General features: G+C 39.2%; 1 protein-coding gene across 2 annotated transcripts; it reads right to left on the bottom strand.

Moving 5' to 3' along the window:
- Positions 1-41,712: 41,712 nt before the first annotated feature.
- Positions 41,713-101,027, bottom strand: KCNK10 (potassium two pore domain channel subfamily K member 10). Of its 2 annotated transcripts, none has more exons than XM_039712974.1 (7): positions 100,924-101,027; positions 78,762-79,087; positions 69,638-69,755; positions 66,794-66,954; positions 54,258-54,444; positions 51,035-51,177; positions 41,713-48,702 (listed from the first exon to the last, which is right to left on the bottom strand). In XM_039712974.1, exons 1-7 carry the CDS (start codon positions 100,973-100,975, stop codon positions 48,097-48,099), a joined length of 1,593 nt encoding a protein of 530 aa, XP_039568908.1. In that variant the 5' UTR covers positions 100,976-101,027; the 3' UTR covers positions 41,713-48,096. The 2 variants fall into 2 exon arrangements, with proteins under 2 accessions (XP_039568908.1, XP_039568907.1); XM_039712973.1 differs by having other exon boundaries at positions 78,762-79,090; positions 100,924-101,011.
- Positions 101,028-102,118: the final 1,091 nt, after the last annotated feature.

The raw sequence follows: 102,118 nt of genomic DNA, 5'->3' as shown, positions 1-102,118 counted from the left end.
ATGGTGGAAATAATAGAAAAGTGTCTTGATCACTCAGATCAAGCAAAAGGAACCTGCAAAATGGATTTAGCTAGAAGCCTTTCAAAAACTTGCCAACATGGTACACAGAGTTTATCTTTTCTTTTTTCGCACATTCAGTTCAATTCATTACACACATACTAAAAGTGAAACCACTTCTGGATACTTCTTTGGGTTTCAACCAGTTATGCAGTTTGTTTATTTTTAGCAATTCATTCAGAGGAACAAGGAGCAAGAACTCAGGGACCTTTTGCAGCACTACCTGTGCAGGAGGCATAAGACACCCAACACAGACATTAAATCTGGCTCTTCACTTAAGATTCCTGTAAATACATTCTGAAGACAATAAAGTAAGCACCTTAATGATTGCAGTGAAAGGTGATATGAGCACCTGTGCATGGATACATATCATTTTATGGAAAATGCCTGTGTTCTTGTCACTTCAGCAAATACGTTTGTCCTTAAATTCTTGGGTTTTTTCTTTCAAAATAATGTTTATCATTATCACTCAAACTTAAATTCAGTGCAATATTAGGATTACCTGAGTTGAATTTACAAAAGCCTTGTGTAAAATGAGTGAGATGAGAGACTGTCCTCACTAGGTGGCGATTTTGGTCTGTTTAGGCAGGCTTTATGGAAAAGCACGAAAACCTCCCTGGTTTAAAGCTGTGTTTCTTAAACAGAAGAAAAGTTTGAGAACGGAGCTGGCCACTGCTCCCCGAGTTCCCATGGGGCTGCAGGGAGCCACCACGGTCCTTTCAGCCTGTGCCTTGAGCTCCAGCAAGCTGTCAGGCTGCCAGTCATCAGACCCAGGAGTAAATCACACAGGGAGCCTTGAGAGCTGTCTACAGCAGTACACCATGAGCTCTCATTTTCCTGCTTCAGTCATGTGTTTCTCAACATCACATTTAACAGCGAAAAATGTTCAGTGTTATGCTGTGTTAGTCCATCCAATATGAAGTCTTAGGTTTCTCTTCTCCCTTGTTCTACCTCCATTTCACTAGTCCTTATGTTCATTTGCTTCTTTTTTCTTTTTCCAAAGTTCATTCTTCTATATTGCTCCACTCTGGTCCATTATGTGTCCGGAAGAATATTTATTAAAAATCTCTGCTCAACTCCTCACATCTTTATTACCAATCAATATAAGCAACCCTGAGCCATGGCACAGCACATGGAACTGTCATGTTGGGGAAAGAAAAAAAACCTCTAGATATCAGTATTTTGGCTAGGTCAGGAAGGACATATTTACCACAATGGCAGCCACAAGCAGGATTCAGGAGAATTTTCTCAGAGCTTAAATGAATTCCAGGGCCAATCACTATGAAGTGTCATATGAATGTGATGGCAAAATAAATAGATGTCATGCAACCCAGGTTCCTTGTTCCTGAAATCTTCTGTGCTTTTTCCCCCTTTTTTTCCCTTATATTTGAGCTACTTTTGTCCCTGTTAGTTACTTCTCTGATGAGTTCTTTAATATGCAACTGAAGTAACTTAGAAATTGTAGTTTTAAAATTTAAAGTTGTTTACTAGAATAAACATGTCTTTACCTTACCTTAGAATACCATGAGCATGATCTAAATTCATATTGAATTTTAAAAATTACTACAGACAGATAAATCAGCTTGATCAGAAAAGAGAAGAAGAATCTTGCTGAGCTCTTACATCATATTAATAATTATATGTGAATAAACACAGAAAACTGTAGAGTGAGTGCTATGTTGGGCAGGAATAACAACTACTTATTTAAATAAGATGATTTTTCCTCCTGCAATGAAAAGCAGGGAAAAAAGACATTTTCTCCATATTCTCAGATATGAATGGCAATGAGAAAAGTATTCAATGTCTTTATTTGCTTTGAAATGTTTTGTAGATATATAAGTACTGCAATGAGGTGCCCAAAAAACTGTATGAGCTATACACGTTTAAATGGTCTCCCAGCTATTGACCATGGAGCTTCATACAAGACACACAAAAAACCTTTCCATTCTTCCCTTTTGCAACCTTGATCCCAAAGTTATGGCATGGAGAGCTGAATGCATGGAGGATTCCCGCTCTCACCTCAATCAGTATTGACTCTGTTGTGGTCTGTAGTTGTCAGCAATGAAACAATGCCCATCAACAACAAAAGCAGAACTAATCAATAACATGTCAGGAGGACCAGTGGTATGTTCAGATGCTGGGAATATAAATCTTTGTCAAGAAAACATGATTTCAGTTTCAGGCTCTGTTACTTCAAGTGCTGAAGTGCTGGAAACAGTCTTTGTTTTTATCTCAGAATCTGTTTTGGTAATATTCTCAGTAGCTCCCACCAACATTATTACTATTAATATTATTTTTAAATAATTATAGTAGTAATAATATTTATTATTATTATTTCCCACTTACACTATCTTTTTTTCAAGAATAAATGGTTGTGTAACTTACCATCAGAATAACACATCCCAATAATTCTCCCTCTATGCCATTCAAGACAGAACATGAAAATATGTGCCCAAAAGCATTATCAATAAGGAAGGTATCTGAAACATTTGGTTCTGTGGGAACATGATAGTATGAAACAGATACTAAAGGAACAGAGAGCCCTGATACTGTGCTGAGTGTCTGCTAGGCTGGAGTCACTTTGCCCACGCTCTTCCCTCTCCTGCCACGCTGCCATCCTGGGATGTTGTTTTGTTCTTTGCTTGTGTTGGGCATCACTTCTTGAGGGCATGCAGTCAGCAGGGGAGCTGCATGTGTGCAGGTATACACGTGCACTCACAGACATCTAAGACTGCTAGAAAATGTCTTTGAAGAGAATCACTGTAGCCAAGAAAATACCCTTCCCTGAGTTATGGGAAGCTGTGATCCTGCATTGCATGGCCACTCCTACCTAACATGTATTATGGCATCTTAAACATACATCACTAGCACAGTCCCTATTTCCTAATGAATTTAAAAGCACAGATATAATAGCTGTTATTTTCCAAATACACTTTTTTTTTTCTGTATTAAATACTAGCAAACTGCTACTACCAATAGTATTTGCCTTACCAGTGACTCTGCCAGACAGTGAAAAAGGCTATGGCTGAGCTGGTCAGCCACCACACCTGGATATAAATCTCCCACAGCAAAGATATAAATAAGATCAGAGTCTGAATACAGTGCAGCTCAGAGTCTGAATACAAGTGCAGCAAGTAGTCCAATTATATGTGTTATATATGTCATGCACTTTTCAAGTGTTATAAAAAAATGATGCCAAGCAGACAATACAGAGCTCTAAAAATAACTTCTTTGTCCTGAGATAATTGTATTTCTTCCTCAATGTCAGCTATTTGTGGAAAAGTATTAAATTTCATATGAGGTGCTAAACCACAGAATTCCTATAAAGAGGATATAAAAGAAATCATCATCTCAGCCCAGAAAGGAAGAACCCCCTTGTCTCCAACGTGGCTCTCATTTTTGTATCTATTGCACTTGAGAATTTACATAAAATACGCAGATATAAAAAGTTACATGTACATGCTGACTTTTAACAATAGTGTGCACTAATTCAATAAATTAGTGCAGCTAACTGTAAAAACAAAATTGTTTCCCTGGGTATGGCAACAGTGAAAGGAAGCACTTGTGACAAGGTATATAACTTATTTCTCATTTTCATAATCTTGTCTAACCTTGTTAATGTTTTTTTCATGCAGCAACTTTCTTTCCAAAATCAATATAAGTGTACAAAAGGCATAAACTAGCTCTTGTCAGATTATGAAGAATGATTCCTGGGGAGTTTGGTGAGCTCTGGGCTACGCTCTATTTCATCAAATGAGTAGCACGTGTGATATTAGTAATGGCAAGTTCATATTTTAAATAGAAAGTAGTATTTTATCAGTGTGATTAATTTTTCCATAACACTGTCATTGCTAAACATTTCATTTGGTTAGGCTGCTTTTATGGAGCACCACAGGTATCAATATATTGTTTGAAAACACTATATTGCAAGTGAAACTATGATCTCTAACATTACCAAGAACTGCCTTCTTCAATCAAATTGTGGCACTCCTGTACTTGTCACCATTTCAGGAGATGATGTGGTACAGTACATTTGCTGTCAATGTGCTTGTCACCTCACTGTCACTGACTAGAAACTGTGGGCATCTGGGGAGTCCTGTCAGTCAATCCAGAGCACACTCAGACACTACCAGCAGTCATGCCTGAACACATTATGTGGTTTCTCACCCTGGCCTTCTACTCTGAAAGCGAAATACTGCCCTTGGCTATTGCTGTGCAGCTCTGGGCCAGGGCTCGCGCTGGGGTGAGCAGCACTGTGAGCACGCCTGCCCCCTCAGCAGAGTTATTTTGGTATCTGCTGGTGATTGCTACATGTGCACTTTGCAGGCTGTTCCTGCTGGCAAGAAATTAGCCCCAGTGCTCTCTCCCAGTGTAAACCAGTGCGTGAGACGTGAGCCACACCCAGATCCATCTGCTCGGATCCATCTCTTCCCATCTGCCAGCATGCTCTATGCTTTCCATAGGACACTGCCTCAGAAATGTGAATCGTCCTCTCTAGGCTCTCCATATCCTACTGTAACAGATGGCCATGACATATATTCCATAATATCCACTCTGGATATAACTGCCCTTTGTTGTATTAATGAGAAAGGAGCCAACTAGCTGGCATTACTAAATTACTGACCTTTCAGGTAAAAAAGGCTGAAGTCCAAGTCTGTGTTAGTAACCCCAGAGAAGGCACACCTGTGAAATAATGCATTTCTTCTTGGTTTGACTGGAAATCAATACATGAGGTATAGTCCAGATCCTTGTTAGTACCACTAACTATGGCAGAGTAATTCCTAGAAATAATTAGTGCTGTCTTATGAGTGGCACTAAGGCTAAATAAATGTTCAACACTTATGACATTTTGTCAATACATCAGTAAAGAGAAATAAATATTTATTAGGAGTGAAGCACAGATGAGTTCACAAGAGAAGAGAAGCATCTCTCTGCTGGTTGTTTGGTATGATAAAATGCTATGTGCATGCCAATTTTTAGAAGATGTGAACTGCTTTCTGCTTCACAGTCTAAATTTCACAAATTAAGATCCAGGCACGAGAAAAATGTATTGCATGTCTCAAGGATTCAAGATATTTGATCACCCAAGAAGAAAGCTAAGAAGTAATTTGATCACTTTCTTACATGTTTAGACACTGAAAAGGTGTGTGTGACAGGAGGAGCTTGTCTGCCTGGCTACCCAGAAAGGATCACAGGTCCAAGTGGCTTGGAAGGTGCAGTTTGACATATGGAAAAGGCCCTTTCCCTGCATCAGTGATATTTAAACATTGTTAAGCTCCAAGGCAGCAGCACTATCACTTGGAGTCTCTAAAATGAGACAAGATGGTTTCAAAAAACCTATAATCCATTTTTTCCCCATAAATATTCTGCATTTAAAGATGCAGGCTAGATGAGCAGGATAGACTGCGATGACCCAGGAGTGACTGACTCCTTGCCACTTATCCAGAATGCAAGCAGAGGTTTTCTACAGTGGCTGAAGGAGCTGCAGCTGCCCCACCTCCTGCGCAGCTAGCACAGGAGTGTGCTGTAACCACTCTGCAACACAAAGAGGGGAACAGACTGGGCCTTGAAGTTTCCTTCCTGCTGCTCCCTCAATATCACAGCTACAGCCAGTAATGCTGAAATCAGTAACTCAATACTGAGGACAGGGACAAAAATACACAAGAGCTTGAGGCTCAGTGTGTGCAGTGTGTGATTTAAAACAGTATTTTTTATAGGAGATGGTTGCAGAAACATTAAGAGCTGTGGGGTCTTTTTTGTGGGGGTAACGCATTATAGGCAAGCATACAGAATTGCTGAGGCATTTCAGAATCAAGTAGCACAGAGGGATCTTAAGGTCTCTCACTATAAAAGTCTCTGGGTTTCCATTTCTCCAGCAACAGTGGCAGGGATTCGTTCCCATTGGGCTATCAGGTTTTTTCTTAGACTCATCTTTTTCCTAGATGTGAGGGATGAGGGGGTGTGGCTTGAAGTTTCCTTCCTGCTGCTCCCTCAGTATCACAGCTACAGCCACTAGTGCTGAAATCAGTAACTCAATACTGAGGACAGGGACAAAAATACACAAGAGCTTGAGGCTCAGTGTGTGCAGTGTGTGATTTAAAACAGTATTTTTTATAGGAGATGGTTGCAGAAACATTAAGAGCTGTGGGGTCTTTTTTGTGGGGGTAACGCATTATAGGCAAGCATACAGAATTGCTGAGGCATTTCAGAATCAAGTAGCACAGAGGGATCTTAAGGCCTCTCACTATAAAAATCTCTGGGTTTCTGTTTCTCCAGCAACAGTGGCAGGGATTGGTTCCCATTGGGTCATCAGGTTTTTTCTTACTTATCTTTTTCCTGGGTGTGGGGGATGAGGGGGTATGTGATGTGGAGGTATTCAGATAGGTCACCAGAATACAGCAAATGGTCTCCAGTTCTGTGGAGGATAGACATTTCTTCAGCTACTTTGTAGAGCTCTTCATTGCTGATGCGATTTTTTTCATCAATACCTCAAAACTTCCAAAGGAAACAGTTCCAAATGGTCTCCAGTTCTGTTGAGGATAGACATTTCTTCAGCTACTTTGTAGATCTCTTCTTTGCTGATGGGGAAAAAACTTCCAAAGGAAACAAAGTTCCTATATATATATATAACTGGTGGTGAATATGACATTTTAGTGGTGAAAGTGAGAAAGCCAGGCTGCATTTTACATATGCAAATGATTTTTGAAGCCTATATATATATAACTGGTGGTGAATATGACATTTTAGTGGTGAAAGTGAAAAAGCCAGGCTGCATGATTTTTGTATACAGTTGTCCATCTAACTTCAGAGGATGGAGGACATCATTGCTAAATGAGTAGCTTCCTTGACTTATATACACTGATGGCATCTCCATAAGAGCCTACTCTCCCTTGCTTCCAGGCAACAAAGCCAACTTGCTCTTAATATTGAAAACCAGCAATAAAATGTTCTTTTGTGCTAAGGCTGTGGTAAAACTTAAGTACAATTAATTTATTTTTCTTAATAAGTGACAGAATTCATTCTCATAATTTAACAGGTTTTATCTAAACATTTTAATATGTTTTCAGTAATCTTTTATTTGTGCTCAATTCCACAGTGGCTAATTAAGATTTATAAGCAAATCCAAAAATTAGACAAATTCAGCAGAATTAACTGATATAACAAACATAATGAATATTATTAGAACGCAGCTTTCTACTTATGAATATCCCTTAGAATGTGTAATTCCAGGCTATAAAAAAGTGCTTTCCCTGCATTTATTTAAGATTTCTACTAATGGCTCTAAGCATGGCATCATCATTAATAACAATAATAATTAGATTCACAAATCATTAAAGGAGTTATTTCTGCAGCATTTCATGCTGTTCTTTCACCTTTAAAAATCTATTTTTTTCTCCTACATTGCTGAAGGAAGGGCTCTGTATACCCCTCTAATTTGCTGTGGATGGCCATTAGCAGATAAAGCAAACCCAGCACAAAACTTCTGGCTGAGGCATCAGAGGAAGTCTGCCCTGTGGTAGGAAGCAGCTAGCAGAGGGACCTCCTTTGTGTGTATATACATATATATATACACACACACACACACATATATATACCTCCTTTGCTTATCTCCTTTGCTGTGAGATTGCTCTTGTGGCACACTGGCACAGACAGTATACATTTTTTAAAGATATTTTAACACCACATAGAAAAAGGGCATATCCTGGCAAGAAAACAACTCTCCTTACGTTAATAGCACTTTCTCCTCATACTCAATCTATTAGGACAAAGAAAGAAGCAGCTGATTACTATGACTGATATCTAAAGGGAAAAAAACTGTCTTTGCCACTATTCCCATTGCATGCCATTGCCATTCTGCAAGTGATTGCATTTTGCAGGAGATAATTGATCTTCAACTTGTTTCTAGGGAATAACTTTCAAAGTTTCTCTAGAAACAGCACTATCATGATGGATTCATTTATTGAATAACCATGAGACACCTAATATTTCAATTAAAATAATTCCTCCCTCAACCTGCATTTCTCCTTTCTTCTTGAAAAATGCCATGAAATAGCTTTTGACAGAAATTATGTACTTTCATACACATATTCAACATCCATCCAACATTGGTTCAAGATCACCATCAGTTAAACTATGTCAGACATCAAAGTAATATAAGAGCCAGTTTCATATTTGCTGTAATGAGATGCAAATCCAGATCCTGTTTATTCATCATATGAATTTTTCTTGAACAGGGCAAGGTTTAGTACTGGCTTTTTGCAGGATTAATTTGCAGATATCCCACTAAAGGAAAAGTGGGTAAAGAAAGGAAGGAGTCAGTTTAAAGTTATTATTTGGAGTCTAGAAAAGTATTAGCACAAAAGTGCTAAGTGTATTCTGAGAGCTGATAGTAAAGGCATCCTGATAGCACGTGTGAATTCAGCTGTGGTTTGAAGACAAATCTCATAGCAATACACATTACAAGACAGTGTTATGAGTTTAAAAAGGAACTTCAGTCTAACAAAAAATTACTACTACTTCTGTGCATCCACACTGACAAACATGAGCCAAGTTCAGCCTTTTTTTGTCCTATGGACTTCAACATGAACAGATCAAAATCCTCTATGAAAAGCAATCAAACTATCACTTACCACACCAATGTTATGTGCTATTGGCAGACATGTGGGACTCTTGGGGATGGTGCTGTGCAGGGCCAGGAGCTGGACTCAACGATCCTTGTGGGCCCCTTCCAGCTCAGCTTATCCCATGATTCTGTGATTCTGTGACATTCTAAGAGTGCAGAACTGGAAAGACTGAGTACCAGAGTCATTTGGGGTCCCTCTTTCATGATCCATACTCAGAAATTTGATCCACTGCTCAGACAGACAGACTTGTCCTGATGCTCTCCAGCAGTGGCAGAGAATGGAGACCACCCCCTCCCTCCCCGGGCTCAGTTCTGCTGTAACCTGCACAGCTGTGTCCCTAGATCTTCATAAAGGCAATCAATTGGTGACATGGTTATGGGTCTGTTGCAAAGTTTGTGTAAAATCTGTAAACAAAATCAAAGCTGGCTATTCTGAAAAGGAAATAATTGCCAGATTGAATTGGGAAACAGATTGTTATAATTAATTCACTTGGAGGACACTTCAATCTCTATAAAGACTCTTCATTCAGGAACACAGATGTGATTGTGTCTTTCAATTCTTTATCTATTCCATGATAATTGAGCATGAATAATGTGCACTAAAAGCCAATGTCACCCAAATTAATGCCATTAAGAAGGAACAAACATCTATCTGTTAGTTGAACTGTAGCTGAACCTGCAAGCTTATGTGATTCTTGTCACTAAACATACCATCAGCATTGTATAATGACATGTAAATGAACAAGAATTGTTCTGAATGAAAATGAAATGGTTTGAGAAACAAGAGGCAAAAAAATTTGCACTGCATATCAAAATATACACCTGGGAAGTTCTTCTGTTTCTGGTGGGGGTTGTCAGTCAGATCTTTTTGCAAATCACTTCAGGTGAATCTGTTAATGGCCTTCCATGTGTCTCTCTCCTTATTCCCTTCTTTTTCTGCTTAGGCAGGTATTTCCCACTTGTAATTTAACAAAATAGATATACTTAACTTATGTCTTGATAATTATTAGATAATAATGCCTTGTTAGATGAACAAAACTAGCTTAAATATGATAGACTTGGCCAAAACAAACAGTTACATTTTTATGCAAATGGAAGAAAATAATAGAAGCTAGAAATACTCCCTGTTCTGCCTGTCCTCCTTACCTGACATATGTATTTAAAGGCTCCAAAATGCTCCACAGAATGAATTCATCATTTCCACTTTGAAGAAGGAAAAACTGAGGACACACTGTTCACTTCATGTAAAGTTCATATGGTCAATCATACCTCTCAATCATTTTTTTCAAGCATGATAAGGTTTAAGGTCCAATTCTGAGCCCTATACACAGCCTCACGCTGCCTTTTAATCCACAGTGAATCTTGTGCCCTTTTGTGTTCACACATAGATATACTTAACTTATGTCTTGATAATTATTAGATAATAATGCCTTGTTAGATGAACAAAACTAGCTTAAATATGATAGACTTGGCCAAAACAAACAGTTACATTTTTATGCAAATGGAAGAAAATAATAGAAGCTAGAAATACTCCCTGTTCTGCCTGTCCTCCTTACCTGACATATGTATTTAAAGGCTCCAAAATGCTCCACAGAATGAATTCATCATTTCCACTTTGAAGAAGGAAAAACTGAGGACACACTGTTCACTTCATGTAAAGTTCATATGGTCAATCATACCTCTCAATCATTTTTTTCAAGCATGATAAGGTTTAATGTCCAATTCTGAGCCCTATACACAGCCTCATGCTGCCTTTTAATCCACAGTGAATCTACATGTGCCCTTTTGTGTTCACACATGAATGTGTATTTATAATTCATTTTCTTTCTCTGCCTTGTGTGCATACAGATAACACTTAGGATTGGCCAGAAAACTACAATTTCAACATGAGAAACATTTTGGATTTTTGATTAAATACTGAAATGTAAAGTTCCAGTAAGGTGACTATATAACCTAGATAACAAAAACAGCTATGAAAAATACTTCCAAACCCCCTTAAGCTTTTACTACTTATCCTCTTCATCAATATGTGTTAATTATTAATTTTAAGGCAGACAGAGTGCAGAGCCAGGACAGCTTCTTTACACTAATGGCTCAGAAGACACTGTTAGTATGTTTATAGCTCTTTTCTGAAAATCAAATTATTTCCATTTCAAACAGAATTCAAGTGAATTACTGGAGGTGTCCTTTGCCACTTAGTGCATAGCCAATTACCAAATGCCATTAGTTTCAAATACAATGAAATGTTTTGGTACCACAAGGTTAAAGAGAAAACCTATTTGGAATGAATGAAAGGGCATAAAATGTCACACACAGAAACAGAAAGACAGATTGAGGAGTTACAGCAGGAGTCAGAGGTCCAAAGCACAGATGAGCTGGATTCCCCAGCATGATTGCTGGCTGTGAATGAAATGGGATATTCACCTGAGATTCAGGAGGCTCTGCACAGTAAAAGGTATTGAAGTAGATGCTAAATGCTTTGTGCAGCCGCCTGTGAGGAAGAAAAAAGATTTTTGCTTTTATGTGACATTGTGTTTAAAACATGTAATAGAAAAAACTTTTAGTTGAAAGAGCTGTGCTGTGTCAGATTAATCTTTCTGTGTTTCAATAGTACCCTTTAAGTGTGTGAATATTGTTGGATTTTTTGCTTTTTTTGTTTTTGTTTTTTGGTTGTTTTTTTTTTTTTCTTTTTTTTTGGTGAAACATCTATGACAGGTTTGCAAATTTACAGACTTACATTCTGTAATGCCAGTACAGCAATCTGTAGGTAAGAATTACCTTTAAGGAGAAGTTTGCCTTCTGTTGTTTCACATTCCCCTTTCATGAAAGGCATTTTGCAATCTAAACTGAAATCATTATAACTTTGGAGCCTACAGCAATTAAATCTACTACAGAAAAGCCACCTTCCTGAAAACAATGAAAGTATTACATATAAGAGAAATATTGGTGGTTAGGTAGGTATACACATTCATACACATACATACACATCAAATCAAAGAAACTGCTGCCATCAGAAAAGGCTTTCCAAATATATATTCTCCATGATCTGTCCACAATTGTAAGTAATCACTATCAAAATAAAGTAGCAAGCATGTAGGCAGAAATTAACCATCTAAATTAATAAAATATGTCATCCAGGATATTAGTTTCTCTCTATCCACAAAACAGGCTCTGTAGAACAGCTGTAGATTTCATCTTTTGTTATTGCTGTCATTTTAGCTGTACTAATGCCCCAGCACTGTCCCCATTTGTCATTTCATTTTCCTCCAGCTACCGATTTATGCTTCCCCTTTTGGCTAATAGTGTTTCATTTCAATTATTTCACTTCCTAAGTTCAGTTCCTACAATTACTTGAGAAATGGCTGTTTTCTTTATTGCCCTGGGCAGTTTTTTTTTACCACAGAATTCCCCATACCATGGCATCTCAGAAAGGTTTGTGCCTGCCATCTAAAATTGTCTTAGCAGTACATTTCACCATTCACATTCTCTTTTCAGTTTGTATTCTGACTTTCAAGCCCTTGAAACCTCCTTAAAGACTCTGCTTTCAAAACAAGCTTTCTGTGGTACATAAAGAGGTGAAAACCTTTCCAGATCAATTAAAAAGATACTGGGATAGTAGAAATGTAAGACTAAAAGTGAACATATGAGCTTCAAAAACGTGACTGCACAGTTGCAGGCACAGCCAGATCCATGGAGTATCGATTCCCCCTCACTCCTACACTCCATAAAACATTTCCCAAACCTCCCTAACAACCTTACACTTTTAATAAAATACATACAGGCACAAAAAAAAAATTCAATTAAAAAGATACTGGGATAGTAGAAATGTAAGACTAAAAGTGAACATATGAGCTTCAAAAATGTGACTGCACAGTGGCAGGCACAGCCAGATCCATGGAGTATCGATTCCCCCTCACTCCTACACTCCATAAAACATTTCCCCAAACCTCCCTAACAACCTTACACCTTTAATAAAATACATACAAGCACAAAAAAAAAAAATTAAATGGAGACAACAGGTGAACTCAAAGACATTGTTAGTGCTCCATGTTCTTTCCCATAAGGGAATCTGTTTGACAAAAGAGATCCAAGGCTGCAATCCCATCCTACACAACCACAGAGAAAACCATGAAGACATGAAGCATAGACTGGCCAGTCACTGCCATGAGATGGAGAAAACTTCCTACCAAGCTCCAGTCATGAGAAGAATTATTTAATCAGTTTCTTTTTCAGGTCCACATCTTATTTCTTGTTGTGTGTGTAAAATTTACTAATTAAAAAACTTCATCAGCTTATGTGATGCATCATATAAAGTCTAACCCTGCAGGCACTGTAAAGTCTGCTGTATCATATGAAGTCTAATTACCCTACAGTATCCCTGTCATTGGAGGTTTATTGTATTAATATACAGTTTAAAAGGAGTCTCCTTTGGAACAAACTTTAATCCCTTGGTATATATGTGGAAAACATGTGACCCAGGCTAATTTACTTGACTGAAGGAGTATGTTCAAGCCATGCTGCAGTGCTGCTTCCCTACAGGACAAACAGAGCTACCTTCATTTAGGGCTACTCCAGTTTGCTGAGGTAAGCTGAGTTTGAAATATTTGAAATCCTTTCACTGTGCATCCCCCAGTTTCTCCCTGAATGACAACTTCACCAAGTAATGCAATTGGTCATGGGAGAATATTTCAGCACAGAGAAGCAGAATGAAATACAGACATGTATGTGTCTGAGGGATCTGCACAAAAGGTGTTCAAAGAAGGAGGATGTGAGGCCAGGAGTAATGCAATTGGTCATGGGAGAATATTTCAGCACAGAGAAGCAGAGAGAAATACAGACATGGTAGCTGAGGGATCTGCACAGGAGGCATTCAAAGACGGATGATGTGAGGCCAGTGCAAGCTTTCTCTCTGGTTAAACATGCACTGATCTTACCAAGTAAATCCTGATTACTAATACCTCCTTTAACACAGCAGCTAAGAGCTGTGTTGCACAGCTCTGCACCCATGACAGTGGCCCTCATAGCTGAAGAAGAAAGACAAGGAAGGTATTCAATGACATGAGTGGCTAAAGGAGAGGAAAAATATTAATATAGGAAAGACCTGGGATGGGTCTCTGTTTCAAGCACACTAACATGTCTGCCATATGTCCCTTCTGAGAGCTGGCTGACAGCTCTCTCAGTGGCCAGCCTGCCAAGCTATGAAGGAACTGAAATGAAAGTACTGCTTTGTTTAAAACTGCCAGATTATATGTTAAAAGGGTTAAAATAGGAGTCAAAAGTTTCAAAAGCACAATAATTTGTGTTCCTGCTTCCTTTCTGTGCCTTTGATAAACTTTCCCAAAAGGCATTTGGCATTTCTAGAAGTAGATATGTGTTTCTGTCTGGGTTTGATCAAGCTTTTAGAGGCATAGGGCAGCTAATAATCTGAAAGTGTAACTAAAGAGAAATAAAATTAAAAATAAAATTATTAACATCATCCCTGCCTTACTAGAAGAAGAGAGAAATCCAGTGCTTTCACCTAAACTGTGCACAAACTGTCCTCATGCACTGGAGCCAAAGGTACTTGTGCAGAAGGCTGAGCTTTGTCCCTCGAACCTAAGTCAGTGCTGCTTATTGATAATTACCTGCACACAGGTAATTAACAACAGACAGCTCTAAGTGCTTAGCACTAGGTCCATAATCAAGCATTAAGTGACAGCTGTCAGTGAGATGCAGCGCTGCTGCTCAGGGCTCCTGAGCTGCCAATCATGCCATCCAACCCACGGCTCTGACTTCCAGCCCCTCCTCCTTCCGGGGTGATGTACATCGGGAATGCTCTCCTGGAATCAGGTAAACAGCAGGAAAGGCAGGGCAAGAATAATGGCATGGACCATCAGACCTGGCTTTCGAAGGGCTGCTCTGAAGAGAGACAGCAACCCTGAACTGCAGCATGTAAGGTGAAAAAGAACAAAACCTTCAACAACAGCAGTGGGAACAAAGTAAACCACACACAAAGCACAGTTCTCTCTCTGTAAAATTACCAATTTTCTAAACTTGCTCTAATGTGAAAAAGATATTTTGAAACTTCAATTACAAAAAAAAAAAAAAATAAAAAAAAATAAAAAAAAGAGAGTGAGACAGCAGCAGGATTTGCTTTTACCAAAGCAAGTTATTTGCTCCAGTTGGATTTTAGTTTGTTTCAAAGTGTCCTCTACAAAACAATCAAGAAGGACAGGGACAGCACCTGTAAGTGAGCCAGAGCTTTGAACCAAAAATCAAAACCAGAAGATACAACAGTTTCCTTATACATACAGCAATCATTAAAAGGAAAAGAGATTTTGTTCACAGGAAGACAGCTGATTTTTGTTTTACACAGAATTAATTTTTTCAAAGAATAAGAACCTTTCCTATTTGGCAGATCATAAAGATTTGTATTTCCTATAATGCATTTTCTCTGTAACTATTCCAGACCTAAAATACATTGGAGACAGTGCAAATTCAGAAAAAAAAGAGTTCTGTATAAATCTCTAACTCTTTTCTTTCCATAATCCCTGTTGATATTGCTGGTTCTTGCATACAATAATTTTCTCTAATCTTTGTGCAATTTTTAACAATTTCAGAGTGGTATTGTTGCTTATATTTTTAATAGGATAAGAGAGATCATTTTACATGGGGAAACATCACTTTAAGTGACCAGGAAAATAAATGAACCCACCTAGCCTTCAGTTAATCAATAGGAATATAATCTGTAATTGTTGCACAGAAATTCTAATAATTTCCTTTAATAATAATTTCTTTCTATCCTTTATGAAGAGGGCAGCTGAACAGTCTGACAAAGCCCTAAGATTATTGATATTATTATATTAACTGATGCCCTTGGAAACTGAAGTATCTAATGGCTGTGGTGTGGACAGCTGGAGCCACGAGGCCTAATTTTTTACTATATCACATAAACCTACAGTGGGCTTAATGCCACATGACCTCATATCCCTGTGCATTTATTCATACATTAATTATCAGAGCAAAATGGGAATAAAGTATCTCTTAAGGGTGTATTGAAACTTAATTCAGCAGCATCTGTAAAACAATTTGGGACCTGCAGATAACAGCTTATACATTAAATGTGTAAATAGTTACGATTTTTGTAACCACTGTCAAGAACTGATTTCCCACTTTCTCTTCTATTACATCTGTATTTCAGTGGTTTGCTGATGGTCCTCAGCAGTTGCAGTCTCAGCCTGGTTGCCTGGTTCTTATGTGTCCATGAGACACCCAAACACTCCACATTTTCCATTTTTCCATGGTCCTTTTCTTGGTGCATCATATTGCTGCCATGGAGTTAGATGTTTAGTGTTACTCTAGTATAGACTCAGTCTGTCCTGAGGTTCTTCCACACTTTCTCATGAGGTGTCACAACTGTCAAAATAATACGACCAAGCTTATTCCATAAGGTATCCCAAAAATCATCTGGGCCTGATTTCTGCTCTGTTATGGCTCAAAATGCATTTGAACCAGTGAACTGGAAGACAAAGACTTGTTTTCTCAGCATTACTAGATTTGATTAATCTGCCTCCTGGTTTATCATGGAAAATAATTATTCATTGTCACTATAATTTTTCTGATCCATAATCAAGGAAAAACAATCCTGGCAGATGGTCTGGGACTGTCTAGGTACAGATAAACACCCCACACAAGGTTGTGAAACTCCCTGTGCTGTAACCTTTAGTATTATGAAAGGATTATTCAAAGCTGTGTAATACTTCAATAAATAAGACAATGGGACTTGCCTTTGCCTACATGTTGCCTGCTGCCAAAAGAACATGTTAAATATTCTAAGGAGCTCAAGATTCTGAAATTACTGAGAAATACTATGCCTTTCTAGTATCCTTCAGAATAAAAAGGCTAAAGAATCAACCAAAAGCTCATCACAAAAAAAAAAATGTTTTAACAAAGACAATCTGGACATCTGGACTTTTTAATGTTTATAATTTTGTTCTGTACATGTGCTACTACATTTGAGGCATCTTATTTGCCTTTCTAAAGAGTAAACAGAAGACATTTAATTGAGTTTAAATACAGACTTCCTTACTTTAGGTCTGAGGCTGAAAGCCACTAAAAATATTACTGAAGACCAGGACTCCATCAAAACAAAACAAAAAAAAAAAAAAAAAAAACAAACATTCATGAGTTGTTGAAATTCCAATCTATTTTTCCATTTCTTTACAAAGTGGTATTTTTGCTTAATAATCCTGGGTTTGGTTTCTGATTAATTTTTCAGCATAAAAATTCTGATTTCCAGGAGTTTCCAGGACTCCATCTGTGCTCCAAAGAGTGCCCTATTCATCCCTCTGAGAAAACAAGGGCATATTTCAGTGAGCTGTGTCACAGCTTTTGTCATTTCTGCATAACCTAACCTTTGTGGTTAAGCTCTGACACTCTGAAGGCTGCACCCATATTTTATTGGAAAGGAAATTTACCCTGGATTAGCAAGAAAAGGTCTCCTGTTTCTCTGTGCCCCTTCCATCCCATGTCAGTGCTGGCTGTGCAGGGTGAGTGACTGTGGGGCTGAGCAGCTGCCCCAGACCCCAGCCCATGCTGACAGGCAGGAACGTGCCCAATTTCACATTAGCAAAGAAGCCTTGGCACATCAGGAGTTTTAGCTTTCTCCTTGCCATTTTGCTGAAAATCTGTGTCCTTATCTATTTCTGTGGAAAAAATATAAAGCAGGCAGGGGAAACAAGGGAAATCAGATACCCTTTTAGCACACACCAGTGGAAACTCTCAGGCTAGTGTTTCATCTCTGAATTGAATAATGAAATTAAATGGTTATAACAAAAGAGCAGCCTCAAACACAGCAAAACACAAAGAAAATCATGTTTATTCAACCATTCCTTTTCTCCACAATGCTAGCACTGGCACCTGGCTGGGATGTGGATAATATGATCAGATATTACAGTGATGAACATGAGGGGAAATCTGTAAGAGATGGAGAAAAATAATGGACTGCAGAGCTCAAAAAAAATTGCAGGCAGCTCCTGCTTAGTGCAATAGAAGGTTTTATGGATGATGAGAGAAGGGTAAGGAGATCTCTATCCACCTCCTAGCAGATGTCCTCATGACAAAGCTCATGGCATCATTCAGTGCCATTAAAACCAAGATGAAAGGACAAACTTTTTATTACTGTGAACATTTATTCTGCTCCAAAGGTAGGGCCAGTGGCAGAAAGCAGATGTCTGTGCTGTTTACCAGGTTTACCTGTACGTGTCCTGCCTGGGCTGTGAGTAGCCAGGAGAACTAGTATTAATTATCAGCTTTGACTTCTGTATCCCCTCCCGAGAAAGGCAGTTTAAAATTTGCCAGATTAAAGTGGTCACACAGGTCTCCTGTCTCACTGCCCAAGGGCTGCACACTTGCAGCTCTTACCAAAACCAAGTATTTTTACGTGGATGAATTTTAGCCTTAATCTAATTATGTATTACTTTCTAGTTTTGCATCTCAAAGACATTGCACTGTGCAAAATGGAGACCTTGAGCTCTTAAAAGGCACACACTTTGGCTTGCAACAAATATAGAACTATTGAAATAATTTGAGCTACACTGATTTAATACATCTTCTTAGGCCAAATAATAAATTTTGCCTTCACTTTCATCCATGCCCAAGGACTGTTTTTCAATAAATGTGAAATTGATACTGCCTTGATGAAACATTAAGAGATGGAAATTTCATCCAAAAGCTATTTTCATGACAATAATAATGCTGTGGTTACTAATGATGCCATGAAAACAATTCCTATGATCTATAGGAATATATCTGCAAACCTAATTAGCTAAAAATGAAACTATTTAGCAGTCATCTGATAGGTGTTTCAGCTTAAAACCACATATTTTCTTCTTTGATAGGATGAGAACTTTTAACATTTTTCCTCTTTTACTCTGAAGTGACATATTCAAAAGGTACCTAGCTTGTATCATGGAAAGTCTTGATCTCAAGCCTGTAAAAATTAATATGCCTTACTACTGAATTCAATGAGATTTATCTCTGACCATTAATCTGTAATGACTGTTACTAGCTTATTTTTCACCACTTCATTTAAAATGAGAAAGCATAAAGTGTCATGTTGCAAAAAATATCATTAAATGCAAAAGAAACTGTATTTCCCTACTGTTACCACCAAACCCTCTCCTGGGAGCCAATCCATTCAGCTACATTTATCACATTCATTGCCTTTAACCAGAGAGAGGTGGAGAGAAGGAGAGACAAAGTGATGTCTGTGATGTTCTTTAGGCTCTCTGCAAAATCCCTGCACGACAGTAACTGAGCTCTGTGTGGCAGACCTCATCGAAATCTCCTATTACAACCCATTAGATGTTCTGACATGGACATGAAATACCATCTGGAATGGCACAGCTGTAGGTGACAATGCTGATTTTCAGTTGTCTTCAGCTGAGCCCAGAGGTGCTGAAGTCTCTGGGAAATTTGCCATCAAATTGAAGTAGGCAGCTTTGCCCCAATGTTTTCACAAAGCTCCTTGCAGTACTAGGGCCTATTGCAGCTTAACAAGAGTAATTACATGTAACTAATTTGTAATCATGTGGCAAACCATCCCCGAGTCTGTCAGACACTTCCTCCCTTAACAGGATTTTCCCCTCATTTTAAATAGAAGGAAATTGAATATTTCATTACCCTTTTTTCTTTTTTTTCTTTAAATGAATGCTATTTTTAGGCAAAGAAAACTGAATTTTAGTTTCTGGTGCTCAGACAATTGAATCATCTGACAATTTCAGGAGAAAGAAATGCTGAACTAATGCAATGCTGCAGATTATTCAGCTGAGTGCTTACGTATTTGCAGGTACCAGGACCACAGAATGTACAGTGCAGCATTCAGATTGAAGAATTGCTCTTCTCTGAAATATTACTATAAGAGGGTCATTTGTTCACTGCCAGGAATGTGCCTGTCTGTAGTGCCCATTTCCATTTTCCTTGAAACCTGTCTTGCTGGCTCATTGCACTGTTGGAAGACAAACATATTCAGAACTTGAAGATAAGAAAGGGGCAGAAAAAACAAAGAGAAGTGACATGACTTCATAGGAAAAGCAATTAATTGCATGTAACTACCAAGATATATTTCTGCTCTTGCTCCCATTACTCAGTTTCCCATCAACTGAGCTTTAAATTAAAAACATTTTAGCTTTGCCTGATATATTTTACCATAAACAAGCACTTCATCACCATGACAACCATGGTACTTATTGCAATGATTTTCACTTTTAATGATGGGCAGGAAAAGCTTCATTTGCATTCTACAATTTATTTAATCCTTTCGCTTTTCAGTTCTGTAGTGAGTGAATGAAATGTTTGGGGCCATTTCCATTTTAGTCCATCTGCACTGCAACATCTCTGGTTCTACCTGAAATTATATTTTATCCTTTGTTTTCAAAATGCAAAACAAAAACAGAGATATTACAAAGCAGGAGACATACAGGAGATGCATTTAGCTACTATAAGGTGCTTTTGTTAGTCTGTACAAGTAGCCTGGATGCTCCACTTTTAAGCAGAACTGTGATGCTGTGGCTGTGATTCAGAGCCAGCTCTCCCAGTGAGCAAGATCGGGATCGGCCCTGTTTGATGGAGCTCCAAGAAACACCCACATGCTGCAGGAAATGGTGAGTCAGATGTCAGCAGCTTCCCTCTAAAACACCACAAAACAAATGCCTTAGTATGGTGCAAGAGTGATGGAATAAAAATTAAGTTAAAGCTTGGGCTAGGTCATTTCAGATGTCGCAGCTGCTACTGCCACTGCAGCCAGAGGTGATAAACTGTGCTGCTGTAGGCTCTCCTCCACACCTGGGTCAGCAAGAAGCCACCTCTAGCTAAAGATGTCTCCAAAGTCTTTTGGCTGACAGGGGCATTGTGGGGGCATGGTGTGCTTTGATGTCTTGGCTTGACATTATTAGGTACTAACCAGTGTGTCATCACCACATTGCTCAGGATTTCAAACCTGAGGTTCATGAAACTCTGCTGGTGATGGTATAAGGTGATACTGAGGTCAGAGGGCCTTGGTTTTGACTGAAGTGGTTTTTTTTCTAATATTTCTTGCATTTTTCACAGAAACGTGGGTGAACCTGTGGACATGCCTGTTCATTACATAAACCAGAATAACAAGCTCAATACCTGGAGCAAGCTCCCACTCTAATGACCTCATAATTGCTCAGATTTGCCCTTGCAGTCAAAAAACTGTTGTCTCCTTGCTCACAGCCTGCCTGGTGTTAGGCCATGTGGCTCTTCCTCATAACTCAAAAAAAATCTAAGCATGGGTCCAGAAGGAAAATCAGTTGCAGGTTTTGAGAGACCACATTTCACAGCATCACCTGCTGTTACACATATGAAATAACCATCAAGCTTGATTTCTGTCATCACCTTCAGAGACTCCAAAAGTGAGGGTGGCAAGAAACAATATCTATCCATCTGAGACAAAAAGAGGCACTGATTTCAGGGGTCTTTGAGAGTCTAGGAGGATCTGGCCCCCATTCTTCACACATCTCTACTCATATAGCCTGCACAATGCAGCTGTGTTCACTGTAATGATATTCTTGCATTCACTGAGGCAGAACATTTCCCCACTCTACTGTAGTTAGGATGAGAGAAAGGAAGACAAAAGATCATACTTAAGGGCTTGAATCAAATAATCCAACTGTTGTAATTTGCTGGTTTAAGTATACCTAGCATTCCCAAAGACTTTTTGAAGGCAAACCCTCTTTTGGGCAGGCTGTGGTCTTGACCTCTAGTAGCATTTGTTACACGCTTAAAGATCGGTGTTAGCCCAAGTATTCTCCAAGGAAATATTTCATATATTGCTGCTTTTGCTTGCAGTCAGTGACAAGATATACTATAAACTTCATGTTATGAATGTAAGGACAGAATTTTACCTCCCATAACTAAACTCACACAGTCAGCTGCTTATTTATTGCATTACCCAGAAGTTGCATCCTGAGAATTATTCAGTAAGGAAAATCATAAATCTAGTAATTAACGGATCCAAAACTTTGCAATCTGCCAGTCAACAATTCAGGAAAAGCAGAAATCTTCAAATTATTATTTAATGAAACTCCTGTTTCCTCCAGCTCATACAGAATTTTTTAGTGTCACACAGCTTTTATGGAGCAGTAGCCACTTTTATTCCTTACACAGATTCTTCTCCTCTACCCGTTCACTAGGAACCTCTGCCAGCCATTCTCCAAATGTCTGCAGGGAAAGCTTTTCTTCCCTACCAATGTTTTGCTCTAAGACTGTGCAAAAATAGTCTGGATGTGACATGGGAGGGGTAGATGAGAGTCAAAACTGAGAAAAACAGCACATAATAAATATCCAAGTGCCTAGTCTTTGTAAGGAACAGGAATTAAGTCATTCTTTTTCCATTGGTCTCTTCCATTGAGAAAAGATTTAATGAAAATGTCTATAACAAAAAGAAAAAATTTACAGTATCACCTAACCATGGGTTATGCTTTTTTTGCTTTCTCTGGTGAGAAAACACATGAACAATTTTATGTGTCTGTCACAGGATATTTGTGACTAATGTAGTGTTGAAACATATTGCATGCTTCATTCATAAAGTCAACACTGTCTTTTGGGTTTTTCATTATTTTGGGGACTGTCTTTTGTAATGTAGTGTTGAAACATATTGCATGCTTCATTCATAAAGTCAGCACATTCACGGGGACTGTCTTTTAGGTTTTTCATTACCTGAATCCAGTACATCCTGTCTAAACACAAATGTTTGTGACACTTCCTTTCAGAGCAGCAGGTGAACTCTGGCTTGCTGCACCAAACTCAACTTGAAATAAACATGGCTTTAAAATGAATGTAAATAAACATAGCTTTAAAATAAACATAGCTTTCATTTCACTGCCTTCTGAATTCAGCCATGTTTGCTTCATAAGGTATTAGAGTCTTGGTTTTGGTCTTGGTCTCCCTGAGATGCCTGTCTATATCCCCTTGTGCAGCAGAAAGCAGAAAAGGGATTTCCTGCATGCTGACTGTTCTTTAACTAGATTTAATTTTCTTTAAATTAATTTTCATCAGAATTCTGCTCTGCCTCTGGACCATGCCATTAGGATTTTTCATCTAAACCTTTCTGTCCACAGTTCAGTCTCTGAACACCAAGAGAGCACCAAATCATCTAAGTACTATACAGAAAGGGAGAAAAACAAGAGCATCTTAAACTCTTACTGAGGAGAAAATGAAATTATGAAAGTCAGAACTAAGGTTTGGCGAAATGAGCAAGAGAAAAAATGCTTTTTCAAGATGCCCATTTGTAGATTAAAAACATTCTAAGTTTTCCTTGGATCAAGTCTCCACTTCTCTTTTTGCCCCGCCCCCAGGAGGTTCTCAAGTGACTACCTTCAATCTGGAAGAAGCAGGAACATATGGGCTATTTCCACAGCCATCCTCTATAAAATAAATCTTCACAATAATCTTCCTATTAATCAAGATTTTGTTATCTCAGGAGTCATGCAGAACCACCATCATTGCAGACAACAGACGGGTTACTGTCTGCAGAGGATGTGAGTGGGCAGCATGGGGACAAAACAGCTAGAATAAAACAGAATGAACTTTGCAAGCCAGCCATATTTGGTAACTGCACATTTGTGGGTTTAGTATTTGTTAGGAACACAGCTCAGCCTTCCACTAATTGTTGGCAGTTTGGTATGTGGAGTCTCACAACAGCCTTAGTCATGACCCAACTGCTTTAGTCATGCAACAATTCATGACTTCTGTTGCTCATTTCATTCCCCTTTGACAGCAATGTAAAGATATACAGCTGCAAAGATATTCTTCTGTTGCCATTTTGTTGCAAAGCTTTCATACCTTCTTGGTGATTTTCATGAGCAGCTCCTCACAGCACTGACTCCTCATTCTCCTACATTTTATCTATCCACATTCTTCTCTTCTCACTGCCTGGCTGGCCTTCCAGCATTTTCAGACTGAACACAGCTGTGGAAAGTATGTTCTAAATAGTCAAGCGTATTTTTTGGAATTTGGTTGTCGCTCCTAGCAATGGTTTTGGATTAATTATTTTTGTGGGAACCCACAACTGGGCCAATTATTCCAGACATGCAAAATGCTGTGTCTGCAGGACAGGAGCTGCCATTGAGCGTGACTCACCTCATCCAGACTTTTTCTGTCTGTCACTGCATGCTCAACTAGAAAAGAGTCTCCTTTCAGTGGATATTGACAGACTTTCTCCAAAACCAAAACTTTCTAAAGGACAATCTGGACTAAGTCAAAGTTCAGGCAGCTTCTGGAAGATGAAAGAAATTACTTCCCAGGAAGACATCTGTCCTACCTCCTGGAAGGAAAGGTGGGGTAAAGCTGAGGAGTTTCACACCATGGGAGGCTGTACCCAGCTGCCAGCCGGGGCTGCAGAACAGCAGGAACATGAACTGGGACTGACGTACTGACAGCCTGTTCTGTCAGGCCTCCTGGGGACAGACAGACAGCAACCAGCTCCATTCAAAGCAGGCCAGTGAGGCACAGCCAAGTCCCAAGAAGAGCACACTATCAGAAATGCAAGGCTCAGTGGGATAGGCAGCACTGGAATGGGTGCTGGATACCCCACTCATGTATGCCTTGCAAACCCAAGGCAAACAGGCACAAGGCAGCATTTCCCAAGGCAGGGTAGATACAAATTCCAACATCATCTAGACTTCAAAGAGCACCTAACCCAAATTACTTTTATTCTACGTAAATTTTATTCTACAATGCCATTTCAGTTTTTCAAAGCTGCAATTTTATGATTCATCTAGATCAACTGTTATAATAGCAAATATTTACAATTAGTGCAGTATCTTTGCACTAAAGAAGTGGGAACTGTCATGTGAAGTAACTTACCAGCATGTTATGGGATTTTTTCCCACATTCATGCCAGTTGAAACAGATGTGTCAGCCCTGTGTTACCCATTAACATTTTAAGTGACAGAAGATATCACTTGCTGACATGCAGAAAATATATAATTAAACAGCTGGCTAGTAAAGAAAACAGCTCACTGAAGAACATATTGAAAGTAAACTGCTAATAAATACATTTGGAAGCACGAAGTAGTATATGAACTCATTTACATGATCCAGAGGGACTTATGATTTGCCTTAATGAGATACCTTTGGGGCTTTTTCATTTGTTTTAATTTACCTGGAACACTACTGCAATCAAATGGTATTAAGGAGGATCTCAGAATGCAAATTCCTTACCAACTGAATGGCATTTCAATAATGAAATTAACCATACATTTATTAGAGTTCTGTACCAGCACTCAAACCTGGCAAGACAAAACCATATTCACTTCCACATAGTTTCTGCTGGGAGACTTGGAATATCATTTTTACAGATTGCAGGGAGGCAAGGGAATTGATACCATAATGAAATCCACCAGTTCATTATGAGCAGAGAAGTGAAGATCATCAAATTTTTTACACTGTGGAAAAACTTCATGAAATAACTAATCCATTTGCAGTGTTTTCCATCAGAAAGTCAGGATTTCCCCTTAAATATTTCTCTACACTTATAAGAGATGTTGTCAGATACTGGAAATGCAGAGTAGTCTATGATATAGGTAAGGATAACTTTATATTCTGGATAGCTGGAAAAGGTTGATATAGTACTTAACTGCAAAATATTGAGAATATATACTTACATTTAAAGTTGGTAAAGATGTGGAAACCCCTCTGTTCAGCAATGTACTTATTCTTCGGTACTGTTGAATGTTGTTTTCCACTACACAAGTTCTCCAGCAGTAAGCCACACCCTCCTTACTGAGAAAGCAAATACACACTGCTAATATAAACCAGTTTTGGTGCTGAAGAGGAAAGTCCTCAACAGACCACCAAAAATAAACATTATTTTCTGCAGAATTCTCATTAAAATAATGTCTGAGTATTGCTGTAATGCACAGCCAGCCAGAGCAGAACACATCGTGTACCTGAGGTAGCCACTGACCCCTGAAACACTGATCATTTCTCAATGATCTTTCATCCCAAAACTCTAAGAGTGACTTTGGAGGACTTCCCATATTCCTGCTTTATGTATCATGGAAACAACTGCAATATTGAATTTAAATTCAAACTTTATGAATACATTTTTCCTGTATTCAGTCTGTGTTTAAGAACCTGTCCATATCAGCTGGTATTTCTAAATCTTAGTGATACTTTCTAACAAGCAATGCGCTGGATTTCATAAGCTATTTAAATATGAACCTTCACTGAAACCTCCTTGATCTTTTATCATATTCTGCTAGCTATAGATATTTAAGAATATTTTCCTGTCTTTCCTTCTTTTCCTTCTGCTTGTCACAGAATTAAATCATTCAAACAAGAACAGCATGACTTGTGTAACAATGATTATTATTCACAAGAAAATTGGCCCTTCACACAGTATGTATTCATTTTTTATGTGTAAATGGGGAGCTTTTGGGGTTTGAACATCACTGTAGAAAACCAAAAACCTGAGCATGTCTAAACTTGCTGTCACTGTACCCAAATCCTCTGCAGCTTGGCCCTTGTAGAAGCATTTGCATACACTCAAATCAAGAGCAAACCTTTCAAATCTGGCTTGCCTGGTGCTGTCCAGGCAGAGCTCTGAAGGGTGAGCTGGTGAATAACCGTGCTCAGCACATCAGTGCTGGGGCCTGCTGAAATAGCCATCTTGGACAGGGCCAGAACAAGTGAGAAAAGGTGAAATGTAGGAGAAAACGTCAGAATCCTTCACTGAAAAGCTAAGCACAATGAAGGTTGCATGCAAAAATGGCACTTACAAAAACAAGATTCAAAAATTCCTGGCCTCAGAGGACATTTGCAATCACTGCTGTACTATGAAATACACAGCTCAGGTTCATCTCACTTTGAGACACAGCTTCTCCTGAGTTTCCGCCTCCAGTCCAGATGAAAAAGGCTGCTCAAGAGGGCTCTTTAAAATTTGACCAACTGGATTCTATGGCAGAAAACCTGAACTTCAGCAAAATTTACCCTCAATTTACCTTTTATTTTAATGGGATTTTAAAATATTTACCATAAGACAGTAGCATTCCTTATTGATCTTTAGAAGGATTTTTTTGGGTCTTTCAATGTTGACTTAGAATACATGTGAAATAGTTTCTAGAGTATAAAACTTAGCAGGGCTTGTTAAAGAGCCTCACCCAAATCTGTTTGGACAACCTTGCCTGTCACACATTTGGAACCTTGATGAGAGAAAGCCAGCAACTGATGGTGGGTGGAGAGAGAGCATAAGCAACCTGCTCCTTTCCCTGGTGGGGGTGCTGTGCTGGACAGCCTATTCTTCCCTGCAGCTAAATGCAAAATTTCTTAGGAACTAAGCAACAGACCCTGTTCTCAGAGCCATTTGTGACCCAAGCAAGTCAATACCAGCAGGGTTTTCACCACCCTCTGTAGTTTTTCAGAGGCTGCTTTTCTCTTGTTCTGCAGACAGAAATATCTATAGCTCTTGCCGTGCCCTTCTGAATCAACCTTGTGTCAGCACACTGGTGGTCCAGAACTGAAATGGGATTAACCTTTACTCCATTCTGCAACAATATGGCTCTGTGCTGCTGGAGTGGAGGCACAAGCTATTTTTTGTCTGGGTTTTGAACAACTTAATATCATGTCATGAGGAGAGGAGAAAAGAAAAGATTATATAAAGAAAAATGTAGTAAGAACTATGCTTCTATTTCGAGGGAGAAAAGAAGAAACTGTACAAGCAACAAAGAACAAACTTTCTGAAGAAGGAATAAAGAATAAGCATCAGACTTCTAGAAACTTTTCTCTTAAAGATGAGAAAAAGGCTTCTTGGTGGAAAAAAAAAAGATATCCATAAAAACTTCACACATTTCAGACGCAGTTTTCAAGAACTTCTATATAACATCTACCACTTAGGACAAAGAGCCCTTTACAATATCACCTCAAAATACAAATCTGATGTGGTGCTTTTGATGCAGCTAAAAAGCCATGAATGACACAGAGGAGCATTAGCAAGGTCAGCACAGAAGAGTCTGCACAGCGCAGTTCCTGTTGCTTCACTCAGACAAGTGTAACCTGTATTTGAGCTCTTACATCATTCCAGAACTGGCTGGGCCTGTTTTCCCAAGTTTTTAAATTTGTGAAAATGTCAGCCACAATAACAAATCTGTGGCTTTGCAGGTCTGCCAGGAGCACGTGCCCGTAACAGGACTTTGCAAATGAATCCTTGGAATGCAGTTCAGCCAGACTTGAGCTAAGGGTAGCATATTCCCACAGTCACTCATGCTGAAGTAGGTTTCCCAAAGTAATTTTAATTTCAATTTATATGACCACTGCTTAAATACTAAGGATACACTTCCTGTGAATTAATTACCAGCTTAGATGAATGGACAAATTGTTATCGCCACAAAATAATTAATTCCCCACCAAAATCTCCTTTTCCTGGTCATTACTGAAAGCAGAGTACATCTGCAGAATTCATCAAAGTAAATATTGCAATTAATCACCATTCAGGAAAGCCTTGGGGAGCGAGAGGGGTTTTTTTTGATTTTGTGGATTTTGACTGTGGCCTTTCAAACACATTTCATAAGAATTTGGTTAAAACTTCTGTTAGTTTTGCAATAATTGTCTTTATATTCAAGCAGTTGATGAAATTAAGGGGGAAATGATATCAAGGCCTGATTTTGGATATCCCTATACACTCATTAATTAAAAAAAAATTAATTGTTTTAATGTAATTTATTCCATACATATGGAACATTAGTTCTGCATATATATCTAATGCTGTATTATAATACAGCCTAACATGAGTCAATCCTTCATTTCCCTACACTTTGGTTAAAATATGTTAGTCACCTGTTTTATTGCAAATTTAGTGCTTTTTCTTGTGCTTTGATTTCAGTAGGCTGTCAGTTTGCATGTGCTGCTATTTTGTAGCTCTCAGTTAGATTTTTAGTTTACTACCAAATCTCAATTTGATAAATTTTAGGTAATAAGAAAGCAGAAGACATACTGGTAGGACTCATTATCAAAACATGAATTAAAAAAGCCCAAATTGTCCTGTCTGCCTTGAGTAATTGCATAAGACTTCAAGTCTATTATTAAAAAAATTGTTATTGAAGGCTTCTGGTGGTCTGTTTTATTTTCCTGCATCATTACATAGATTTAAATTCCCACAACTTCTGCAATTTATGTTGCCCAGCATGGACCCAGCTTGTTATAAGTCAGATACCTTCTTGTCTAAACAGACTGTGCCTGTAGTAAGAAGAGATGACCTGCCCAGTGTTAGCAGAAGTAAAGCTCTGGGTCTGCCCTTATTGTCCATCTGCTCTGTGCCTTTGGCAGAAATGAGGGCCCAGGTCACAGGCTGATGTTTAGTACGTTCTTACCCAGCAGAACTCTGCTGCTAATAGAAAGATCAAGTAGGAAATGCAGTCTTTTTGGGGAGCTACTAAAGGCTTAACGAGACTCTTGAGCTTAAGCTCAATCCTTTTGCTCCTTTTGACCAAGACAAAGGGAAATGTTCTCAAGCCAGAGGAAGCACTAGAGGTGAGGTTTTCACCTATACACTAGAGAGGATCCCAGAATGAGATCTGACTTGCTTAGGTAACCATAGACTCAAAAGTAAGCCTGAAGATTAGGATCAGTTTGCTTATCAACACTTAGGCAGCTGAGCTGCCCCCTCTGCTCTCTGTAATGATCAAAGCCCCATCAGTGGTCAGGTAGGAATGATGGGCTGTGCCCAGGCACAGCAGCCCTGTGGCCTTGGGCCCGTGCCAGTCGTGCTGGGGCTCCTGCCCTGGCTGCCTCTCAACCCTGCAAGCCCAGCAGCCTGGGTGAGCTTTGGCACTAGAGAGCCAGACATATATTAGTGCTGCTCAATATTGCAAAGTTTGTAAGGGCTCCAGCAGGAAGATGCTTGTCTTCATGTGTTAGGAGTGTGCACAATTCCACCCCAGCATTTTTTTGGTGCAATATTGGTGCTAGAATATTTAAATTCACTGTTTTCAGATATTGACATTTTCCCATAAATTTGACATAAAATCAGCTCTGTGGGATTCTTGGGAGGAAAAGGCACATTGATTTCTTTCCTTTTGTGTCCCCAGCTCATGTCTGCAATCAGAACAATATTTCAACTTTGACAAACAGAATAAGCTTGTAACTGGATTAATAACTGCCTTGGGATTAAGGAAAAAAAAAATGAAGTCAAGGTCTTTAAATAAGCTGTTTAGCAGCTGTGAGACAAAGAAACCCCCAAATGTCACAGCTATGAAAATGAACCTGAAACTATAGGCCCATCAATTCCTTTGGGCAGGTTGCCTGAACAAAATCAGTGATATGTACATAACTTTGAGCATGAAAACTTTTTTTCTCAAAAAAAAGTTGAGAAAACTAAATTAAAATAATATTTCCTTCATTTTAATGATCATATTTAAACAGAAATCACCTACCCATGACAGAATTTTTGAGAATTATGAATTTTTGAGAAATATGAATTTTTAAAATATTAAAAAGCAAAACAAACAAAGTTGTGGCAAGGCAAGGAATTGCAAACAGATTTACCCAGTGCCATGGTCAATGCATAGCTCTGAGGACTCTTATTTGGCCACTGTAGGCTTTTCAGGCTGGACTCTGAAAAACAGGCAGGTCCTTCAGAGTTTGGGCAAGACCTCACATAAAGAATAAACCCAGAATTTTTAGATATTTATGACATTCCAGACTGATGAAGGCTGAGATTTCAAGTGCATTTTGTGTTTTTGACATTATCTGGCTTAAGATAGGATCATTGCAATCAGAGACAGCTTCCCACAGGGAAGGCAATTTCCACAGAGCAGCACATTTATCTCCTCGCCATTTGTTTCACTTCCCAAGGAACCAGATGCATCTATCCCTGATAAAATTCTGGCTGAGGAAAAAGAAACATTATGTGTTTTAAATGAAGAATAAGGTAATGTATCTTCACAACAAGCTTGTGTGAGACACGTAGATGTGGACCTGCCTGAGCACGTCCACACACACACAGGGCACGCTCATGGCAGCAGGGATACGTGTCCTGCTGCTCTCTCCTGGCATCACAGGCAAGAGCAGCTACAGGGACAGTGCACATAAATGCACTCCCACGCTGCTTTGAAAGCCAAGCACACTTCAGGTTTCCAGGGCTGGAGTGTTTCCTTGGCACTAGCTGGTGTACACACTGGAGTCTTCTGTACCTGTAACAGAGCCCTCACCCTCATTTCCTAGGTCTGCTGCCATTTACCTGTCCTAGGTATTATAAAGCTGCTGCTGGATTGCCTAGCTCTCCTGGCATTGCTTCTGACAGATTTCTAACACTAAAAGTTTCACTCTCACTGTGCTATCTTCCAAAGTTCCAGTTCCTTCTACTTGCTGGATCAGAGTAAAAATTTTAATTCTTTTCCATTGTTTTTTTACTCTACTGCCTTGAGCCATCTGGATGATAAGAATTAATATAAATGATTGCTTCAATTATTAACACTGGTGACCTTTGCTAAAATGCAGCAAGAAGGAGAAAAGTATAGTGAGGATGCTCTGCTAATGGTAATAATCAGCAGGAGGTCTCAGTGGGAAAGGAAAAAACATGGAGTTATATTATCTGGCAGTTCAAACAAGGAGGCAGAGGAGAAGCAGAAAGCAGGAGGAGAAGGATTTGATTCATGTTCCACTTCTACCGCTGTATCCCATGGTACTGTCATGTAAAATATTAGAGAGTTTAGTGAGACATGAAGCCAAGAGAGACACTGGGTCTGGCCCAGCACAGCAATATTGTTACTTAGTTTGGAGAGCTGAAGCACATTTCTAAAATGCTCTAAATGCTATAATTCCCAAATAGACAGCTATCTTCTCAGGTAGTGTTCTTGTGTTTATTTTCCCTGGATTGAACCTCTGAGGACCACACACCATTACAAACCACTTGGGTTTTGCCAAGCTTCTTTTAAGTGTTTGGGTTTATGACAATGCTCAGGCAAGGGACTGAATAGGCAAGCAATCTTCTCCCCTGGGGATGATGGCTTTGGTCTGTGCAATGTGCAGAGTTCCCTGGTTTCTTCTGATTGCACTCCCTGTGCTGAGTGGCAGGTGGGGGAGATAACACAGAGGAGAGAACAGCAGCTCTCCCTCCCATACCCAACTACATTCACTCCACCATGGGGTGAATGCAGTAGCTCAGTCTTAATCTCAGTCCAAAAAACACCAGACAGTGAAGATTAGCAAAACAGGAGTCCAATATGGCAAGATGATCAGGCAGAGAAGCTGCTCCCCTCCCCAGAGAACTCAGTAATTTTACCATCTGGTTGTTCTCCACTTCTCAGTCAGTTTCAGCCACATGGTTTCTCCAGGGAATATGACAGCAATTAATGGTGATTTTCTCAAGTGGAGACATTGCTGTAGTGTTGTGGATGAAGTCCTGTGTGCTGGTTGGAGCAGCAGTGGCTTGGGTGATTTCCAAGCACTCACCCTGAGCAGTAGGGTAAAGGCACAGCTTTGCTTGCTGGTGCATGCAGCCCTGGTAGCTCAAACACTGAACAATGTGAGACCACCAGGATTTTCAACCTATGTTCCAAGAGTCCTGGTACAGAATTTTGGTGCAAGACTAGCAGTGCACTGGGTGAAATACAGTGAAGAGGTTAATTAGGGTTTATTCACTGAGTTGTGAAAAAGTCTCTGCTCTCTTGTTGAGATGCACTGGTTTTGTTGCTACCAGTAACATCACTGTTATAAATAGCTGTGCTGAAAACAGTGCCCAGGGCACTCAAGTCTTTTACCACCCACAGTCAGAGCCATCTCTCATCCTCAGTTCCTTCCCCTGACATGCTCAATTCCCTAGCACACAGCTCTCCTAACCCAGAGCATCGGCAGATTCTCCTTGTGGCCATTCCCTTCTTCCTCTCTAAACTGAAGGAGCACCTTGACTAGCCTGGAGTGTATCAGATGGACCATCCAAGCTGATCCAGGCACAGCAGCTTTGGGGAGAGCAAGTACACAGCACACCCACAGCTGGCATGGGTGCTCTGTGCTGCTGCAGGGGGTCTGAGACACTTGGTAGTAGTCAAATCTGCTCAGCTGAACACTGAGGGTTGCATTTCCCAGAGAAGAGTTTTTATTGATTCAGTCTTCACAGGTTTTAGCAGACAAAGCATGTGGCTTGATTTGATGTGCTAATCCCACTCCCCCATATCTTCTTTGATGGAACAGCTTAAAGTGCACTAGGCTGGGGCAAACAATTGATAGAGGCTCATCAAATACAAGTCTGTCTGATCTCTGAAGGACTCCACCAAATGCCTGAGAAAAGCTCTCACTTCGTTCCTCTCCTGGAACAGAAGTATTGGCAACTGTGCCTTGTTACCAAGGCTCTCCCTGATTTAAACAGGTGGTGACTGTCAGCAGCACAGTGGGCTTTACCCAGGAGGATGCTCCACAAACACATCCTGGCAATGCTCCCTCTCCTTCTAACCCCAGCAGGATCTCTGGGTGACACCAGCTGGGGGCTCAGGGACCTTCCCCAGGATCAGGTGACAGCTCTACCCAGCTGCACTTTATGCAGCACCAGGCACTGCAATTAGCTGTGATGTAATTAGAAGCAAGGAGCAGAACATACTATGTATGCAGAGATGGCTTGTTAGCCTGAGGCAAAAGGTATTTGTCCATCAGCTGGTGGGCTGAGTAACTTAGGTATTCTTAAATAACTGTTGCTGAGCTCTAGAAAGTATTCAGAGTACAAGAGAAGGATGTTTTTTCTCTGTTTTTTATCTGAGGAAAAAAAAAACAATAAACGGAGATAATAGGAACTTCCCAGGGGCTTATTTTAAAAGAAGTTGATCATAAACAACATGAAATAGTATCAAAGACTTTGTATAAAAACCAACACAAGCTGACCTGTGTTGACTAGAGATTTTGAAAACAGAATAGTTGAGAAACTGTATTAAAAGAGGTAACTAAAGAATCTAAAATATATGGTTCAAGGAACAATTACTTCACTGTTGTGCTTCTGTTGAATTCAGACAATGGCTGGGGTTTTGCCCACACTGAAAAAAGAGGTATTTTTCAAGTGACTGGAAGAGCATCTGTTATCTTCTCTGTCCTTATTGTGGGAGCCATGAGGACACAGCACGGAAAGGGCAAGTGGGACAGCCTGTGGTAGGGAGGAGCTGCCACCCCAAGGTGGGCCAGAGGAGGAACATCCTGTAGCTACCCAGGACTGCTCTCACCAAGGGTTAGCAATAAAGCCCAGAACCACACCAGCACATGGAAAGGCATATTCATGCAAAAATTATCTCACCTCGGGAGCTGATTCTGTTTTCCACCCATCTGCTTGTTCTATATTTACTGCACAGTGAAGGCTGAAATGCATTAGAAGTAGAAGACTAAGCCATATGGGTTCCAGAGTCCTTTGAATCATCTGCAGGCTCATCAGGGGTTCCTCAGCTGCCTAGGTGAGCACTAAGACCTCACTGAGCCAGTGACACTTGCATGGAGATAATTCCTTCTCTCTCTTTCTCCTGTGGATCCCCTGAGCTTAGAAGGAAGCCCAGTATTTATTTCATCAGTGCTGCGCAATCTCTCACTTCAGAGCCACAGCTCATCAGCACTGAGGACTGGAAGGGGTACCAGAAGCCACATACTACACTAAGTAATGGAGGACAGAACAGATTTGTCATCTCCTTGTTTGCCTAAAACACAAAGCATCTGGAATGCACAATAGCATTGCCACAAGGGACAGCAGGTCCCAGGTCCTGTGCCAGGTCCACATTCAACTGGAAAAGTCATCCCCTCTCCTGGCTTGTTACTGATTTCAGACCTCACTTTCTGCATGCTTTGGTCCCCATGGCAGAAAATCAGCACCTGCCAGGCACAGTGACTGTACAACCCTCTGGATGAAACAGCACAAGGCCTTTTTGAAGTTAATCTTCAGTAAAAATGTATGAAGTCCTAACAGGGGGAGGGAGACAGGAAGTCTCTTGGGGCTGTTTGAGAGAGGCAGATGTGAATACCTCTAAATGACATATGTGAATTTGCTTCATTAAGCAAAGGTCTTTGCTGCCTTTGTACCTGCTTAGGAGACAGCAGAAAGGAGGCATTGCTGTCAAGCCGTTCTGCACAGGCAGGAATCCACATCAATCACTCCACACTGGCTGCTGACCATCTCAGACAAAAAGGACACACCCCACTTTGAACTAGCATGATGGTTAGAAGCCACTTGTAAATTAGTGCAATAACCTCAGAAGACTATGGCTGGCTAACACAAATGTGGTGACTCAAAAAAATAAAAAACTGAAAGGAAAACATAATCAATAATTCAGAAGATTTCCTGAATGAGATACGATTCAGTGTGCTCCAAGCCCTTCAGCTCTCATCTATTCTCTTTCTGCTTACAGCTCGCTGAAGCAGTTAAACATTTTTTGCTCCCTTTGATGCATATATAAACAGATAAACTCATTGAAGTAGCATGGCATGATAACATGTATTTATGATACTGGACAGCACAGCCCTATTTATCCATCACCATTAGCAAGGGTCCCCTGAGATACTTTGCCATATTGTAATGAAGTCCCCATTGTACCCAAGACCAGTCCCCATCGCTGACAAGTGTCACACTGGCTCTGCCATGCTCAGTCATCAGCTAAACATGAAAATGCAGTGCATAAAGAGGTCTTTGAAAATGCTGCTTGAATGCAGCACTTGAATCCTTCCAGGATGTTGTATGTCTTCAAAAACTCTGATACAGAAACTAGATGAGGTCTTGCTTTGGGAAATTAAATGTCACAATAGAAAACTGCTTTCTTTCTCTTTTCTCTCCTTGGAAATGCTGTAAAAGCCATATCACCAAAACTTTTTAAGGTGATCAGAATCTGTTTCATCCTCATTTTCTGGACATTTACCCCGTGGAGCTGTTACATCCTGAAGTGTTACGTAGTACTTTACTAAAATCTCAGGTTCCAAACTCCTCAGGCTGAACCATGGTGTTAATGGAAAGGCACTTTTTGTCCTTCATTCCTTCATGCCCTCTGAGTGGGGGAATAGCACTGCCTCACCTCCCTGCAGCACCCCTCAAGGGTAGTCAGTCTTGTGAATCATTCCTGATGCACTCATGATTAACACTACTGCAAAGCACATGAGAAAAGATCAATCCACAGAGTGTGGGTGGAAGAGCTTTCAGTAAATAAGGCCAGGGCTGATGTGGTGAACATGAAGGAGCAGACAAAGTACTCAATAACTGATCAGAACTCATGGCATGAGACAGAAACCCCATGACAAGTATGAGGTGATGCTAATCAAAGATGGTCTCATAAAGCAGGCATAAGAGGAGGAATTAAGGTGCATAAACAGTCTCAGTTCTGGCATCTTGCAGTTTTGTGAAATTCTGACTACAATTTAGCAATTAATTAAAAAAAATAAGTACATTGAATACTCTCAAAGCTTAATCCAGCAGTTTATTTATAGGAAAAGCTGTACTTGAGCCACGGTAAAGAAAGCATGGCTGGTCAGCTACTAGAGCACACAAGTTAGAGTTAAAACCCTTGCTTAGACACAGGTTTCTGTGCAACCTGAATTATCGAATTAATTTCCTATGCTATGAAAGAGGAATAAGGATATTTCCTAAGTATTTTGACTACAATTAATTGTTATTTCCTAGAAAATGAGATCTGGCCAGGAAGTGTTCCTCTGGAGAAAAAAAAGGAAATATTAATCATCACATCACTAACAATGTTACAAATTTTTCTGCACTTCACATTCTCCTATTTTCCTAATGCTTCATGTAAATTCTGTGATTTTAAAAATACAACACAGTACATTAAATATGAAGCTCAAACAAGAGCTCCAAGGAAAAAATATTCTGTCTAGAAATTTAAATTAATACACAGACAGCACTTACTATGCTACCAAAATAATTTAAATTATCAAGAGTTCATACATGCCATAAGCTTAGCATTTGCCAGTTGAAAATTGGCTCCTTACATTAAACTCCTAATGAGAAAATTATTTTTCCAAAACATGTCCTTGTTTTTTTCTAGTGATTTAGTGATTGTGTTCAATGCACACTGGTGAGAGCAGGCTTCAGAGCTGCCCAGAGATTTAGTACCACAGGAAAGAACCAGCCTGCTCCTACTTGAGCCATATATGCCTCCTGCTGGCTAAACCATTTGACTTCTCATTTGAATTGACAAACCAAATTCAGCTGAATTATATGTTGGTTATTCATATGAAAGAAATTTTTAAAAATAAAAAAAAAAAAGACAAAGCTTTTTTTTTCCTTCTTAAGCCTTTTTTTTTTCTTTGAAGTAATATATGGCTTCTCTAATTTCAGGGAATAGTTCATTTTAAATGGAAATGTGACATTTGCATTCAAATTGAAAAGATAATTAATTCCAATTGAATTTGACTGCAGTTTTTTTTTACTGTTTTTGTATTTCACTGAGAGGATATTGCTTCAATTTGATTTGACCCACAAATGGTGCCTTTTTTTTTTACTGTTTTTGTATTTCACTGAGAAGATATTGCTTCCATTTGGTTTGACCCACAAATGGTGCCTTTATTTTTTTTTTTATCTTACAGAGGTTATCATTGAACTGAAAGATCAGTAATTCTGAGCTCCAGTTTTAACAAAATTTCATATCTTTTCCTGTCTGTCTTTAGCCCAGGTTTGTCATAGTATTTTGCTAGCCTTGTGCAATTTTCCCTCTAATATTTGATCAAATCCCTATTTCAAGTCTGATCCAAACATAGAATCCCTTAATCCAATCCATTCCTATTTTACTTTCCTTAACTAAATTTTAAAAAACAAATCTTATTATTTAGCAGAGTTTGCTTCTCTGGAAAACTACTCCTAGTACCCATTTAGATACAACAGAATTTTTTTTTACAATGTAAAGAAAAGAAAGATTTTGCTGTTATGGTTGTTAAAATACTCAGAAACAAAGTGAGTTTCTAAATGGACAGAGATGGCAAAGAAGGGCCCTGATCACAGTAGAAGAAAGGCCACTTCTGCCTGCTCTGCAGTACTCCTCATTAAAGCTGGCCCTGCAGTGTCCCCACAGCCAGTGACACGTTCACGTCTTTGCCTGGCCCAGGGACCCTGACATATCTGTACTTGTGGCTTGACAGGCTGGCATTTCAGCCAATGTTTTCTGATTTCTGCACTCCAGATACACTTTGAGTGCAATGCAGGTTATTGATGATTACATCAATGGACATGAAAACCTCCTCCAAAGAGTCTTTGTTTTGTCCCTATAAGACAGTTCTCCTTTCTAAACCACACAGCACTGTAAAACAAAGTCCCTTTTCTGGGTCCCATAAGCTCCTCTAGGTCTTCTTTTAATTCTTTGTACAGACTGACCAACAAACTGATTGAATAACTAAGCAATACCACCAGACAAGAGAGGAAAAGACTTAACTGTTTCCTCTTATGGAGCTACAAGGTTTGACATATAATACTTTCTTTCTTTGGAATTTTTTTCAGTACCTGAGACAACCCCAGTGTACTCATTTCCCCATCACCTGTATGCTTAATGGAACTGTTCTGTACAAATTAATAGTAGAAATTGTGCCTAGACCAATATACAGAGATCCACACACCAGAGATGGTCATTGCTTAAGACAAAGAGCCTGAGGATCGCAAATATAATGGTCATTATCATATTTATAGAAAGTACCTCCATTGTCTTGGCCTTCACATCCTGAACTTACACATGAAAAAAAAAACATACATCAGCAACCCCCTTACAGAGAACTGGGATTAAAATTACTGCAGGCAAGTCCCTTGCCACGGGTGTTAGCGAGAAGCAGACAAGCAGGAATCAGAAATCCAGGGAGGGATGTGCCACTAATGATGGGCAAGAGGAATTGCCAAGCACAGCCTGAACCGCTTTGCTGTTGTATTAAATTGCCTTATTTGGGAACTGCCAAATAAGAGCTGATGAGCTCAGATTGCTTCATACAGGATTGCAAGTGGGCAGGGCTAATTTATTAGTACTCAGCCTGAGGGAAGGAGGTCCATTCTACAGAGAGGAAGCCACCTGTTTTCATAGATTAGTGAAGGCTTAGCAAGGCAGGAAACTTAAGCAATCAAAAGCAGGAAAAGCTTTAAATTCATTTAAAGCTCTTGTTAAGCTGTGAAATATAAAATAACTTCCTGCTAAAAAGGAAATCATAGTTGCCAGATATGATAGTAAAAAATTTTTTTCCAGTTTAGGGTCAAGCCCAGATTTCAGAGATTCTTCCTCTTTTCCTTCTCGTAAGAAATGCAGTCATACACCCTTCTTCAGACAGCAAGACTTGCTGTTTCTAAACAACATTATAAATGCTGTTAAAATCATTCTCAGCATGCAGCTGTGCTGAAGGAATCCAAAGGGGGAAAAGTGACAATTGCAGCCTTTAACGGGAAATTTGCTGCTATTTTGTATTTTGTTTGGTTTTTTCTTTCTATAGCTTGACAAAATATGTTCAGTTTGTCAAATTGAGTTGCATCAGACTGAGAAATGGAAATGAAAGAATACAACAGGCTTCACAGCACAGCATGAATTCCCCACAAGATGGACCTGCTTTAGGGTAGAGTCTGGGCTAAACACTTGGGTAGGCTGTTGTTTTACAGACACCCGTATGGAGGATTAAACACTTTGGTGTAAATCTGACAGCACAACTTGTATCTTTTGGCACCTAAGGCACACCTGAAATCTTGTTGTCACTCAGATCGTGCCTATTATTTCCCTTGTTACTAAACACACAGTCATCATTCATTTGTGCTTAATCCCTCAAACACCTGCTGCTCTGTTCACTGTGGAGGAGTTATTGATTAGCCCTGCTCCATCCTCTCCACACTTCAACAGATGCGACAATGATTGCCAGGGCTCTTGTTTTTCCTGCTGTGACATCTTAAAAGTCACTCTCAGGTCTGTAATTTGACATCACAAAAATGATCTCATGAGGTTTCTGTCTGTATTTAATGACTCTTTGCAAAACAGCCTCAGTTTATGTGCTGTTTTGTTTCTTTTTCAATCACAGTGTTCCCAGCTTGTGCCCTGGAACACACTGGGTGTTTTTTTCCCACAACCCGTCATAGGAAGAAGAGATGTGCAGGCCCAACCTCTGTCCTTTGTGGAATTTTTGGTGTCTCTTTTTCTGCCCAGATATTTGTGCAAGGGGGAAGCAAGTTCTTCATATGCACAACCAAGATTTACAGCCACCACATGCTTTGGAATGTAATACAATCTTAATTTACAGCTTTATTATTCCCAGTCAGATAATTGTACTAAGAGGGAAATAGTGGCACAGCTCCACTTAGCTAATTGCTTCAAGTCAAAGCAATGGTGTCCATCCATCCTATTTAAATAGGGTTCAGTAATGACATTTACATTGCTCTGCTTCAGAAATGGCACTGTCAAAAGAGTTCTCCATCAAGAAAAACATCAGCATCTTGTGCCAGAATGAAAGGAAGGGATGACCCAGAGGCAGTCTCCTACAGTGGGGAAAGTCTCCAGAGTGCCCTGTGGAAATGATCTAAAGCTTTGTTAGAAAACAGTGACAACTGCCAGGCCAAAAAATGTGCATTGAAATCTCTGTGAAATACTCTTTCCTGAACTATTCACTTTTATTATATTACTTAATTATTATATACTAATTTATTGTTTTTAAAGCAACTTCAGTTGGTTTTTTACCACATAACAATTTGTTTCAAAAATAGTTGATATTATGCAAAACAGCAGACTGTACTGAGAAAATTGTTTTTCAGCAAGAATCTTACTGCAACCCTCAGCATCCTGCATACAGATTTTGGAGGAAAAAAAAAGGTATTTCACAATCTGTCACACATCCACCCTTTGGTTTTGCTGGCTTGTTGGGGTTTCTTCTTCTTTTCTTTCTCAATCACCTCTTGGAACAGTGACTTTGGTCAGTTTGCTAAATAATTCAGTTTGCTGGAAGACTCCAGAAACTTATGTACCATCTCTATATACCAGGCAATTGGTCACAAAGTCAGAGAATACAGCTGTAGCTTGATAAAGTGTGGAGCTGGAACTCAAGCAAACAGGCAGAATGTGCATAAACTTTAAAATGCAAATAACCATTTTTCATAAAAAATAAGAGGTAGCTAAAGTAGGTCCAATTAAGAGACTCATAAGGGAAGAGAGAGAGAATTTTGGAGGTGGAGGTGGGCTTTGGCGAAATACGTATTGACTTGCACAGTTAGTACACAACAAGTAGCAAGAATCAGTATGGACAAAGTAGAACAAACAGCATATAGAAAGTAGCACAAATACAAGGGAGATTGTCTTGCTCAATACAGAGAAGTTTTGTTGGGTTTTTTTCCTGAAAGTCAAGCAAAGGCTCAGCCATGAGGGATCTCTACACACACTATGCAGAACTATGAACCACAATTACTGGAATTTTTTATCACCCCAATTTGCTGACAAGAGGAACCATAGCTCAAGAGTTTGCACCCTCTGAGTGGACTGGCCTGTGTAGCAATTTCCCAGGCTAAACGGAAAAGACGTGAGGGAATCTGAGGCCCAACATAGAAAGTAATCAACACAGAGACAGCCAAAAAACTGCAAAAACACAAAAGAATTCACAGTAAAAGATAACCCCAACCTTGTCTGTGCTTCCCAAGGTCAAAAAACTTCACCTCATCTCTCCATCCATAACTTCTTCGAGTCATTCTGGCAAATAATTTCTATGTAAAGAAACTAGGAAAGAGAGAGCCTCCTCAAATTTCTGATTCGTGCTTCCCTATTGACTGGTCATTAAATGCAGAAATGGGTGAGTATGAATAGAAATATGGCTGGAAATTTGTGTCTCACTTTTGAAACCAGTCCAGCACCATGGCTTCCCAAATTAGACACCCAGGAAATATAGGAATCTGGATCATCAACCAAGGAGAAAAGGTAGAAGGGGCAAAAACAAGCTCAAAGGTCCAGCAAAGTGATATTACCAGTATGCAGTGTTTTCTGGAGATACATGAAAGAGGAGACTAATTATAGTTCCCGTCCCATTGCTGGATGATAAGGCAAAAGAAAGAGAAGAAAAAAATAAAACAACAAGGAAAATGTTTTCATCTGGATGGTCTTTGTTGCAATTTTTTTTTAATCTTTCAAAACATTACATCATAAAATAAAGACAATAGCAGCAAAACTTATCAAGTCGGTACAAGCACATTCTGCTCTGCACTCTGGTAATGACATTTTGGAAATTTTCATTTTTCTGAGAATGCCTTTCTAAAGCACCATTGAATCTTACAGAAAGAGTGAAGTAGTGAAAGAGAAACAAAGACAAGAAAGTAGATAGAAATCCTTAAAAGTGGTTTTACTGATTGTTTATAGTACAATTTGAAGTTGATCAAGAAAATATTTTAGAACAGCATCCCAAAAAATGTTTCCCCAAATTTTAAGAAACTTCTTTTTTAAACACAAAGATGAAAATTACTAATAATGGTTTCTCAGTACTGTCCAAGATCTAGATCAAGTTCTAATAGAACCTGGAAAAAAATCACTCTAAAACTACATTGATACACTGCCCTGAATGAATTTCAATTGTTGGGAAGATATGATCTAGACACAAGCTCTGCTTTTTTCTAATTAAATCTACTATATGAATCCAGGATCTGAGAAACTGTTAAATGGAAGGCTGAAAGCTGGTATGTTCAGCTTACATCTCAAAACAGGCACCATAACCTTTCCTCTTGAGAGTATCCAGCTCTCACAATACAAAGACTTTGGGGACAGAATATATTTGGGAGACAAAAGTATTCTCACGTGCCAAGTATCACCTGCCTTTGCTTTGCTCTGAAGATGAGTGAAGGAAAGCAGATCCTCTTTGCCTCAAAAGGCTAAATGCTATAGAAATGTGCTCTTTCCCCAGAAAGCAGCAGGCCTGTCATTTCCTGCTGATAAGACTTAGCTCAGCTATGACCTGTAACCAGAGAGGAGGGAGCACAAGAAGTTTGCATCTACCTGCATGGAGTGAGGAGACATCACCAGTAAACCTGTGTGCAAGAGCCAGTGACGTGAGCCACGTGACGGGTGTTAGCATAGGCCATTCTTCAGCTGCTTCCTAAGAACTCACCAGTGGGGTGGGTAAGGCTTGCCTTTAGGGTGGCCTTCCCATCCCAGCATGATCCAACTCACAGATTATGCACTGGCTACACCAGGGCAACTCCAAATTAGCTTTTGCAACTGCTTCCTCCATGATTTCAACAGCACAAGTCAACAGAAACTAACAATGTTATCAACTGCAGTGGCAGGAGGAAAAAATACAGTCCAGTCCAGCAATGGTATTAAGGAGAGTAACTGTTACTGATAGTAAAGGAGATGGGACCTTGGGGAAATTTCAGTAACCCAAAGGAATTTTCAGATCTAGCTTTTTTTGGTGATACATTTCAGCAAACCAGCTTTATATATTAATATACAAGCCTTTATTTGAGTTCCACAGAATTGTGTTGATTTGCCTTGTGTTTTCATTGATATTTAAATGCCTAGGGAACTGTTTCTGAAGCTGAGCTTATTTGTGTTTAGTATTGATATAAAGCCATTGCAGTAAGTATAAATTGCACAGTAGATATGAGTTATAACAGCAGGCCTTTGCTATAAAAAGCTTAAAAATAACAAGGCAGCTTCGCTTTACTGCACAGACTTACAGGGGCAGATTTTGGCCTAGATTAGACAAAATATAGCTCAGAACAACTAAATGTACAGGGAGGACTGAAACAGTCCTCAGTCACCTCTCAGATTCATATCTGTTTAGTAGGAGACTTCCTGCCCTAGGTTAGTACACAATATAACATGATGCTTGGTCTTTACCTGTAATTAATTTCTAGTAGATGATGGGAAAAGTGAGAGTAGCAGACATCATGCAACCCGACAACACAAATAAACCCCTGAGAAAACCAAAGCTGGCAAACAAACAGCCCATGTACAGCATAAATACAAATACTTCAATGAAGGGCTTTTAAGGACAAGGTTTTAATAACCTGAACTCAGGCATAATTTCATTTATTATGGGTTAGAGATTTTTGCAGAAAGTCTCTGGCATAGTCCATTAATGGCTTTAGAGGAAGCAGACTGGTACTAGCAACATCCTAAAGCCAGGCAGGAGAAGCTCGGGTGATTTATAATTTCATGGCCACAATCCAAATCAGGTCCCATGAATATAAATCACTTGAGGGCGGGGGGGATTATTTTATTTTATTTACTATTATTTCTACGATTTATTAGAAATAATGTTCCCTATTAAGTGGTAATGAAATTACCAATCCTTTGAAAACCAGTATCTGCACAAGTTCAGTGATGCTTATGATGCCATTGTTCAGAAAGATCCCCAAATTCAAATGCAGAATTCTCCTGCACAAAGCAGTGGAAAGTGGGACTGCAGAGCTGAAAGCTGTAGGGATACAGCAGCTGAGTCATCCTCTGTGTGTGAGGGCTGCAGCCACATAAAATCCATATTTCCTTGTTCTTTCAGGTCCCAATTCCCATGTCAAGTCATGTTATGCTCAGGACAGGATCAGAGAGTTAAAGTCAGTAACTCATCCTTCAGTAACCAACCTTATTTTTAGGCTGTTGGGAAAGGGCCTAATTTAGAGAAAGAAGTTTTGGATATGGTTCAGAATACTTTTGCTAAAAAATTTCTATAACGGTAGAATAGCCTCACTAAAAATAATATGACAAGTTTTTTATAGGTGTTACTAAATTCCAGAAGATGAGAATTTTAGCCATAAAACCACTGATGTTTGAACTGAGATTCTCTCTCAAGGTGTTGCAGACAATTGAAACCAAGGGATGCCCTTTAAATGGGGAAAAGCTCATTAAAATGTAATTTTAGGTGTCAAGATGTTTCTGTCTGGCCCCCTATGAAATACATCATTTGCACTTCCCATATTATAATAAAAATTATGTATATTGAGGTATTTAATAGACAATCATCTAGAAGAAAACATTTACTCCCGTCATAGCCTGGCAACCTTCTCAGCAATTTTCACAGACACAGAAATGGAGAGGAATGAAAGAGAGCATTTTGTTTTCATATAAAAGGTCATCAAATTCTCTGCTCAGTATCTCACTGGGATTTATTGATCATCACCTTTTGTCCCTGAACTATTATGTCCCAAACCAGGAGATGCTGACAAAACAGCTGATAAAATGTCAGCCAGGGGCTCCTGCATGGCATGGCCAAACAGAAACTAGAATGATGCACCCACACCATCACCTAAAATCTGGACAGGGGACAAACTGAGAACCCAGAAAGTTAAGATTAAAACTATGCCAAGATGTCATCGTCCTTCTCTTGCATCAGAGCAAACAATTCTGAGTTTGCCCAACAAATTCTGCCTCCTCACTTTTCCATGTTGGCTTATTTTCTGTGATTGCCTGGTGTCCAACTCCCTGCTCACACAGACAATTCCTACAGGACAGACTTTACTTTCCCTGACCCTAATCAGAAGAAATGCCCTGGCAATGGTTAAACTTTATATCTTGTATATGGAAAATGCATCTCATGGGAGATATATCCTTACAGATGTCTGTGTGACTATGCAGAACTTTTCTATTGCAGGCAAGCATTTAGTGTGAGAAAAACTCATCTGAAGAGCAGATAACACTGCATGCATGATATTGATTCTTAGCATTTGGTAACCAAGGAGAATTATTTGCAAAACTGAATGGATCGCGTGGTTTCAGAGTCAGATGAGATGTTTTCGGGTGCCAGATCCTTCACAGATGCAAAGCGCAGGATGATGTAACAACGAATTACTGCAATTCTCAGACCCAAATTGTACAACTCAGCACTTCTGAACCTTTTCTGGAATCCAAATGCAAATCTAAACTGCAGCTTTCACTCCTAACCTCCTACCAGTAAAACACCAGATCTGAACAGCCTTGCTACATCCAGATATGCTTCATCCATCCTGACACTGCAAAATCAGTGCTGCTCATGGATGAGACTTCAGAACATTTGCTCATATGTGGAACTCAAGGCCTTCCCAAAACCAGCAATAACAGGTGGATTAAAGAGCTCCAGACCTTGAGGAGACCTGCACCATGCTGGTGTCTGCCTGGGGCTGGAGGAGGATGGGATCCTGGGATGGTCACCAGCCGGTGTGTTTGTGGAAGCTAGCACAGGGCTGTCTGGTATAAAAGTCTCCAGAAGCCACAGCAGCTCTTGAGTTATGTGGAATCTTCTCAAGGGTCTGGGCTTACTGCCCTGTCTCTGGTAAGGTGAAGCCAGAGCGCAGCCCTGCACCTTAAGAGATTCACTGGTGAAGTAAGCAGAATTCAATTTCTCTTGGATCTTATTGAGTTAGAGCAATCCCAAATGACCTGAAATTTTTCAAACATTGCTTTTTCTTCCTTGATTTTCAGACAGATAATGAAATTAGAAATATGATAAGACATTTCAAGAGAAGTGAACCAGCAGACAGAACAAACTAAAAACTTCTTTCCTCCTCTGTACTAGTGGAATTTGACTCCCTCCTGCAAAATCAGCAGAGTTATTAGATATGCAAATATGTATACTCAAAATTTGCATACACAGTGCCATGCTTCCATTCATAGCCATGGCAATCTTGAGTTCTGGTGGTCAGTTTGATTTTGAGTCGTCTTATTGTGCATAAAATCTCAGAAAGTATCAGAGAATGATGCATGCACTTTTGTTTGTGTAGACTTCAGCATGCAATTCCAAAAGTCTGTGTCTGCATGACCTGTGGATGTCTGCATGTTTGACTAGCTTGCAAGAGTCTCTGCAATCAACATCCATGCTTACCTTTTCTATAGTCCTACAGTTTGAATTGTGAGAATATTTAGGATTTTGTGAAAGCTCAGGGAAAGCATTGCTGGTCCAATCATGTGTATCTCATTTCCAGCATGCAAAATCTTCTATCTGCAGTGGCCCACCCAGTAGCTCACAGGCTGACACTATAAAAAATTTAGTAGTTTTTACAATTCCCATTAATTATTTTGCAGCATTTTCTTTGAAAACACAATTCTATTTTTCATATCCATATGTCCAGACAGCACAAAGGATTTTTAAAAATGCCCACAGTTTAGTTACATTTCACTTTAGTCTAGAAATGCAGAGAGATCATGTTTAGTTTTTATCAAAAAGGGATACCAAATTTCCAACAAAGATAGTACTTGAATGGAAATGAACCAAATAATTTAAAATACTTGTTTAAAAAGTTACAAAATATGATGGCATTAATGGCACTTAAAGCTATAAGCACTTAAAAGATTACCACAATATTTTTTTTCTAAATTTCTTTTTTCTATTTTTTTCTCTTTTTTTTTTTTTTCTGCGACTATGACAGCAGCTTATGTCTAAACAAAACCCAGCAAAAGGGAGCAGAGAGCCCTGAAATTCTGTGGTAGCCCTGGCCCTCATTTGAATCACATATATGCTTTTATGTCTATTTTTAAAAATTCAGATTCAGCTAGAGAACAGCAGTTTGCTGACATGCAAAAGTTACAGCTTCCCTTCTGTCCTTATAGTCTTACAGCATTAAAATAGAAGGGGCTTTTTCAGTAGTGGAAAGTGTGAATGAGAAATTTTTTTAAAAAAAAGTTGGCCCACTGTTTTATACTTTTAGCCAAATATCATTAAATTGATGTTTCTCTTCTTTTAAACAACATAATATGAGATGTTGTATTTTCTTCATATGCACTTTCTTGCTTTGACATTACATTGAATTTTCCTACATAAGAAAAAAAATCCCTTTGTTTATTTTCTTTTTTTTTTGGTTTTTTTTCATTGCTTAAGATAAATACCCACAGAGTTTTTTGTTTTCTTTTTTTTTTCTTTTTTTTTATGAAAAGAGCAATCCAACCCTTACTTATGTCTATGTTGATTTTCCAACCAGCGCTCAGCTGCTAGCTGTGTCCATGGACATTCTTTTGGCATTTAGAAAGGTAATGCATCTGAATCCAGTATAGGGGGGAAAAAAATCTAGCTTGGATCACGTGCCAAAACGTAAACTAAGCCTTACTGAAAGTTTCTAGTTCACTCCAATCATTTCTCCTCATTTTAATCACCAGGGGAAGGCTTTATGGATGCATACTCCATTACAAAGATACACTGTTTTTCATCCCTTTCCATAGCCCTTCTTGCATAGTTGCCCTTTGTCTAATATCACACCATGATAGAGCCCTCTGGTGATGCTGCTATGGTCCAATCCCTTCCTTTGTGTCTTGTCCTGGTAATCTTATACAGGCTGAAATTTCCATGTGCGAAGCTTTCTGTTGCCATTCTGCAGTGCTGTGTTCCTGATTTATTTTGGCAGAGCAAGCTTGAGTCTTTATGGCACAGTGAAATATTCTTGGATGCTATATAATTCAGACTGAATAAGGAGTCTGTATAAGGCACGTGTCTCACTATATATGTATGTAAAAACACCGACATTGTTAATTCAAGTCAAGCATCTTTTACATTTAACTTCTGTCTTAAAGTCATACTTTGTTTTTATGCTTCCTTTCTTTGGCTTCATTGGGAATCTCTCCATTTTCCAGGTCTGAGTGCTGCTGAATAAAGTTGGTAAGAACTGCAGTGCTAGTAGTATTCTTGGAATTATACATCTTCTCTCTCTCCTCTCCCTTTTTTCCTTCAGCCAGGGAATAGTTTCTGAAGGTCTCATAAATTTTATGCATATCCTCAGGCATGGTCTTTTTCAGGTCTTTGTTTTTCCTTTTGGTCATCTTAGCGGACGATCCAAATTTGTTGATGATGTTGTCCTCAGACGCCCCCTGCCCATGCTTGCTGAGCTTATCTGACCCTTTGAGGCGCAGGTTGTTAGGCCTGTTGTTGATGCTTTCCTGAGAGGAGGCCTTGAAGCGTCCTGTTTCCAAGGTAGCAAAGACAGAGCGCTTCTCCGGAGAGAGCATGTCCAAGGAGTGGGCTCGCTGCTCCAGGCCCAGGCGCCTGCGCTCCATGCTCCGGATGGTGGCTGCCCGTTGAAGCTTGTCATGGATCTCCACGCTGAGCCGCCTCCGTGTCTCTCTGAACTCAGCCGTCACGTTTGCTTTCCACTCTGCTGCGTGTGCTTTTATTTCTCCAACCTTTACAACATGAGCAACATGAGGAAAGAGAAATTAATTTTAAAAAAAATCTTTCCTGTAGAACAGTAATACAAGCACTTTCTTCTGTGGCATGAAACTGGGGAGTGGTCCCACCTCCACTGCATCCATCTGGACCCAAACTTCAGTAGTAAAGGGCTTACACTGGGCAAACTCTAAACATACCAACTGATGGCTTTTGTGACATAAAACTCATCTGCCTGTGTCACTTTGCCACCCCACACATTTTATAGCTGTGTTAAATCATGGGACATGTTCATGCTAATCCATCCTTGATTAAGAACCAAATTCCTGACTCATAATGTCAGCAGTAGATGGTCAAGAGAGGGCAAAGTTAATCACATACAGTTAAACCAATACACTTCAGAACAACATAACGACCAGTGCAGCAGTACAGGAATGTGTTTTCCTGTATTGCTCATGGATGCAGATGTTTAGGCCCACTGAAGTTTCTGTTCAGAGTCACAGAGTCACAGAGCAGTTAATGTTTAATTCCCATTTATTGTATTTATGATGACCCCAGATGCAGGGAACAATGATGCACATCTGACTCCATGGCTTTGGAATGCTGAACACTCACTTTATTAAAACTATACTATATTAAAGAGATACATTCTATACTACATCATATTTGCTTACTAAATTCTAACTACTACTAACTAATAACTGAAAAACTCGTGACTCTCTACCCGAGAGTCCCTACCCACACACATGGATCCAATTGGTCACCTCAGGTAAACAATCTCCAGAATACATTCTACATGGGCACAAACACAGGAGCAGCAAATGAGTTAAGAATTGTTTTTGTCATTCTTTTCTCTGCTTCTCTCTGTTCAGAGGGCATGTGAATACCACATCCATTAGCTAATTTCAAGAGGCCCTCTTACTCCCCCACTCTAGGGCTCATTTTCATGGACAAATGTAGCTGTCTTTAATGGAGATTTCCATTGCACAACTGTCCTAATACCACACTGTCAAGCCATCTGGAGGAGTTTTCAACACACATTCTGTATAGGCACTATGAGCAAATCCTTGAATGTCCTATTACTGTCTTTGTTTTACTCCTTTGCACTGGAGGCTGGAGTAAAGGCTAATAACAAAGAACCAAGCGATGGCTGTATTCAATAATATGCCTTCTAAAATGAGAAAACTCAAGACAAATGACCAAACAATAATTCAGTTAAAACAGGCCTTTCTCAAAGTTCAGCTAAAGAAGAATAGATTTAGGAGTACAGTGTCTGCAGGAGCCCACCACAATCAATGCTTTGTGCTGCTGCAGCCTGAACTCAAGTTTTTGCATCCAATAACCCACAAGAAGTCATCTTTTTTTCTGCAGTCCAGATGTGCAGGTGTCCATGTAGCACTGTGGCAGAAGGTATCTGCATGGGAGACCAGATTCCTTGCTGTAGGTGCCTGATGCTCAACGGAACAGCAACACTCTCTGCAGTCCCCTTTATTAATGGAGATGCATGGGGGATGCACCAGGCCTTGGGTGGTGCAGATGCCTTCAAAAATTAGAAACAGCACTACCCCACTGCCAAATTTTGCCTGCTGTTTGGTTAACCCTGCCAGGTAAACATTGCTAGTAAATCAGGGTTGCCTTAAAATTTGAAATATTACTGACATCCTCCACCACAGGCTTCAGCTCTAGAGGCATGGCAATTGCCTTTCTATTTTCCACACTTATTTGAGTGTGGAAAATATTCACACTCACATAAGTATGGAAAATATCCACACTCAAATAAGTGTGGAAAATAGAAAGAGCAAAATAGAAAAATAGGAAATAGAGCAGTATCCTCTTTGAATCAGGGAGGGCATGTTCTGAGTGAATTTAGTCATGCTCTCCGTGATGCTGACCACTCAGTTTCTTCAACTTTTAAAAACAGAGTACATAGTAAAAGACCTGAATCTAAACTTCTACTCAGAACCACATTCCCTGGCATAGGAAAAGACAGGAAAATCTCCTAATTTTTAAGGAGAGGACACTGACATTTTTAGTACAATTTCATAGCTAGTTTCAGAGTAAAGGCTGGCATCTCATTCCATAATTGCAATCCTACTGATGTGTTCTGTGTATTTTTGAGTACTGATAGAGGTGTAACAGCCTTGGTTGCTTCTGTTGCTTTTTTTCTCTTCCTTTGTGAAGGAGCTAAACATCAGAGCTACCAGCATACCAAAGGCAGACAGTGAAGTAAACCACAGAGCATATTGAGCATTGGTCATGCAGAGCAGCATCTTTATTTAGACAAGCAGGAATCAGGCCCTTAAATCTCTCTTGTAAAATGACAAACTGCTGAGAAATTACTGGTCATACCTCTTCTTGTGTCTTCTTGGACAGGACTTTTAACCAGTCTCCAATCATACTCAGAACAGCAGCAAAGTAGGCAAGGCCAACAAGGATCCAGAACCACACTAAGGGTTTGTACCACTCCATGTATTTGATGTCAGCATTTCCTCCTGAAATAAGCATATAGTTATGCTTACAAATCATGTGGTGACAAAATCATTACAAAATATCTGCAATTCTGAAAAATGCCTAAAGTATTTCCTAACTCTTGTCAACAGCACTGTTCTGATAATAAGACAAAAAGCTTGTCAGATGGGAGGAACTCAGTCTGTTTTAATTTGTCTTCAAAATTACCTATTGTTCTGCTACTATGTGACCTGCCAGAGCACCCAGTAAATACTTTGTACTGCTCATATGCTGAAGGAGCTCTGAAATTCTGCTTTGACAGTACTTGCAACAGCACAAATACCTGTCCAAGAAAAAAGTTTAATACAGCTAGTGTTCCTTATTCTGAACTGCCTGCAGCCTCATATTTAAGTAAATTTACAGGTCAACCCCTTTAAGTTATAGAGTTTTGAGACTTTTTTGGGTTTAGCTACAGGATTGAGGGATCTGTGTGCAGAAAAAAGAAATGTAGCCTTTTCTTCCAAATCAGGGTATCTGACAGGAAGCCAACCATGCATTAGCACTGAAAATAAGGCTGTACAGTCTTGGGTATCATTCAGAGAGATGCATGCTCTGGACAGCGACTTCATAGGAGATATGGATCAAACCAAGCAACAAATGTACTATATTGTTCTTCATGCAAGTCTCTGGATGAGCTGGCCTAACAAGAAGTGAGACATTTGGCAAACCTAATGCACTACAAAGACTCCCAAATAAGTGTAGTAGGGGCCAGGGAGCTGCCTGCTATAGAGTAAAATACAGAAATTTTTACAAAAGAAAGCAACCACACTGTCGAGACTCTCAGTCCCATCACAGTGCTATGTGCACTGCAAGAATGAGCCAGTGAGAGGCAGGCACAGCCCTGAGTGGAAGAGGGTGAGCAGGAAAGAGTCTGCAGAGCCCCATGGGCACCACCATATCCCTCAGTGCAAGTGAACCTGACATCACCTTGGTAGTACCTGTGTAAATCCCTGCCTGAAGAGCAAGCCTAGCAGGAGACTCAGGCAGAGGTCTGCATATTTCCTCTGTATGATTGCAGAGAGATTTTAGGGGTTTTCCCTGTTAAAATCACCAGACAACACAGTTCAGCATTTTCCCTTTTGCTTTTTGCAATCTGAGACATTCCTATGACTCTTTCAATTTGTCAAGACTCTATATGAATGTAGTTGCAGTGTTTGAACACCCCCATGGAAGGTCAGACATTTGAGACTTGGCAGGGACCCAAACACTGGTTTTGATGTTAATTTCTCCCCATAGACTGCATGAATCACACTCGTTTTTTCCAGTCTTTAAGAGTCTGAAACAATGGGAGGTAGGGACGGCTGTTGCTATGGTACAAGAAGCTTCTTCTGATCATACATGTCCCCGAGGAAGCTCACTAGGAAACGGATTGTCTGGATCTATCTTGCACAGTAATCAGGTGACTGAGAAAGTATGAGACCACTTTTTTCAGCCTATCAGATACTGTGCTTTTTCAGGCTCCATGCACAATTTTATTTCCAGCTGTAGTACAAAAACCTCCCAGTTTCCCATGAGCTGGGATTTGTTCTAGGGGAATAAGCCAGCACAGCTCCATTGACACTGTTTTAACTGTTAAGATAGAGTATTTTTGATTTGCTGTTGAAGGAACAGTGATACTGAGAGATTAAAGTGGCAGAAAATAAAAGGGGCAGAAAATGTCTCTCAAAACCAGCAATAAACCCCAAATCTCCTGGTGATCACCTGCCTTAAACTCTTACCATGAAAATGCCTCTGAAGTTTTCTTGCTTCAGGTCTTCCATATGATTTTTGGAAAATCCTGCTTGTTAGTGACCACCCAGCTGTGGGTTATATTCTCCTAACCATATGCATACACAGCAATTTAATATTCAGATTTTTTTTACTATCACATTATTAAACAATACTGAAATATTGTATTATTAAGAAAAGTATTGTAAATTATTTTTATTTCACGCTGTGATACCTCAAAGAATATCAGTGAATTCCTTTACACATCTAAGTGGTTAAAATGGGCAAAGCTCACACAATCACTTCTGTAACTGAATGGTCCTAAAACTTGCTTTTTTATATCTGGGTCTTCCTTTGTTCAGTGACTTTTTTCTCAATAATTCATGTCTTCTATGCCAGTATGTCATAACAAAGGAAGATTAGAGTATTTTCTACAAAAAAGACTTTTCTACTGTTCTTCAGCAAAGAAAATTTTGTAGTTTTATTTGATGTTTTAAACTCATTCTGTTTATAGGGACTTAGAAGCACAATATGACTGTTTGTAACACAGGCAGCTTAATACCTTTAATTAGGGCCACTAACAGGAATGATGAGTAGAGGTCATGCACTGATGGGAAAAAATTCACTTATTTTAACCACCTTTTTGTTAGCAAAGCAGCTGAGTGGGGAAAAAAAGGTCTCTCTCATCTCTCCAGCCAGTTATCTCAATTGCCTCTTTGTAAATTGTACATGGGTAGGTATTTATAGTTCCTGCTTGTACTGTATTAATCTTGGAGAGTATCCCCCAAGCACTGAGATACATACCCCATTAGTCCTTCTCTCCTACAAGAGTTTTCCTTAACAGGTCAACTGCAATGTCAGAATTTCTGCCAAGGTTGGGAAACTGAATGCAGGTTTTGAAATGCTGCAGTTCCTGTAGTAGCAGCCCACTACTGCATCTGACCAGAGAATTCTACAGACCTATGGCTCAGTCATCCTTTGTAAAAGCTTCCTCCATTCATCACTTGGGCTGCTTGCTCCTGCAGTCAGCCTCAGACTGAGCACTAATGGCCTAATCCAAATCTTTAATTCAATGGGAAAGTAATTTTGCTTTTGCATAATTCATTGAATGATAACGTATAATCAGGATTTTCCAGGCTCCTGTTATCTACACTGCTGAAGGCTCACAATCTACAAATGGCAAGGCACCTGGACTTTAAATCAGCCTGGTGTTGTACTGCACAGTAATCCCAACAGAAACACCTGGCATCATTTCAGTGGAATAAAACGCATTGTGAAGAGCCTCCTCTCTATACCAGAAAACAAATTCTAATAGCCAAGGCCCTTGTGCACAGCATCTTGGCTCAAAGCTGCTCACCTGCTACAAAGTCACCGAAGCCAACAGTGGTCAGAGTGACAACTACAAAGTAAATGGACTCCAAGGCTGTCCATCCCTCAATGTATTTGAAGATAAATGCAGGAATGGTCACAAAGACAATGCAGCCTGCCAGGATGAAGACGATGGTGGAGATCACCCGGATCTTTGTTTGACTCACTTGTTTATTCTAGAAAAAGGAAATAACAGGAAAAAAAAAAAGTTTGAGTGTATTTCCGTAATTGTATTCGTTGTGAATGACACACTGATTATGCTGGTGACAAATGGTATGTCTCTTTCTGCCTTTTGTGAGCTTGTTGGGTGGAATACAACCCTCTCTCCCTGTTAGTGAGAGTCCTGCCCAGGTAATAGTAAACCCCCATGTCTGGCCCCCATTTATCATTATTCCCATTTTCTATGCACTAGGAAGTGACTAATCTACCACAAACACCACCTGGAAAAACATTCCTGAGCTTCAGAAAGGCATCAATATGTTCCATATCAGTTCAATGTGTAAGATAAAGTGCAAATTCACACCTCCATACAAGTATGTGTACACCCACATTGTCTCACCAGCACCAAGCATTCAACAGGACCAAGGTTAAAATGAAAATAAACCCCTCTTCCCTTACTGAAAAGGTGCCATTTTATGTAGAAATAATTCATGCTTTGGGTTTTCTAGACTGAGGATTTCCAGGTTTCATTCACAAATATGAAGGTTAAATCTCATTTTCAAAAATAGAAAGCTGTATTATTGGTTTACTCCAGAAGAAAAAGGATTTATGTCAAATACCAAAAAGCCTGATATAAAATTACCTATGTAAATCCACACTGGAAAGCTCTTGAACAAAGAGTATGTGTTACTGACTTCTATAAACTGAATTCAAATATAGGCAGTGTAATTGTAATATTTTACACTCCTAAATCATATAAACTCTCAATTTATTTAATATATACTTATATTTTGTTTCTATTAATATTGATGCAAGCCTGGATTAACACAATTGACTCTGGCAGATTTATTTCAGATTTTCTCTTCTGTTAATAAACTCAGCACCCAATAAAGTTTCATGAGAAACCTGTAAATTACTAGAAACCTTACCGTGGATTAATTTCAGTGGCAGTGTAAATTCTCTATTTATTCTGGAAAAGCCATGCGGAGGTCACTCTAAGCCATATTTCCAAATTAGGTTTTCAAATCAAGCATCTCCTTTAACCCAGGAATGAGATCTCATTTCAGATTAAGGCATTGCATAGACAGGAAATAAGATCTCAGAAGTTATCTTTGTAATATACAGAAGGGATATTGTCTGAACTGGTTAATATCTAACCAGCTTGTGAGCAATAGTGTCTTCCCCTAAAACGGGAGCATTTCTTTTAGACATGCAGTGTCAGACCCTCGTTAAGTACTCCTCTGATCTGGGATGCATTCAGAACCAGGTAGAATAAATATGGGATATTTCATAGATACTTTTAGTTCTGAAACTGTTTATGATCCCTACACTTCATATTTCATTTGAGTGTGTATTTATTTTCTGTGTCTGGATGAATATAAATAGTTCAATAAGATTAGTATTATAATGCAAATATAAGACATGGAAGAAACTGCCAAGTACCAAGGGGAAAAACAACACAAAAATATAAAATCTGAATTCATTCCTTATTGCCTCTTTTTCCAAAGAGCCACTTTGAGTATTTTGCTAAAATACCAGAGGATGATCTATCTTCTTAAGAGGTATGGACACACATTCACAATAGCAGGATTTCAGACTTATTCAATGAGTAGTGAAAGGAAGAGAACAGATCACATGGATGTTACATAGTGTCCTACATTGGCACCCCTGCCTTTTTTTAATTGAGAATAAGGATTTAACCAAATTGATGTTTAATTTCTAGTTTGACTAAGGCGACTTGTTTACTTCTACTAAATGCTTCATTTTCCTGATATGTAAAAATTAAATGTTAGAAACCTTGCCTTGTGGAAGTTAGGAGACAAGTGCCTCTTGTACATCCTTGAACAAAAAGTAATTTGGAGCTGCCTGGCATCAAAGTTGTGCATAGTAATTCTTCCTCCAGTCCCCACATAGTAAAAATTAAAATGCATTTCAATGTATGTCAGAATTGTCTCATGAGAGAGACAGGAACAAAAAGAATGGCCTTCAAATCAGTAACAAATGCTCAGGACATCCCCTTGTCCCTGAGCGATAAACTCAGCCAAAGGTTTTTGGTTTTCTTAAGTAAAAATGGTAACAATGTTAATGAAAGGATCTGTAAAAGGCCTGACTCATGATTATTGTGCACCTTTGTCACTGACACAAAAGCAGAGCAGCTGAGGGTACAAATGAAGAGAGAAAGCAATGGTGAATCAGGCACAGCATTTTTAGAGCTGCTGAAAAGAGCACAAAAGCAGGACTCAGAAAAAGAATTACTTAATGAACAATAACACATGAAATGAAGGACCGACACAAAAAGGAGGGTCTTTTTACAGTTAGGCATGCATTCAGAGGAAATTCACAGTAGAGTCTAACTGCTACAGATGAATAAAAATGCTAAGGCATAATTGTACTTACTAACAAAATATATACATTGTAATAATGACATGTTACAAAAATTGAATCCACTGCAGTGTTACACCAAGTCATATTTAAATAAATAAATAAATAAATAAATACATAAATAATCACATTATATAACACTAAGGGTTGAGAATAAGTTCACACAAATTTCTCTTTTAAACAGTATTCTCAGCTTTGAGCAAAACATTGTTAAATAGCTGAGCAACTTCAGCCAGGCTAACAAGTCGTCTGAACCCATTTTGTGGCATGAATGCAGAATTTTTTATAGGTGTCAAAAAGAAAAAAAAAAACTCTTCCTCCAGGAAAGGTAGCTAATCTTATAGTTATTTAAGTAAAATTAAAACACCTTTAAAAAATATGTTTTCCACTCTATTTCTTTTTAAGTTTGTTTACCCACAGGTTCTTTCCACAGTGATGAGGCAGATAATTTGCAAAACATTCTTCAAATAAGAATAAATTAGTGCTGGCTAATGAGACCAATTTAAATCTACCTAGAGCTAATCTGGAAAAGATCAAAGAAGTTATCTAAGTATCTAAGAACTGAGAGTTTTCTGTGCACCCATCAGGGTCATTCCCATTTTCCACTGACAGTGCTGATTTTATTCTTGAGGTGGCTAAGTGCGAAACTGGTGACATTACTGATGTCACCTTGCTTACATGAATTCAAACAACCTACTGTCAATCTGCTCTAGTGCCAAGACGGGTAAGGACAGACAGAGCAATGAAAACACCCTTATCAGTGGGATTTAGTTCTTATCCATCTTTTCCATCAATAACTGCAGCTTCACTTTTTCCTCATTTTGTATTATATATACAGGGGTTTTAGTAGTTTTGGTCTTACCTAATAATTTCAGGAGTTAAAATAAACCTTGAGATTTTTACTTTCTTTTTTTCTCCCTGGCCTAATAGATCAAAGCCAGTGTAATGGATTATTTTATGTTTTCTGCTTTCTTCAGGTGAATTAACTGAGGTACAATTTTTCTGACCTGATGGCTGGCAATAAAAGCACCAATTAGTGTTTTTAAGTTTGCAAACTGAGACCTATAAGGAGGCATTAAGTTGGGGATCAAGAGAAGCTACAGTCATTTATCAGAGTAGACTAAATGCTAAATATGTGGAACATATATATTTCCATGAAAAGCATATTTCATATAAGCTTATTCCAAGATTCTGTAGTGTCACCTGTCATTTCATAGAAAGCTCCCCCAGTACACAGTACTACTAAACCAAAAATAGCACTGGAACACTTGCTGCTTCACAGTGAGCTCAGATGGTTTTTACGTCTCCAAAATTTTCCTTTTCTGAATTCCTGACAAATCTCCCCAAGGCTCTAGGCAAGCTGGCTACCTTTTTTGCTAGATGACCAATGGCATATTTTTAGAGATAATGTAATGTACCTGCATGGAAAATGTTGTCCCCATCTCTCCAAAAGGCTCTGTATTTTGGAGCATACATTTCAAACAAATGCATTTCTTTAGTATTTCTTTTGTTCTCTTCACTTATTCTTAACTTTTTGCCCTTCCCCATGCTGCCAGCTATTCTCAGAACAGATTGTCTCTGCCCATGCATTAATTAAACAGCTTGTCTTCTAAATCACTTTCTCTAGACCAAAATATTTTAACACTAGGAATGACAGTCTTTGTACCAAAGCCATAAACCAGAATATCATATATATCAGCTCACAAACATTTGATATGTCCTTAGTCAAAATATGTTTGCAAAGATAGTGTGGATGATGCAGGCAGTCATAGTTCACACTTCTTGTCTTTCAGCTCAGCCAAATGCAAGCCAGTCCTGACACACACAGTGAGGTGTGATGCCCTTCTCAACAGGCTATAGCCTGGAAAGACTGGCATAGCACTGGCTTGGTCATCAGTGATTTGGTCACATCAACCTCTTTGGTGCCCATAACAGTCACTGTGGATTTCATTGTAACTTGTCCAAGCTCCTTCATGTTCAAAATTAGACTGAAACTAAATGTATTTTAAATATCACTGACTTGGACATAACACCTAAGAAAAATATAACAATATTTTGTTCTTCTCTGTTCTCTGACACTGATGGTTCCTGTCAGCTCCAACAGACCCACCTCAAGGCACTGCAGAGCCACTGAGATGACATGGTGGCACCTCTGGGAAAGTCTGTTCAAGAAGGGGCAGGAATGCTGGACAGGCAGAGGACAAGGGAATAGTGGAGAGAACAAGGGAATAACAAGGTCAGGTGAGTGGGAGCACCTCCATGGCAACACAGGTACTGCAGGGTCTGCAGCCCATGGGAGACCAGCAAAGGAACAGAGGAAAAGAGTTAAGAAGAGCAGACAAACCACTGTGTTCTGGCCCCAGCCCCTGTGCCATTTGCTGCTGCACCAGGGGGACTGAAGGTGACCCACAGTAACAACATGGGTGGAGGAGAGGTGTCTGGAGTGAAGCTGTACTTGAAAAATGGGGAAGAAAGGCATTTTGAATTTTTGTGGGGATTTTTATTCCAAACACTCAACTCAGTAATTAATTTTTTAAATGTTAATTGTCAATATATTAATTTAAAGTCCACCAGTGAAGTTTGTTTTGCCTGTGAGAGTACATGGTAAGTGACTTTGCTGTCTTTATTTTGACCCATATTTAGAGAACATTCCATTGTCCTTCCCATGTTCTCTCCAGCATTGTAGGCGAGTGAGCAAACGGCTGTGTGGGTGCTTGCTGCCAGCCAGGACCTACTCACCACATCAGTGAAGAAGACAACACTCCTTGAAAACAAGCAGCAGAATTATAATAGATATTAAAATGTAGATGACATTTCAGACACCTCCATGGGTTATGAAATGAGGGTTGAACCATTCTACTAGACATGGGCTTCCCCTACATTCTAACCTCTTGGTGCCTCAGTGTTATTTTAGTTCTCATGTTTTATAAAGAATGCTGCTATGGCTGCAGAATCCACCCTCTGCTTTTTAACTGCAGTCAGTACCAGAGGAGAGACAGATATTAAAAGCTGTAAGCAGTCACATTTATTACTAAGTTTGGGAGACACAATCCTGAACTCATACAAGACACAGGTCAGAGTACAGAAGGTTTTATGTTATTTTTGACATCATTTTTTTCCCCATAAAACCACATTTCTGTAGGGTGTTTGTCTAGACCCAGATGGAATATGCAACAAGCTTCTCTCAGAGCAGCAGCTTTCTCTAATGTCATTTTTGTAAATCTCTGCATGGATCTTGCTGCAGTCATAATGTGAGTACTGTGTCATGAAAATGACACAGAAACACTGGCTCAGACATTTTCTAGGCTTCATATGCCCTTTTCCAATCTTCTTCCTCTCTCTAGAAAGCACACAGAGGGATTTCTGATATGGACCCACTAATTTATGCATGATGCTTATTACAAAAATAAAAATTATTATCCTAAACATCTGTTATGGCTGAGCTGTATTCAGCTCAAGGGGAAAAAAAAGATGAAAAAAACAAAGTGAATAAGAGGAATCCATGTATACATAGGCTTTTCTCAAACACTGGAGCAGACAAAGGGCAACAGAGGTTGATGGCATAGACTTCAGCAAGGCAGAGTCCAAATTTGTAATGTGTTGCTCCTCCCTTCCCTCCTTCAATCCATATCTAAGTTACACCTATATTCCCCCACTCAAAGACTGCAAAAATGGGTTAATAAAGATTGCTCCACATAGCTTCCCTGTACCTGAATGGATCTGATCTTGCCATTCTTGGTGAAACATACTCACCATCAAAGACCAGAGGACACAAAGAGAATTAGTAAAGTCTGCTACACTTAAGTTGCATTCCTTGAAAAGGAATAGCTGTAAGCATCACTAACTGAATTAAATACCAAGTTAGAGGGCCTAAAATATCAAAATCTGGGATCCATAGATGTTCTAATTGATTTTTAGTATTAGCTTACCATCTTAGGTCTGTGCAGAAAAAGATACTTTTCTGCAGCTCAGATATAATGGAGTGGGTATATAGGATTCAGGGCGACCCCCATGGCAGGGAGAGGAATGATGAGAACTCCATCTTATCAGAAGGCTAATTAATTACTTTATTCTACTATATTATTCTATATTATATTGCACTATATTATTCTATATTATATTATATTACATTACATCTAAACTGAATCTGCCAAGCACTCCTCTCGTGACTGTCAGCTGACAGTCCCGACACACACACACACTTGGCCCTAATAGGCCAAGGAAACAAAACACCATCACTTTGGGTAAACAATCTCCATATTGCATTCCACTTTTGCACAAACACAGGCACAGCAAGTAAGATAATAACTGTTTTCCTTTCTCTGAAGTTCACAGAATATAAATCTCAGAAATCCTTGGGAAGAATTGTGCCTTGCTTTTCTCTGCAAAGAGAAATGCAGCCACAGGGGTAAATGATCCAAAAAATAAACCAAACATATTCAAGACAGAATTCAGAGGCCAATTTGGCTCTAGCTGATGAAGAGTCACCACCTGTAATGAAGTCACAACCCTCACCATCAAGCCTACAAGCACCCCTATTTTAACCATACTCAGGGAAATGTGACTCTTAGAAGGACCTTTAAGGTGTGATGGGCAAAAGAACAGATCATGAGCTGAGATAGTTTACATACATTTGTTCTGGGTTTGTAAATCATCTTTCTAATCACTGGTTTTTTTACAAATCCTTGGGAAGAATTGTGCCTTGCTTTTCTCTGCAAAGAGAAATGCAGCCACAGGGGTAAATGATCCAAAAAATAAACCAAACATATTCAAGACAGAATCCAGAGACCAATTTGGCTGTAGCTGATGAAGAGTCACCACCTGTAATAAAGTCACAGCCCTCACCATCAGGCCTACAAGCATCCCTATTTTAACCCTACTCAGGGAAATGTGACTCTTAGAAGGACCTTTAAGCTGTGATGGGCAAAAGAACAGATCATGAGCCGAGATAGTTTACATACATTTGTTCTGGGTTTGTAAATCGCCTCTCTAATCACTGATTTTTTTCTATTTCTTTGCCCTTTTTTTGGTGGAAATGACTCAGCAGATTGTTTGGCTGAGGTCTGAACCCTGAACTTTCAGCTCATACACCTTGTATAATTTTGGAATAATACTGTGAATGTGCAACAGTAGGTTGCACAATTTCACACCCTGTCCTGACAGCTCTGTTCAAAGACAGGATGCCAGCAGATGGCAAATAGATCACTGCATCAGACAGTTACTCTGTGGAAGTTATGTGAATATATATATATATTTTTAAATTTTACCTTTTTCCTTACAGAAAATCACAGTGAATAACACTCTATTTAAAAAATAAAATATAAAGTATTCATATGCTCAGTGCTTTTTAAGTAGCTGATGTAATAACATACTGATGCTGGCTACTAAGGTGATGTAATTAAACAACAAAAAAAAGAGATTGTCTTGAACAGAGCAAATCCATGAACAGAGGGGAGACTGTGAAAAAAGACTGCATTTTTAAGTGCTTCTCCTCTACACAGTTACTGTCTTATACTGTTTCTTTCCCAGATTCTGTTTTCCATTCACTTTCAGGGAAGGAATTTGTACAAATAATTCCTGTCACTTGTGTAGTAAGAGATCAGAGAAGCCAAAAATCTCTAAAAAGAACTTGAATCTTTAAGTGAAAGAGTAGCTAGAGTTGACAGATGTATTCGGAAAGACAATAAAGTTTAGGAAAGGTAGAGCTTTGACAGGTGCTAAAATAAATCTTTCCACCAGCTCAGTGGGACTACACCAGCCCCATCCCTATCTGCCAATTAAGAAGTACTTTTCCTAGGACAATTCCAAGGTTAGGTGATGTGTACTGTTATCTTTCAGAAAAATATTAAGTGTAGACCACTTTCATAGCATGTCTCTGAGAACTAGAGCAAAACATGCTCTCTGAGCTGAAAACCCGAAAGTCAAGTAGCAGATGGGTCTGTTCTGACAAGTCCCTGGTTCAATGACGCACAAGTTGCTTACAGAGGCATTGCCTTTCTGCACAAAGCAGTGTGTTTTCAATGGTGCAGCCTTGCCACCACTTATGTCTCTGGTTGCTTGCTCACATCCCAGTACTGCAATTCACATTCTACCAGATGTGTTGCCAGGCCTGTCCTCTCTGTCCTGCTGGGAACAAGAGGAGTGAAAGCAGCAAACAAGCCCAGGAACTTCTCACAGTGGCCTCACCTCAGAAGCCAGAAAATCCTGGAGTGCTCTCAGAAACTCATTGTGCCCAGGCTGAATTGCTCATCTGTACTAAACTGCAAGATAAGTGAAGTTCATTCAGGTTATGCTAAGCCCATCTACTTCTGATAAGAACCTAAACACTCATTCAAGGTTTGAAAAAAGACTATCCGAATTAGCCTATATTTAACTCATGATAATGGCATCTGCTGTGTTCTGTGACAGTGTACTCTGCCTATGGAGTGCTTTCTATCTTTAGATGCTTGCAGCAGACACTGTGTGTACAGAGCATGCCAAGAGAATGGGGCTTTGTTCTACTGTTTATTATAGAAACATACATACATGAGGAATCTTATGAACAACTTGTCAAAGATAAAAATACTACTTTTATGGCATTATGTCACCTTGAAATGCATGTTTCATTTCTGTTGTGTCTGGCCTTGTACATATTCATTTTCTGGGGAATCACATTTGCGTGCATGTAAAAACAGACTGAAACCCAGGTTCTGCCCTAGATTATTGAATGTGGAACACACAGGAATAACCAGGAGCTGAGAAGACAGGGCTTTTGTGGGGGAAGCTTTGGTTTACATCTCTGATGACCTGGTTGATGATTTGCTTGTACCAAATATAATCATTCCAGTAGGACAGATGGCATAAATTATTCAATGCATGGTGTTTGGGATAGCATCATCCTGCCAGTGCCTCCGTTTCCTAAAATGATACATGAAAATTTCTATTTTTTACAAAGCATTATTTTGCAATGAAGTACCTCCAGCCCTACCTACTCATAAATGAGTAGTTGTTTTCCTGGCTAGTTACACACTGAAATAATGGTAACATTTTGGATTAGAAGATGAGTGGTGGCATGTGCCCAGCTCCTCTGCTGAAATATTCTGTCAATACTGTTGGGGTAGTGTGTACTTGATAAGAGCAGATCTCTTTCTCACTTTATGTAGTTCAAATTGTTCTTAAAATTCCCACAGAATGCTGATTACTGCAGTAGCTAAATGTGGGATTCCTAAGGTCTAATTTGTGGTGTTAATTAAGGTAGGGTTGGTGGGGCTCTGCACAGGTCATGTCAGAGGCAACAGAAATGCACTAGCATAAGTCCTCTGGGAGGAATCCTCCTTTCATCTTTCCAGATATGCTGAGGAATGCCAGAGGCAAGCTGTCCCTAGTGTGGCATGGGTTCCATGCTCACAGATACACTGTTGGATGGAGCAAGAGACCAGTTAGGGAAATGCTTTGGGTGAAAGGACTGCAGTGACAGCAGAAAATTCTTCCTCTCCTTCCCAAGTGCCACTGTGTGCATACTGCATCTTACCTAGCTTCAAAAATTATTCTAACCAAAATGCAAGATCAAGCTGCCCTCAAGTCTCTTCGACCTGTACAGACAATGAGAAAGTTGCAAGGATTTCCAGAACTCTCACTGCCCTGACACCAGCCCTGCAACATTCCTAAGAGTGAAGGGCATAAACAGGGGCAACTGGATACATACAGCAGCAGAGTGCTGGGGCATATGAACATGGAAATTTGATAATACACAGGCTAAGATTGTACTAATTTTTTTGTCCTTTCTTTACAGGTGGTAACAGGTTGTTTTACACCCACAAACATGCTGAGTTTCAGTTCATTAAGGAGACAGAAAGAAACAAGACATTAAGGAGACAGAAAGAAACAAGAGTTACACATTGAATTACAGTTTGCTCAGTGCTCAGCATTAAATCAAGAGCTGTTACTCTACTTGAGGCTTCATCTGATCGGGTACAAACACTTATGAAGCCTAACAATGTAAATATAATATGATAATAAATTACACATTTACTAAAATTATAGTAATTATTATATTCTGCATACGCCAAATGTTAAATAATCACCTAAAGTGAAACCACTGGTATTTACTAAGATGCATGTAAATTGTAAACTGCATCAGAAATATTTCAAATAGCTGAAACTCATTAGAAAGAGTAACAAAGGAAATTATGTATAACCCTGTTCACCAAATCACAAAATAACAGATATAATGGAATGTAAAGGATTTATGAAAATCAAAATAAAAGGAATAAATGCACATCTTAGCTAAAAAAGAAGACCACAATCTCTAAATGCCTTTGAAAGCTGACAAAATACCAAGGAAGAAAACAAATACCTTGGATTTGCAGTTGCAATAAGCAACTGCATTGACTCAAGAAAATTAAAGAATACTTTGAATACCAAAAGAACTCACATTATGTGCCAAATGGCTATAATCTGGATGAAACATTAGTACCAGCATTCATACATACTTGAAGTATTTTAAGATAAAATACTTCAAGTATGTATTATGCTTTCGCAGGGAGGCTGGACTAGATGATCTCCCTTCCAGCCCCAGTTATTCTGTGATTCTCTGATTATTTTAATAATAAACTATCATACCAACAGTTTAATGGTCTTGTCTGTGTCACTCAGAAATACAACACTCAGCTGACAATCAAAGATTTTCTGACTCTCAATCCATATCATGACTTCAAGATTGTCATTTTTCTTGGGCAGAAGCAGGCTGGAATGTTCACAGATTCCACTGAAGTGAAGCAGGTGTAATTAAAAGGTAGACAAAAAATAAATTAGGGATCTTGGTTGTGTTTTCTCCAAACTGAACTGAGACACTTTTCAATAAGATTCTTTTCATTAAATGAAAATATAAGCCTTTTGAAGTGCTCTCCAGACAGGCATGTACATGCTTACTCACCCATAATCACTAGTCACTTTTCTACATTTATTCTGATATTCTATTTATGTCTGGTCTGGGACACCTAAAAGTAATTTAATCAAAATGGAAAGTGCTCATTCTTCAGTCTAATACTTAATTACTTCCTTCCAAAAACAGTTACAACTAATTTGCTCTCGTCTGTGGGAATGTTTTAGAAATAGATGTCTATTAAACTAACCAATTTGGGCAGCTTCTCATCCATTCCTAGAAAGACTTACCTTCAGTTATACCACTTCCAAGGAAAGTACACACAGGTCACCTCTAGAAGTTCTGCCTCAGAGAGAGAATCCCTGAAGTGAACCATTAGCAAGTTAACAAAACAGCATTTGCCAGGCACTGCTTGAGAAAGAACTGCTTACAGCAATTCAGACTCAAAACCAGAGGGTACTGGCAACATAAAGGGAAACTACACATGAGGAAGTCTACACAAAAATTTAGGGTAGGATGTCTTCATGGTACGCAGGGCAGAGAATGATTGTGATTTCAGAATGATCATGATTTCAGCCAGTGGCATTACAGAAGTTTTTGTAGTAGAGCTGCAGATCTACTCCAACACATCTGTCGCCCTGCAGTGAAGGCATATCACTAAACCATCTCTCTTCCCATGTTCACATACACAACAGCAACCCTGCTTTCCTGCTTTCCTTCCAGGCTATATCAGTAACACAGTCAGGACCTACTCCACATCCCTGTTCCTTCAGGGAACCATTACCTTCTCTCCATTTCCATTGAATAGATGTACATATCTAAAGCAACTTGTGGTGTTTTGAAGACTGTTTTACAGCAATTCCTTAGGAAGCTAACTTAGGAGATACATTCTCCAGCAATACCCTCAATAAGGAAATTCAGAGTCTGACCTATAACCCCTGTATCATCATCTAGAGAAGTCTGTTTCTCTCCACTGACTACAGAGATCCTTACAGACATTAACTATCAGCTCAACATGAGAATGTTTCATGGTGTCCAACATATAAAAAATGCTGCAGGTAATAGCAACAAAATTAAGAGCAGGCTATACAACACAAGCAAAAAACTGTTAGTGAACTTACTCTGAAAACCTTTTCCACCCTTGCAATACCCTTCCCAAAGATGGTTCCAAGTTGGTCTCCAATCCCAGCCAGCAAGAAGCCAAACAGTGGAATCCCAAATATGGCATACAAGATGCAGAAAACCTTGCCACCAACAGTGCATGGGGCAATCTTCCCATACCCTGAGGAGAAAAACAATTGTCAGACTCTCAGAACTTATACACAGCTTTTTAGAAAACAAACTAATCAGTTTTAGAAACTGCTCTTCCTGCAGGCATAACTTTGTTCCGTCTGTAATTCCTCTTTATAGACTTTCAATGGCATGATGTAATTTCCTGGGTAAGCCACCCTCTGATATTCCATTTTTCTGGAAGCCTCAGCTACCCATATTTTCTGTAGACTCTGTCTTTCTAAAATTGCTGTTTGCTCAATTATCAGCTGATGCCACAGCACAAAAATCCCTCCATGCTGGCCTGGTGCCTGCATGCTGTTGCTGCTCTTAGCCTGTGCCAATGGTTTCCTGACAGGAGTGTGATTCACCTGACAAGGCTCATTTTCAGTGGACAAGGCTCATTTTCATCGGTTAGCTCATACTTTCCGAAACCCCTCATGATACTGACTAGTTACACTGCAGCCTCCAAACTGTACCCGCACCATGCAAATCTGCCCTTGAATTCTTTTTTCAGTAAAGCATTATGACTCCAGCAGACATGGTATTTCTGTTAAAATGTTAAAGAGAAAAAAACCCAAGAATTGTGATGGTAATATTTCCAACTTTTTATTTAATATCAGCTATTTTAATTGAAATGCCATAGATATTTTGAGTTTAACTATACATAATTACTTAAATATTAAAAATTATCACATAATCATAAATCACTGTTGCAATAAAGATGCTTTGATAGGCTACCTAGAACAGATGCTATACAGTGTTTAAGGAATAAAGTAGGTATTTATTAATAGGCCTTCAAAGGATATACCCTGGGCAGTAAAAGAGCCTAGCCGAGGCTACACCTAAGATGGACCCCAAATCATGAGTTTTTATACTAAATCTGGGTCCATTTACATATTTGGGTTAGTTGTCCAGTTACAGCTTCAGGTCATGAAGTCACATCCTGTCAGATTGCTCTTTTCAATTTGCCATTGTTTTTACTTTTTGGGCCTGAAGCTGCAATAGTATCCTTGGTTCCTGGGCTCAAAAAGGATTGTTTTGTCTAACAGGAATATGAGAACTTGCTAAACTTTATATGAAGTTCAGAGTTACATACTAATGCAGTACAGAACCTGGAAAATATGAAAGCTAAAACTTAAGGCATCAATAAAGCATCCATTTTCATGCCCTGACACAATACACAGACTTTATGCAGCCTATAAAAATCTAATTCATGGAGAATTTACAACAAATATGGGCAAAAATACACGGTCTTTTCAATAAGTTATTTAAATAGCAGATGTCAATGAATATGCCTGCATGAACTATGCCTACATAGTGGGATTTATTTAATGAGTAATTTAAAAGCTTGTCACTTGGGTCTATTGAGTAAACAAATATTAAAGGGGGGAGGGGGTTCTTACATATGAATCAGAAATCTTTTCTTTCTTGCCACCCTCTGGTTTTATGCTACCATCAAAAATATATGGTAATGTAGCTTAATATAGAGGAACACAGATTGTACACTCTATACAATCACTCTTTCCCCCTCACTCTTACAGCAAAGAAAAGGCAGAGCCAAAGGCACAGACTCTACTGTTAGAAGTTATCACCACAGCAAGTGTTTAACTGCCACAAGATATTTTTGTTGTTATTGTATTACCTGCATAAAAAGCCTACAGAATTTAGTCAGATTCTCCTACTTTATTGAAGGGTTGTGTGATTATCAAGTTATTTATCTGTACAGTCACCAGTGCATGCAGCACAGCTGTAATGTGGAGAAGCACTTTGTACAATAATTAAAGCAGAATAATACTCATAGAAAATGAAAAAAAAAATCAACAATTTGCCAGTGATTTCCAAATAATTAGACCTCTTGATCTGATTATTATGACAGCACTGAAATCAAGCTTAAAATTATAAAACTACTGAATAATTTTCTGCAGATTAACTATATCAACAGTGCTATTGGTTTATTTCCTTTTTCCTTCAGACTGTCTTCTGAAATCCAAGCTTGTTGAACATTCTTCAGCAGAGGAACTGGCTTAGAGAGAAGATATTAAAACCCTTAGCATATCTAAGGCCTACATTGAGAAATCAAATGCTAAATATATTGGACACAATGCATGGGGAGAGAGATGATAAGGGCCTGAATAATTATCTTATTAAAATTAATGGTTCAAGAAAAGTGAATGGTGCAGTTCAGTATACTCTTCATTTAATACAGAGAAATGTGTCAGTAATCAAGGCCATGAATCCTAGAAAGAAAAAGAAAGGGGTTTTTTATACAATATATCATTTGTGTAATTCCTTCCAATTGTTATTATGAAAGCAAGTAAGAATTTTTGAAAGGATGTAATAGTTATGAGAATATATTTCCAGTTATGGAAAGGAGGGTGTGGAAAGAATTGCCTCTTCTCAAGCAATTGCTTGTAGATTGCTTCAATGTAGATCAAGAACAGGGTTATAAAGCCTGCATGAGTGTTACCTGTTTTCAGCTCAGCATTGCTATTCTACCCTAATTATGTCAGAACAGCTTCTGACACTTAACCAAAGACTCAGTGCCCTTGACACATGCTGGAGTCATATCTTCTGCTAAGAGAGAAATACATTTCAGCTACTTTATTTCTTTGTTGCCTGCCTTCCTCAAATTAATTTTGTTATCTATGTCTCAGTGTGACTGTGTCTTTTTAAAAAATAAACAATAAATATACCTATAGTAGTGATGACTGTTCCAGCAAAGAAAAAGGCACCTCCAAGGTCCCAATGACTGCTGCTGTTAGAGGAATTTCCAACAGGACTGACTCCTGCGTTATCAGCATCAACAGCACGCTGCAAAGAAAATACAAAGAATCAGTATCATGAATGCCTTACTGTATCCTGTGCTAGTTGGTATAGGCTCCAAAGGGACATTTCTAGGACCATGGAAACAGCTTCAATTTAAGTTTTTAATATGTGCTCATAGTATAAGTATAGTAGCCTCTTCTGTACACGTAAGTTGAACATACAGCTGAACTGAATACCCATTAAGGTGGAAGAAAGATACAATGCATAAACAAATGACAAAAGATACAAAGCAATTGAGAAGTAAAGGACCAACACCACAAATTCATCCATGAATATTTTTCTTGTAGTGACTACTGCCAAGGGAAAAATTCCTCATTGGGAACAGCTCATGTTAGAAGCAGCTAGAGAGGTGGTAAATGCAAATAATGTTTGTGAAATTAACTGAAGCTAGCCAGCCAAGGATTTAAATTCCAAGACAATCAGTAATTGATTAAATAATTTATATTTTATGCTAACAAAAGAAAAAAATATGGCATATATATACCCTATTTGAAATTAACAAATAAGATATCTATGGAAACATCATAAGTAAACTTTGTGATCATCTCAAACTTCCCAGTTCGCACACTACCCATGATCTCATGTCCACAAATACAACATGATACAAAGACTCCCACACAGTGCTTAAATGAAGCATATTCTGGATAGAAGGTGAGATAGCTATACTGCTTCCTGGTCACTGTCCTGTGTCCCACATAATACTGAATCAAACCAGGCAGACATATCAGCCTCCTGAATGTTTGTTGGGAATTTCCAAAAATGCACCATATTGTATCATTCACATTCACTTTTCATTGCAGCCTCACAGTCCAAAGGAAGCTGAACACATGAGCCTACAAAGTCCAGAAATAAATGTCTCATCAGCATCTGGTATACATACCTGAATTGCTCTAAGTTGACTTTTGAGATGCCCTTCAGCATGTATTTTCAAGTTGCATTTAGATCTCATAAGAGCTTTTCTTCATCATAGAGAAATTCAGACCTCACTCTTGAACAGAAGCAGAAATATCTGCCTTTCTCCCTTCCAAATGTTCCCAACTGAGTCTAATTTCCATAAAATCACTGCAGAGGAACCAAGATCCTCTTTTTCTGACTCCTAGTATTTCCAGCTCTTTGCTTTTCTCCCATTCTGCTCCAGCCTCACTTCATGTTGCTGTTATCAGCTGCTCACACCGCCAGACCTTCTCCTTCTCTTTCTGTTATTTGCTCCTCCTCCTAAATATTGCCACCAATCTTTAGCCTCGGTAGTTTCAGTGAACTTATTGCTGGGCTCAACAAGTGAAGCAAAGTGCTACGTCTTGCATACTCTTTTTCTTTGGCTCTGTTCTACATGGAATTCCCACCTATCAACACAGATTTGACTTTTCCTATTGCATTTCTTTAACTAGTTATCTTTTCTCTGTGATTTATGAATTGTCATGGTGGTTTTTTATTTCATCTTTTCCTATACAGTCCATGTGCAAAGCAAGGTTAGTCATACTATTTTACCATTGCCCCACTTCTTACCTGGACATGTCTACAAGTTCTCTCTTAATCTTCTCTAAGATCTGACATTCTCTTATGGGTTTAGCACTGACTTTTAAACATCCATTTAACACTGTTTCGCTCCCTAACCTTCAGGATACACTTTCCTCCTTTTAAATCTTTCCCACCAATGGTTTATTTACCACATTCTTCCTTCCACTTCCATTTTTGTCACTAATTTTTTGCCTATATTTCCAACTCACTTCATGGTCATAAATGTTTCTCTACTGCTCTTTTAGCCTGGCCAAGTTTCAGCTAATCTGCTTCCCAGATTTTAGTTATTCATCACATTGCCTCACAAAAGAGAAAGGAGTGGGAGAAGAGGCTTTGGGCAAGAAAAGAGACAGCTACATCTAAAGAGATCAGAATGGGACACCTTTTTAAAAGCAGACCTACTACATGCCAGGATAAGTTGATAGTGAAACTATAGCATGAGCAGGCTGGACCAGTTTCATTTCATGTGGGCAGAAAGCCAGGGTTCCTCAGCACATGTCCATACCTCAAGAAACAGGGATATAGAGAACGGATGTGTTTTGGATCAAACCCTTTGAAAGGGCCTCTGTACCAGTTGCTGGCATATTGCAGGTGGTATGAAAGCAGAGATCATTTGTTGGTTTATGCAGTGCAGCATAAATCAGCATAACAGACAGGTTGCCCGTTTAAATAGGCCATGACACACTGTCAGCTACCCTGGTTACTTCTGCCAAGGAATGCTGTCTGCCCTCCTCTTGAGTGTGTGAATGTCAGCAAGCTAATTACACTTAAATCACACTTGAGTTTACACAGTTTAGCAAGTCTTTCAGGGCCAAGCAGGAACCCCTGAAGTGAAGGAGCATGCTGTTGCCTTAGATAGCTTTGAGATTCTCAGACTCCCTTCTCATCCAGAAAAAATTCTTTTTTTTTCTTTAAATCTTCACTGACATCATTCTTTTATAAATATCCAACTATTCCATGTTGTCTTTTAATACGTTGTATTTTGCATACAGCAATGGAGGGCAAAAAGAGAGCAGCAAAACAAAAGTGGCCAGCAGCCTGCAGCTAGCAGCACTTAAACAACCAATTTCAGCTCATGCATGAGAGAAAGATGCCTTACTACTACCAATACAAGTCCACCTACCCAGAACCATCCTGCTAGATGGAAACTGACACAAAATTTAAACAATGATACTATTACCAGCAAGACTCTTCCAGTTCACACAGACCACTAAATTTTACAAGTTTCCCATCTGAAACTTCAGATAGGTTTTGCAGCAATGACCTGAAGAGATACATCCTCAGGTTATCTCAGAGTAGGAAAAAAAGCTAATTTCCAGAGTGCTAAACACTATATTAACAAGCCTCACATATTTAAGATATTTTAAACTAGTAGTTTCAGATACTTTTATAGTTGAAATATTGTTGACAGTAAGAGGTCATGAAAGTACCCAAAGCTGTTTCACACTTGCTCCTTTCCCAATCTCTTTCCTTCACCAGAGGAGTTACAAGCACAGTATACAAGTACACTGTATTTTTTCAGTATAGTTTAAAAATTGAATGTGCAATCTTCTTTACTGAATGACTACCAACTCATGGTAATTTTTTTCTTTTGAAATGCCGCCCATTTCAGGGAAGGCAATAATTTGAAATACCTCAAAGGGCAGAAATTGTCTTTCTGGGTGTTCAAGTAAGGGATGCATGCTAAAGCCAACAGACACGTATGTGAAGAGAATGACAAAACTACTGAAGTAAATAAAAGTACTTGATATTATTTGTTTTTAAAACATGTATTTTTATCACAGCTTTCTTGTTTTCTCCCCATCATTGCACAGATGTGTGTTTTACTCTCAGCTCCTTTGATATCAACACAGTATAGTCCTTCTGTAAGAAAAAAGACATGGTCTGGTGACATGGTCTGCATAGGACTGAAGGCAAATCCCAGAGCAGAAGCTGAGAATTTGTGGTGATACTGGAACAACTGAATCCTCTATTCCCAAAGAGAGTGAAACTAAACTGCAGCTCAGTCTGAAGTACAACTCATAATTTCCACTTACATAAGCAACAAGATAGCTGGAAGCCAATGCAGCTGATGAGGAGAGAGGAGCAAAACAGACTGTTTCTGGTTTCTCCATGAAGAAATGTTTTTATCTGGTTCATTTGTTCATGTTTCTGTAATTTCTCCAGTAAGATCCCAAGTATGAAGAAGAAAAATCTTTTTCAAGGATAAGAGTAATATTCCTCTCAAGTGATGAGACAGTCAAAGATGTACCTACCCTATGTGTTATCAAGGATAGGAATTTGATAGGAAAAGAAAATTCTTGTCCTCTTTTTGCCTAGCTCTATTAATTCCTCTTCACAGATGATTCTAATCCAATAATTATCGCCCTCTACAGTTCTTTTTCCAAGCAGATTCCTATCAAGCATACAGAGTTGCTTCAACTGCCTTTCATGCTCTGATGTTTCTCAATTAGGATTATTAGGATTAGTTTCTCATTAGCAAACAGCTTTTAATAACTAATTCTTTAATAACATTTTATATGCTTCCTAATTCTCTACTTATTCTCACCACCCCTTATAGAGTGATTAGGGACCCTCATTATAAATTCACATTTATTCACTTTTCCACAACAATTTTCTAAGGACCAAGACCAGCATTTTAGTTCTGGTTTAATCAAAAGTAACAACTTTCAAAGCCCATTCCTTTAATATTTCTACCTATTCCACAAAGGACTTTAAGAACCAATCACCATAGCAATGATCTACCTACACTTAGAGTGATTTGATAGCCATGCATGCACTGTGTCTGAGGGCAGACCTACAGCTTTTAACAAGAAATACGCACAGACAACTAAGTCCAAAAGTTTTAGCTCCCTGCTAAAGATGTCAGCTAAGTTCTGGAAGCAGCATAGCTACAGGACAGCTGCAGAATTTTGAAGCATCTTGGTCTCAGTGTGTCTCCTACACATCTGGAGCAGTTCTGGATTGACGCTACAGACCAGGGTGCCTGCACCAACTAGGACAGGACCCAAGACATCTGAATCCTTCTTCCCTATCCTTACAGGAGGAATAGGGTAAAATAAAGATGGGGCAGAAGGGAAGTTGGGACAAGATAACCTCCAGAGGAACAGGCAGAAGGTTCAACAATCAGATACTTACCATTGTTTTTCTTCACAGTTCAAACAGTCTTTTCTTGTCTTCAGCAACATGCAAGTCTTCTCCATAATTAATTCAAAATACTATTTTTTGCCTGCTCTATCTACAGTTTTCTTCTAGCACATGAAAATTATTTTCCTTTTACATGGAAAGAGCCTGGAAAGAAAAACTGGCTCATGATACTAATGAACCAAGTAAGCAGCAGCAAAATGAAACATCTCTGCAGGATGTTCCCTTTCTTATTTACCTTCAGGGTAAAACTGGTTCAGAACACTAATCCCAAGTGCCTATCCAAAATATTAATTCTTACTAACATAATCAGGCAGTAAAGCCTGACTAGCTTATTTTCAGCTCTGCTTCCTTTTCAGCTTGCAGTCTAGCTCTAATGGGTTGCTGTAGCCATTAGTGAACATTAACAGTATGACTTAGTTAGCAGGTGGGTGATTTTTTTTTAATATACATATATACTGCAATCACTCACACTCCTAAATTAAACCCTGATGGACAAGGAAGAAGAAAGCAGCCTGAGAATAATATAAGTTCTTAAGTAGCAAGCCACTCTATCTTCCATAATTTTGCAGGGTTTATTATGAAAGCAGGGCTCATTATGCAAGTTTGTATTCATATTACAGTACACAGGATATATAGATACAGAGTATGAATGCCCTTATCAGGCCCATAGGAATTTCTTTCCCGAAACACAAAGATTGTCTTTCTATCTCTCCCAATGACAGATAAAATCTAATCTTTCTGAGAAGCGTAACCTCCCCATTACACACCTCTGTGTGTGTTATTACAAAGGCAGGATAACTTGGTTCTGAACCCAGCTACTAATAAGATTATTTTCTAACACATAAAAACAAAAATAAAAGGTTTGTAGTATGTTAGCAGACATATCTACTAATGTTATTTTTCTTTTCAACTCTATGTCCAGTTATCTGAGTCCTGCTACCTTCTGCTATTTGATCTAATAGGCACAATGCAGCTAAATGTACTTGAAGAATATGAAGTTTCATTGTCTTTTAGCACATTCTAGGTTTCATTTTTCTCTAACTCTGAAAACTCAAAATGTTGAGATAAAACATGCATTGTTGTAACTTTCTTAATCTGGTATTCGCTGTTTTGCCAAGCTATAGATCACCTACAACCTTAAACAGTGTACTGGCTTCACTGCAACAAATATCTTCTGATGCAGAAATGGGCTTTAAAAATCTTCAGTTAAGAATTTCCACTCCAGGTGGCTTTAGAAATTTTGGATTGCACTGCAAAACACTTGACATTGTTACGAAAAAATTACCTGTCATTGTGTTCACATTTGACAGACCTGAACCAAAATCCAACAGTCAGATACAAATTTAAAATACTTTGAATCTTCCTAAGAATTTGCATTGCTTTCATCACTGTATTTTCATTGAAGTCTATGAATGAACTTCTAAGTCTGGACTCAGCAATTCACACTTGTGCTACCAGTGCTAATATTTGCAATGGGTTTTTGGAGATAAAGGTAAAAAGGATATCTCATCCCCACTATTTTTTAACAGCTTCCTCATACTATGCTGTACATCTTCCTTACATGTTTTGCAAAGCAGAATCCTTTGAAAGACTGAAAATTAGGAAAAGGTATACATTTCCCATCATTAGTCTTGTAAGAACCATGATACTCCTTTGGTCTTCTGAAAAGATTGCATCAGAGCCATCCCCACAGTAAAAGAATATAAGATATTTCTAAGGTTTCTCTTTTTGCATTTTCCATATTCTCCAAAGCACAGAGGTGAACCAACACAGTCATTCTGCAGAGTATGATCTGTGTTCATCTAAGGGCTTTCAGGTAGCCAAATAACATTAATTAAGAATAGTTGCCTTAGTGTTAGATGGCACACAGCACAGCACCTAGGACCCATGGAGGTTGCCATATCACTCTGAACTCACAGCTGTAAAGGCAGTTGCAGCATTTGGTGCAATGCAGAAATGTGTTGGGCCAGCCAGGGGGAGGTAATTTCTGACATCATCAACATGAACTTGTGGAAGCCCAGCATTAACTCCCTGACATTATCTTCAAGCAAGTTCGTTCACTGCTCTTCTGTGCAAGTCAGTTATAATCAGTTTTCTGTACAAGCACACCCAGCTACATTCCTGGGGCTGGCTTCACCCCCAGACATACAGAAAAATAAAAAAAACTTGTTCTTTATTGACAAATCTCTTTCAATATTTCACATCACTTGGCCTTAAGACATTCACATCCTAAGCTGCTAAACCCATTTTAATTTACTTTTGCACAATGACTTCCAGTTGCCCACTGTAATGCCTAAGGACATACTGAAATGTCAAAAGATGATAAGATTTGTCCAAAATATCTGTCATTTAATTACAGAGTATTCATATTCTTTATTTTATTATCACCACTTTTGAGGTGAAAGAAGAAAAATATTGTGTAAAATAAAGAATTGGTGTTGGTACATAACTTAGGCTAGAGAATAAAGGCTGTTATTACTGCAGTTGGTGCAATCTGCTGAAGTGCTTTGCTTGTTGTACCTTATATGAGTTCTGCTTTCCAGTTGAAAAAAATGTATTTTGCACATCTTTTACTGATTACAATCCCACCAAGGTAATAAAAGCTTCTTGCTTTTATAGTTTTCAAAACATCCTTTAATCATTATGTCTAAGGAGGAGAGGGAAATGCAGATCTCTGCAACACTGCCAAGAGAAACACATCTGAACTAATATCCCTGGATCCTGCCAACCTAACATGTTCATCTGTGTCTTTTGCACACAAACCAAGGATGTGATCCAAGCTATCCCTGATCCAAGCAATACTACTTCCTGCTAAAGCAGATTTGTCTTGTTAGCTGTAGCACCAGGCTGCCCAAAGGTACAGATACAGCTACACAGTTTTTGACTCAGAACTGACCAGTCTTCTGTGAACACAGAGCACAAGAGGGAGAGAACACGTCTCTTTGCAAAGAAATTTAGGCTGAAAAGTAGGAGAAGGCCTTTTCTATCACTTCAATGAGATATTGGAATGTGTTATTAAATGAAATAAGCTTTTAAATTTGATTCACCTACCGAAAGGGTTTTTTAACACAGGTGACTGGATGGACACAAGAATTCAGGGGATAGCTCCGTGTTCTTTCAAACAGCCTGAAATCAACAACAGAGCTCTGGTGCAACACTCCAAAGGGAAACACTGTGCTTTTGGAAGGCTGATAAATTCAGATCTGAAATATGAGGCTGAAGTTTGAATATGTTCCTCGGGTATGTTACATTTCTTATCTAATCTTTATTTTCTCTAGGCTAATTGATAGGCTTCTACATGGAATCCCAGAAGATACTCTACTGAAGTCTTTGTAAGACCCATAGTACTTTCCTTGTCTAGAGTTTTAATCAATGAAGGATAGATAGATCTATCCTTGATAGACCCCTCTTGCATGTTAATACATTTTCCACTTATCCTTGCCTGCTTGATAATTATTTCCTTCAAAATTGATTCTAAAACCTTTCGTACTACATCAAACTAAAAATTCCAAAGCCCTTAAATGACCATTATTTTCTATTTTGATTTGTATGCTTCATCCTCATTGATTTATTTTAAAATTACAACAGTAAATCTCTAAGTTCAGAATTCTTGGCTGAATATTTATTTCAAAAATCTCACCAGTCATGTTCTGTGTGCCCTCTTAGTTGCTGTGTTTAATCTTGAAGAAAAATTAAGAACTTAAGACCACTTGAAAATTTGTAGAGATGAGGGCGTAGGTCTTGCAAATCTATCATCTCTCTCAAAATTTTTTCAAGATATTAGGTTCTGCTTTTCTTTGCACACATCTTTCATTATTCTAGTGACTACAAGTACCAATCTCTTCAATCTTATGACCAGTGACAGGACTCAAGGAAATGACCTGAATCTGAGTCAAGAGAGATATAGGTTGGATACCAAGAGAAAGCTTTTCCACCACCCAAATGGTGGTTGGGCACTGGAACAAGATCCCTAGAGCAGTGGTCACAGGCCCAAGCCTGACAGAGTCCAAGAAGCATTTGGATAATGCTCTCAGGCACATGGTGTGACGCAGGGTCTCCCGCACAGGGTCAGGAGCTGGACTCCATGATGCTGATGGATCCCTTCCAACCCAAGCTTATTCTATGATCCTATGGTTCTATATTTACAATATTTTGGACACAGTTTCTGCTTCTCAGACCTTAAAATGACTGGGAAAGAGCCTGCTCTTCACACTGCCCATTCCAAGGCCTCTGTGAACAATTTTGCTCCCCACCAACTCAGCTGGTCAATAAACCACTGAGCTGTTTCTCTTAACTTCCAAGTACCATCTTCTTCACATGGCCTACCTGAATGAGGGTCTCCAGCTCTAGCTCAGTGACACAAACGTGCTCCCGAAGAAAGTCAGCCTTCTCTACCGCGATGGTGCTCTTCTGCTCATTTTCAAAGGGCTGCTCCAGGGCACGGAAGATGAGTCCTCCTGCCACCAGGTAAACTACCACCACGATAAAGATGGCCACCACTGCTCTCCAATCCATGACTTTATGGCGGCCTTGAGAAGGGCCTTCCATGGCAGAAACAACAGTGGCTCGGGGGGAAACGGCAAACGGTGGAGATGGGTAGTGCCCAATAGGTTTGGGCTCAGGCTCACAAGCTGGCACTGCTGAGGGAACAGCTACTGAAACACAAAGCAAAAAACCTTATTCAAAATCAAATCTTCTAGGGTATGACCTTGATTTACATTTAAAAAAATCTTAAATAACATTTTTCAAGACTTTTACATAAATCATGTTCTTCACATAGATATGGTTCTTCTCATCTGGAAAGTTCCATGTCTTCTTTGTCTATCCATACTCAATGGACACTTCAAGGGTTTGCTTTGCCCATTACCTCTAGAACTTCACCCATTACCTCTAGAACTGGACAGGCAAGTTACACATGCAAAAAGTTCAGAAATATGCAAAAATACATTTATGCAAAATGAACATGGAAATTCTGACCAGCTAGCATATAAATTACACATGGTGATGTTTGGTGAAGAACCCTGGCAGTAATTTATACCTTTAATCATAATACTAACAGTATTCATAGTGCTAAGAAATTGAACTGCTAATGAACACTGATCACCACCAAACCTGGTATTGACAGAAACAGAAAATGCTTTGCAAACCACAGTGCTATTTGGCTCACTAGCATAAACTGGACCATGCCATTTACCTGGATTCACAAAACCATCACTCGTGAAAATGACCTTAAAGCCTGGAACCTTCACAAAGTTCAGTATAAATCATGTGTCAGCCAGAGTATATGAGATGTCTGAGGTCAAAGTTACACGCCATGCGCTTCTGTGGACCTCTCACCTCGGGACTGAGACACTGTATAGCCCAGGTGACCTTTACAATACATCAGAGCTGACCAGTCCTGACCTCCAGCTGGATTTAATAGCCTGACCTCTGTGTCAAGCTACCAAAAATGTAAATCAAAGCTGGGTCACCTCCAAATACTTCAGGTGTTCCATCATCACACTTCCCCACTCCGTGTTGCTAGTGTTATCAACGGCAAGATGAGGCCAGGTTCCTCAGCATCCACTGATATAATGGTACCACATGTAGGATTTGATGCTGAATTCATTTTAAACCAAACTCCTGTGTAGTCTTACCATGGTACAGCTGCCACTGGCTTATTATTTCTTTGAAACCAGATTAATTTTTTGCATATCAGACCTAAATCAGATTACAGTTAAAATACAGCTACTTTAGGTGCATTCTCTGAACTTATTCACAATGTGTCTGTGCTGTTTTGCTTAGAAATTAAAGCAGAAAGATCTGCAACATCCCATCAGAGTTGGAGTGTAACCCCATTCTCTAAAATTTAAACATACAAAATTTAAACATGATTATACCTTGATTCTGAAGTGGGCCACAACTCTTTCCCAACAGAAACCATTTTATGATACTGAATAATTTCAGTATCTTGGGCATTTATTACAGTCATGTTTTCCTACAAGCAATACAACTCTGATGTGTTGCATGGAGGATAGAACTTCCAGCTTATTTGATAATCAACAAACTACAGAAATCTATAGCTGCTTTTTACTTACAGTTAATATTTCATTGCATATATTATTTAGAGGTTCCAGATACCAAATATATTAGGAAGGATCCAGGATCAGGGCAAGAGCCTTTGTGGTTGATTTATTTTCGTTTGTTTTGCAACACCCTGTGGCACAGATGTTCAGTTTGACCATCAAAATGTCTTTATGGTTTCCAACACTTGTAAACCAGGATGGGGTGATATCAAACTTAAAAAGATATTTTCTCTTACCTCCAGATGTATTTCATGTGACTATTAAGAATTTTATGTGACAATAGGAAGAAGAGCGACAGTATTAGAAAAAATTCACACTTTTTGTAAGATGCCATATATTTATTCTCTAAGTCTCTAAGAAAGTATTATTGTAATAAATTGAGTGAATTTCAACAGGAAACACCAGAAAAGTATGCAGAAGAAACATAAAATATTGAGGTTGTATGAAGCAGTTAGAACTACGCTTTCTCTATAGACAAGTATCTTAAACCTGAATCACAGCATCTCCTTATTGAACTAAATTTGAGTACTCACAGAAGTGTGAGTTACATCAGCTGATGTAACTCAGTATAACATAGCTTCCATAGATTCCACAAAATTCATACCATTTGAATTAGTTAGAGCCCGTAACTACTGTGTATATTGTAAACCAACACAAAATCTGTGAGCCTGAGGACTGATTTTTCACACTTCAGACTACTCAGAATTAGGATCCAAGGCTCAGCTGGTAAGAGGAGAGCAGAGTTCATGTGACAATACTAAGATTTTTTGAAACAGGTATACACCTTATCACAACTGGCATAGTCCAGACTGGGTGATCCTCTCAGTGGAAAGCAATGCCTGCCTTTGATATGACACAAATGAGTCACGAAGATGGAAGTAAAGAGCTGGTACCATTAAAACAGTGTTTGTGAGTTTTCTTTTCCTGTCTGCTAGTAAAAATGTTTTTTCTTATTCAAATAATGTTTCTGGCAAAGTGTTAGTAACAGCCTTACAGTAAAATCATGGCCTGTTTGATTCTGTCTTCTAAAGAAAATGTGTTGTACTAATTTAAGAACAAGACGGAAAGTTCACAGTAGAGAACATAAAACGTTCTTATAAATATTTTGTCACTTAAACAGCTTAGGGGATTGCTGTGCACAGATTACTTACCTCTAAAAAAGAAGAGAACTGTCTTAGTTTTTCATTTTCTTCAATTAGTAATAGCTCTCCTAAGTGAATGTAGAACTGTTGATCTTAAAGTATTTTATATTATAGAAGTAAATTCACAGGAATACTGTACTAAAGCAGCTCATTAAGCAACTGGTGTGTAACAGAAATGGTCTTGTTACAAAGCCAATGCACAAGGCACAACTGCAGTCAATACTGCAGAGATTTTAAGCAGGAGTTAGGTACAGGAAGAACACTGTAGATACTCCATCTAGGAGCTATCCCACTCTTTACAAGACAGTGGGGTTAGTGACTTCAGCACATGGTAAGAAGTGATAAATCCTGATTTCGAATTGGAACACTGTCTCTGTGAACCTGCACTCTCACAAAAGCGCTGCCATTCTCCTTTAAACCATGGTGTCATCAACTGCAAAAAGAGAAAGTAGTACTTACTTTTCTACAAGTTCCCTGAGAGAGTCCATTTCTGAAAACAAGAGCTACGTAAAATTCCAGAAGTTTAACAGGTAGTTTTACTAAAATCAAAGGATGAACTACACTAGCAATTCAACAATGTGCAGAGGTGTATAGCTTAAAGCTTAAAAAAATAAAGGACTACATAAATTCTTGCATTTGTAGAGATGGTTTAGACCACAGTTTAGGACAAACATAGAGCAAAAGAGAAGAGGACATGTTTACAATAAATGCAGAACAATCCCTACTTCACTTGTTGATGTTTTTTCAAAACAAGTTGCTATCAGAACAGACTTCTCCCCAAACAGTGCCTCATCCATATGTTTGTTAAATCATATCAAAGAAGACTTAATCAGCCTCAATGAAAGTAATGATAGATATCCTTCACATGCATGGACTACATTAGCTGACAGCTAATCTCATAGGTGCAAGAACCATTAAAGGAACACTCCAGTGATTCAAAACAGGCCTTATCCCAGTAAAAGGATGCCAGAGAGCAAAGAAAGGTAAAGTCCTGACTTTTTGGATAACCTTCAAAATGAAACAACTGAAGATATTAATGTTACAAGTGAAATTGCAATGTTAGGATATATACAGTTGTTCACATCTGAGATCACCATATTACCTCCTCTTGGACCGGTGAACATCATTGCCAGGGCTCACGTGTGAGGAGCTTAAATACCTCAGATTTCTGCTAACATTGATGGCAATTGAGGAAGCAAAACTCTCACTCATTATCAAGATGATGAGCGTAACTGGTTAAAGTTGCCTACAACTTTTCTCCCTGCTGTGGAGAGCAGAGGGCCCGCAGTGCTGACCGGGCCTAGCCCACGGCAGGGTGTGCCGCCCCTGGGGCCTGGGGCACGGCCATCACCAGGGCACCTCCCAGCCTGGCACGGCCGTCACACTGCTGCCCGTCCTGCTCGGCCACGGAAGGGGCCGAGGAAATGGCAGCACATAGTCCAAAGGCGATCAAAAAGGGCTTCAGGGCCTTCAGATGTTTGGTGAGGGAATCCGGGGCGGGGGTTATAATATCCTCTCTAGTTACAGCTGAAGGCAGCAACATGGGAAGAAATGGACAAACTGAGTCTGTGTCTTCATGGGCTGGTGTCGTCATCAAAATGTTGGGGGTTTTGACAGTGGAATGGTTCTACACAGCCCCAGGCATGCTGGCGTCAGATGGGATTCACCCTTCTCACTGGTGGAAAGGAGTCTTTGCTCAGGAACTAGTGGGGCTCACTGGCAAGGCTTTGACCCAGATGCGAGGGAGTAGAGGGGCAATATGTGCCTTGTCCCTGGCAAGTGTAAGATATAAAACCAGACAGATGGAGGGACAGGGTGCTAGCGAGGGCTCTGCAGTGACTCTGAACTGTGTTAGCCATCCTGGACCATAGCTGCAGTCTTAGGGAGATGAGCCAGGGAGTCCTAACAGAAGCCACAGGGAAACACCAAGGAAATATCTGAAAGTAATAATTCCTCTAGGAAGGCAGCCTGGCAATAATCAGGAGCAAGAAATTGGACAAGGAAAGCAAGAGATTGGTGTAGCTGAGACAGAGTAGGGAACTGCTGGTCAAACTAATGGAAAAGAGACAAATGGACAGTGGAGACGAGGACATGTAACCTGGGAAGAGTACAGAGATGAAGGGATGGGGTAAGGAAAGCTAAGGCAAAACTGAAACTGAGCCTCACAAGGGACACCAATAATAAGAAGGATTTCTACTGGTATGTTAACCAGCAAAGGAAAGTCAAACAAGCCCCCCGATAAACAACACTGTCAAACTGGTAACAACAGATGAAGAGAAAGCTGGGGTACTCAACAACTTTTTTTACCTCAGACTTCAGTGAAAGCCTATGTTCAACTGACTTTTGTCTATGAAAACATCAAAATGTTGCTTTGCCACAGTGACCTCTATCCTGGCAACTATCTTACTCAATATGCTAAGAACATAGGAGATACAAAGAAACCTGGTTTTGGAGGAGAGCTGCTTAAATAGTTTATACCAAATATTAAAAAAAAAATAAATAAACATGCCCTTCTCTGTGCTATTGGTGTCACAATTTCTATTGTGAAAAAATGTAAGTCAGGTTTAACAGTGTCTTATTTAGTACCTCATTTTCTTCCACATCCCTGTGTTACACAGGCACACTGCAATGTATGTGTATTTTTATGAGAGAATAATAGACACATCTAATAAAAATGCTGCTTTCACAGGATTCAACACAGAATTACATAGAGGCCATATGCACTTGCAAATTCATAAACTCAGCAACAGGCTTTAAGCTTGAAACATGAGTTATCAAAAATGAAACTGGACATTTCATCTCCCATTTTAGTGGTGCCATCAAAGGAAGGAAACAAAATACTTTCAGCTCAAGTAAAAAAGTTTGTTGATGCATGTCTAAAGGTACGTACCAACATTTTTTCCCAAAATCCCCATCATACAACTGGAGGTTTCTTTAAAGAAAGAAAATTATGCATTCTTCAGACATGTTCATAGTCCAACATCCAAAATTTCCCATGAGGCTTTTCTTATGTTTATATTAAACTAGAAATTTAGTTAGAATTATAAAGCAATCTCATCATATAGTCCAGTTTCACTAAGAAAATTCAGGAGCAAATAGTCTTCCCTACAGCTTTTACAAGATCCTACACTGGATTATTGGCACTTATACATCCTTCCTGTAGCACTACTTAATAAGCCAGCATTCCTTCCTGAACTAATATAGAAATACAATTTTTTGTCAAGTGTATGAAGTTGTAGGACAGAGCCCTCATGCACCAAAGCTCAGAAATGTCTGTAAGGTGTTAACAAAGTCTACTACAACTTCCCTGAACTGACCACTAAGAGTAGGTGGATCTACCTTCTTTAGAATGGATCATAAATGACTGGGGAATTAAGGGACTTCACTGACCATAATTGTTTTAAAGTCATTTATTTCAATTTAACTGGACAGGTATTTTTCCCTCCCCCAGTTCCTCTTCTGAAATAGCCACACACTGAATTTAAGATTAAAAGGCTTCCTGACTGAACAATATAGAAGGCAAGGAAATGAGCAGCCCACCAGTGGATGAAATATTAATCTTTCACTCCAAGGCTCCTGCTCATCTCCAAACAGAAATTCCTGGGGGATGTGGGCATTTGCTTCCAATCTCAAATCTTTCCCACAGACTCCCCAGGTTCTTTCAGATAAGGGGTGGTGGAGTTAGGATAGCAGGGCTGTGCCTGGAAGTACAAGAGGTATGTTAGAGAAATAGTGGGGGCAATCAGTGTATTAAGTTATTACCAATAGGAACTTCTCAAGAATATGTCACAAACAGAAAATGCATGCAGATCTGTAGATGAAGGGAATTGGATGGTCTAACAGGAAGCAGGTGAAAGTATTGAAACACTGAAGTTTCTGTCCATGTGTTACCAAAAAATCATTAAACCATAAAAATTTTGTGTTTTGAGCATGTGGCAAATAATTTCCACTACCTGATTTGCTTGTTATTCCACTCCCCCTTATTCATCTCTTTCTGTTGTGGTTTTTAACAGGTTTTGTAGAGAGCATCCATTTAATCAGCACAGTGAATACTGAATTTTTATAAAAGGCCATTCAAAAATCTGATGCTGGTTTAGAAATTCTGGCTTTTAGAACAAAAATCCCAGTAGACAATGGTCATGTTTGCTTTTGTTTTTGTGCAGCATCTTTGCATGATGTGGGCTAATTAACAGGTGACATTACAGCTGTGATCAAGAAATAGGAGAAAAATCCTGCCTGCAGGCTACCATTACATATGGGACAGAACAGTAGTATCCCTGTGGCAGTTTTTCTGGATTGAGGAATAAGAATAATAAGAATTGCTGTCTGGGGACCACAGGATTCATACAGGCATGGATCAAGAAAACTGTTGTCAGTGCTGACATGTTTTACACCAGTTTGGCCCTGGTCCCTCTGCCTATCCTCAAGGCACACAAATTGAGCAGTGGAAAGTCATCACAAGCTTGCCACACAAGGGGAATTTCACCCTACTGTTTCTACAGCGTTTTGCTGAGAACTGCCACTCAAGTGAGAAGTATTACTATTGCATTTACTGTTCACGAAAGCAAAGCTTGACATATTGTTTGTTAGGAAAACACAGAGTGCCTCTGAGTATAGCTTTTCACTTCAGCAACACCCCCTGGGTTAAATCTAACACTGTTTTCCCTGAAGAGGATTCTCTAATGCAGCATTAGTGCTGCTGACTTCAGCAACATCTCAGCTGTCTGCTGCAAATGCAGTCATCAGCAGCAAGGCATTACATGGAGCATGAGAGACAGGTAAAGGCAGAAAGGGCAATACACATTAAACAAAAGAGATTGCTTGTGCTGTTAGAAGAAAAGTAGCATTGATTCCTCCCAATTGCCCCTTTCCCTGAATGCGATGGTGAGAAGGGAGGAGTATGTTAGGTTACAAATCAGCATAAGGAATAAAGGCACTATTTTCTTCCTGTTGTAGGGTAATATTAGTGAAATAGAGTAAAACTTCATAATACTATACAAATACTGAGTTGTCTCTGCTGGTGGGGAGAGAAATGTCAGCAGTATGTATGAGAGGGAATTGTGTCTGACCATTATTTTGCCATCCCTAGCAGCAGCTTTGGGAAGTACGTCATATCAAGAGGGTTCCACAATTTCTGTACCACTTGTGATATATTCCCATCTAGTGCTCAAACATTCATCTTCATTTTGTACCACCCAAATCTATTTTAATTAGCTATAAATCAAATAAACTTTCCCCAAGTCAAGTCTCATTTGCCTCTGATAATTAGCTATAAATCAAATAAACTTTCCCCAAGTCTCATTTGCCTCTGATGGCAATCTCTAACTGGTCTCCCTGGCTTTATCTCAACCCACAAACTTTTCCAGTCTTATTTTCTGCCCCTCTCCTGTTGAGGAGGAGGAATGAGAGTGGCTGGGTGGGCATCTGGTATCCAGCCAAGGTCAACCCACCACGGAGAGTTTGCAGAGCTGCAGTGAAGATGAGGACAAAATTCAGAGTGTATTGTTCAGCAACACTTTTCCTCTAAGTCGCACCAGTTTCTTGCATATGGATTTTGTGAAAAAGTCATCAGTCCAAGCACTAAGAATATCAAAGTATAGATCAGGATTTAAGCTACAATGATAAACAGGAGTTAGCTACACAGGGAGCAAACATCCTTCTGACAGCAATGCATTTTTGTCAGTAATGCATTTTGCTCTCTACTGGAGCTGGGTCAATTAGGAAAAAAAGCATTCATTTATATTGTTGAATGGATTTGATTTTTTCACTTTCTATCACCTTTCATTATAGTTTTCCCTTCTCAAACATAAGCATTTTATTTCACTCACTTTCTACACATATTTAAGAAAAATGGATGCCAGCAGCATACATTTTCTCATAAAGCTAAATGTCAAATTGATTAAATTTTTCATGCTGGCAGGAAGTCCATGCATATGTAACCAATGAAGTACCAATGCAACACGATGCCTCCGACAATCCTAAAAAAGGATAAGAAAACCTCAATCTTCTTGTAGATGTTAAATGACTTGAAATTGGGTGCTGGGTAAACCTGACAGGTTGGATTACTTATTAATCTAGTTGTAATCAGTTTAACAAGTATGCAAAAGATTAAAAAGTCTATGAAATTATCATTCCCCTGAGCTATGCCATGTCCCTCTGCTTTGCGAGGTTGTTGTAAAACTCTGCTATTCTATAATTTAGCAATTCTGAACCTACTGTCCCTAAAGAGATAGAAAAATGTATGTATCAGCAAATTTAATTTTAGCCAAGAAAGTGTAGTGAGAGAGCAGGGTCTGAATACCATTTTCATGCTTATTCTATTTCTGAAAGACAGTGCCATTTCTAATTGTGAATGTTTTAAAGCACAGAAGAATGGCAGTTCAAGCATCTCACAGGGGCTTTCAAAAAAGGGAAAGGGAAAACTCACAGTGGTGGCCTAGGAAAATAAGAAGTCTGAAAGGCTAAAATCTGAGTGCCCTTAACTATATAAACCCCAGAAAATCTCACTACGCCAGTAAATTTGTTCCTAAATTAGTTTTTGTATATGTTCTTATTAATAGTCAACGCAGTCATCTCTTCAACATCCCACATCAATTTCCATTGCAGCTTCCAAAGTATTTTCCTAACATAAATGAATATGCTGTTTAGATTATATGCAAAAAGGTGAAGTGTAATCTCACAAATGAAAATAAAACACAGAGTAACTAAAGAGAGTAATGAATTCTTTCCTAGATCTCTTAAGAACAGCGCAGGAAATAACTGAATAATCTGTAACAAGGAAGTAGGGGAATATATATTAGAAAAAAGTATAGCTTCAAGGAGAGCTAAGCATGGGACAACCATCAATATATTGAAATATCTTTTATTGGAAGTATCTAGAAACAGGGCATAAAATCACCTGCCAGAAACTGTCAGTGTTATTAATGTCCTGCATATCCCTGTGAATCCAAGAAGAAAAGCTACCAGTGAAGGGTAACAAACAGCCTAATGTTCTTGTATTCAACATCCAGAAGCTGTAAAAGAAAAGACTAATGAAATGTTAAAGATATATTTTACCTTTAACATCTTGACAATCTAGTCTCAACTACTAGCAGGAAAATGGGAAAATGCTCTTGAAATCCTTTTCCTCCTTTCAATATAAGATAGTCAATCACACCTCAACATTCCTTTTTTTATCAGTTGTATAAAATCTCATAGCATTGTACAAATAATAGATAAACCCCTGTGACGCTGAGAAGAAACACTGTATGTGTGCACAGTTTGCCTCATGTAAACACTACCACAGAGAACTTAGCAAATTAATTAAATTCAAAAGTAATTTCAAAAGTTGATTAAACAAGCTCCTTTTCATATGTTCATCAAGAAGGTACAACTATTTTTAATCAATGTATTAGCAAATTTTCAAGTACTTTTAGGGGACATGCTCTTTTCCACTATACATTACAGAATGCCATTCTGTTACAAAATTAATAGACAGACATAAACCAGATTCCTTTCTTTTGTTGGTTATAAAGGAAAAATATGATAACCATGTGTAAGCTGCTCTAGATGATTATTTACAAGAACTTCCAGATTCTGAACCAGCCTCTCCTCTGTCAGAACTGCAGTCTGAGCGTGCTCGTGAACTTAAAATGGACTGCCTAAGAGTTACTCTCTGCAAACACAGCCTTAGAGCTCCTGCTACTGAGGCTATGCAAATGTCAGGGAAACAACAGGAAGCCCAAGGCTGGCTTGAGCAGGTATCTGCCAGGACTTATCCACTGACATTAAAAAAAATCTCTGCAAAAGTCATGGTCATGGGATGCTGGGATGCTTTCCCCTCCCTCCTCCCTCTCCCAAGCACTGCGCTATTCTAATGCATACGTGACAGCTCACTGGTCAAAAGAATGGATGTGCTAAGGCAGGACATGAACTCCAGGAATAGCTGAAAGCATCAGGGTTTTTTTCTTGTTTGGCTTCAGGACAGCAGTCCTCAGGGGGCTCCTAGCTAACACTGGTATTAGCAGGAAGATGCACTGCTGCTGACACCATTTGTAGCACTACTTACAGAGCTGCCAAGTCCAGACGAATACTTGATAGAGGTTTGTCTTGTGCTGGAGTGAGATTGTACACTCACTGCTGGAGGGCAGTTTGGATTTTGTTTCCCTCGCTTTTGCCTTCTCTCTCTCCTGACCTCTCTTCTACCCTGCCCTCCTCCAAATCCATCCATCTGCTCTTGTCCCTCACTTCTTTCCAACCGTGCTGGCAGCATGGGAGGTAGCACACCCCTAACTCCCTGTTCAGTTCCTCCTCTCGGCACTACCCTTCCCACAGCCCCCGACACCCGTGTTCATGTGTGACAGGGCTCATCAATGAACTTCAGGAGAGTGAAAAATTGAGCACAAGAGCATTACAGTGAGGAGCAGGAAGTACTGAGAGGAGATTAGAAGTGATTGACAGGGGCAAGTCCCAAATATGGAACCCTCCTGCTTCAAGATTGGTGACTGTGTTTGTTCCAACACACTCATTGGCAGCAGAGCTATTATCAGCTTTATGAGGCTATTTATAGAGAAACTGAATACAGAGAAACCCATGAAAAATTCTCACCTTTCTCTTCCTGAAATAAGACTAAAACCAATAGATCATGCTAAAACCTGTTTCCCTAGCAATAGATTGGCAATTCTTGCTCCTGCTAAAATTGAGAGTTCCAGTTCATGCAGGTCTCTGCTCTGCCAAATAGGAAGCAAGTGCTTTTGGCTCGAGATCTTGAGGTGCAGAGATGACTTTATGAAAAAGAGTTCTTGTCAGAAGAAATGACCATACCATTGTTTTTCCTTATTAGGTAACATAGAAAAACTGATTTTTTTTGTCAGTATGGTACAAGCACCAAGGAATAAACAGCTGCTCTCTGTCTCTCTGCAGATTTCACCCTCCAGTGAACAACAGACAGATTGAATAGTCATGTTGCTATTTATCCATAATCTTCTTTTTACAGACTAAACCAAAATTTTTCATTACATCATTATGTGCTTTGTATGAAACAAGTTGTTTAGTTTTCCACAATAGGAAGTACCCCAGAATTCCAGCAACAGGAAGAGTTCTGAATCTCCCACCACAGGTTTTCAGTGTGTTCCTCTTCAAAGTATTCACAGGATAATCTAGGCCCAGGGATTTTGCTGGGATCTTCCAAATATTCTATCTCACAAATTCAGAAAAGAAATTCAGCCAATGGCCAGACCAAATAGTCAAGGAAACCTAAGTCTTGGAATTTAGTGTAAGAAGGCCTGTATACAGAGGGAAGGACTTTCTTATTGAAAGAAACCTAGTGGTAAAACAACCAAGTGGCAGAGACAACAATGCAAAGATTCGTGCTGGCCTTCCTAGAAGGAAGCTATCTAATCTACATTTGAAATATTATTGATGCTGGCTGTTTGCCAGAGGTACAGCCTTACAGTGGAATGGAGAATTTATTGATCATCTCAGTCATGAGAAGGGGACTTTAGCACCACTGACTGGACATCAGGCTAGTGGTGTGTCCCCCGGTCTGACTACTGATTAGGATCTGTAGAAAAATACTTTGAATTCAAGCAAATCTCATTAGCATTTCAATTAAGTGACAATTTCTCAAATTTTCTGTGCAACAGCAATAAAAGTGGATCTTTCCATGTGTAATGGTCAGAAATCTTGTAAGAAGCATATTGCTTGGGCTGTTTTTTGTTCATTGAAGCTATACTACTTCATTGTAGCTATACTACCTCAGCATAACCTGAGGATCCAATCTCTTTTCTGGTCTGAAATTCTTATAATAATTATTATAATTCTTATTAATATTCTTAGTTAAAGTGAATGAAAGCTTCCCAACACTTTAAAAACCTATTCTGGAACAGGATGAAGAATATATATAAGACAGGTAGGACAAAATTAATCTGTGCAGAAAATATTTTTCACAAGGAAGAAAAAGTTGCTGTTTGAAACACATTTATTCATTATAGGCATTTTTATATCCTCTTATTCTAAATGCTTTATAATACACACATTTCTCTTTTACACTCTTTTACTTACATCAGTGTGTAAGTCAGCAGAAACAACCCTTGTCTCATTTCTTTGCTTGGCTGTAACTTCAATTACATCCCATTAATCTGTCAATACAGATGTGGTCAAATTGATCAGTGCAGCTTAGAGGGAATCTGCTGACCCTAAACCAGACATTAACTGAAAATTCTCCTGGCTCCAATAACCATATTTGCTTATAGCTCCCTAAACTATAGAAGGTCCTTAGAAACTTAGAATACCCTAGAATTTCAGATACCTACTTATATTTAGCTGTTTTATTCTCCAATTAAGTCACACTTAAATGGTGTAATTCAGTTGCCCATACCACTACCAAGTGAAAGGTTATGGGATAACCTAACTGGCCTTAAGCTGTACCCCAGAACGGCAGAAGTCTCCCTTAGGTCCATTATAACATATATCATGCCTATACAAATATGTCAGCTACCTTGAAGACCCTTAAATATCAGCAGATGTCTATTTTTAGAAAACTGAATCAACAAAAAAATGTCTGGTAGCAATGAGAAATTCAGGCCACAAGTTACGTCAGTAAATCATTGTAACCCAATAAACAGACTATTTCCTGTGAAGACAAATTAGGCTGTAGAATCATGAAGAAGTGACTCTGGGGGTGTTTCTACAGTTGTCATGATTGCCTCTCTGCCCAATGCCTTCTTGTGCAATCCAAACTTAGCAATGTTAATATTTAAGTAATAAGTGATAGATCTGGGTTAACCTAGAAGAACATCTTTGAGATGTTCCTGCTGCTTCCTGCATTTCAGCTGGGAGCTTCTGCAGTACCATTTCTTTCATAATTCTTTCATCAATGAGGTCTTTTACACACAGTAGTTAGTGACTGTCTTTTGTTTCTCTAAGATGAAAAGCTGAAATTTGAGAGGTTAAAAGCCCTGGACAAGCTGTCAGTATGTATTTTCTGTTTTCAAATCACACTAATATTATTACATTGCAGTATCAAGTAAGAAATAATTCAAACACCCTTCAACAGCATATCACTGAATCTTCAAAAACTCAGTGGCACAAGTTTAAGGTGCCAAAATCCAAAATCCTCATCCAGTAAATTCAGTGGCATGTTGTTTTTTCTTCCTAGGGAAGAAAAGATGAGTCAGTCCTGCTGAGATACGAACATATGGCCCTAACAAACCTAGGTATTCAAAGCCTGGTGCTTAAGGCACTCTGATGATCCTGTAGGACAGTGATACCATAATTTGTATTGCTTTCTAATAAGATTTTTTAGGGTGTTGTCTTTTGTTATCCTCTGCTAGCAAAACAGTCTATTGTCTTCAGCAAAAAAGTATCACACAGTCCTGCATAATACACAGATTACCAGAAAAAGAACTGAGGCAATTTAAAGATCTATTAAATGCATCCATTTAGAGACAAAATAGAGGGACAAATGAAAGAAACATTAAGAGTGTTTCTCCAATGAAAGACTAGTCAAATAAACAGATCATCATCTAAGATAGATACTTAATTAATGAGATAAAAATATTTTGTAATATGGCCATGAGATTATTTATAATATTATTTAGTTTGGGTCACAGCAGAAGACCTTGATACATGCCTGAGGCACCAATAGAGAACACAAAGATATTTCAGGGATTTTTAAAATATGAACTATGATATATGCTTACTTCTACAAGTTAGAAGTAACACCAAGTGCTTGAAAACAGTGAATTCCAGTTGAAAGCAGACAAACTCATCTTTATGTCTACACATTTATTTTCTTTTCACAGTATTTTCAGCCTTACCACAGGTACACTCTGTTCATTCTGTATTTTCTGCACTTCTGTGAGCAGATTTGACCCTGTCACAATTTGTATCCACTCTTTTGTAACCCATTGTAGCAGCCGGAACAGGGGCACTCCACAATCCATATTTCCTGAAGGAACTTATTTTGTCTCTCTTTGTTAGGTCTTTATTTCTTTTCAAATACCTTCTAAAATTTCAAATAGCAAACTCTCACAAAATACTAGAACTAAGTATGTCTGGATTTCAAAAAAGAAATTGAACCACACCCAGATTTTGCAACTGATTACTACTCCTATTCAGGACTCCAGATCCTAAGGGCAGCATGTTTCAAGCCCTTTCATATATGCTGTATCTCACCTCTTGTCATAACTCCACCTTCCAGAAGGATGTTCCCTGTCCATTTTAAAAGCAGTAAAAATGAAATTTATCCATGCTTATGAATTCTCTTCCACCTTTTTATTCCCTCATAATAGGTTTCGATAACAGGTTCTATCACCCTACTAGTTTTCATTTCAACTTCCAACACCATGATATACCCACACTGAGCTTTCTACCCTGACCTCAAAATTGCACCAGTGTTCTCCTGTGCTCATCATATTTTAGGACAACTGGAAAACACATATTAACACATGTACTTGAGACATTTTGCCAACAGTAGATTTGTAATAGCATATGGATTGATTAGCAATTAAAGAAAAAGATGAAATCTGAATTCTTGTTGTCAGCGTTCCCAAACCAAGGAAACAGCCCCTAAATTCTGTGACTCATCAACATGGTAAGAGATACATAGTTCAATTTTGAAGTATATTTGTGTTTAAATACTCTGAGTTGATATTTGATTGTGAAAAAAGCAGTCCATAAAGTATGCTTGGGGAATAATAGTGGTCCATGGACTAAAAAGGATTGGTACTAGCACCCTGAAGTACAAGGGTGTAGGATATATGCTGTTCTCACCTGTTATTTTATCTCATTGGGGTAACCAGTGAGAACTGCATGGCACATTATTTATGAAAGTCAGCAGGTTCATCTTAGAGTAGGTTTCCCATTACATTATGGACAAACAGAAGTATCACCAATGTCTCAGGAACAGGGATATAAGCAGCCTCTGTTTAAAAAGGCCAGGTCCCAGGATGTTTTTAACTCCTACAGAAAACAAAGACCAGAGATATTCCTATTAAAAAGGTATTTTAAAAGGTATTATTTAGCCTTGTGCTGAATGCCACTTCTTTTACATAAAACTTTCATACAAAAAAACAGACAACTGTTCAGCATTCATATTCTCTGCTTTGGCCTTTGCTATTACACTGAGATTATTATAAAATAAATGTTAGGCATTTGCATCACACTGAGGTCTTTAATAATCTACCTTAAATACTAGTGTGTTGCTTATTCCTTTCTTATATTGACCTCCTCATTTTTCCCTTCCCATTTCACTCCAGATGCTTACCCTGTTCAGAGCACAAAATCTAGGGCCTCCATCTGCCCAGTAATTCCAGGCACTCCCTTACTCTTAACTTAGTAGCCTGCGGCAACAACATAGTTCTTTAAAAATGAAAAATTGCATTTTGCTCACACTGAAGTGAGTGGTAAAAATCCTGGCTCTGGATTAAATAAAGAGGGTAAGAATTAAACTGTATCGCCATCTATATGCACTCTTCTGTCTGAAGCTGATGTAGTCCACACACTAGCTACATAAATCCACATAAATGCCAAAAGCTGAACCAAAACCTGCCCAATTACAACTGGTATCATATATCTTCTTCCCAGGAGCAAACTCCAGCACTTCAGGTAGCATCAGTTTTTTCAAGAGTTGCCCAAGGGACTTTTCTGTCCAAAAGCTGTTAACGGATTACTCTTGTACATACACAGCAAAAAAGAGCATTGGTATTCTTCACCGAAATCATAATCCTGTCCTAACCTCTCTCACTGATGACAATTCTATTGCTCTTCCTGTCTTAGACTTACAGCTTCCTATTGCCTTTGATTTTTTCATTCCCTTTCCCTCACACTATAGATGACAGCTTAATGATACCCTACCTTCCATATTTCTTGCCTTGACTAGAGTTCAGTCTTCCTTCACTACTCTAAGAAAGCTACTGTCAAGACTTTTGCTGTGCCACTTTCTTACTACTAATTTTACTTTCCTGAATCCTTCATTTTACAATTACCAGGGCACCCTAAAGACAACAATGACAAATCTAAGTGCTGTCTGCTGTCTTTCTTTCTCTCCACCTTATTCAATTCTATCTTTCTATCTTTTACCACACTGGCATCCACAGTACTCATCTGTCTTCTCTGCAGGTTCCACATAGCCTTCAGTAAAGTTCTGGTTTTTGTTTTTTTTATTCTCTTCTATTTGTTTTCCAAACTCTTCAAATTCTCCACCTTACTGTATTTGGCACTATTGTGCCTACACCATGCATTTCCAGCAGTGTTCTCCGGTTTGTCCAGTTTATATCCTCCTTCAGATAGCTCATTTAAATAAACTCCCTGCAGTGTTCTACAATCCATAGTTACAAGGCACAGCAGAGTCCCAGTCTATCAGATGGGTGGGTAAGTAGCCAATGTGACTTTGTGGTACAATTAGCAGAGGGTCAGTACCCTCTGACCATGTGTCATTGGCAGGGATCAGACCTACTTTTTCACACATTATATTTTCCCAGAACAGTCTTCATCTACTGAGCTAGTAACAACCAACTTGCTAATGCAGAAAAATATTGTCTAACTCACAGTTGCATTCCACTCCTTTTCACATATCTCCTTGAAAACCAAGGACCGAAACAAACACCTTTATTCTACTCATCTATGCCTTTTTAATCAAGTTTACTTTCTTCATTGATCTCTTCAAACAAAAGAACAGAAAAAGCAGGTGCTGCAGCAATTTGTAACACTTCACTAGCAGCATCAATTTAATTTGTACTGAGTACAGATGTTGAAGATTTTTCAAACAGTCATCAAGGGATGGTCCAATCCTGATACCTGCACGAAGGCGTTTGAGACTCAGCTCATTGTCCCACACATAGGTGTCAAGCAGCTGTTGCTGCTTGAGGTGTCTTAGATCCGACAAGGCCAGTGGCAAAGGACCTATGGAAGATTCGAACTTCTCTGAAGCAGCAGCTGGGGAATATCAAAGGTGTTTAGATACTTCTAATGGGAAACTCAATTGACTGTTCAGTGTCTGCAAAGAAGCATAAATGATACTAGTTTCTTCTAGTTGTAAAGTGCAGAGACAATCTTATTTCTTAATTGATGTGATCTGTGTATGATGACAGGTTGTTTTGCTCCCTCCTAATTGTTTTAGCATTTAATTGCAATGCATAAGCTCTTCTTTCAATAGCAGATTTTAGATTGCTCTAAACAAGTTAATTATATTTCACAACACCCTTGTGCATTAGGGAAGTATTAATATTCCTGTTTTCCAGTCTAGGAAAAAGGGAAGACAAGAAAGGGTAAGGGCTTCCTGAAGGTTAAACAATAAGACAGTAGCAAAATTTGAAGAGAAACTCCAGACTCTCAACCATAGTTTAAATTTCCCACAGACCATTAACTCCCATTCTAAATGTAAGGATGGTAATAAATACATGATTTTAGAGTTTCAAACTGCAAACAGTGCATTTGTGAAAGGATGCAGGATCTTGAATGCAAACTTCAGAGTTCCAAAACTTTCGTGTTGAGGTAAACATCAAGCTGGATATACAAAAACTCTTACAATCCATATCACTGCAATGACAGCAGAAACTGCAGGCACAAAGGAACAAACAAGACTGAATTCCATTTGCTCCCTGCTATGAGCATCACAAGACATCCTTCCCTTGAAAAAGACATCTCACCCTCACCCTAAAAGACAGTCACACTTGGGGATAATTTCCAAGCATATTTGAAACTGTCTCATCTATTTTTTCTTTTTCCTATAAAGAAACACCAATTTTAAGCACATAATTTTCAGGGAAAAAATTATTTTTCTGTAACATCCAGATGTCTTGGACAGGATGAGGGACACACTCTGTTTTAGGTACTATACAAAAATATGTGTGCAAAGACATTATGAGCTAATTCAAGGACAGAAAACAGATGGGTGTAACAAAAAGCAGGAGTACTGCAAGAAAGGAGAGATATGAACAACGATTATGAGAATTGAAGTCTTCATATGCTGCTAGAAGTCCAATCTTATATTCTGGAAAGTATAGATGAGACTTGCACCAAATGTGAGAAGAGACAATAAGAGATCAAATGATTCCACCAGTAACACAAAATAGTAATCTTGCTTTTTAAAATGTAAGGCCAGGTACTGTGATGTCTCTTACTCCTACTCAACATGTCCAGTGCTCCCTAAAACATTCTTGAAGTACTTGCTTTGAGTTTTTTTTTGTCATTTCTTACCCTATTCATTCACTGAGTATAAATTTCATGGATTTTAACCAATATCAATATCAATATCAACATCTATCAAATTCTAGAGCATATTTCACTTTGGATTGTTATGGCCAAGTTCAAATGACTTTTGTGATTTAGTTTGATCAGTTTGTTAAGGGGTTCATATAGTTTGATTGCCTGATGTAGTCTGGGGACTTCACTCTAGGAATCTGGACTTAACACTTCAAGATTTATGAAATATTTGCTTTATCTAGAAAACACACTCAGCATTTACATGTAACACAGAGATAAACTTTATGCCCAAGACACATGAAGATAATACACAACATGATGTCACAGTTTCGTCTCAAGCCCTGCTTGGACCAGTTTAATGACTAAGAAATCAGTCTCCCATCACCTGTCTGTCAGACCATTCTTCATACCAATTATATTCTTTTAAACTCCTTCTCTCCACAAAGTCTTCCTATGGTATATTGATCTTTGCTGATGCAAACTGAGAATACCAGTTCTGTGCCAGAAGAGAGTCACCAGCAACCCCTAATCTATTTGTCTATGTAAATATTTATAGTTTAGTCAGCATTATGGAGTTGAACATTAATTAATTTCAATGACTATTATTTTGATCTGGGTTCAAACCAGCAATATCATCAATTCTGTGCGAGCCATACCTCCAAAAAAAGGGTCCCAATCTTCAAAAATGTGTATAGTTTCTAAAAAATATTGCCTGGAATAATCAGGTGTAAACAGTCTTTGAGATGCCATAGCTCTCACTTATGTCCTTGGGCTGCTAGCTTACTTGCCAGGAGCATCAGTTGATCTATTCCAAATACTGTTAGCGCAAACTATCACAATTCCTACTAGACAAAAGTATGGAAACTGCATGTTCTCTGGCTGACAACCAGAACAAGGCACAGTCATAAAATACACTCTGAAATGAGCCTGGTATTAGAGTGCAAATGCTAACTGGCCATGAGCTGTTCTCTAATACTTAGAACTCTTTGCATCCCTTCACCACCAACTTTCTACACATTGATTGTTGTATCTGAGAAAAGCAACTTCAGCTCTTAATTCCAGAGATAACATGTAGGATGCAAAACACAACATCATTCTTGTACGTGCAGAGTACAGACTATACGTGTGATTGTAAATCAAATTCATTTAGAGTTTTGAGTTATTTCACATAGATCATTGCTAACATTTATATCTACATAAATATATTTTTGTTTCAAAAATAATAGAACTCTGATCTACTTTGTCTTCTACACTCATAATTCTCCAATGGGACTATGTGACTACAATGTCACTGCACTGTTCCTCTGTTGGTTAAAGGATTGGGATTTTGATAGCTTTTCCTTGCCAAATTGCCTTTTTTCCATTACATCAAATTTTATCTATTTTCTGGATCTCTTGGATAATTAGAAAATAACTTTTTTTGCTTCCTTCTTGGCAATACATCAGCATCCTTTCTGTCTACCTAACAAAGTCAATACACTGACGGGAAACAACTAGTAAGATTCTGAAGTTTTTAGCAAGCGGAGAAGAAACCTGCTGGGTTTGGGGTCTTTTAACTGCTACAGTACTATGGTTTTATCACATCAGTAAATTGTGGCCCACCACCTGTTGTATCCATATGCTTTAAAGCTGATTGCCAAGCAAAGGAGCTGCATGCAGAATGCCATCATACATCCTCCTATGTGCCTTGTCAGGGAAAGGAGAGAGATTTTTGCATTAAAAGACATTTTGCAATTCATAAAATGGATTTAAATTAATTTGCAGCAAACACACATTTAGAAAAGCACCTGGGTAGATCAAGTTTTCACCACAAAGAATTTAGACCCTAGGATAAGGAATATATTGTTATTTAAATAATCAAATCTCTGTTAGCACTACTGCCCATGTGTTCATTAGAAAGATAAGGGCGGAGGGGGCTGATGTCGATTGCAGCCTTCACGTAATTAAAGAGGTACTAAGGCTTAAACTAAACCTGAATTGTCTGTACAGCAGATTGTTCTGCTGTATTCCTTCTATAACATGAGAAACAGTTTCTAATGTTTCATTTTGTAAATGTGAGGGCATGGAGGATTACAGGCAAATTGACCACTAAAACCAAACCTGTGGAATAAAGAGGAATAATCAAAGTCCATGTTATCACTTCAAAATTCCTGCAAGCACTGCTGTACAACAACTGGCTGCCAGCAGTTCTGCTGCAAACCTGAGCAATGGCTTCAAGTTGTTCTGCTCCTGTACCAATGCACAGAAATATGACACACCAGTGTACAAATTACCAATAGAGTTTTTTCAGTCACTTCTGTAGGATGTAGATGAACCTCCTCCCCATGTCAGGCAAGGAGAGTATTTGACTATGGTTTATTTTTAAATACTATTTGGATCATCTTATTGAAAACCACTGCACTGGCGTAAATCTTATTCCACCATCACACAAATACATTCCCCAGGAATGAGTCCAAATGTAGTTAATCAAACTATCCACTCAGGCTGATCAGTTGTTAATAGGACACAGTAAAGAGTGTAAAGGTCCCTTTGAGCTCCCTTGTTTAATGTGTCTTTTTATACCACCCAAACTAAAGGTCTGTCCACACTAAAGGTGATACTGCTGCGGCATTCTGCTCCTGCCAACAAACATGTGCCATCGAGGAGCCCTGAACAAGCACTCACGTCTGTGTCCACTCCTGTACCACCCATTTAGCAGAGACAATGATCACTAGAAACAACAAAGGAGCCACTGATAAAACAAACAATGCTGTGAGCCAGAGATCACTGCATGCCAGCCAAGTTTGCCTAGAAAATACTCCAAAAAGGGAGAGGAGGAGGCAAGAGAGAAATCAAATATAAAACTGTAAAACTTACACCTAGAAGAGGTTTTAGCCATGCAGCCACCCAACCCCACATCTCAGTAGCATTTTCTAATGCATTGCTATAGGATTGAGCAAGAAAGACTTGCTCACGGGAAGCAGACAAACATCCAATGCCTCCTCCCATTTGGAGTCACATAGTCTCCTACGAGTCAATAGACACAAGGAATAATAATAATTGTTATTACAGTAGTAATAGAGACAGTAATAGAGACAGTAATAGAGAATCACCAACCTTGAGGATCCCAGTTCACCTGTTTTCTTGGAGTCTCAATTGGAAATTTCATCGCTTCCTTTTTGCAAAGGGAGTAAAAAGAATTAAATAAATTCCCAACCTTCCTGTCTGATGCTGCAGTCAAACAAATTAATTTCAAATTATAGGGAGCCTGCGCTGTTTGACAGAGGAAAACTGGTGGTTGCCAAGGAAAGAAATACACAAATAAATCGAAGAAGGTGGGGAGGGGCGGGCAGGGGAGTGGAGTGGAGGGGTTTGCAGGCACCCCAGCACAGAGAGGGGTATAAGGGATGGACTGAGGACAGGAGAGAATCTGGAGGAGCAGGCACGGAGCAAACTGAGGTAGGCAGCGGGTCCAGGGTGCTGCTGGCTCCTGGGGAGGTTCCCGCAGCTGTTTTGCCCCGTCCACCTGCAGATGTCAGGGTGGCGGGGTCCCCGCTGCAGCGCGGCCCCTCTGCTGCGCCCACCCGAGGGGGACCCGGGCTGGAGAGAACGCAGGCTCGCAAGGATCGGGGAGTCGTCCAGCCCCCCACGCCCCCAGAGACACCTCCCACACGTGCTCAAGCTCCCTGGCCTCAGCCATCCCCCAAAAACGAGCGCACCTCAGTTCAGCCCCGGGCACTAGAGGGGTGGCAAAAGTCAGCCATGGGGCGGGAGCCGCGGCAGCGCGGCTGGGGCGAGGCAGGGGCGAGGCTGGGGACCACCCCGGCTCAATGCAGCAGCAGCCTGGCTCGCCCAGGAGAGCCGGAGCAGGAAGAAGAGAAGGAGGAGGAGGGAGCCACCCTATAGCTTTGGAGGGAATTCACGGAGCCCCTCTCTGCACTGGCATAAAAAGGGGGTGGGGAGAGCCTGCGAGTCCCTTTGTAAGAGGCAGTGGCGGGTGCCTAGGGAGGGGGCAGGCTCCGGCTGGTACTCACGAGGAATCCTTCCCGGGAGGGGAATGCAGCCTTGTTTGGCGGAGTTTGCAGCCGGAGACACGCTCGAATAAGCTACGAGCAGCGGTAGCGGCGGCGGCAGCACATGGCAGGAGTACGGCAGCATCCAGAGGCTCTGCAGCGCAGGGGGAGGGGAAGGGCAGGGGATCGCCCGAGCCCCCGCAGGCTCTGGGAACCAGGAGCGGGTACCCCGAAAGCCAGGGGACCCCTGCACCCCCTTCTGTCCCCGATCCGCACTGTGGACAGGGACAGACACCGCG

Source organism: Passer montanus, unplaced genomic scaffold (genome assembly GCF_014805655.1).
Source record: "Passer montanus isolate IOZ18808 unplaced genomic scaffold, ASM1480565v1 scaffold27, whole genome shotgun sequence".
Classification (NCBI taxonomy): Eukaryota; Metazoa; Chordata; class Aves; order Passeriformes; family Passeridae; genus Passer; species Passer montanus.
The sequence above is the reverse complement of the archived record's forward strand: the minus strand, read 5'-3'. Positions and strand labels throughout refer to the sequence as shown.

Coding starts and splice junctions, on each gene's coding strand:
- KCNK10 (XM_039712973.1), bottom strand. CDS start 100,975: ATGAAATTTCCAATTGAGACTCCAAGAAAACAGGTGAACTGGGATCCT. Junction 79,091..100,923: donor GGTGAACTGGGATCCTCAAG/GTTGGTGATTCT, acceptor TTTGTGTTTCAG/TAGCTGTTCCCTCAGCAGTG. Junction 66,955..69,637: donor AACAGTCATCACTACTATAG/GTATATTTATTG, acceptor TTTTCTCCTCAG/GGTATGGGAAGATTGCCCCA.